Genomic DNA, 121853 nt, shown 5'->3' on the forward strand with positions numbered 1-121853 from the left:
GAGGTCTGCTGTGTTAATGATGTATGTGTCCCGAAGAGGCTGGAAGCCACGCAAAGCTATCGCAAACTAAGGACTAGAGCACTGCCTTGGCGCAGCTCTGGCCTCTTAAGATGTGGTATTATTTAAACAGCATACCTCCAAAGTGACCCAAAGCGCTTTATTTGGGCCCAAAGATATGTCAGAGAAAAGAGGCAACAGCATGGTGAATACTGTGGACCAATGAGGCTATTGTCTCTACAACTCATTACCAAATAGAAGCTCCAAGAGTTAAACGAAAGCCCAGTTAATCGTCACCTCTTCTTCACATCTCCATACCTCTGCATTTCTATGTCCGCTTGAAGAGCTTACCTCTTGTAACGATGCACCGTAAGCCAAGCAATAAAATGACCAGACTTTCACAGCAGTTCACCTCTTGTCTTGGTGGTCACTACAGAGCTGCTTTTCTCAGATTTACTTGCATAATAGCAAGGTTTCAACACTAACCTGATAAGCAGTGCAACAAATCACAACCACCCAGGCACTAAACAGCATGCAAGAAGTCTGTTGAAATGACAATGGTGAGCGAGCGAGAAGTTCTTCACCTTGCACTGTCATCTCACACGCTTTGTATTGCTAGGCCAGCACCTCCACCCCATTAACCTTATTTTCCGAAACAGCATTTTAATCCCTGCAGACATTTTTTTTCAGAATCCACACAGCTCTGGATCCACAGTGGAGGCAGAACTATCCCCTGAACAGCTCCAACAATTTCCCCCAATTTCAGACACTTGACATGCAAAGTTTTTAAAAAAGTTAAAAAGTACACGGACAAAAAAAATGCCCTAAAAATTCAATTGCTTTTGCAAGCCACCCTATGCAAAAGATTTGAGTCAGGAAGACAGACACACATACCAGAAATGCTCATCCTATTTTTTTTGTGAACCAACATGTGGGGAAGCAGAAGTGATATGCGCTGGCTATAACTAGGTGGAACGCAGGCCTGGTACAGACTGCCAAAATAAAGCTGCTCGGTCTCTTTGAGGTATGCTGTTTCATGATGCATGCCCTAAGAACCGGAAGCTGCCCAAAGCTGCACCCAGTGCTGGAATGGAGTGTGGCTTTGGCGCAACCTCTGGACTCAGGACCCATGCATCATTTAAATAGCATGCCTCCAAAGAGACCTGAAGCAGCTTTTTGGCTGTAACAGGCCTCAGTTTGGAAAATCATTATATTTTTTCCATGGCAGAAGACACCAGAACTGTTGAAGGGGTGGGGTCAAAGAGTATAAAAACTGACATTAAACCCAACACTCCTTCAATACAGGAATCCTCATGGGATCAGAAAATACCTCCTACACTTCATGCACTCCATTTATTTTATCTGTTGAAGAAGGGCTAAGGAATTTTATAGATAATCACACTCCGAACCATCTCTATCAGCATCTATTTCCAGACGAACAGGCTAAGCTTGGGAAACCCACAAGTGGGCATAAAGCTCAGTAATGAGACAGACTACTTCAGGCTGGAGGATCTTTTTAGAGCACATTGTGTTTGAACAACTGTCACACCCCATAACAACCATCTGTCTTCCTCCATTAATTTCTTTCAAGCAGGGCTGAAGAACATGTTGCTAGGTATGAGTTGGGATAGCAAAATTTATTAATCGTTGTAGTTTTAATATCTAGAAAAACACGCTTGTGGGGTTTCAACTTTTAGGTGTCAAAATAACTTGCCAGGTAGAAACCAATATCGTTCAATAGGGAAAGGAGGGAAAACTGTAATTTTTTTGTGTAAATATAATATATATATAAATATATAATATATATAATACACCACAGCAGGGCGTTTTTTGATATGTATCAAATACACAGAATGGAAAGACAGGAAACAGCACCCTGAAAAAGCTGGGATTAGTCAGCAGGGCTTGAGGCAGCTGCTCTTTGGCGCATTGCACTACAGAAATAATGCAGCTTGTTGTTGTTAACCTCAAGTCGTTTCCAACTATCATGGAGTTTCTGGCAGTTTCTTCTCAGAGGACTGCCTTTCTCTGAGGCTGAAAGGTTGAGAATTGCCCAGAGTCACCCAGTGGGTTTCATATTGAGTGGGGACTCAAACCGTGCTCCGCCAGAGTCTTAGTCCAGCACTCAAAAAACCACTTTTCCACCACTTTAACTGCCATGGCTCCATCCTATGGAATCTTGGGATTCATAGTTTGCTGCGGCATCTCAATTCTCTGACAGAGAAGGTCCCAAGCAAACGGCAGAAAATAATCTACTTTGAGACCGCTTAAACTGCCCTGGCTCAAGGCTAGGGAATTCTAGGACTGTGTATTTTGTACATTTATTCTTCTCTGGCAGAGAGCTCTGTTGCCACAACAAACTACAATTCCCATGAGTCCCTAGCACTGAACCAGGGCAGCTAAAGCAGCTCCACAGTGTATTTTTACTGAGTTTCACATATAACAAATCCAAGGATTCCACAGCACTGAGCCATGAGCTAAAGTGGTGTAAAACTGGGGACGTACTAAAACAAAGGACAAATTGCCCGTCGGGAAACAATACTTGCCCTAGGGTATCATTGGATAATACATGCCCATAGAGAAAATAAACGTTGCCTATAGAGAATCAAGGAGAATACTGCCCATAGGAAACATTGAGAATTACTTGCCCACAAGATACATAGAATACCCCTTAAGGAAACGTTGGAGATGTTCCTATGTTTCCCTATAAGCAAGTATTCCCCAATGTCTCTATGGGCAAGTATTCTGTAATGGTTCTCTATGGGCAAGTAGTTTGCCTATGGGCAATACTGGCATTTCTTTTAGTATGTCGCATCAATTATATTAATCTGCCATGCAGTTTATTGTTGCTATAATTACTATGTATTCTAGTTTTGTTGCTATAAATACTATGTATATTTGCCCATTAATGGTTATGTATTTGCTTTAATTTTATTGTTGTTATAATACTATGTATTTTTGTGACTATTAATTGCTATGTATTTTTGTTATTTACTGCTATTGTTAATCGCTATTTTATTTTATTGTTATTGTTAATGCATTGCCCATGTTAGATTTGCTTTTTTTTATTCATGTTTTATTGTTATGGCCTTGTATTATCCCCTCTGTTGTAAACCGCCCGGATCCCAGTGATTGAGTGGCATATAAATAAATACGATTATTATTATGATGATGCAGTTCAGACGCTTGGAGTACATAGTTTTTTGTGGGTTTTCAGGCTCTCAAGCCATGTTCTAGAAGAGTGTATTCCTGACGTTTCACCAGCATTGTGGATGGCATCTTCAGAGAATGCAGGCATGGAAGAGAGTGGGGCACGCACACATATATATACATACACACTGTTGGTTGAGGGATTCAATTGCATGTTAATCTGTGTATTGTTCGGTTGCTGAATGGCAAAGCCTCAGGTTTTCTATTTAGTTCATGATCCACTGTCTGCTTGGAAACCCCCCAGACCCTGAGTGGTTTTCATTGCATTTGCTGGGTCTGATTTGGTGTTTTTCAAGACTGGTAGCCACCCTTAGGTTCAAAACAAACTGCAGAAATAATCCAGTTTGAGGTCACTTTAACTTTCCTGGTTCATGCTAGGAATTCTGGGAACTGTAGTTTTGGGAAACATTTAGCTTTCTTCAGGAAGAGCTTGGTGCCACAATAAACTGCATTTCTAGGATTTCCTAACACTGAGTCAGGGCAGTTAAAGCAATCTTCAGCATTGTGGTTTGGAGCTTAGGCCTGTTACAGACTGCCAAAATAAAGCTGCTTTGGTTCTCTTTGGAGGTATGCTGTTTTAAATGATGCATGGGTCCTAAGAGTCCGGAGGTCGCGCCAAAGCCACACTCCATTCCTAAGCACTGGAGGGCACTTGGTGCAGCTCCGGATTCTTAGGATGTATGCAGCTTTATTTTGGCAGTATGTAACAGGCCCTATTGACTTTAAGGATTTCTTCTTTCTGTTGAAGTTGTCCAGGGAGTTTATCACATAGGAGAAAAATGTGGAGCTAAACAGTAATCAACCCATGAAAATCGCACAACTGACATTAAAACGCCATTAAAATGAGATAACACAAGAGCCATATCCTATGAAGAACCAGGGATAACCAGGCAAAACAGCAAAAGCTTCAGGGAGAAACCTGTGAATGAGGTGTTGCTGTTCTTGCCGGGTTATTCACGGGATCAGGCACTTGAATTGTGTTTCACTCAACGTTGTGTGAAAACCAATAGCACAATTGTGGGTTATCATGGGTTAATCACCGTTTATAGTTCCAATGTCCCCCATGTGGGTGAAAACGCCCAGGTGTTTATGATCCCAATGCCTTCCCTGTGCGTTCTGACCTGACAATTGTTGGCACAGTCTAGAATTTCAGGGTTTTCCAACAGTATTTTAGCAAAATGGTTGGGGAAACTATGGACGCCAGTTGGAAAGCCTTTGACTTCATTTGGGGGCAAATAATCTCTTTTCCAGGAAAGAGGTTCCAATTCAACATTAGGAAGAACTTCCTGACAGTAAACGGTGTGACAATGGAAGAACTCCCTCGGAGGGTAGTGGGAGCCTCCTTCTTGGAGGTCTTTAAACAGAGGCTGGAGGGCCATCTGTCGGATGCTTTGATTGGGATTTCCTGCATGGCAGAATGGGGTTGGACCAGGTGCCCCTTGTGGTCTCTTCCAACTCTATGTTCTATGTTGAAGGGCCGGGAAGCCATGAAGCCCCGTGAGGTGAGATTAGGGACCTACGCAATTTAGCCTGGGGAAGAGAAGGTTAAGAGGTGTGACATGTTTTAAATACTGAAGGGGGGTCATACTGAGGAGGGAGCAAGCTTGTTTTCTGCTGCCTAGAGAACAGGACCCAGAGCAATGGATGCAAGGGACAGGACAGCCCTGTCTAAGTATTTGAAGGAGTGATATCCCTTGTCCAAGACAGATTGAAGATGGAGCCAGCTTGTTTTTCTGCGGCTCCAGAGACTTAGGACCTAGAGCCATGGATGCAAACTGTAGGAAGAAAAGAGATTCCAGCTCACCATAGGAGGAAGCTCCTGACAGCAAGGGCTGTTGAAAGCAGACACACTCCTTCCTCGGAGAGTAGGTCTTTAGGAGAGCGGGATGGCCATCTGTCAATGGGGATGATGCTTTGACTGAGTTCCTGCATGGCGAAGGGTTGGACTGGGTGGCCTTGGGGTCTCTCTATGAGTCATGATGGAGAATTCCTGCATGGCAGAAGGGGGTTGACCGGGTGGCCCTGGGTCTCTCTATGAGTTATGATTGAGAGTTCCTGCATGGCAGAGGGGGTTGGACTGGGTGGCCCTTGGGGTCTCTTCTATGGAGTCTATGATTGAGAGTTCCTGCATGGCAGAAGGGGTTGGACTGGGTGGCCCTTGGGGTCTCTTCTATGAGTCTATGATTGAGAGTTCCTGCATGGCAAGGGGGTTGGACTGGGTGGCCCTTGGGGTCTCTTCATGAGTCTATGATTGAGAGTTCCTGCATGGCAGAAGGGGGTGGCTGGGGTGGCCCTTGGGGTCTCTTCTATGAGTCTATGATTGAGAGTTCCTGCATGGCAGAAGGGGTTGTACTGGGTGGCCCTTGGGGTCTCTTCTATGAGTCTATGATTGAGAGTTCCTGCATGGGCAGAAGGGGGTTGGACTGGGTGGCCCTTGGGGTCTCTTCATGAGTCTATGATTGAGAGTTCCTGCATGGCAGAAGGGGTTGGACTGGGTGGCCCTTGGGGTCTCTTCTAGAGTCTATGATGAGAGTTCCTGCATGGCAGAAGGGGGTTGGACTGGGTGGCCCTTGGGGTCTCTTCTATGAGTCTATGATTGAGAGTTCCTGCATGGCAGAGGGGGTTGGACTGGGTGGCCCTTGGGGTCTCTTCTATGAGTCATGATTGAGAGTTCCGCATGGCAGAAGGGGGTTGGACTGGGTGGCCCTTGGGGTCTCTTCTATGAGTCAATGATTGAAGTAGTCCGGCATGGCAGAAGGGGGTGGACTGGGTGGCCCTTGGGGTCTCTTCTATGAGTCTATGATTGAGAGTTCCTGCATGGCAGAAGGGGTTGGACTGGGTGGCCCTGTGGGTCTCTCTATGGGTCTATGATGAGAGTTCCTGCATGGCATGGGCTTTGACTGAGAGTTCCTGCATGGCAGAAGGGGGGTTGGACTGGGTGGCCCTTGGGGTCTCTCCCACTCTAGGATCCATGATCTAAGAGGCGTTGTCCCCAAAAGCTACTCTCCTTGAGACCTCTCGCGACCCGAAACTCCCTTCCTCGCCTTCCCTTCCGGCAGCCTCCCCGAAAGGCGGGATATCAACGCCAGGCGCCCGAAGGAGGGAAGAAGGGAGGAAGGGAGGCCAGCAACTCGGACCTGAGGGCGAAGAGGGCCTCCGCCTCAGCCTACCGGGAAGGCGGCGGCACCATGGGTTTCCGGCCGGCGGCGGAGGCCCCTCCTCCTCCTCCTTCCGGAGCAGCGCCTCACGAAGAAACTTCTTCTTTGAGCCTGCCTTCCTCCCCTCCTCCCACCCAATCACTTCCGGGTTCTCACGGACCCACTTCCGGTCACGGGCTCCTTCTAGGAATGCCCGCTCTATGGTTCCCCCGCTGGAAGCTACGTTCGAGCTGGCCTCACTCTCGCGCCGAGCTCCGCCCACTTTTAAGCCCCGCCTCTTCCCTGTGGGAGTCTGGGAGTTGTAGTTTCGGAAGGGGTGCCTGTCCTTGGAACTTCAGGGGAGGGACTCAAGGAGCCTCAAGGATTATTCTTCTTCCTTTTATTAGATGCTTGGTTTCAGGTGGTACTTAGAATTGGAGTCCAGGGAGCTATAGTTCAAGGGGAGTTGGCTGAAGACATTAAAATGTTATTCTTATTCTAAGGGTTGCCATAATTGTCCACTATTACCAGGGACAAAATGTAGGACTAATTCGGGGCCAAACTGTAGGACAACTGCAGGACAAATCTCAGTCCAAAATGTAGGACATTTTTAAAAAATGGAGGACCTTGAACATACTACGTTTTGGGTGAGTTTTGTCCTGCAGTTGTCCTACAGTTTGGTCTCGAATTTGTCCTAATTTTGTCCCTGGTCATAGTGGACAATGGAAGCCAAAACGATTAAACTGAGGCTGTGGTACTTTGGCCACACCTGAGAAAGCATAAACTCATTGGAAAAGACGATCAAGGAGCCCTGGTGATGCAGTGGTTAAATGTCATCCCTGCAGCCGCAGTCTTGACCTTCTCTTCCCCAGGTTAAATATGCCTAGCTGCTTAAGTCTCACCTCACAGGGCTTCATGGTTTCCAGGCCCTTCAACATAGAATCATAGAGTTGGAAGAGACCACAAGGGGCACCCGGTCCAGCCCCATTCTGCCATGCAGGAAATCCCAATCAAAGCATCCCAACAGATGGCCATCCAGCTTCTGTTTAAAGACCTCCAAGGGAGTAGACTCCACTACCATCCGAGGAAGGAGCGTCTTCCATTGTCAAACAGCTCTTACTGTCAACAAATTCTTCCTAATGTTGAATTGGAACCTCTTTTCCTGGAAAAGAGATTAGTTGCACTCCAACAGTCAAAGGTTTTCACGACCGACGTCCATAGTTTTCCCCAACCATTTTGCTAAAATGCTCAATGTTGAAGTGAAACACAATTCAAGTGCCATGATCCTGTGAATAACCAGGCAAAAAAACAGCAGCACCTCATTCACAGGTTTCTCCCGTGAATGGCTTTTTGCTGTTTATTGCCGGGTTATTCCCTGGTTCTTCATGGGATAATGGCTCTTGTGTTAATCTCATTTTAATGGCGTTTTAATGTCAGTTGTGCGATTTTCATGGGCTGATTACTGTTTAATCTCCACATTTTCATCCTATGTGATAAACTCCCTGGACAACTTCAGCAGGAAGGAAGAAACCCTTAAAGTCAACTAAGGCCCCATACAGACAGGCCAAAATAAAGCTGCTTCGGGTCTCTTTGGAGGTATGCTGTTTAAATGATGCACTCCAGTGCTTAGGAATGGAGTGTGGCTTTGGCGCAACCTCCGGATTCTTAGGACCCATGCATCATTTAAATAGCATACCTCCAGAGAGACCCCAAGCAGCTTTATTTTGGCAGTCTGTAACAGGCCACAGATCCAAAACACACTGCTGAAATAATCCAGTTGAGACTGTTTTAACTGCCCTGACTCAGTGTTAGGGAATCCTAGGAAATGCAGTTTATTGTGGCACCAGAGCTCTTCCTGACAGAGAAAGCTAAATGTTTCCCAAAACTACAGTTCCCAGAATTCCCTACCATTGAACCAGGGAAGTTAAAGTGACCTCAAACTGGATTATTTCTGCAGTTTGTTTTGAACCTAAGGGTGGCTACCAGTCTTGAAAAACACCAAAATCAAGACCCAGCAAATGCAAATGAAAACCACTCAGGGTCTGGGGAGTTTCCAAGCAGACAGTGGATCATGAACTAAATAGAAACCCTGAGGCTTTGCCATTCAACACAGATTAACATGCAAATTGAATCCTCTCAACCAACAGTGTGTATGTATATATATGTGTGCGTGCCCACTCTCTTCCATGCCTGCATTCTCTGTAGATGCCATCCACAGATGCTGGTGAAACGTCAGGAATACACTCTTCTAGAACATGGCTTGAGAGCCTGAAAAACCCACAAAAAACTATGTACTCCAAGCGTCTGAACTGCATCATCATAATAATAATCGTATTTATTTATATGCCACCCAATCACTGGGAATCCGGGCGGTTTACAACAGAGGGGATAATACAAGGCAATACAGTGGTACCCCGGGATACGAATTGATCGCGTTACGAAATTTCCGGGATACGAAAAAGTTAGATTGGAAAAAACTGTTCCGGGATACGAAGGTTTTTTCGGGTTACGAAATTTTTTTCGGCGCGAAATTCAAACGCGCGGCTTGCCAGCGCTAACGGAAAGCCCTTTTCGGCTTGCGAAATGCATCGGGTTACGAACGGCGCGGCGGAACGAATTAATTTCGTAACCCGAGGGAGCACTGTATTCAATGATACCCTATGGACAAGGATGGCTTTCCGACGGGCAAATATTGTCTTTTGTTTTAGTACATCCCCAGTTTTACACCACTTTTGCTGCCATGGCTCAGTGCTGTGGAATCCTTGGATTTGTTATATTGTGAAACTCCAGTCAAAAACACACGGTGGAGACTGCTTTAGCTGCCCTGGTTCAGTGCTAGGGAATCATGGGAATTGTAGTTTGTTGTGGCACCAGAGCTCTCTCACAGAGAAGACTAAATGTCACCAAACTACAGCTCCTAGAATTCCCTAGCATTGAGCCAGGGCAGTTAAAGCGGTCTCAAAGTAGATTATTTCTGCCGTTTGCTTGGGACCTTCTCTGTCAGAGAATTGAGATGCCACAGCAAACTATGAATCCCAAGATGCCACAGGATGGAATGCAGCTTTGGTGCAGCTTCCAGATTCTTAGGGTGCATGCATCATTTAAACAGCATACCTCCAAAGAGACCCGAAGCAGCTTTATTTTGGCAGTCTGTAACAGGCCAAAAATGTCTCCAGAGGATTAAAATGTTCTGTTCTGGGAAATAAAGGTTAATGAGGGTGGAGATTGCTGGCATAACAATACAAAGCGTGTGAGATGGACAGTGCAAGGTGAAGAACTTCTAGCTCTGCTAACCATCATCATTTCAACAGACTTCTTGCATGCTGTTAGTGCCTGGGTGACTTGTGATTTGTTGCACTGCTTATCAGGTTAGTGTTGAAACCTTGCTATTACGCAAGTAAATCTGAGAAAAGCAGCTCTGATAGTGACCACCAGAGACAAGAAGGTGAACTGCTGTGAAAGTCTGGTCATTTTATTGCTTGGCTTATGGTGCATCGGTTACAAGAGAGTAAGCCCTTCAAGCGGACATAGAAAATGCAGAGGATATGGAGATGTGAAGAAGAGGTGACGATTAACCTGGGCTTTCATTTGACTCTTGGAGATTCTATTTTGGTAATGAGTTGTAGAGACAAAATAGCCTCGTTGGTCCACAGTATTCACCATTGCTGTTGCCTCTTTTCTCTGACATATCTTTGGGCCCAAATAAAGCTGCTTGGGTCACTTTGGAGTTATGCTGTTTAAATAATACACACATCTTAAGAGGCCAGAAGCTGTACCAAGGCTGCGCTTTAGTCCTTAGGACTGGAGCATGGCTTTGGCGTGGCTCCCAGCCTCTTAGGACACATGCATCATTTAAACAGCATACCTCCAAAGTGACCCGAAGCAGCTTTATTTCATCCTGTCTGTTCCAGCCCATTGTTACCTTTAAGTGAATTTTAATGGTTGGCTCTTTTTCTGTTAGTATGCATATAACTATGTTGCTGTGGAGAGGGAACAAGTAGGGTTGCCGTTCTGACTGAACATACAAATGTCTCCCTTCCCATTGTGAAACCCCTACTGCTGAGGGTTGGGTTTTTAAAAGACAGTTGTGAGTAAGCAATGAGCAACACAGTTTGATTACAAAATGTCAGAGTCCTTCCAGGCAGATGTTTCCATGTAGTTTTGATTAGTCTACCTATACCATGACCCAGGGATTTTAACAAAACAGGAGGAATGAGTTACAGGGAAATAAATCACTCAGAGCCCTTGATGTCACCATTATCATTGTGACAGAAAGGGGGAATTACTCATATGGGAGTATTGGTGTCAGATTCTGCCTCTTCTCTCCACCCGCCTAAGCTTGTATGTGGGGTCCTGTGTGAGGAGAATTTACCTTTTCTTTAAGTCTGCATCCCCCCATTGCAAGAACCAGGATGCTACCTCAAACACAATTGCATGGCTAATCCGTGCAACTCAGTGTTAACATTTACAGGCAGGGTCTCTTCAGGATTTCAGGCAGGAGTTCTCTCCAGCTCTTTCCAGACACACCAGGATTTCAGACAGTTTTTTCTAGCTCTGTCTGAAGATGCCAGAGATTGAATCTGGGACATAAGTTTGGTCTTTCTCCTAAAAGGTAAATCAAAATTTAGTCTTCATGCTAATGCACAAAGGTCTGTTTCCGATCGGGACCTGCCTTATACCGGTTCAGACTGTTGCAGTAATAGTTCTCAACCATAGAGTCTCTGGATGCTTTCAGCTCCTAGAAATGCCAGTCAACAGTCAAAGATTATGGGTCTCACCTGGAGGGCCAAAAGTTGAGAATCGCTGGCATCCTACACTGACTGCTCAGGCTTTGGGGGAGAGAATAGCCTTCTTCCTTATCTGCTCCCTATTTGTTGGTTGGTTGGTTTGCTGGAGAGGCCAGGAATTGAATCTGGGGAGTCAGGCACACAAAGGAAATGTTTGCCACTCCTCAGCTGCTTCTTGCTGTGAGTTGAAAGCAATGATAGTGAAGAAGATGAGGTCTAAACCAGCGCTACTCATAGTGGTGGTCTCTGGACTGGTGCCAGTCCCTGGGTTGTCAGCTGCCAGTTCCTGGTGAGTTTTCCAGGAAAGAAAGAAACTATTGTAGGCAGTGGTCACAAACATGATGCTGGCTCTTGGCACATTGGGAAAGATAATTGCTGATCCCCCACATCAGATAGCTTAAGAAATACTGCTGTAAACGATAACTCATTCCCAGATATTAGATAAATGTTTGTCCAAAGACAGTCCATGTTGCTGCCTCCCCAGGAACTGAATGAGCCAAATGAATTGTATGCTTTTTTTGTATTATAGCTCTCAGAATCTGCCAGAGATTCTGAGAGTTGTAGTACAGAAAATCATACTTGGTTGAAGCAAGCTGATTGGAAAGAGGTTGTCCCACGCAGAGATGCAGCAGACAAACCTCAGTATAAGTGAGTATTCTTGGCTTCCGAAGCTTCTGATAATTTCATTGGTCCATCTCCTTAGAGGAGGAATGAGCTTCCATCATTTCCCACCATTGGTTGTGCTGAATGTGGATTGTCATTGGTCAGTTAGGGAGGTCATAGGCCTGAACTTGCAGGGCCTGAGCAGAGCAGTGGAGGACAGGGGGTCTTGGAAGTGGCTCATCCATGGGGTCACTATGAATTGGAACTGACTTGAGGGCAGTTAACAACAAACATCAATCAAATAGGCCAAAACCACTGGGGTGACCACAGTCACCTATCCCTGCCTTGGAGATAGGCCAACCAAGTTGGCAGGGAGTGGTAGAGTTGGGATGAAGCCAAAGCCCTTGAGAAATGGTGAAAGAGCTGGATATACAGGAAAAAAAGATTCCATCTCAACATTAGGAAGAACCTCATGGATGTTAAGAGCTATTTCACAGTGGAAGACGCTGCCTCGGAAAATGGTAGACTCTTTGGAGGTTTTTAAACAGAGGCTGGATGGCCATCTGTCAAGAGTGCTTTGGTTGTGTCTTCCTTCATGGCAGGGGGTTCGATTGGATGGCCCTTGGGGTCTCTTCCAACTTGATGATTCTGTGTTTGGTTTGGAGAAAAAACAATTAAAGGGAGGCTCTGTACCTGTCTGTCATGTATTTAAAGGGCTGCAGTGCAAAAAGTGGAGCAGACTTGTTTTCAGTTGCTCCGAGGAATGGAAATAGCAGGGAGGCAGAATTTGTTGAAGCATTAGTGGTAACTCCTTATATAGCATGACATGTTTGGTGCTGGAGGCAGCAGGGTTTCCTTCATTGGAGGTACAGACACAGAAGTAGGGTGGCCATCTGTCGTTGCAAGATGTTTGTGTTCAGTGGGTTGGATTAGATCACCTCAAAGGCCACTTCCAACTGGCTTCATCTTTCCTTCAGTTTTTGATAACCAATATATGGTAACTTGTCTGCCCTTATGTGCAATGCAAGAGGATGTTGAGGGTGGAGAGGGGCATTTGAATCAAGTTGCCAGGCTTTTAGGGGCTTGTTGCTCTGCCACTGAAGCAATGAACATGCCTTAAGAGATTGTATTCATCTCCTCTTTGCATACCAAAAAGCTCTATAGAAGTGGATAGACTGTCACAGTAGCAAATACTGATCTATTCTTCAAGCAACAGCATAGGAACATATGAGATAGGACTTGGACTGCAGCTTTACCTTTTGGACTACAGCTCCCAGAATCTCCTGGCTAGATGCTAGCTAGATAATTCTGAGATCTATGACCCAAAAGAGTAGTGTTTTCTAAGCTCTGCCCAGGATTTGGGTGCATGATTCTGTGTCACTTGGAACTAACCTGTCTTTTATTAGGGATCTATGTCCGCCGATGCTCCTGTTACATAGCTTTTAAGTCTAGTTCCTTGTGTGGCTTAACCTACTTCAGAACAAAATATGCAGCCTCTTCTTGGTCCTTTAGGACCCAAACAGACAGGCCAAAATAAAGCTGCTTCAGGTCACTTTGGAGGTATGCTGTTTAAATGTTGCATGCATCCTAAGAGGCTGGAAGCTGCCCCAAAGCCGCGCTCCAGGCCTAAGGACCAGGGCGCAGCTTTGGCTCAGCTTCTGGCCTCTTAAGATGTGTGTGTCATTTAAATAGCATACCTCCAATGTAATCTGAAGCAGCTTTATTTTGGCCTGTCTGTTCGAGCCCTTAGTTACTCCCAGCAATACTCATGAATTAGTGCATCATGGCTCTTCCTTTCCCTAAAACTGTGTTTGCAAAATCATCTCACCCCTTCCCTTGGACCCTATGACCCTACTCCTCCCCCACAGTCTTGTCACTCCAACAGAGCCAACAAACACTGAGTCAGAAGATGAGTTACAGGAAAATGGCTTTTCATAAGGGGTTGGGGGTGTGAGGGAAAGAAGAGGTGGTTTCCTTTCTGAATGCTGTCTTTTGGAGCGGCTCTGTTGCCTCCTGTTGAGTAGACCTGGGCTAGCAGAAGGAAGAGTAGCTGGAATCCCAGCAACCCACTGCCAAGCAAAGAAGCTCCATCCCGGGTCATCCCCAACCCAGGTCCTTCTACATGTTTCCTGAGCTTGGAACATTTACCTTTTTTTGGATAACATCTCCCAGAATCCCTTGGTGGCTACGATGTTTGAAAGGATTCTGGAAGTTACAGTTGAGCACCTAAGTTGTAATCCAGCCAACCCAAGGTATTTTGCTGTCTGAGGGCGACCCAAGCCAGCCTCAGCCAGTCACACAAGTATTTCACTTCTCTTCCTGGCAGTGAAAATTGACCCAATAACGTTAACTTTGGCCTGTTACAGACTGCCAAAATAAAGCTGCTTGGGGTCTCTTTGGAGGTATGCTGTTTAAATGATGCATGGGTCCTAAGAGTCTGGAGGTTGCGCCAAAGCCACCCTCCATTCCTAAGCACTGGAGTGCAGCTTTGGTGCAGCTTCTGGATTCTTAGGACCCATGCATCATTTAAATAGCATACCTCCAAAGAGACCTGAAGCAGCTTTATTTTGGCAGTCTGGAACAGGCCTTTGTTTGCTAAGATGTTGCTCTCTTTGTATGCTTGAAATACTTTTTCTACTTTTGTTTTCAGTCAACCCAAACGGTTGAAATGTTCATGGCAAAGTACAAACAACAGTTTGTTGCCCTTTTGTAATGTCCCCAAATCTTCCAGCACACGCTGCTGCTTTGCCTTGCCTAATGGAAGGACTGGTTCTGCCTACAGTTCCCATCATTCCCATCACCATTGGTCAGGGCTGTGGGAGATAACCTCTGGTGGGACCCTGGTTGGGAAAGGATAGTATGTTAAACAAACAAACAAGGGGATTTAAAGTATTCTGTATCTCTCTTTGGTATCATGTTGGTTGGTTAAGTGATTCGTAACCTTGTAAGGTCAGAGGCAAGCTGTTCCTGGTCAGGTAGGAACAGAGGACAGGTGGGACAGAGTTACTATGGGGTTTATGCTGGCTGGGAGATTCTGGGAGTTGTAGTTTTAAAAGGTAGCTTTCCTGAGCTCTTCCATTAGACCTCAGACTCATACTTCTCTCTTGAACTGGTTCTGACCGGTGGGTCTTTTAACAGAGTGTGCTGTCTACTTCCTTTTATCTTCTTTATTATGTTGCCACCATGGAGTAGTGGTTTGAGCACAAGGCTGTGACTCTGGAGACCAGGGTTCCAATCCCCACTCAGCCATGGAAACCCACTGGGCAAGTCACACACTCTCAGCCTCAGTGGACAGCAAAGGCAAGCCCCTCTCTGAACAAATTTTGCCAAGAAAACCCTATGATAGATTCACATTAGGGTCACTATAAGTTGGAAACAACTTAAGTACACGCAACAACTGTTCAACAAGTTAATGAGATAGCTTGTTTGCGTTTTAACTTTTTAGTTATAACGTTTTAGCTTTTTAAAAGTCATGTTGGGTGCAAAAGTGAGCTAAAAAAATCAAGTAAGCCATGTTGAAAGCCCTCAGCACTTTAAAGGCACCGGATCCTGTCTGATCTTGGAAGCTAAGCAAGGTCAGCTCTGACTGGATGGGAGACCATCAAAAATACCAGCTGCTGTCGTCTGTATTTCAGAGGAAAGAAATAGCAAAACCACTTCTGAGTATTCCTTTCCTTTAAAAACCATATGAAATTCATAGAATTGTAGAGTTGGAAGAGACCCCAAGGGCCATCCAGTCCAACCCCTTCTGCCATGCAGGAACTCTCAATCAGAGCATCCCTGACAGATGGCCATTCAGCCTCTGCTTCAAGCCCTCCAAGGAGGGAAACTCCACCATTCTCTGAGGAAGTGCGTTCCACTGTTGAACAGCCCTTACTCTCAGGATGTTCAGGTGGGGTTGCCATAAGTCGACAGACGACTTGAAGGCACATGCATGCACACACAAGCCAGGCTGGTCCCATGCTGAGAGAAAAGTGGCATTTAAATCAAATAAAATTATGGCAGACTCTCCTCTAGCGTTTAAGAGTCTCGCGTGTGCTGTCCTGTCTCTTTAAAATAAAACGTACAGTCCTCTGGGGCTGTGTGGGGTGTGGGCAGAAAGTCCAGTCTAAAAGAAAATAGGATTTCAGCAGCTTGGCAAAGTTGCTCATGGGAAGGAAGCCACAGCTCCAAGAATCCCCCAGCTGCTGTGGCCACTGCAGGGCTCTGGGAGTTGTAGTCCAAAAAGCCTGCAGCTTTGTCCAAGCTCTGGGTCTGAGTTATTTGCCCATTCAGCTTTGGCCTGGCCTCCCGATCACCTGGGGGAATCTTCCGAGGACAAAAGAAGGAATTTATGGATTGCAGGGATTGGGTATCTGTTCAGTCCTGCCCAGAGAGGGATGGCTAATATCTCAGATTTCATGACTTTTTAAAATGGGAATGGCCTGCAAAAAGGAGCCCGACCTTGCCGTGGTTTCTTCTTTTTAAAAAACGTTAAGCAGTTCTCTGTTTCTTCTAGGAAGAGGAAGAGTGATTCCAGAAGGGGTGAGGTTTTGGTTCTTCTTTTTCTCTCTTTCTCGCCCTCACTACCCTTGGTTTGTTTTTGTTTGGTTTTATTCCTTTCTAAGAGCGTGTATGTGTGTGTGTGTGTGTAGCGAAAAGTAAAAGTTTGTGGTCAGTCCTCTTCAACACACATCCCTCTCCATTCCTGACCCATATACTTCCTCTGTTGGTAGCTAGAAACAAGGAATGCCTTTCCCGACTGTGCCTGGGGAGTGCTGAAGGGATAGGCGCACTTGCAGAGTCATAAGTAGGTCACGATGAGAGTGCCACGTCTCCTTCCACCATCTCTTTCCACCGGCCAGAGATTCTGTCTTGGGAGTGTACCCATGGGCCGGAAGTGAGCAGCCCCAGGTGGCACATTCATGCTGGGAAGGGGGATAGCAGCCTCTTGGATAGGCCAGCATTGCAGCCTTAGGCCTGACCAAGACCCAGAGATGTATGACTGGGAATGGGATAAGGGCATCTACTGCTCCCCCACATGAAATTTGCCCTCAGTCCCTAAATTTTCAGCATTGGAGTAACTAAAATTTTCAGTTGAACATTAAGAAATATAGCTGACCTCCACATTTGCGGATTTGATTATTCATGGTTTTGATTAATGTAATCCCTCTAGGAATCTCTAGGTCCTCCAAAATGACTCTGTTGTCCACCTCTGCTCAAAGTGACGCTGGGGGAACTAGAGATTCCTAGAGAGAACACCTCTTTAGGCATTTGTAGGTCCTCCAGTGAGATTGTATGTCAACATCTGGCAGATCTTAACCTTAGAATTGCTCTGGAGGACTTAGAAATTCCTAGAGAGATGTTCATTCAGGTTTTAAAAAGTGGGTTTTCAGCGTTCCCAGGGGTCTTGTGTCCCTAACCCTAGCGAATGTGGAGGGTTTGGAAATATTATCTTTTCAGGTCACTGGTTGAGGGATTCTGGGACTTGTAGCCCTTCCAGAACACCTCCTCCCTGACTTCTTGTTAGGCAGAGAAAGGCAGGCAGAGTGAGCACTCAGATGTGCTGAATATTAACCCAACGTGTAGCGAGATTATCAGCTGCTATTAGTCATCTGTAGTCAAAGATTTACAGGTTTAGCTCAAATCAGTCGAGAATCTTCCAGTGACTCTGCTGGCTAAGGGATTCTAGGAGTTGTAATCCAAAAAAAGTAATTGTATGCAAAGGGTAGCACCTTTGAGACTAACTGAGCTGAAGAAGCCGGTAGCATGAGCTTTTGAAGACTTGAATCTACTTCCTTAGATGCATGGGTGCCCTATGTGTTCTTCCAGCACAAACTGGGTTGGGGGACAGCCTTTTCCCATTGACACCACACTCCTCCACGGCCTCTTTTCCAGAGGCCCCGGGCAATCCTGGCTAATTCCCTCTTTATCACTGAACTACAGGTTTGACTCCCGAGACGTGGGGCTGTCCAGCATCCATACTGCCAGTGATGGAATATACGGTAAGGGCAGGCGTCTCTTGGTCCTGGGTGTGGTGACAGTTAGCTGTGGTGGTGGGTCAGCTTTTCCTTTCTCCTCCCTTCTTCATTGATGTTGGTCCTCTTATTTAAAGCTGCTGTCCACACTACTCTTACCTAGGGAGTAATTTTCCCCAGGGACTAACAGCATGCTAGACATTTGTAGCAAAACCAGCTGAGAACTTTGGAGGTGCAAGCTGATGTGGGACAGAAGGGCTATCATATCACCCTTTAACCTTATTTTCTCCAGGCTAAACATCTCCAGCTCCCTAAGTCATTCCTCATAGGGTATAGTTTCCAGACCTTTCACCATTTTGGTCACCCTCTTTTGGACACGCTCCAGTTTCTCAACATCATTTTTAAATTGTGGTGCCCAGAACTGGACACAGTATTCTAGGTGGGGCCTGACCAGAGCAGAATAGAGTGGCACTATTACTTCTCTTGATCTAGACACTATACTTGTATTGATGCAGCCTAAAATCTCATTGGCCTTGTTAGCTGCCGGATTGCACAGTTAACTCATGTTCAGTTTGTGGTCTACTTGGACTCCTGGATCCCTTTCACACGTAGTCTCGTTCAGCCAGGTGTCCCCCATCCTTTATCTGTTCGTTTCATTTTTCTGCCCTAAGTGCAGTACCTTACATTTCTCCACGTTGAAATTCATTTTGTTAGCTTTGGCCCAGCTTTCTAATCTGTTAAGGTCATTTTGAATTTTGATCCTCTCCTCAGGGATATTAGCTACTCCTCCCAATTTGGTGTCATTGCAAATTTGATAAATATACCCCCAATTCTGTCATCCAAGTCATTGATAAAGTTGTTGAATAGCACAGGGCCCAGGACAGAGCCCTGTGGGACCCCACTGGTCACCTCTCTCCAGGATGAAAAGGAGCTTCGGCCAGTCAACCAATTCCAAATCCATGTAACAGTTGCCTTGTCTAGCCCACATTTCACAAGCTTATTTGCAAGAATGTCATGGGAAACCCTGTCAAAAGCCTTACTGAAGTATAGATATAGTTTATCCACAGCATTCCCTTCATCTAACAAGCTGGTAATTTTATCAAAAAAAGAGATTAGATTTGTTGGGAAAACTTTTTTTTTAATTGTAGCTCTCAGAATTCCTAACCAGACAAAAAGGAACTTTTCCAATGCAAGGTTGTAAACTGGACCTATCAGTCTCTTCTTCTCCTTCTCCTTCTTCTTCTTCTTTAAATATAATATCTAGCTACCATACTGGCATTTAGAAAGGGGGAAATGGTCATTATCAGCTATACAATATTCCCTGATCCCAGTTCAAATCCTGGCTTTCAGTCTGTGATCACCTACTCCTGGGTTAGTCTTTCCTATTTAAAGGCTTCCATTGTTTATGGAGCATCTTTTGTTGCACTAGAGTGCCACCTTGTGGCTAAATGGGCACCTTGCTTCTCACCCAGAGAGCAGAATGCAAGAGTAGAGGGACATTTCACAAGGACTAGCACCCTGCACCCAATAGGCAAAGGGGTCAGACAAGGCTGCATCCTTTCACCTTACTTGTTTAACTTATATGCTGAAAACATCATAAGAAAAGCAGAATTTGAATCTGGAAAAGGAGGAGTTAAAATAGGAGGAAGGGACATTAACAACCTAAGATGTGCATTCAGGAATCGAAACAGTTAATAAGGACAGTCAAAGATGAAAGTGCAAAGGCAGGTCTGATGCTGAACATAAAGAAAACAAAAATAATGACCACAGAAGAAATACACAAATAGACAACGAGGAAATTGAAATAGTTAAAGAATTCCCATTGCTAGGATCAAACTTTGACCAGAATGGAGACTGCAGTCAAGTAATAAGAACAAGACTAGGAATGGGAAGGGCAGTTAGGTTTTAAAGTTTTGTGTGGTTTTGTATTAATTTTATATTATTTTAACTAGATGGTTTTAATTGGTTTTACATTTTTATTGTGATGTTTTAATAATGTTTTATCTTTTGAGCCACCTTGAGTCCCTTTGTGGGGGAAAGGCAGCATAGAAGTGGAATAAATAAATAAAATAAAGTAGCATCTGTAAAGCATCCCTGAGAAGCAGCCATCCAGCCCCTGTTTAAAAACCAAGGCATCATACTCATTAGTGATGGCTCATGTGCTCCATGAGTGCAGGAACTTGGTAATACATGCACAGCCATGTTCCTCATCCCCAGAAGTAACTGGCCCCTTTGTCTTCCCACCCAGATCTACCCCAAACTCTGGCCTGCATCCAGCAAGTCCACTTATTATAATAAACATGAATACTAACATGGACAGTTTTTCTGTCTCCTGGTTTTCCTTTTTTTCATTTTCACAGCATCTTTCCCCCTCCCCAATAAGTTAGTTGTGGTAGTAGTTGTTGCTGTTGTGTGCCTTCAAGTCACTTCTCATTTATGATGACCCTAAGGTAGGCTTGCCATATCCCGGTTCCAGGCGGGACATTCACGGTTTTTCAACCGTCTGGAATGTCCCGTCCCGGGTATGGCAGCAGTCCGGTCACCACCTCCTCCCTCTTAGTGGCAGTAATGCAAAGCCTAGCTGCCATGCTAGCCCTTGCTGGGAAGGAGGGCTTGGGGTGGAGCTGTGCAGGGCCTAGCCAATGGGCTGAGCTCCAGAGGAGGAGACCATGGCTGCGCGGCTTCCTCCACTGGAGCCCTGTGCAGCTCTGCCTTTGAGAAGGCTTGCCGCTGAGCTGGGCTCCTAAAAGAGAGGTCACTGCCGTGGCCTCTCTCCTCAGAGCCTAGCCGGGATGGGCAAAGCCTTCTCCAGAGACGTAGGAGTGTCCTCCGCCTCCAAGAAGGCTTGCTGCCCAGATGGGCTCCAAAGAGTGAAGCCGCTACCGTGGCCTCTCTCCTCAGAGCCTAGCCGGGAATGGCAAAGCCTTCTGCGGAGGCGGAGGAGTGTCCTCCACCTCCAAGAAGGCTTGCCACCGTTTATATTAATGCTTTTTGAATTTATTGTTTGTTTTTTTAGTTGTTTGTGTCCTCCATTTACAAAATATGCCCTACATTGGGGGGGCGGCAAATTTTGTCCTACATTTGTCCTACTTTTAAAACATTTGTCCCGGTTTGGATGTAGACAGTTATGGCATCAGCTCATTCACATTGCTTCTCTTTCTTAAGCCTCCCTGTTTTCTTGAGCATATTTCCTCTTTCTAAAGCCTCTGATGCTTCTAGCCTCTTTCTTCCTTTGATGTTACTCCCTTGATCACAACTATCAAGAAAAAAGGTTGTGTCTGTGTTTGTGACACCAAAAGGAGAAGAGCCTAGAATGTTGCCTTGAATATAAATGGCACAAATAAGCCAGAAATAAAGTTTTGTTGAAATTAGGGCAGACAAAAGAAAGTCTTCCTCAACCTGGTGTGTTCCAGATGTGTCAGAATATAACCATAATCTTCCCTAGCCTGGCTGGGGATGATGGGGGTTGTGATCAGGGAAGGCTGCCTTAGAACGAGGGTAGGCAACCCTCTGAGGCCGAAGAACTAAAATGCACCACTCACTGCAGCACAGAGGGCTGCACCCTCTGACTTGTTCAGGGGAGATTTACCTTTGCCTTCCTCTGATACTGAGTGGGATCTGCACAAGGTCATCCAGTGAGTTTCTATGGCCGGACAGGGATTTGAATGCTGTTCCCCAGAGTAGTAGCCCAGCTCTCAAACCACTATGCCATGTTGGCTCTTGGAGAGAGACATAAAACATCTTGGGAGTGGGTATGTGGTGAAATTGACTTTCCCATACCCCATAGAGTAGTGCTACTGAAAATGGTGGTCCTTGGGCTGATGCTGTTTCCTGAACCATTGGCTGCGGGTCCTTGGCAAGTTTCCATAACAGAAAGAAACCTTTGCAGCCAATAGATATAGCATCCATTTCTGACGTACTAGATTGCCAGTCTTCCATTTCAGATAATCCTAGAGAGCCCTGGAGGCATTTTGATTTTTAAAAATATTGCCAGAAAAATATTGCGTATGTGTGTTTGACCTGTGACCTTTAGAGACCCAGAGAGAGGTCTTCTCACAGAACCTGTGTCAAAAGGTAGACATTAGGGGATACCCTCTCATTGTTGCCTCTCATGGTGTCCATTTCGTATCAGAGCCAAGTTGCTGAGGAATGGGTGTCTCCTTCATGTTTCCCTTGAGGAGCGAAGGGAGTGAACTCCTGCCTTTCAACCCTCAAGTTGGGTCCAAGAGGCCCAGCAGCACAGCCCTGGATCCATCATAGCCTTCCCAGCTCTTCTCCTTGCTTGTTTTCTGGCTTCTGTGGAGGAGGCTGCAGTGTTGTACTCAGGCCTCCCGCATCCTCAGAGGAAAAAACAGCTGGATTTAACTCTGTCCCATTTCCTCTCCTACAAGTACATCCCCCAGCCTGCTTTCCACCCTCTGGCCTTGATGCGTGCCTGTTGGCCAAGGTCTCAGAGGCCAAGTTGCAAGCAGTCCTTTCCATTCTTCGACTAGGTTATGGGTCACCCCTCTTCCCACTGGGACTCAGACAGTACAACTCTTGTTTTGGTTCTTAGTTCTCCCTCATCTCTCCTCCTTTCACTCTTTTCTTGGGATCCATCCTCCTGAAAGAATTCCCACAAGCCAGGCAATCTGTCCACGTTGTGTCTTGTGTGGTTTAGTTTTTTCACAGGCTCCTTGTCCATATAGTTGTTTGTTGGCTGAGTTGACCCCGACTCTTGATGACCCTGTGGATGAGACATCTCCAAAACTGTCTTCCACTACTTTGCGCATGTCCTGCAAACTCATGCCAATCACTTCTCTGATTGAATCCATCCATCTCGTGTGTAGCCTTCTTCTCTTTCTACTTCCTTCCACCTTTCCCAGCATTGTTGTCTCCTCCAGTGATTCATGCCTTCTCATGATGTGACCAAAGTACAGCAGCCTCAATTTGATCATAGTATGGTGTTGTCTTCATATCTTAGCTTGCTTTTATTCCTTCCTCCTATTTTCTTTCTCCTTCATCTGCTCTATGTGTGATATTTTCTGCATACAAGTTGAACAAGTGGGATGATAAAATGCAGTCTTTCCTGACCCCCTTGCCAACTAGCAACCATTCTGTTTCTCCATATTCTGTTCTGACAGTGGCTTCTTGTCCTAAGTATAGATTTCTCATCATGACTGTAAGATGTATTGGAACTCCCATGTCTTTAAGAGCCTTCCATAGTTTTTTGTGATCTCTGCAATCAAATATTTTGCTATAGTCTATAAAACACATACTGGAATTCCTTGGTACGCTTGCAGTGTGGTCCCTAGTCCCTGCTTGTTTTCTGAACCCCACCTGCCCCTCTGGAATTTCTTGCTCCATATACGGTTGGAGTCTGTGTTGTGGAATTTTGAGCATAATTTCGCTTGCATGGGAGATTAATGCTATGGTTCTATAGGTGCTGCAGTCTTGTGTCTCCTTTTGTTGTGGATGGGGATGTACATTGATTGTTTCCCTACTTCAAACTACTGTATAGCGTGTCACAACTTGGGCTGCCAGACTGAAACCTAGAGAAGGTTCCTGTATAATGGCATTGCAGAAGAGAGAAATTTAGCAGCTTTTGCTTGTTACCTGGCTGTGTGATAAGCAACACTTGTTGAAATCCTTCTTCTGCACAACTTTTGAGGATCAGGAATCTCTGGTTTTCATTCTGGCAACTCTAGTCACAACACTACCACAACGCTTTCTACAAGCGCGTTGATGACTAAAAAGGCCAATCCGAGATAAACAAGTCCAGTTGCAGAAAGTCTCCTTGGGTGATGTTTCTGGGTTGTGGTTCTTTCTGTGCTGTCATTTCTCTTCGAGACTCGTTCGGTGTGAGCTTTCAAAAAAGGCTGCAGAATCATGGATAGTGCGTCTCCATGCCTCCCAATGCGAGGCCAGGGCAGACCATTGCTGGTAATCAATTTGGCCGCACCTGAGGTGTTGTTTCAGGGAGTCCTTGTATCTCTTCTTTGGAGCGCACCTCTTACACTGACCCGTGGCGTGTTCACCGTAGAATACTATTTTGGGGAGGCGATGGTCCTTCATCCTAGAAACCCAGCGCAGCTGCGTTCTCAATATTATAGCAAACCTTTGTGAATTGCAGTGGAATAGTTTAACTTTGCAAGATTATAGGTCACTCTAAGAACCAGTCAACCCACATGCTGAATGCAAATGGCTGCATCAAGGCACCTTGTTGTTGAATTCTTTACACCGATCTTCCTGAACAGGGGCCACACCAAATCAGTAACCTAGGATTCCCATCATTCTTGAGTAATGGCCATTTTGGGAGGAGATGATGGGCACTGTAGCCAAGACCATTCTTCCATTAGCCAGTGTGGAAGAGCATTTGTCAGGCAGAGAATTTGAGGACATCGTGAAAGGGTAGGAATTCATCTGTTAGTTGTCAATGATATTAAGGCAAGGTGTTCGAACCTGATCAACATGGAGAGCACAAAGGTGAGAAAAACTTGCCCAAGGCTTGGGAAATTTATATTGTGAGACTAAGCTCTTGTAGTCCCCCAAACATCATGGCCAGTGTTGGCTGGGGGATTAGAAGAACTGTAGTGCAAAAAAAGTAGCTTTTCCAAGCCCTGAAAAATTATGTAAATGCATGCTGAGTCTCTCTGCATCTGAGAGGGCTTACAAAACTTGCATCTTCCAGGGTCCCCCAGCCAACGTGGGGGATCATGGGAGTTGCAGTCTACCCCCCCAAGTGCTTAGAATTAGAATCAGCAGGTGCCAGAAACTTATGGGGTCGGGGGGAGAACAGTGTAACCTTGACAGTAGTCTGGCTTAACACCTCTCAAGTTGTGAGACTTTTCAAAGTGCTTCCAGCACATTCAAGTTTCTAGCATTCATAGCATGAACTGCTGGAAGCACTTTGAAAAGTCTCACAACTTGAGAGGTTTAAGCAAGATTCTTGTGTGGAGGGTGTGTTATATTTGTGTGTGGATATGCTTTCAAGTTGCCTGTCAACTTAGGGCAACCCCATGAATTTCAAAGAGTTCTTTTAGGCAAAGAACTTACTCACAGATGGTTTTGTCAGGTCCTTCCCCTGAAACACAGCCTACAGCACTGATGGGTCTGCCATCCAAGTACTGACCAGGGCTGAACCTGCTTAGCTTCTGAGATCGGTCAGGATCTGGTTTCTTTAGGGTATATATGCTAAGCACCAACCCTCTGAGTTGCAGGGTGGGAGAATATGAGAGAATGCATTTGGAGCTTGCTGCTTATACAGGCTTCATGGACTTCAGCAGATTCAGTGCTCAGCAGAAAAATCAAAAGGTGTTGTAGTTGAGTAAGCTTGATTTTAAAAGTAGGATTTGAGCTGTGTCCTTGCTAGGGAATTGTGGAATAATTCTTGCGGCTAATATCTTGTGGTCCATTTTACTTCTGATAGTTGTTAATGTATGTAAGATAGGGATTTTAAAAGAAGATAATGACAGTGGTGGCCCAAATAAAGATGCTTTGGGTATTAGCAATCTTGTCTAAACGCCTCACCTTTGCCTCCCACTCCCCTTTTCCACAGCCTCTGATGTTCTCCATCTACCTCTCTTGCCCCTCAACATGACTCCTCACCCCTTTACTGTATTCAGTGAGCCACACCGTCCTACCTTACAAGATGATTGTCAGCTTCTCTCCTGAGGATGCTCAAGTATGTGTTGTCATAATCGCAGAGGAGTTAGTGGCAGGGCTTGAACGCTCCTGTGGCTGTGGGAGGAAGAGGCTCAAATAGAGATGATACTGAGTTCATAGAATCATAGAGTTGGAAGAGACCCCGAGGGCCATTCAGTCCAACCCCCTGCCATGCAAGAATGCAGAATCAAGACACCCCTGACAGATGGCCATCCAGCCTTTGTTTAAAGACTGCCAAAGAAGGAGACTCCACCACTCTCCAAGGGAATGTCTTCCACTGTCAAACAGCTCTTACTGTCAGGAAGTTCCTCCTAATATTTAGATGGAATCTCTTTTCCTGTAGCTTCCATCCATTACTCTGGGTCTTATTCTCTGGAGCAGCAGAAAACAAGCTTCCTCCCTCCTCAGTATGACACCCTTCAAGTACTTAAACAGGGTTACCATATCACCTCTTAGCTGTCTCTTCTCCAGGCTGAACATACCCAGCCCCCCAAGTCTTTCCTCATAGGGCAAGGTTTCCAGATCTTTCACCATTTTGGTTGCCCTCCTCTGGACATGCTCCAGTTGAGACCATATCAACTCACAGAACAGAAAAGCCTCTCTCTCTCCTCCCCACCACACTGTCGCTCTTTTCTGCCTGTGGCATGCCTCCTACCTCCCCTGCCTGGCAGAAATGTCTCTTTGGCTTGGTAGAAGCCTCTCCATACATGGCCAGTGACCTTGAGAGTGTGCATATGTGTGTGTGTGTGTGTGTGTGTGTGTGTTTGCAGAAACAGACCCCACCTCTTTTGGACCAGGCTCCAGTGCCTCTACATCCACACACACACACACCATATATATATATATATATATATATATATATTCCTGTTTCCACGCAAGGAGGGCATGAGCCCTCGTGTGAGTCAGCACTGCCCTCCCATTGGTAGCAAGAGCTTGGCCTCTTTCTCTCCTTCCCACCCCCCCACCATCTCTCCCCCTCCGCCTTTCCCCCAGAACGGAGCCGCAGTCACTTAGAGCTGAACGATTGCATTCAGGAAGCGGTAGCAATTAAGCCTCAGTGCTCTCCTAGGCAGCCACAGCAGCTGCAGCAGCAAGGGGGGGCGGAGGTCCACAGAGAAGGAACCACGAGCAACCTCCCAGCACCAGGGCCAACTGCCTTATTCGGAGAGGACCCCCTCCCTACACCTTATACCTGCATTCCCTCTTGGACCAGCAGGGACGGACCACCTAGCAGGGACACAACCCCCTGGGATGTTCCTAGATCTCCAGCCCAGCATCTCTGGCATCCAGCAGCCCCACTGCAAGAGGCCGGCCTCTGCCCGCCGTACACGTGGGCTTCCGTGACAGAAACAGAGGAGCTTCTGTTCGGTTTCCTGGCAGCCACGTCAAGGGAGGGGATCCTTGCTGCCTCCACCTTCCTAGATCCTGCTGAGCTGGAAGGCGCTCTCTGGCCTCCCTTGTCTTAGGATTTCCCCCTCTTGTCCATATTTAGGAGACGAATGAGGCCAAAGCATCCTTGGGCTTGAGAATCCTCCAATATCTTGGTGCACGTTCTCTCTCCTTCTGGGCCGTAAGGGCTGCCGATGGGTCTGTGCTGAAGAAGACAGGCGGTGTTGGGCATCTACAGCGACTGACCTGGGGCAAAGCTGGGGGGAGGTTCAACAGGTGGTGTGAGAGCTGGGGGGAGTGTGTGAGGGCCTCCTTGCTAGCATTCCAAGGCGCCTGGTCATTGCCCATCTTGGGGACCAGCCAGCAGCCCCTCTCTTCTCTTCACCCCCTCCCCTTGCAGGGCGGTCCAAAGATCACTGCCGCGTGGTTGTGGTTGGCAGTGTGACCTGTGGCCATAGATCTGGCTGATTCGACACAGGGCCTGTGACAAGGACAGCGGCTGTGACGAGGATGGCTGGGCGCACTTAACACAGGGCAGTTTACAGGGACGAGACAGAGCCCCCCCACCCCACCCTTGTCCTTATTCTGTGTTTCTGTCAGCAATGCCAGCCAGGAGCTGCTGGGGAGTCTCCGGATCATTTCTAACTTTCTTGGGCTCCTAAACTCTTGCTGAATTGAGATATCCTCTGCATCCATTTATCAAACACCTGGCTTGGTTGCTCTGCTTCCCCTCTTCATCACCTAACAGCCTCAGGGATGGACCTCCTGCAGAAGAGCAAATATAACCATCTTCGCAACGACTCCATCTCATCCCTGGAAGATGGGTTGGTGGCAGCGGAGGGGGACTCCCCCTTGGAGCCCCTGGTGGCTGCCCCATCCCTCCCAAGCTCTCTGTCTTCCTCCTCCCTCAGCCCCATGCTGCCCCTGGGGGAGCTGTCCTCAGAATCAGAAGACAGTCCCACCACCCTGTGTTCCTTCTTCCCCAAAATGGCCAACCTGAAGCTCTCCAACCCTGCCACCACGCTCCTCAGCCTCCGTGCCTTTTCCAGAGAGGCAAGTGGATCCGCGGAGCCGCCACTGCCTCCACCACCGCCTCCTCCTTCTCTTGCTCCCATCTCGGCTCCTCTCCAGGACTCAGCGAGGACTGTTGGTCTCTGTTTCCAGGATATGAACAAACTGGGCTGTGGGAAGAAGATGCGAGTGGAAGGCGGCCAGCTCGGTGGAGATGAGTGGACCCGGCACGGCAGCTTTGTCAACAAGCCCACCCGGGGCTGGTTGCACCCCGACGACAAAGTGATGGGCCCCGGAGTCTCCTACCTCGTCCGGGTGAGTGAGTCGGACAGGATTGGGGAAGAGCCTGGAATTGGGGGTGGGTGGGTTAAAATTATCAACCAAGACAGGATTAGGTTATGGAAGCCCTGCATGGTTTAAGGCAGGACCCTGGTTGGTAGCCAGTTTGTATAAGGAAGCTTGTGTCAAATGTGTGCCAAGGCTGTCTTCCCTTCCTCTTTAAACTCTTTCTTTGGGCACAGACCTCTCTTATCTCTAGGCTGGGCAGAAAGAGCCTGCTAGTCCTTGGTGGTAATGGTGGTGGTTGGATTTTGCCCTGGGGTAATGGTGGCTTCCACTGAACAGGCCCTCTACTGTACGCTTTTGCTGAAACAGGTATTGCAGTGTTGAGGAAAGAGTGCCTCTGAGAATGTAAAGGGAATCCTCTCTCACACACACACACCCCATGTCAGCAGCTACACCTGACACAGGGATGGACAACTGCAAGGGCTCTGTGGCCCAGGACTCCCCAGAAGGCCAATAAATGACAAATCCCAAAGCAGAAAATGACTCTGCTTTTTGTTTTATAAAAGGGTATTTTTTGATGATAAATGGTTCAAGGAGATCTTGACACTGCAACATATTTAAAATATGATCATCTCTCCAGGAAGCTTTTAGAAGTGACAATCCAGCCTTCTTTTTGGCCAGTAAAGGGCTAGTCTGGAGGGATTGCGGGGGGAAGCCTCAGAAACCATACACTTTGCTCATCCCTGATCTAGCATGTCCGTCCCATAATACCAGATCCTGTGTCCTCTGTGCTTCAGAAAGTAAATATTTGCCTCCATGGCTGAGCAGGAGCCAAGAGGAAGTTGCACTGAAGCCGCTTTGATTTGTAGAGGGGAGTGACACCCCCTTCCACCCATCGCTCTCCCTCTTGTCTCCTCCACCATGTTAGCGGCTGGCATCCGGGCCCACCCAACATCCCTGCAATTGCGCCACCCTAACCAGCCTAGGCGTCTGTCCCAGGTCTTCTGCTCAAGCACATGATTGCTTTTGACAGGCGTGCGCCCCAGCGTCCATCCCTCGGGGCCTGGCACACATGCTCTTTGCAATCTCCTGCCGGTTGGACCAGGGTGGGTTGGAAGCCTTCCCTTCCCTCCCTCGCTTCCAACCCTCCTTGGTCTCTGGCTGTGACCAGGCCCAGCAGTGACCCACTTTGAGAAGTAGGGGCATCGCTCTGTAAAGTCCATTCAGTCCATATCCTGATTTTTTGGTGGTCAGATTCTGCCATGTTGTTGGACTTATCCAGGAACCGAGGTTGTTTCACCTGCCTTGCTCAGATGATTAACAGAATAGACAATAAATCTGAGAGCTTGGCAATCTTCAATTTTTGGACTGCACCTACCAGAATCCCCCAGCCAGCTCCTGCATCTTTGGCTAGCATTTTCTCATCTCCTGATGCCAATTGTCCTATGTGGGACTGGCCCAAGAGATTTTGCTGCCTGAGGCCTAGGACAAGATTCTTTACTGGAGCCAACCAAGATTGCCTATTGAATCTGGTTTCAGTTATAGTGACAAGTACCTGAAGAGAGCAGGGTTGCTTCTGGCAGAGTGGGTGGATATTGGCATGACATGCCCAGCTCTCATACATTATACATTCAGTGTCCCTCTACTTTTGCTGCCTGAGGTGGCTGCCTCACCCTTCCTCCTATCAAACATCATGAGAAATATGTAGAAAGACCAGGATCCCATTGTGGAGTTCCAGTCTGTATTTTGCTAACCAGGGGAGGTTTTGCTGGCACAAAACAGGAAGGCGGCCAGTTTTCCCCAGCACACACCTCTTTCCTTCTCCTGCTGTCACATCCTCTTGAGTCTCAATGGAAACAAATTGCCCAGCTCCCACCTCAGGGAGGCCCTCCGCCTTTCCTGCCTGCAGCTGTGATCTCCAGGGTCAGCTGGACAACATCCCCTTGGTTTAGCAGCTTCCTCAGGGCCTGTTGTCCTCCTTCCCCTGGGAAAACTGTGCTCTCCCCCCATAAGTAGCTTCCTGAAATCTGTCAGACTGTTAGGGACAGACCCTACAACCAGTGAAGGCTTGGGATGACAGTAATATCTTTGCAGGAAGAGTATGGGGATTATTAAAGTTCCTCCTGCTCTATCCTGGCATAGCTATTAAAAGACCAAATAAAATCATAGTTGGAAGCAATCCCAAGGGCCATCCAGTCCAACCCCTTGCCATGCAGGAACACACAGTCAAAGCACTCCCTGTGACAGATGGCTATCCAGCCTCTAAAAACCACCAAAACAGGAGACTCCATCACACTCTGAGGGAGTGTGTTCCACTGTCGAATAGCTCTTACTGTCTAGAAGTTCTTCCTAAAGTTGAAGTGGAATCTCTTTTCCTATAGTTCAAATCAATTGCTCCATAGTCTCTGGAAAAGCAAAAAACAAGCTTTCTTCCTCCTCAGTATAACATCTCTTCATATACAGTGGATCCTCCACTTTTTCTGGGATTAGGGGCACAGGACCCCTGTAAAGTGGGAAAACCACAAATAAGAAAACACATTTTTTAACTTGAAAGAACACCTCTCTAGGAATATCCAGGTCCTCCAGGGCAACTCTGTGGTCAACATCTGCTGGGAGGTGACCACAGAATTGCACTGGAAGACGTACAGAACCTAGAAAAGTGTTCTCTCTTGGAATCTAGGTTTTCCAGCGCAACATTTGGTGGAAGTTGAGCATAAAGTCACACTGAGGGACTTAGGCCTGTTACAGACTGCCAAAATAAAGCTGCTTCGGGTCTCTTTGAAGGCATGCTATTTAAATGATGCATGGGTCCTAAGAGTCCGGAGGTCGCGCCAAAGCCACACTCCATTCCTAAGCACCGGAGTGCAGCTTTGGTGCAGCTTCCAGATTCTTCGGATGCATGCATCATTTAAACAGCATACCTCCAAAGAGACCCGAAGCAGCTTTATTTGGGCAGTCTGTAACAGGCCATAGAGATTCCTAGAGAACATACTAATAAAATCACTGAATAATCAAATCTGCAAAGGTCAAATGTGGAGGGTCAACTGTATGTAAATATGGCTATCATGTTAACCCTTAACCACCTCTTCTCCAGACTAAACATCCCCAGTTCCCTAAGCTGCTGCTCATAAGACATAGTTTCCAGCTCAGTGGTCAAGCTGTAGGCTTTGCAAGAAAAAGCTGAAGGCTACCAAAGTGACTAGTCCTCAAGGTGTTAGTTTATTTTTAAAAAAACAAATTTACTTGTTCATGTAAATCATGCTGAACACATGCAAGAAATTAGTGACCAGAAAGAAAAGGAAGAAGAATGAAGCTCTCTTCCAGTGTTCAAAACATTTCCAGGTTGTCTGAATTTAGTTCATTCTATTCACTGGCAACCAGAGCTGCTGGTGGTGGTTACATCAGTAACCACATCAATTTTACCCAAAATAATGATACTGTAATTGTAATAATAGTAAAAGTAATAGTGGTGGTGGTGATGATATTTTGCCTTTTACATAGCTAGGGACTCAAGACAGCTTTATTGTTGTTGTGTGCCATAAAGTTTATTTCTGACTTACGGCAACCCTAACCTGAACTTATCGTGAGGTTTCCTTGTCAAGATTTGTTCAGAGAGGGGAATGGAATGCTTATGCCTTTCTCTGAGGCTGAGAGAGTGTGAGTTGTCCAAGGTGTGTTTCCATGGCTGAGCAAGGATTTGAATCCTGGTCTCCAGAGTTGTAGTCCAGTGCTCAAACTTAGGCTTCTACCAAGGCAGCTTACCAGAGTTAAAACAAACATAGTTAAAAATTAACAGCAATCAAAACTCCAAAAAGCAATTAAACCATCATAAAACTTAAAATAAGTTTTAAAAAAAAATTAACAGCACATGACACAGGCATCTTGGAGCAAGATGCTTTATAACACCAGTTATGTATTTGGCGTTGGGTAGATCAGGGGTGGGGATAATGGAGCCCATAGGATTTATGAAACCCCAAAGTTATTTTATTGTGCCCCAAGACTTTCCCAAGACCAACACAACACACAGTTACATTCACAAATTTGGGATGATTTTTGTCCCGAACGAGCAACCTCTAGGAGCGTTTCCAAACCCACAAAAAATGACCATACCTGAAACTAGAAGTTGCAACTGGAAATTGCTACTCATTGCAATTTTTGTGGTGCAGCCTTCAGTGGGTGCAAAATTTGGCCCCTGCCCAGCTGCAATCGCCCATTCCTTTTGGAAATAGTGATAGATGATCACGATTCCAAGATTCAAGGCTAATGACTATTTTTCTTTCCTTCCTTTCCTTTCAGTACATGGGTTGTGTGGAAGTGCTCCAGTCGATGCGGGCGCTTGACTTCAGCACAAGGACTCAAGTCACAAGGTAAGCTGCTGTAAAGTTTTTGGAGCAGCGAAAGGACCTAGTTCCATCGCTCACAGTGTAGAAACCTAAAAACCTTTGATGCGGGAGATGTCCCATTGCTTTTCATCCTGACAATCCAAGACTGCTCTGGAGCTTTGCTTCTTACCATTCAGCCTACACTAAGTGGGATCTTCCAGTATCTCGGCAATGTTCCACTGAGCTTCTGATTGTTCTTTATGCAGAGGTAGAGAGATATAAATCCCTACCGTTAAGAAAAGTTCGTCATTACCTTTCTGCCTAAGTCTCTGCTCTGGGTTGGATTCCTTTTAATATGCCTCTACTAAGAGGAGGAAGTTCTTCTCAGTCTTTACAGGAGACATGAGCAAATCTCTTATTTGAATCCTGTTGTTAATTTTAAATAGAGCACATAGACCCATTGAATTAATTTAATTTATCTGTGTATTGACTCACCACTCAACAGTTGATTCATGATGTCTACTGGTAACTCGGGCCCAATACAAAGTGTTGGTTATTACCTTTAAAGCCCTATATGGCTTGGGCCCGAGTTGCTTGAAGGAATGCCTCTCCCTACACAATCCGCCCGCACTCTCAGAACAACTGGGAAGTACCTACTTGAGCATCCCAAGGTGAGAGTAACAACTACTCACCAAAGAGCATTTACGGCTATGGTCCCCATGCACTGGAGCAATCTTCCAGAAAAGATCCGACTTATCTCTACTCTGGATGCCTTCAAGAAGGCGTTGAAAACCCACCTCTTCCGATTAGCATACCCCCCTAACTTCTTGTAAAGAATATCATCCCCAAACAGAAGTCTATCTCAGGATGTTAAAATATCATCCCAAAACAGAAGTCTACCTCAGGATGTTATCTAGGATCAGCATATTGTATGTGTTTAGATAGAACATTTTTTATACTCTGTATTTAATAACTGTTATTGGAAATATTTGTAATTGCCTTCGTATCTGTATTGTTGTATTATATGTTCTAATTGTAAATATACATAAAACTTATTATTATTATTATTATTATTATTATTATTACTGTAGTTGAAACTAACATATAGGATTCAGATCTTAGGTGGAAAACCACAGAAAGATCAAGGCCTATCTGTATCTCTGTATGACAATTCCTGGGCTACCTCCGGTTCCACTGGGACATTGGAGGTGGGTTGGATTGTCCAAGCATGCCTCATGAAGATACATAGCCCAGTTTCCCCACTCTTTCGGAAAGGTAGCCTGTTGAATGTCCAAATAAAATACAATAATAATAATAATAATAATAATAGTATTTCTTTATAACCCGTCTCTCCCTGTGTTGGATGAAGGAGGGTAACAGCATATAAAAACAACTATTGGTTCACCTGAACTCTGTCAAATCATTCAATCTATAAGGTAATTTGTGCCCCTTTGGGGCTGTGGTGGGGCAGGAACAAGAGGTGCAGGATAGTTTGGATGCAGAGAACTTGGACCTTGGAGCTGCCCAAATACAAGCAGATCCTTACATTTGGCAGGGAGTAGCAATTCCCCAACTTTTGGCCTTCTAGAGAGATTGGATGACAATTCCCATAATCCACCAGGTGCCCTTTCTCACTACCCATTAGTGCCTGCCAAAAAAAGAATTACAGGACAGTGGTGTGTGTGCGTGTGTGTGTGTGCGCACCATTTCTCCAATCTTGTCCATTACCAAGCAGACACAGGGTCTGGAAAGAGGTGGCTAGAGGGAGAAGCCAGCAGGAGATGGAAAAGCTTCAGAGGCCAAACTATGCACCCCTGTCAGTGGCATTAAAAAAAAGATAATCTGCTAAAGACAGGAAGCATTTATACAGCATCATCAAATATTAACATGCCTCGCTTGATTCCTCCTTCATGCCCCTCATGCTGGTCCTTTCACTGCCCTAAAGAGGCTGGAGAAACACCATGTCTCTGTGTCTCTCACCAACCACTCCTTGGCTTTTGTTAGTCTTGGATTGTCAGGATTATCAGCAGCCAGCTGGAATTGTGGAATTGCTTTCTTCTACCTGTCCAGGAAGGTCTATCCTCTCCTTTCCCTTGAGGCTTCTTCTCTCTGCCTCATTCCTTTGTTTTTTCTTCTGAGCAGTTACTACACCAGGAAAGATAAAATGGAGGCGATAAAGCAGGGATGGATGTGTCCCCCTCCCAGCAAGGTCATTTTTGCAGCTCCCTTAGGGCAAGAAAAAAAAATCCCCTCCCTTTTATTCTCCCTTCTACAAAAACAGGGGAATTGCACTTCTAGAGGGGTATGATTCTCCTCTAAAACAAGATGGGTGACCTCATTATATGTTTGTGGTTTTGTTAAACCATGAGTGGCCTTCCTCTCACTTCTGGGTTTTTTAAAGGGTGTTGTTGAAGGCCCCAGAGGTCCATAGGACAGGAAAGTGACCCCAGGCCCACCTAACTTGGTGTAGCCCTGTTTAAAATGCTTCTGGGATCCCAAGCACCCCACCCCACCCTACAGTAGACAAGGTTTCCTCTCTGTCTCTGGATGAGTTGCTGCACTGGGTCTCACTTCCTTTTGGCCTGGCTTTCTGGGAAGAATGGTATTTTCTTCTTGTGCATCTGGACTGTGGGGTCATTCTTAAAGGGCTAACAGTATCCCACAAGTTTGGCAGAGATCTGTCAGCAGCATCCCTGACATAAACTTAAGATCTTTGATCTCTTAAGCTCTCTTGATTTCTGTGAGCATCTCTCCAGTCAAGTTGTCTGCCCAACCTAGAGGCTCCCTGCATGGTAGGGTATGCTTTGATTGAGATTTCCTGCATGGTAGGGGGTTGGACTGGATGGCCGTTGTGGTCTCTTCCAACTCTATGATTCTATGATTCTCCTGTGAATGCTTTGAGGAGTTAAGCTGTTTTTACTTTCAATATGCTCTTGAAAGCAAAACCACCATGGGCACCAGCAGTCAACTGTTTTGGTTGTAGCGTGTGTGTATTTGCTTAACAAATTTGGGGTATTTTGTGTTTGGGACCTCTGGGTGCAGTCAGAGTTCTGCCTCTGAATAACAGACGATGGGAGATACAGGTAGACAGAAGGATCCCATTGGCTTCATGGCCTTCTTAGGGGCAACTGGTTAGCCACTCTGGGAAACAGAATGCCATGCTAGAAAGGACTTTGGCCTGACCAGCAAGACTTTTACTATGCTATGTTAGTGCTACATAGAATCATAGAGCTGGGAAAGCACCTTGGAGGTTATTTCTCACCCATTAGTGGTCCAGGTGTTTTGGATTTCAGTTCCCAGAAGCCCCCACCTGCCATGATCAGTAATCAGGGATTCTGACCACTCAGTTACAGGCCAGTTCTCTCTCCAGGTTTCATGCTCACAGAATGGGCTGTAGTCCAACAGGTAGAACAACTGGCCTTCTTGTGGGGTGGGATACAGGTCCGACACCTGGCATCTTATGGTAGAACTAGAAAAGGCTCCTGTCTAAACTCGCAGGATTTATAAATGTGCCTCCCTCAACCTGGATGAACAAAGGCTGAGAACCACTGATAAGCCAACCTGTTTAGTGCCAGTGCTGGAGGGCCAAAGGCAGCTGAAGTGTCCCCCACAGCTGGCCATCCAGCTTCTGCTAGAGCAGTGATGGTGAACCTTTTAGAGGCCGAGTGCCCAAACTGCAACCCAAAACCCACTTACTTCTTGCAAAGTGCCATGTCCCCCTGGATTTCTAGTGACAAACTCTGGCAAACGCTGTGCTGGGGCGACGGCACATGTGCCCATAGAGAGGGCTCTGAGTGCCACCTCTGGCACACGTGCCATAGGTTCGCCATCACTGTGCTAGAGAGTCTATTACCTCTGTTCTTCACCCATTGTGCCTCTTGAGAGGTAAATAAATGGAGGCTCCGGGCTGAGAGGCAGTCTACTTCAGAAGATAACTTGATGCAACAACAAGGGCAGGTGAATACCCTCATGTCCTGCTTGTGCGTTTCCCAGAGACACTTGTTGCCTTGGGAAAACAAGTTACAGACCAAAGGTAGACATTTTTGTTCTCTTTTTGCTCCAGTGCGGTTCTAGTAATACAAGGGTGGGAAATGACAGAGGGGCGGGGGCCGATTTTTACCCATAGATCACACCAGGACACTTCACATGCTCAGAAGTGACATCCTGTCATTTACAGTTTCACTTTCACTTAATTTTTGATATTGGAGGAGTGGAATTGGAGGAGTGGAAAACAGCTGCATTGTATACTGGTTTTAAGGGAGGGGTTTGGGTGAAAAGTCCCCTGAAATATTTTTAAAGTAATTTGAGGGCTTCAGGAGGACTTTAAGGTCCACACTTTGAGACCCCATGGGCTGCACCTTGCCCACCCCTATAATAATATTTGTGTTGTGTTAAAAATGAGCTTACCTGTTGCTTTTGCAGCACACCTAATCTTTGTTTTCTGCTTCTGTACAGGGAAGCCATTGGCTTGGTGTGCGAAGCTGTGCCTGGGGCCAAGGGAGCTGTCCGCAGGAGAAAGGTGAGACACATAGTGGTGGATAGAGAACTTTCTCTTCCTCTCTTCAAACATAAGAAGATTCACTTCAAATCACACAAAGACTGTTTCTCCCCTGTGTGAGCTGGCTCAAGTTGTAAGATCTTCAGGGGAGAGCTTTCTCTCTATCCTTCCACACTCATAGGCTCTTCTAGTGAGAACACAGGGCCTTCTTGATGGCTACTGCTAGGCAGTAGAACTCTCTTCCATAGGAGACTCAGTTGGCTCCCTCTTTGCTTTCTTTTCGCCAGCAAGAAAAAACCTTTTTTATTTAGGCAGAATTTCAACTTTTGTCTAGTTGTACCAACCATCCACAGGATTACCATGAGACAAAGTCAATTAGAGGGCAGTTAACTACAACAGCCAAAGGGTATTTTTTAATGAGGTGTACTGGACATTATTATGTGTTTTAACATGTTTTAAAGTTGTTTTATACTGGGCTTTTGGGATCTGCTAGGGTTTGCTTCCAGGACCCCAGCCCCCACCCCACGCATACAAAAATCCATGGATAATCAGGTCCCATTATATACAGTGGCATTAAAAATGGTATACCTTACATAAATTGGTAATTCAAGCTGTGTGTTGTTGAATCCATGGATAAAGAATCCCTGGTTATTGAGGGCTGTCTGTATTTCTGTTTTGTTTCAACCTCAGGTCTCATATCAGGAAAAAAACAAAGATTTATAACAGCTAGACCAATTCACACAGGGGCTAAGCAGTTGTTCTGGTGGGAAGCCCATCAACAGAATATGAATGCTACTGTGGGCATGCACACACCCACATATACATGCAAGTTTATATAGACGCACACACGCAGCATCTATATAGAGGCATTTTACCTCTGATACAGGAGTTGGTATATTGCCATTTATGGCTTCATCACCTGTACATTTAATCTTCTCCTTTTTAAAGGCAACCAAGCTGAGAATCATAACTAGAACTTGTGTCAGTGAAGACCAGAACTGAACTTTGCCTCATAACACAAGAATTTGGGGGCAGGAGATTGAGGAGGAACAAAGGGAAGGTCGACTTTTGTGTGTTGTGGGACTAACTTTTGAAAATTAGATGGGGTGAAGGGGTCACAGTCTTATGAATGGGGGAATTGGATAAAATCATAGAGGAAGAGGCCTGCAAACTTCTATTAGCCAGAAGAGCTAAATGGAACATCCATGTTTAGGGGCAGTCTACTTCTCAATAAAAGAGAGAAAGAATAACTGTAAAAAGCTATCTCCCTTTTGTGTGGGAGGGCTTCCCAGAATCATCCCACTGGGGTGGGATGGAGAAACGGGATACTGGCTTGGGAAAAGTGCATGATATAAGTAGTGATTGATTGATACTGGACATTTTGATCTGATCCATCTGGGCTGTTCACATGGACTGCTAAAACATGGCTTTTATTTTAAAATTATTTGTTTTTAATAATTTTATTAAATATTTAAAATTATAATTTACTTGTAACAGTGAATTACAAAACCACATTCAAATACCTTACTTCATAACAGTCCTTATATTAAATATTGTTTTAATTTTTTGGGGAGGGGAATTATTCCCAGAAGTCATGTGTGTTAATACAGTAATGGGCCTTGATCTGTTGTAAAGTCTGAAACTTGGAATATAAATGGATTCTATATTGCTGCAGAGTTGTCTTTTACTACTTCTCCCCTTGTCAGTTTTTGAGCTAGAGCCATCCAAGAAAAGCCTGTCTAGTCAGTGCTGGTGAGATAGTCCTTCTGTGTTTTTCCAGAATCTTGCTTGTATGTTCTTGTCCTAAACAGTAGTGTGCAGCTGTGGTCCATTTTTTGGGGTGGATGGGTAAAATTCCCATCAGCCCTAACAATAATAGGCTGTAAGAGATATGGGGAGTTGCAGTCTAAACCGTCTAGAAGGCCACAGTTTCCCATGCTGACTGACTTCCCTTACAGAATGAAAGCTCTTACATGAAAATATGCTGGCTGTTGTCGGATTGTGAACCATAAGTTACATATAAAACAGCTTTGTTTCTTTAGGCTGGTAAAATTATTTGTGCTGTTTTTTGAAAGCTATTGCTATAGTCTGTGCAGAGGACTCGATAATTTGACTTTTTCTGTGTATGTACAAGAGATGCAATGCAGTGTAGTGACTTGAGCATTGGCCTACAACTCTGGAGATCAAGGTTCAGTTCCTCACTTGGCCATGGAAACCCGTTGGGTGAGCTTAGGTGAGTCACACACTCTCAGCCCCAGAAAAGCCAGTGATAGGGTTGCCTTAGGGTTGCCATAAGTCAGAAATGGCTTCAAGACACACAATATAAATGTATTATTTTATCTGATGTTAAATACAATAAACGAAACCTGCATATGTGTGCTAATGAACCCCCTCCCCCCCAAAAAAATAAGGAAATAAAAACTAGTATAGATTTTCAGGAAACTAAAGTGCACACTCAGTACTATCTTACACTTTCCCATTGGCATAAGAGTTCATTCCAAACATAAAGGGCAGCAAAGGAGAAAAGACAGCATCTTCTAAGAGAGTGGGAGACTTTTTGACAGCTGAAGTTGGCAGAAGCATGAAGCGTAAAGGTACTGAGCAGCAATAGTTATCAAGACAGGGGCAGCACATATGTATATGTGCTGGAAAAAGTATTGAAAGTAAGGATGAGTCTTTGGTGCAGGATAAGATAAATACAGAATTAGCACAGAGGCATAGAAATTTATGTCTTCCAGTCTAGAACAGTGGTTCTCAACCTTTCGGCCTCCAGATGTTTTGGAGTTCAATTCCCAGAAGTCCCAGTCAGTATTCTCATTGTTCAGAAATTCTGGGAGTTGAAGACTCAAAAATCTAGAGGACCAAAGGTTCAGAACCATTGGTCTAGAAGGTTGTGTGTGTAGTCACACTTAGTTCAAGTGGTGCTTGTGGGTTGCATTCAGACTCTCAGACAACTCTCACACACCCAAATCCCCCCCCCCATGGATGCAATCTTGTTTAAAACATAATTTAAGCCCATATAGATTTGTTGTAGCGCATAAAAGAGCCAGTCATTTGGGCTTTTTAGAAACCGGTCACTTAGAAACTCAGCCTGGTAAGACAAAATTAGGTCTAAATGGCAAATTGTGCCTGCTAAATTCTGGAAGGGGGGTTAGGAAACATCCTTCAGCAGTTGCCCACCCCTAAACTAAGATCTCAAGTATGTGCCCACCCCACCCCCTTTCCTCCAAAGGCTGCCCTGGGCTGGGAAATGGAAGCCGAGTTGCAGCAATAAAGACTCCACACAGGCCGGGCTGATCAATAGATAACCATAACCGTTTGTCTAATGGACGCAGAGGAGGGTCGGCTTGTCTCCTTGCTCTTTCCTCCTCCTGCCCTTCCCCAGCTTCTTTTTCCATTCCTCCCTCCTCCCCCTGCCACCTTTGGCCTGGCAATGCCCAGAGCTGGGAAGCCAGTAATGACATTACTTGAGGTGGGGGTAGAGGTATTGCTGCATAATGGTTGTAAATAGTACAACAAGTCCTCTGTTGATGCTTGTGAATGTTATCTAAAAATCCTAAAGACCAGAGGGGGAATATAAACTGGTGGCTGAGCTTAATGCTTTGCTTTCTCAGGGTCCCCACTAGCATCTTTGGCAACCTCTAAAGCAGAGGAAATTTTTCATAATGATTTTTGAATGATATTTTCACCTGAATGCCAGCCACATCCAACCCAAATCAGCCACAAGTGCGGCAGCTTACGTCCCCCAAGCCTCCCACTCCACCCTCCAGAAGACAGGCCAGAAATCAGCTGAAATATTCCCCGTAAGTGAATGTGTCTTAGAGGGCACTGAAACTATTGGTGTGGCGCCACCAGAGGAAGAGAAAGGGATATTCCCTCTTCCCCACATTGCTCACCCCTATCTTGAAGGTTCCCAAGTATCTGGGCTGTAAAAGTGCCTTCTTTGACTCAGGAATGCTGTTCCCAGTCAGAGCAGGCAGCATTGGGCTAAAAAAGACAGACTGACGGTCTAAGGCAGTTTCCTCTGTTTGGAAGGTGGGCCGATGAACACCACTCCCCACCCAGTTACAGGCCAGTTCTCTCTCCAGGTTTCATGCTCACAGAATGGGCTGTAGTCCAACAGGTAGAACAACTAGCCTTCTTGTGGGGTGGGATACAGGTCCGACACCTGGCATCTTATGGTAGAACTAGGAAAGGTTCCTGTCTAAACTCTCAGGGTTTATAAATGTGCCTCCCTCAACCTGGGGGACCACCAGGTGGTTTGGACTACACCCTGCTGCCAGTGCCCCTGACTGGTACATGCTCTCAGGGACTGATGGGAGTTGTAGTCTAAAACAGCTGGAAGGAGCCAATTCAGAGAAGTTGGATGGAGACTGTTGATCTGGGACCTCATGCCTTGGAGCTAAATCCAGTTCTCTTCATTTTGCAACCATCACTGGGTTGTAGCCCAGCTTTTGCATAGTTTTTCGGTTCCCTTTAAAAAGACTGAAATGCTGCTCCTAAGGTTTAGTTACACTAAAATAAGGAAAGCCTTACCATAAAGTAAGCTGGTAGTTTTCATCCCACCCATTTTGCCTTTGGTCTTGCCCACAACTGGAATGAGCCCTCTAAAATCTAATTTAGCCCATTGGCTTGAAAGAAGTTCTCCACCCTTGGTGTAGACCAGGGGTGGGAATCATATGGCCCCCTAGGTGTTGTTGGACTGCAGCTTCTAGCATTCTTTCCTGTGCTGGCTTAGGCTGCTGAGTATTGCAGTCCAATAACTTCTGTAGAGCCACATGGTTGGTGTAAAGAGTAATGAGCTCTCTAGTATAGGATGATACCATCTTTCAGATAGTGTGGATCTAAACTGTGTAGGACTTTAAAGGACAAAGGTAGTCCTTTTAAACAGACCAATAGCCAATGAAGTTGTTTCAATATACTCATGATCCTGTAACTAGCCACAGTCATCATCCTGGCTACAGGATTTTAGACCTGCTGGAGTTTCCAAACAGTTTCCAAAGGCAGTCCCGCATAGGACATGTTGTTGTTGTGTGCCTTCAAGCCGTTTCTGACTAAGACAAACCTATCATGGGGATTTCTTGGCAAGATTTGTTCAGAGGGTTTGCCTTTGTCTTCCTCTGAAGCTGAAAGAGTGTGACTTGCCCAAGGTCATCCAACAAGTGGAGATTTAAACTGTGGTCTTTAGAGTTATAGCTCAGAACACTACACCATGCTGGTTCTATAGAGATATACAGTTGCCCCTCCTTTCTTGCGGACTTGGGATATGCGTTCTTGATTACGCAGGAGTGACCTCCGTTACCCTTAATGGGATGCGTGCCCCCTGCGCTCATAGGGGCACACCCCATTCAAGCCTATGGGGCTTGAATATGTGCAAGTCTCTGTTTTCGTGAGGGGGTGCAGAACGGATCCCCCGTAAAAGTAGAGAGTTGACCGTAACCACAGAATGTGTCATGGTGGCCAGATCTGAGATCCCAAGAAATAGGCATATTTGGTGCACTAGATTTATCTGTTCAGAAGCACTCCTGGTCACAGCCACAAGCTGAGCATCCTGGCTCAGTCCAGAAGTGCTTTTGGCTTCTGGTAGCAATTCCCTTGCATTTTCTTTTTCTTCAAATGGCAAAGGACACCCTCTCCTTTTGTAGCACAGTTGTCCATTCAGACTAGCTGTCTTCCTGCCCTCTTCTACTGCCAATTTTTTGGTAAGCTTAGGTCTGTGTGTCTCTCTCTCTTTTGGTAGCCCTGTGGCCGCTCACTCAATTCCATTCTCGGCAAGAGCAACCTGAAATTTGCCGGCATGCCAATCACCCTCACTATCTCTACCAGCAGCCTCAACCTCATGGCGTCTGACTGTAAACAGGTGAGAAGCACTCTTTCACCATCTTTCCATGGGGTATGATGTTTGTGGGGCCTTAGGGCACTGAAATGTGGGGACTGTTCATCTGGGTAGCTGGATTATCTGTATGAATCTGGGCTGTTTGGGGCGGGGGAAATGGCAAAATGTCCCTCCTAGTAGAAAAAGGAAAGATAAAAGGAGAAGAAAACGAGCTTTATAGCATCTTTGGCTGCATCCACACTGCAGAAATAACCCAGTTTGTGGCACTTTAACTGCAATGGTTCAGTGTTATGGCATTCTGGGTTAGTTTTGTGACATATTTAGCCTTTTCTATGAGAGGGTTCTGGTGCCAGAACAAACTACAGTTCCCAGAATTCACAGCACTGAGCCATGGCAGTTCATTTGCTGTCAAATTGGATTATTTCTGCAGTGCGGATGCAGCCTTTTAAGACCAATTTATTTTCATATGGGCCTTTGTGGGGTTCAGTTCTACTTAAATTCCTGAGATGTTAATATTTTAAACCATTAAGGCATCTGAAGAAGTGGCTTGAAATCCGTGGAAGTCAGACAAAAACATAGTCTTAAAGGTGCCACAGTAGGTTTTTTTCCTTCTCCTTTTTGCATTGAAACAGTTTAACATAGTTCTCCATACCTCTAATAGAGGTAAACATATCTAGATTCTTTCTCTCTTTCCCCCTCTCTCACACCTCTCTACCTCTAACAGAAGCAGATAGGTGTGTGAGAGAAGGAGAGAAAGAAATAATGTAGATAACTATTTAATTTTGCTATAGAGAAGCCTAGTTTACCTACATCTCTGATATCAGTGCTCCATCCATTGTACCACATTGTTACAGAGCAGACCCCAGGAGTTCTTACATGCCACTAAAGCATACATTATATTGTCAAGATGGACAAGCCTGATGCAGTCTTTTCCCTCCTACCCATAGCATGGAGGCATATTCTCAGTTGATAATCAGTATATGCTCAACTCCTTGGCCAATTTCATTGAGGTTGTAGGTGTAGAGGTCACCTTGTATTTTTGCTCCACATTCGTATCTCACTTTTCCTCCTTTCTGCTGATAGATCATTGCCAACCATCATATGCAGTCAATTTCGTTTGCATCCGGAGGGGATCCGGTGAGTGTGATTTTTAAAAAGTCTCTTCCTGCAGTGGCCTTGGTTACAGTCCCCTCCAAGCAAGACTGAATGTGTTCCATGAATTTGCAACTATAAAACATTGTGCAATCTAAAAATCATGAGTTTGTAGGGATTTGGCCCTTAAAGGGTAGGACTGGGACCTCAAGAGTGCTGTCAGTCTAGTTTACCTTACAAGGTTGCTGTGAGGACAAATATCTGACATTCATCACATCTTTTAATCTTCACAGGATACAGCAGAATATGTAGCTTATGTTGCCAAAGACCCCGTCAATCACAGAGGTAAGATGCCCTACACCGGTCAGAAACCTCCCCCCCCCAAACACAGAAACCAAGGACAAATTAGACATTATTTCAATAAAACCTGTGGATTTCATCCTACACTGGGCAAGGTGAGAACTGTCCCAAGCACCAATTTTTTAGGCACAGTACAGACATAACAGTCTTCACTGTAGTTCTCTCCCCCCCCCTCCAATTCCCAAATCTTGACTGATTTGAATTATTGGAGGATCATTTTGTGTCCTTCAGTTTATTTCAGTTACTTTAGTTAATGCTTCTTACATTTTTTTCCTGGCTGCCTGATTTGTATTTACTACCAGATATAGCACTATGGCATATATGAGTTAGAAGTAGGCCCTTTCAGCAAAACGTTGCAATGTGAGAGCTTCTGTTCATGTTACCAACCAGCCCATCATGCTCTTTTCTCTGTATTACAGACCATCCTCTACTCTCTTCCATGGCTTTCTAGTTGTATTTGTTTCAGTTCTGAATGTTTTTCTTTCTTTTGACAGCTGGCCACTGAGCATGCTCACTGAGCTGTTCTGGAAATTTTCTTGCCTTCATTTTTTTAAAATAAAGATTTATTTTTGTGTGTGTGCTGGATGTTATCACAATTCCCCAAGTGTCCTGTTACCTCTTTTTTACATGTGGGTGGTGCTGTTTGGACTGCAGAAGTGATGAAACTCACTGCCTAAATGTTGGAAACAGATGAAATAGTGCACTTATGTACTGACAAATACTTTTGAGGCTCTTCTCCTCTATCTCCTGGCATTCTGGTTCTGTTTTTCTGCACTACAGACTGGGGAACACATGCATTTGCTTTGTTCAGATGGATTTATGTGACTTGATAGCCCTTGAGGTTTCTTCCAACTCTTGATTCTGTATTTCAAATGTATAGAGTCAAGGGCTGTGTGATGCTAATCCCACTCACAAATGCCCAGGTGAAGAGTTCTCTGGCAGCTAGGCTATCGCCCTATTCTGGAACCTAGCTGTAGGGAAGGGAATAAAACTTGCTGGGGCAAGGCAGTATTATATGTGGAAAGAAGTCAGAGGTCATTCAAGAGAAGTTTTAAGTTTCCTCTTCTTACCATTTCCTACCTGCAAATAGCCACCCCAGCAGCCATGACAAGGAGAGAATGAGGTTATGAACCCTTTATTTTCATCATGCCACCCTAGTTTTGCTTCCTGTCTGTTCCTTCCACTCAGAAAGTTCTGGGTAGAGAAGCCAGGAAGAGTTGTGACCCTGTTGAATCTGGTTGGGTGCTTTTCCCCAGAGCCATTCAATGAGTTCAGACAAGCACCATATCTCTCTCTCTCTCTCTCTCTCTCTCTCTCTCTCTCTCTCTCTTGGTGTTTCCCTGCAGCCTGCCATATCCTGGAGTGTCCTGAAGGGCTAGCCCAAGATGTCATCAGTACCATTGGGCAGGCTTTTGAATTGCGCTTCAAGCAGTACCTCAAGAACCCGCCCAAGCTTGTCACCCCTCACGACAGGTAAGAGTTCCTCTAGTTTCCTTTTCCTCATGCCAACCTGCCATCTCTCTCAGGTGATTATAAGAAATCCATACATTTTTAATATTAAAACCTAGCACTGAAACACATTCTTCAGTTACTTGCCTAGCAAATTTTCTTCCTTCCCTTGACACACACATCTCTCTTGTCCTGTTTATTCCCTGTCCTCTCTTTTCCTCCCCTTGGTCTTCTCCCTCTTTTCACCATATCTTGCCCCAACCCTCTTCTTCTCCATCTCCCTCACTTATGCTCCTTGCTCCTTCTATCAGTCTAACCCCTTCTCCTTCTTCTGCATCCTCCCCTTCCTATCTCTTTCCTTCCTCTGGGTTTTTCCCCCTGCCCTCTCTTCTTCTCCCCATTGTGTCTTCCCCCTGTATCCCTCATATTTTGTCTCTGCTTCTCTTCCCATCTCCCCCTCCCATAACTTCCCCGTCTATAGCTGATCCCTGATTCCTCTCTCACCTGTTCCCTCCCTCTGTATTATTTCCCCTTCTCCATATCTTCCTTCCCCTTCTCCCAATATCTTCCCACTGCTCTGTCTTCTCCTTTCCTCTCAGTTCTTCTCCCCATGTCTTCCGCCTGTGCTCACTCTCTGTGTCCCTTTGCTCTCTCTCCTTGTCTCTCACCTTGGAACTTATCTTCATCTCACTCCTGATTCCTCTCTTGTTTCTCCCAACTCTTTCTTGCCTTTGTAGAGGCTTCTGATTGGCCGTTGAGGAAAAACAGGATCCTAGACTTGATAGGCCTCTTTTTGGGGAAGTGAGGGTGGGCCAAAGGAGGACATTGCCCCCAAATAAGAATTCTGCCTCCCTCCCAAAAGGAAATATTCCTTCAGTCTCCAAATTTTTAGCCTGGCAAAGAGAGAAACATTGAAATTAATTCACACCTAGAACTTTCTATTTCTTCCTGCTTGCACATTTTCTTCAGATGCCCAAATTGTATTTCTGCATGCTAAGTTAAAGTGTTAAGTTTCTGTAACGCTAGAAATTTAGAGGCTGGTGGAAAATTTCATGGGAAGAACAGACTTTTTGGCTCTGGGAACAGTGTCCTCGTGCTACATCTCTGTAAAAGGGACTCTGATGACACCTTCTCTCCCCTCCTTCCTGCCCAAGGATGGCTGGATTTGATGGCTCCGCTTGGGACGAAGAGGAGGACCCACCACCCGACCACCAATACTACAATGACTTCCCTGGGAAGGAGCCACCCCTAGGTGGTGTGGTCGACATGCGCTTACGGGATGGATCCGCAGCAGCCCAGGCACCCAACCACTTGGGAGCCACCTTGGTAAGCAAAAAATGGCATCCTTTGTTCTGCCCCTTCTGCATCTGAACCTTCTCCCAGGATGCCCCCTGGCACCGCTCAAAAGGCTGATTGTGACTCATTAAAAGCACATCTTTTAGGATGGCCTTCCCCAAACTGGGAGCAGGAATGGATTGGAAACCTCCCAACTTGTCCAGTCATTATCTGTAATTGCAGAGGTGCCCACAGTAATATGAAGAAAGCTCTGTGTTGGGGCTGAATCTGACCCTCTGAGCTTCCCCAGATGGCTGTGACCCCTTTAGAATCATTTTGTGGTTTCCCGACTATTTAATGGTTTCTTTTTCCAGCTCTGAAAGGTCAAATTGTCTCTCAGTTAACCACAGTAAAAGCCTGAAACTGAAATACACTAGTGCTTTTGGGTCCATCCCTTTTCTCTTTGTCCCACTCACCATTGAAACTCCACCCCGCACCCCCCCCCCCCCCAACACACACACACAGACTTTAGTAAAATTGAATTTGGCTCTCAAGCTGCAAGAAGTTGAGGCTCAATACTATCTCTTTTTTTCTCATAGCCCGTTGGGCAGATGTCCAGTGGAGACTATGAAACACGGAAACCGCATCTCACCTCACAAGGTAAGTGCTACAGCAGCTTGGGTGGGGTAGCATTTCTCTGCACTTGTGGCAGCACTGAGGCTTCACCAAGGCTCTCATGCATGACCTTAGTCATTTTAAAGCTGCCTTCTCTGATCTGGTGCTCCCCAGATGTGTTGGATTATAGCTCTCATCATCATCATCATCATTTTATTCATTTATATCCTGCTTTCTCCCAGTGTTTGTGTGAGTATGTGCCTTCACATCGCCTGTCAACCTATGGCAACCTCATTAATTTCATAGGGTTTTCTTAGGCAAGGAATACTCAGATGTGGTTTTGCCAGTCCCTCATTCTGGAATATAGCCTACAACTCCTGGTATTTCTTGGCAGTCTCCCATTAGTCCAAGTACTTAACCAGAGCTGACACTGCTTAGCTGGGCCTCAAAGTGGCTTACAAAATCTTTTCAGAAATACAAGTTAAAATACATATGCCCTGTTCTGTCTAGTGATAGATAGTAGTTACTTAATTTTTGTCCTTTCTTAGAGCACCTTACAACAAATTAAAACAAAGTACAGCTAAAAGCTCACTATACCACAATTTTAAAATTAATTAAATAATTATATTAAAAGCACAAAGCAACTAAAAGCACACATTCTATTAAGAGCACAAAAGTAATTTAAAACATAATAGAAGATAAAACTGTACCACGTCACATTAGAAGAGCTTTCTGCCATAGGAGTTCAGAGGCTTGTCTATATAAAAAGGTATTTTCCTGCTAGCAGATAGAAAGTGGAGAAGGGGCCAACCAAACCTCCCATAGGAGCAAGCTCCACAGCCTGGAGCAGCCACTGAGAAGGCCCTCTCCTTGTGCCCTCACCAAATGTGCCTTTGATGGCAGTGGGAGTTAGCCTGGCATGTCAGGAGTGTGTGGGGTTGAGGGGCAGGTTTTGCTTTTAAAGTCCTAACCTAGGCAGACATTATTCTCTTGAGGCCTCAATATTTGACTTTTTAACTTGTAGTTCATATTAAAGTCACATGCCCAATTACTTTTAATGTAAAATATGGAGAATTTGTACTCCTGGGAACTTTGGCAAGTGAGGTTCACATTCAGAACAAGACACAGATGCCTATGTGCCCTTTTTTTTAGTGGGGAGGGGGCAGAATTTGAAGGCAGAAGTTAAACTCACAACCTTTTCCCATTTCATTGGTAAAGGATGAGGCAGCTTGTGCCAGTTCCTGAGGGGGGTAAAATTAAATAAAAAATAATAAAATATTTATTTATATCCTGTTTTTTGTGAAAACAATCAAAGCGGCGTACAACATTTAAAATCATACAAACATTTATACCATATCCCCTCTTTAAAAGGAATTAAATAATCAGAATTAAAATTACATAAAAACATTAATTCTAATAACAGTGGGCAGAATCATAACATATATGGGAGAGATCACTGTATGGCCGAAAGGCCTGCTGGAAGAGATCCGTCTTGACAGCATTCTTGAAGCTGTCTAGGTTGAATATATATATATATATATATACACACACACACACACACACACACATATGTCTCTTTTATATAATTCTCATGCTTTGCCTTTTAATTTTTTTGAGTATTTTATTTACAAATCTTACATTCTTCCAACATAATAACAGTATCATATATCATAATATTTTTGTACCCATGGAAGAAACATTTTTATACTTCCCGTTACTAAGCGGCTGTTAAATACAGTTTTACTGCTTCCCAATCCTTTCCCCATTTAACCATATCTTGTTTGTTTATTAATGCTATAAATATATCAAGTTCTTTCATTGCAAGTATTTCATTTCGCCATGTCTCTATGTGTGGAGTAAAAGGTAATTTCCAGTTTTTTGCTATTATCATTCTGGCAGCCGATATTAAATACAATAATATTTTCCAAAATTTCCTTTCTTCCTCTGGTTCCAATAATGAAGTCGTGTTTATCAAATATATTTCTGGTCGAAAATCAAAAACAATTTTTAACATTAGCTGAATTTCCAAATGGATCTTTTCCCAGTAGGACTTTATACTGTATATATACAGTGCCACCACGTATGTACCCGTTTCTTTTTGTCATCTCCAGCATCTATTCTCATTTAATTTATATATTTTATCTGTTGAACATGGTGTTAAATGCCATCTGTTTACTACTTTAAAATAGTTTTCTTTTAATGCTTGTGCTACAGAGAATTTTTTTGTCTTTAATCTATCTTTTCCCCACTTTTCCAATTCTAAATTATATCCCAACTCTTGTGCCCACTTTATCATGGAGTCTTTGATTTCCACTTTCTCTAGTGTTCTTTTCAGTAAGGTATTATAAATTTTACTTAACAGCTTTCTCTCATCCTCATCCATAAATATGATATCCAGTTCTCTTTCTCTTTCAAAACCAAATATATTCTTGTCTCTTATAAAGATTCCCTTAAGTTGTATATAATTCAATCAGTTCATACAACCTATTATGGTTATGATTTCCTCGTAGGCTGATAATTTGACGAATCTCATCCCGCAGGCCGTTCCACAGGTTGGCAGTGGTTCTGGAAAAAGTCCTCTGGGAGATTGCAGCTAATTTGGTCTTTAGAGGCTGCAGTAAGTTCCTCCCAGAGGACCTGAATGTACAAGACAGGTTGTATGGAAGTAGGCAGTTCCTTAAATAAGTTGACCCAGGCCATGTAGGGCTTTAAAAGTGATAACCAACACCTTGTACTGCGCCCGGAAACCAATAGGCAGCCAGTGGAGTGACTTCAAAATTGGTGTTAAATTAACCCCTATATCTGAAGTACTCTCCTCGCCTAACTTTTGTTAAGTGAACCAAAAATAAAAATAGTCATAATGTTAAATTTCACTTGTCTATGCATGCCTATAAAGTGGGAGAGGAGGATTGTAGACTATATTTTAAAGACAGTATATGCAAAAATGTATCCATTTCATAAGTGCTGATTTCCTGGGTAATTTTTTACCTGTAGGTGTTTGTTTTCCTCGCCTTTCCTAATGTTGTCATTTGTCATCATGATCTACTTTGTAGTATTTATGAACGAGGCAACCAAGGTGATGCACAATTAAAATACCAATCTCCTTCCTCCCTTAGCAGGAAGGGATCGATGCCTATCTGGCCGCACAGATCTCTTTGATGACCCTTCCTATGTGAATGTGCAAAACCTGGAGAAGACGCGACCGGCTGCTCTGGGAGCTACTGCCAATGGCAGTGTCCAGAGAGATCTCTTTGACATGAGTGAGTGGCAAAACAGGAGGCTGAGGGCCACAGTCCCTGGAACTGGCAGACTTGCTAAATCCATGGGTGGGAAAGCTACAGGCCACATTCAAATCCATAGGCTTTCCCCCCCCCTGAGGCCTCCCCCCTATCACCCCAAATTATTTTATTTTATTTTATTTTGAGACCCACAAAGGCTCTCAGAGCAGCTTACAGACAGTCCCCCTGCCATCATGCTTACAATCTAAAAAGACATGACACAAAAAGAGAACAGAATGGCAGTAGGGAAGGGGATCAAATCCAGCAAATACTGCTAGTTCTTCTCTCCTTCCAAAGCCAGGGTGGTTGCAGTTAAGATGAAGGAAAGGCCTTTCACCTGCCTCTGGGGCTTGGCATGGTGAAGTCTCAACTCTTGGAGATGTTTCTGAGTGCAAAATATGCCCCCTCAATGATAAAAAGACTTGGAAATTAAAACTGGACTTCATGTATGGTTTTGTTTTTAGCTGATTTTCCAGGCAAGGTGTCATATTGCAGGGTCACAAATTGGCCATGTGCCTTCCCCTCCCAACATCGCCCACCTTTTGTTTAAGCAATTGTGGGTATTCTGTGTAGGCGAGCAAGTGGGCTGGCACCAGAAGGAGAGAATGTTCTTTCTCTCCTGAGTCCCCAGCACAGAAGCCAGGCATGCTAAATGTATCAATGCCACTCTCTACTCCTCCTCTTTCAGCCTTTTATGATTTTTTGGCAGGCTTCTAACAGTTGTCAGCGTATTTTTCAGGTTGCAGTGACAGCCACAGAGGGGTGAATGGGTGTTTGAGGCATGCATGGCATGCCCCATGATGGAGATTTACCAGAAATGATTGACTTGAGGAAAGTTTCTGTATACTGTATTTTCCAAGTGCTCTTAATTAGGTATGGGGAATGTGTGGCTCTCCAGAAGGCACTAACTGCAACTCCCATAATTTCTCACCATTGGCAGTACAAGGGCTGAAGGAGCTACAGTGAACAGCATCTGGGGAGGGGTATTGCCCAGCCCCACTGTAAAGTGTAAAGGAAATTTGTTCCTTTTAGAGTTCAAGAATGGAGCTGTTAGACAGCAATTCTTTTCTCTTTCATAACAGCATGGAATGGATCCTGGCTTGCAAGCCTAGCTTCTGCCCCAACCTGACAAACTCACCTTGCAAAATTCTTGCAAAACCATAGCAATGGCAGCAACTGAGAAATAAATGACAGTAATGCAGACTGACCAATAATCAGCAAGCACTGTTTCCAAACTATGCACATTACACTTGTTCTTTGACTCACATCCTTGTGTTCAGTAATATATTGAGTCAACCAGAGTGGATTTTAGCCTCCTGCACCCCATATATGACCCCTTCCAGTGGGGATGGGCAATTGTGGAGGGGTCAGTAGTCATTCTCCCCCATGCCCCACTCCACCACAGGATACACATTCACTCCTGAAGCAACCAAAACCCACCCACTTATGTGATGTTATTGCCAACAGGGCCAATTTCATGTCGAACAGCCACATTTTTGTAGCAGTTGTGAGTGGGTTTTAAAATAATAGAGTACATTGCAGAAATCCAGTCTCGAAGTTACCAGAGCATGTACAACAGTTTCTAGGTCCCTCTGGGCCAGGTATGGGCGCAGCTGGCGGATCAGCCGAAGCTGATAACAGGTGCTCTTGACCGTCGCATTCACCTGAGTGGTCAGATGAAGCGACGAGTCAAGAAGCACCCCCAGACTGCGCACGGAGTCCTTTACAGGGAGCGTGACCCCGTTCAGGACAGGTGGAACCACCGCCATTCCTGGACCAGGAGAACCTATCACTAGTACCTCCGTTTTCTCTGGATTCAATTTGAGTCGGTTTTCCCTCATCCAGCCCATTACTGACTCTAGACAGGCCACGAGAGGAGAGACGTTTTAAATGTTTTTCAGTTGATTTTTTATCTAAGCCTTTTTATTTATTTATTTTGAGGGGGCTGGGGCCACAAAAGGCTTATGAGCTGCACCTCCCCCACTCCCTGCCCTGTCCTAAAGGCCCACAATCCCAGGTTAGCAGCTTCTAGCAAAGCAAGGTTCTAGGTTCTCATCAGGCGCCTCTGCCTTTTTCCTCACCCTTCTTTAGAGCCATTTGAAGATGCCTTGCGGGTGCCACCCCCTGCACCACCAGCCCAGCTGGTGGCCTCTATGGAGGAGCAGTTGCGGCGGGAACCCTGGTACCATGGTCAGATGAACCGCAAAGAAGCTGAGAAACTACTGCAAGCCAATGGGGATTTCCTGGTGCGTGAGAGCACCACCACACCGGGCCAGTATGTGCTGACTGGGCTACAGGGCGGACAGCCCAAGCACCTGCTTCTCGTTGACCCCGAAGGAGTGGTAAGTATGCCAAAGAGGGACAGCGACTAGACCTCACCTACAAAGTAATCAGGCACGCACACACCTGTCCCAGACGATGGATGGCTTTTGTTGAAGCCTCTGTGTCAGAGATGGGGAGCATGTGACTCTCCAAATGTTGTTGGACTGCAGAACCCGTCAGCCCTCACCAACTGGAACAGGTGAGATTCTGGCCTGTCTGTGTCTAGGGGGAGCTGCATGTCCCCCAACCCTTTCCAGAAGCAATATGGGGGAAGCAGGACTAATTTGGTCAAATTATCATAGGCAAGTTCAAGAAGACTTAATTTAAACAATTCGTTGTTAAATCAAATTTATCAAGATTGTCAATGGGAGACAGCAACCTCCAGCTTTAGTAGTAAGGAGGACAAAGAATCCCCAAATTCATCCTTCTCCCCACTCCTGGGGGCTCTTGTGTTAATGGAGGGGTGACTGTATAAATTGAATCAGTGTGTCATTTATTGTGGAGTCAAGTCCTTGAAGCGACTTGAGTCAGAATAAATTCACACGCATTTACATTGCTGCTATAATTATATAGTGTGAAGAGCTGTGGAGGCCTGGGTGTGGATTCAATATTAGGAATAAAAAACATAAGGAGAGCCATATTGGATCAGACCCTAATCCAATATTCTGTTCTCACTGTGGCCCAACAGTGGAAAGCTCACAAAGAGGACATAAGTGCAGTTGAACCTCTTCCTCTACTTTCCCAGCAGCTGATACACAGAGCCATCCTCCTTGCAGTATTAAGACAGCTTTATACTGTATGAATATCTCTTTAAACCCTTTTAAAGCCATCCAGGTTGGGGCCATTGTGCTTCCTTGGAAGCAAATTCCATTGTTTTGTTTTCTTTAAGACTTTAGTCCAGGGTGAGCGTAGTGTGGTCCATGGGCCACATGTGAACTGTAAACCCCCCTTTCATGGCCCTTGAAGCATCTAATAGTCCTCCAAAGCCCTCAGCCCTCTAAAATATTTTTTGGAAAATATTGTGCAGTTTCTAGCTATTTTTGCCCCAAGATCAAACAAAAAGCCCCCAAACTATGAAAATTATGAAAATACCTTCAACACTCACAACAAGCATCTCAGAACCCCCTATTAGTCTGAAATAGCTTCCATTTTTCATAGCAGTTCCTGGCAGAATGGCAACAGAAAATGACACAACATTGACACAACAGCCTGTTACAATTTTGAAAGGGACTGCAGAAATTTGGGCTAGCTGTGGGCTGCATGCAGCCTTCACTGAGGGGTTTTGGAGGGATGACCCCCTCTTGTTCCCCATGCAGTCGCCTCCCTTGTTCTAGGCAGCTACAAATATTGGGCAACCCCTAGAAAAATGTCACTTGATGGGTAAAATCCTGTTAACACTATTTGAGAACAAACCTATTAAGTGTCTTAGGAATAGTCAAACAATTAGTCTGTCTGATCAGGACTGCTTCTGCATCTTCAGCCTGGGGCTGTCAGTCTACAGCTCCCATCTCCGAGACAGTAGGGCCAGTAGGAACTGTAGTCCAAAGCATCCAGAAGGCAACCATTCCCCTACCCCAGGTTTAGGGTATCAGATTAGGAGACCGGGGTTGAAATCCTCCAATTCAGCCATGAAGTTCCTGGAACCAGTCCCTCTCTATCAGCCCAGTCTGTTTTTCAGGGTTGCTGTGAGGGTAAATATTGAGTTGGCAGGGAAGGAAGGCTCCTTGAGCTCTCTGGAGGAAGGGCACGGCTCTAAATCAACAGACTTTTGGGTCTCACACTAAGCCTCTAATGTGGCTGCGTCTTTTCCCCTTTTAGGTCCGGACGAAGGATCACCGCTTTGAGAGCGTCAGCCATCTCATCAGCTACCACATGGACAATCGGTTGCCAATCATCTCGGCAGGCAGCGAGCTTTGCTTACAGCAACCTGTGGAGCGGAGATTGTGAGAAGCCAGGGGGCTAGGTCCACTGTCCTGATCTCTTGTACCCCTTCCTCTTTTATCGCCTTGCCACTTTTTACTGCTGCTCCTCACCTTACCCTGTTTTTACAGCAGGGGTGGGCAAAGTGCAGCCCCAGGGCTGTTTTTGACACCAAAAAAAAAAAAAATCCTTAGCCAAAAACTTGTTTGCCCTCAAATGCCCTCTAGGAGCTATGCAGGGTATTTTTGCCACATTTTTGGTTTCCATTTTAAGCCCAACAGAAGCCTTTTTAAAACAGGAAGTGAACCGAAAGTGATAAGACAGTCACTTTCTGTTATTAAAAAAGGTGTTTCCTGGGCCTTAAATGGGATGGGGTCCAGTAAAATGGCAAAATGTCCTCCCAGATGGTACTTTGAGACAGTTTTATTGAAGTGCAAGATAGGTTTGAGGCTCTTCAAGGTCTCCAGGAGGGCTAAAACCCTAACCTTCCACAGTTGCCCACCCTGATTCTGTGCTGGCTGTTAACTGCCATCCCCTTGTGCATGTTATACTTGCACTTACAAACACACACAATTGCCTGTACAAAGCTTGGAAGAATAATCCTTTCTTGCCCCACAATTTCCATAACCCATCTGCCTGCAGTGGTCATGCTGGCCAGAGGATTCTGGGAGTTGTAATCCAAAAAAGGAAGTCTTCCATATTCTGTCTTTGTGCCACTACTTGACAGGAATTTCTGGGTAATGAGTGCGGCTTTCAGCCTATACTTGGACTGTAGCTCCCATCAGCTCTGTCCTGCAAAGCCACTGGTGCAAGATGGTGGGAGTTGGAGTCGGACTACGTCTAGAAGGACCTCATTGTGTCCAAACCTCCGCAACAGCTTCTTCCACACAAATACAACCTCAGAGGGGATAAAATGAGGGTAGTGGTCTCACACAAAAAGTTTCCCCTACCAATGAAATTTGTACAGTGGAGCCTTGTTATACGCTGGGGTTTGGTTCCAAGATCTCCCGTGTATAACAAAATCCGTGTATGCTCAAGTCCCATTGAATATAATGGCATAGCAAAATGGTGGCCCTTATAAAAAATGGAAAATCAAGTTTTGACAATTGAAATTTATACTTTTTTGAACATTTTCAAACCACGTATGCTTGAATCTGTGTATAAAAAATCCGTGAATAAGAAGGGCCGACTGCACTTCTGCCATTATAGTAACTTAAAACTTCAGCATTTAGAAGTACAGTTGCTCCTTCCAAAGACAAAGGGCAGGCAAAATTCCTAAGGGAATGTGACCACAGCAGGGTTCTAGGTGTGAACTGTTTTCAGTGTCTCACTTTCTGCATTTAGGGACTGAAGGAACATTTCATTGTGGGGGAGAGAAGAATTCTCATTTGGAGGGCCTTTGTTTTGCCACCTGCCCACTCCCCCCTTCCCATACTTACACTCCTGCTCCACAGTTGCACCAAGAGCAGCACCAGTCTTTGCATCTCCCTTTAGCCTGAGCTTGGATCCTCAAGGCTTTCTGGTGGAGGGGTGGAGGAATGGTTTCCCCTTCTCTTACGGTTCCACACACATACACACCTTTCACATTCGTCACCCCCACCCCACCCCACCCCACCCCTGGAAGCAGCCTTGCCTCTTCTTTACAAAGCACTTATCAGGATGCTATTCCTCAGTGAGGGTGCTCAGGATTTGATTTTGTAGCATCCCTGTGGATCCTGTGCCTAAAGCTTCCTCAGCTAAGAACAAAGAACCCTCAGATTCCACTGGCCTGTGCCAAGGTATCATTTGTCTGTCTGCTCTTGGTAACATAGCAAAAGCCCTGTTGAATCTTCAGACAACAGATTCAACTAATGCCAAAGCCCCTATAATCGTGTTTCTTTCCTGGGAGGTGGAGTGGGAGACATCAGCTTTCCTTCCCCCGCCCCTCTTTTCTAAAGCACAAAAAAGGAGGGCGAGTCCTTCCCCACCTCCTTCCAAATGTATAACCTGCTCATACCCCCTTCCCTTCTTCACTTTACATATTAACTCTGTGTGCCTTGACCCTTTTCTAGGTCTGAGATTTTATGCAAAAAAGAAAAAAAGGAAAAAAAAATCTCCTTGCTCCTGCAGCAAATTTAGCCAATTCCAGAGGAGGACAGATTGGTCAAAGGAGTGAGAGAAAGAGGGAGCGTTTCCTCTTTCTCCACTCCGTTTCTAACCCCGGTAGCCTTTTGGACTTGGATAAATGCTGTTGGTCTAGCAAACAGCCCCCTTACCTTGGGTAGGCTTCCCATGGGCAAAACAGAGCTTGGAAGAATGCCACTTTGTTGGACTTCAGCCTCCCAGGATCATTGCCCAACCAGTGTGGCCTCCAAGCTCTGAGGCACAGCTACCGTGAATGATGTGGGGAAGGAAGGCTGGAGGAGAAACGTATCCTAGATTTATACCCTACACTACAGTTTCTTCTCCCTGTACTCCCCCAGCCTCTCCCCGCACCCCTGAAAAGCACAGTCTCAGCAGCACAGAGGCCCCTCAGGATTATGGGATGCTCACCCCTGAGTGTCAGTGCAAGGATAAATGCTCAGAGGGAAGCTTCCCGCGCAAAGAACTGGGCCTAAGGAAGGCATTGTTTTAATGGGGTGAAAGGGAGAAAAAAGAAGAAATGTCTATCCTTCTGGTGTTCAGGCTCTCCTCCCCTACCTTCCTTCTCCAGGTCTGTACATACGTTTGATAAGTTTGTGTTGCATGTATATTGTTATATTCCAGAAGCCAAAGTGTAGCCCCCGTCCTTTCCGGCTGACATCTCTTTATCACTGTGCCTGCCCCACCTTTCTGTGGGGCTTCGTTTCCACCTCACCCCATTCACGTTCCCCTTCATCCTATCTGCACACTTTGTATCAGTTTGATTTTATCTTGATTATACCAAAGGAGCCCAATGGTTATTATTAAAGTTGGTATTTCTTTAGACTGTGGCTGCGAGAAGCTATTTCAGGTGAGGTTTGGGTCTGTTTTACTTTCTACAGAATTGCAGTAAGCCATGGTTTGCAAGGCGGATGACCCAACAAACCATAGCTGCTCTTTCTCACTTCTGGTTTCTCTCTTGGCCCCTTTTGTTGACTCCAAGCAAGAGAAAACAAGCCACCATTATAAATTGGGGCCTCATTCCCACTACCTTTTAAACCAGATCACAAATCGGTTTGAACCGGTGTAAATGACCCTGGTTCGCACTTGAACCAAAACACTGAAGCAATTCGAAGAGGGGGGGCCATGTGCTAAACCCATTTAACCCATGTCTTTTTGACGCTGATTTTTTCTGCGTCTTTTTGGATAAATCAGTTCCATGCAAGTGTGAACCAGATGCAAATTGGAATCGATTTAAATTTGCCCTTTTGCTGGCTGGAGTGGGTTCATTATGAATCGATTCATTCGTGAATATGAACCACAAGTGGGTCATTTTATTTTATTGTGCAGCAAGAAAATGCAATTGGGGCAACGCTCCGCTGCCAAACCATTCTGTCGATTTGGTTCGCAAAGTAATTTATTTGTAAGTAGGAATGTGGCCTTGAATATCCTGGCAAGACATGGCTTAAACAACTGAGAATTCATAAACCAGCAACAGACTGTGGGTTCAGATTGTGTTTACGGCTGGTTAACCATGGCTTGTTAGCAAAGGCTATCAATTTATTGGCCCATGTGCCTCAGTTGTGTCTTTGTTGGAGTGGGAACCAAGCAGCCCTCAACATACTCATGGATGGCAACTCCCATCAGCCCTATCCAACGTAGCCATTGGTGAGGAATGCTCCAGTCCAGCAGCTGGAGGACTGCATGGTTGCCATACTTGCTGTGCACTGATAGGCAAAACCTTTTCTACATTTCACTTTCTGAGTCCTACCCAAAGATGGCAGAGGTGAATTTGGGATCTTCTGAGATTTTGTTGCAAGGATTAGCAGAAAGGGAGAGCTCTTTTTCTTGAGGCAAGAATTTTATTTTAATTAATTTTAATTTAATTCTTCTCATTAAATTTAAGAGAAGAATTGGTGGACAGAGCGACATAAGTCACAGTAAACAGGGAGAGGAACTAGGTAGGGAAGGCCTGCCGGAAGAGATCCGTCTTAAGAGCCTTCTTAAAGGCTGTAAGAGTAGAAATGTCGCGGATCTCCTTTGGCAGGTCATTCCATAGCTTCGGAGATGTAATGGAAAAGGCCCTCTGGGTGACTGAAGTTAGCTTAGATTTTTTTGGCTGTAGTAGTTTTCTTCCAGAGGACCTTAGAGTGTGGGACAGACAGTATGGAAGTAAGCAATCCCTTAAGTATTCTGGACCCAAGCCATGTAGGGCTTTGAAGGTAATCACCAACACCTTGTACTTTGCCCGGGAAACTGATAGGCAGCCAGTGCAGGGACTTCTTGACCGATGTTATATGGTCATTCCTAGAAGTTCCCGTGATCAGTCTGGCTGCCATATTTTGTACCAACTGAAGTTTCCGAACTTGGCACAAGGGTAGCCCCATGTAGAGCGCATTACAGAAGTCCAATCGAGAGGTTACCAGCACATGTACCACTGTTTCAAGGTCTCCCTGCTCCAGGAAGGGGTGCAGCTGGCGTATTAGCTGAAGCTGATAACAAGTGCTCCTGACTGTCGCATCCACCTGAGCTGTCAGGTGAAGTGATGAGTCAAGGAGCACCTTCAAGCTGCGGACAGTCTTTCAGGGGAAGTGTGACCCCATCCAGAACTGGCTGGCATAAGTCCATTCCCAGATTGGGAGTCCCTATTCCTAGTACCTCTGCCTTACCTGGATTCAGCTTGAGTCGGTTTTCCCTCATCCAGTCCATTACCGCCCCAAGACAGGCATTCAGAGGAGAGACACCATCCTTAGTCACTGCATCAGTCTGAGACATGGAGAAATATATTTGGGTGTCATCAGTGTACTGATAACATCCTGCCCTATGTCTCCGGATGATTTCTCCCAGCGGCTTCATGTAAATGTTAAACAGCATAGGAGACAATACGTCACCCTGGGGGACGCCAAATTTTAGCTCTCTTTTAGAAGAGCAACTGTCTCCCAGCCTCACCATCTGGAATCTGCCTGAGAGGTAAGACCGGAACCACTGTAGAACAGTGCCTCCGATACCTAACTCTCTCAGGCGTTCCAGAAGGATACCATGGTCGATGGTATCGAAGGCTGCTGAGATGTCCAAGAGCACCAGCAGGGCCACACTTCCCCTGTTGATGCCCAGATGGAGATCATGGGCTAAGGCAACCATGGCAGTCTCGATTCCGTATCCTGCCCTGAATTCAGTTTCAAATGGGTCCAGGTAATCGGCTTCATCCAAGACTGCCTGGAGTTGATTGGCAGCCGCCCTCTTGATCACCTTGCCCAAGAATGCCAACGACACCAGGCTATAATTATTTCAATCCAGGGAGAGAGGTCCATAATAGCCTGGTTTACTGTTGTTGTTGTTATTATTATTATTGGGGGAATGGTAGGAATGCTGGCCTCCTGGGGCAAAAATAAGAAACATCATTGTGGCAGCTTAAAAGCAGCCTTTTATTTGGCCTCAGATTTCATGGACTGCAGCTCCATTCTGGAAATGGCTGGGCAGGGCGACCAGATGTCCTCCTTTTCCAGAGAGAAAAACAAACCCCAGCTCCCAGAATTCCATAGCCTTGAACCAGAAAAAGTTAAAGCGGTGCCAAACCGGATTTTTTCTCCAGTGTGGATGCAGCCCTGATCTCCAGAGTCACGCTCTTTTTAATACTCAGGCCACTATACTACAGTTTCTTCCCGCCCATCAATGTAAACTATAAGCCCTAAAGAGCCTAAAGCTAAGCAGGGCCAGTCCTGGTTGGTTCTTGGATGGGAGACCGCCAAGGAATAAGCTATGTATTTCCAAGGAAAGGAGCAGCAACGCCATCTTTGATTGAGAAAACCGTAAGAGATTCATAAAGCCGCCATGCCTGGACAGAAGACTTGAAAGCTGCATACAAACACGGCTTTAATCCTTATTCAGCAGCGTAGAAACAAACTGCCTCATTCCTACAATTCCCGTCATGCTTTGCGCAGCCTGGCTCCCATTGGTCCGCCCGCTCCCTTCTCTCTATACTGATTGGCTAGCTGGCCCGTCGATCGAAAACGAGTTCCCGCCCTCGCAGGACTCTCCCACTTTGGAGGGAGGGATGCATTTGTTGTTGTTGTTAACGCTAAAACCCTCAAAAGGCGGTAGGTTTATGACGTGCAGTTTCTTCCCTGACTATAAGCTAAGTTAACCGGGCGAAGAATATTGAGGCTTCCTTTTATTTTGAGTTACAAAATGGCGTTTCCCCCGTCGCCCGAAATGGTATCTTCCCGCTTCCTTTCCCTATTGAGGCCAAATGGCTCCATAGACATAGTAAAAAGAAGAGCGACGCTACAGCGGTTCAGAGATCACTTCCGGCTTGTGTTGGGAATGGTTCCTCTTCTTTCCCCTCAATGGTCCCTTTTTACCATAGAGTGGCCGAAGCCTAGAGCGTCAACTACCACCGGAAGTAGGGTTTCCCTTGCGTCCTCTTCGTTTCTATGGGCTTCCGGTTCCGGCTCCTCTGGCGATGGCGCGGCCTGGGCCTCCGTCGTAGGCGCCGCTCCCCTCCACTGCCTTCCCCTCCGTCTTATGGCGGCCCCGCACCCCGACAAGCTGGAGGGGGGAGTCGGGCCCGCCCCTCCCGCGCCCGGTCCGCCGCCTCCTCCGCCGCCTCCACCTCCGCCTCCCGCCCCGGGCAGCCTCTCCACAGGACCAGGCCGCAAGCAGGGCAAGGCCGGTGAGCACAGGCCCCGGGGCCTCAGGGAGGAACGGTTGCCACGGAGACCGGGGGCGGGAGCGCGCGCGGTTGCCATGGAGACGGGCGCCTTGAGTGACAGGCAGGGGAGCCGTAATGGAAGCCTGTTTAATCCTCCTCCTTTGTCTTGGGGGCTTCGAGTCGTTTCCCCCTTATGGCTGCCTTTACCTGGCCTTTCCTTGGCGAGATTATCATGGAAGAGACCCCAAGGCAAGAGCCCTTCTGCCATGCAGGGACTCTCAGCCAAAGCATCCCCATTGACAGATGGCCAGTGCTGAGACTGAGAGGCAGATACAAGGTCACTGCATCCAGTGGGCTTTTATGCTCAAGCGGTGATTTGAACCCAGGTCCCCAGTCAGCATGGCGTAGTGGCTTTAGCGTTGGGCTATGACTCTGGACAACCAGGGTTCGATTCCCAGCTCAGCCATGAAACCCACTGAGTGACCTCAGGCAAGACACACTCTCTCAGCCTCAGGGGAAGGCAATGGCAAGCCTCCTCTGGACAAACCTGGACAAGAAAAGCATAATAGTGCCACTATTCTGCTTTGGTCAGGCTTCTCCTGGAAGACTGTGTCTAGTTCTGGGCTCCACGATTCAAAAAGGATGTTGAGAAGCTGGAGCGTGTCCAAAGGAGGGCCACCGAAATGGTGAAGGGTCTAGAAATCATGCCTTATGAGGAGAGAGGGACCTTGGTATATATAGCTTGAAGAGAAGATTGAGAGATGATACGATAGCCCTCTTTAAATGTTTGAAGGGATGTCACATTGAGGAGGGAGCAAACTTGTTTTCTGCTGCTCCAGAGATTAGGGCATGGAGCAATGGATACACGCTGCAGGAAGAGATTCCAGCTCAACATTTGGAGGAGCTTCATGAGAGTAAGGGCTGTTCGACATTGGAAGACACTCCTTGGCGTTTGTGGGAGGGCCTCCTTCTTTGGAGGTTTTCAAACAGACACTGGAGGGTCATCTGTCAGGAGTGCTCTGATTGAGAGTTCCTGCACGGCAGAATGGGCTTGGCCTGGATGGCTCTTGGGGTCTCTTCCAACTGTAGAATTTTAGGAATTACTCTATGAATTGCCTGATTAGATAGACTGAGGGTCGCCATAAGTCAGAAATGACTTGAAGGTAAAGTACAACCAAACCCCAAAGTCACAGTCCAATGCTCAAACCATTGCACCAGACTGCCCCCCCCCCCCCGTACTTTTTGTTCCTGTGCACTTACAAGTCAATTCTGGCCTATGGCGACCCTATTGCTGTTTTCCCCTCATATACAGTATAGTCATTTTATATAGAGCCCTGTCCTTCCCTTGTTTGTCGAATGCAGGGGGTAGGAGCTTTAGGCTGGGCTCCTGCCCCTGTCCCTAATCTCTCCTCAGGCAATGGAACTGAATCTCATGATGAATGCTGATGAAGAGCTCATCCACTCAGCTCTTATCTCTTGCAGGTTTTCAATAGGACAAAGGGTTTTGAAAGAATCCCATCCAGTGGGATCAGCTCATCAGTGGAAGGATGTCTGCTTACTAATCACTATTGCTAAACTCATGTGACCAGCTATTATGGAAATTGCCCTCTTTACTGAGCCACAGATGACTACTATAGTTATCTTTCCGAAGCCAAATTTGTTTTTAAAGTGGGTTAGGAACTTGGACATAGTTGCTTGTAAGCGGGAGGGATGTTCACTTGGTGAGTGAACACTAATTTTTTCTTACCTTTTCCTTATTGCTGTTACCTTATTAGGCCTTCAAATGAAGAGCCCAGAGAAGAAACGCCGCAAGTCCAATACACAGGTAACTTTGTATGTGTGTGCAGCCGTGCTTCATGTATGAATCAGTGTTGGGGTCATGTTTTAAAAGTTCTGTTTATTAAAAGAATATACACAACATTAGAGTAATTACAGTAAGGGAGAAACCATAAACTAGAGAGGGCACAAAATAAAGAATGAAGGAACGGTGGAGGGGGGAGGCAAGAAACTAAAATGTGGTGAGTGTTGGTGGAAGTAAAGCAATACACATTGAGTCTCCTTTATCTGGAACTTTAAAATTGTCCATGTGGGTGGCTGAGATAGTGACATCTTCGCTTTCTGATGTTTCATAGAGTCATAGAGTTGGAAGAGACCACAAGGGCCATCCAGTCCAACCCCCTGCCATGCAAGAAATCCAAATCAAAGCATCCCTGACAGATGGCCATCCAGCCTCTGTTTAAAGACCTCCAAGGAAGGAGACTCCACTACGCTCCAAGGGAGTTTGTTCCACTGTTGGACAGCCCTTACTGTCAGGAGGTTCTTCCTAATGTTGAGCTGGAATCTCTTTTCCTGTAGCTTGCATCCATTGCTCCAGGTCCTAGTCTCTGGAGCAAGTGAAAACAAGTCGGCTCCCTCCTCAGTATGGCATCCCTTCAAGTATTTAAACAGGGCTATCATATCTCCTCTTAACCTTCTCTTCTCCAGGCTTTGTTTCATGCGCAAGATTATTAAAAATATTACATATAAAAGGTTTAAGGCTATGAAAACATCAATGAATTTTACATGTAGACTTGGGTCCTATCTCCAAGATATATATATATATGCGCAGATATTCCAAAATAAAAAAAAATCTGACAACCAAACCACTTCTAGTTCCAAGCATTTTGGATAAGGGAGACCCAACCATTATATATGAGAAAGTCTCTCAGTCTTGGGTCCTGCCAGTTGTTTTCATACAAAAATCAGATATCATTCAACGGTGGAGCAGGATCGATAACACCAAAGGTCATCTCTACAGAATCTGACTGAGAGGCTGTGGGTCACAGTAACAGTTGATGTTCAGTAGCATATTTGATGGATGTCAAATATTAAAAAAGCACCCATGTGTTCCTGTGTTCTAGCTTGACTCTTTTTTTTATAGTAATGCATCCAAACAAGTTCGATTCCCCCAATTATTATTAGATAAACTGTCGAGATTCCCAGCATCGGGTTGTTTGTTGTCTGCCCCAGTCAACAAAAAAGAGGTCAGTATAGAGCAGTGGTTCCCAACCTGTGGGTCGGGACCCCTTTGGGGGTCGAATGACCCTTTCATGTGGGTCACCTAAGATCATTGGAAAACACCTATTTAATTACAGTTATGAAGTAGCAACAAAAATAATTTCATGGGTTTGGGTCACCAAAACATGAGGAACTGTATTAAAGGGTCGCGGCATTAGGAAGGTTGGGAACCACGGGTATAGAGTAAATGTGTATTTTAATTAATGAATAGGTAACAGTAGCAATGCTTTACCATGAAGTATTTGTTGAGCTCTGTTACTTAGGAATCAACGTTAATGTACCTGAGTAGTTATTTTCTTTTCAGTCCGTTTCCACAGCCCTGCAATTTACTTACATGCATTCTAAAACTGAGTCCATTTTCACCCTGTTTCTTCCAGCCAAGTCTCATCTGCTCACTGCTGTGCTTTCTGCAGTTTCTAATGCAGAAGTAGGAGCCCTGTGGCTCTCTAGATATTTGGCCTCCAGCTCCCATCCCTCGCACCCACCATGGCCAGTGGTGGGGGGTTTGGGAAATTACATTCAAGACTTCTAGGAGACCGAGTATAGCTCACGCCCATTATGCCTCCGCTGATTAGAATATGTAAAGACTTTTGTGTGTGTGATAAAATGTTAATTGATAGCATCATGGTTTTTACACTGGTAGTAACAACCAGATTTCAATGTTACATATTTGTTGTTTGCATCATATTTATTTCTAAGAGGGTAAATGGTGCAAGAGAATTCATACAATCTCTAGTACAGGAAGCAAGTAGTTGGGATCAAAATGTTATGTGGAATTAGGTGGTAGTTATTTTGGGTTGTATAGTTTCAGGCATTCCCCCTCCCATCAAGTTCCCCTTCACTTTTCAGCTTTAAAAAATAATAATAGAAGGATTGTGCTAAAATGGGGCATCTCCACTTGTAACCTGATCTGATACAACTGGGAATCCTGCAAAGCATCACACATAGACTAGGTAAAAAAAGGAGGAGGAAAAAGAGAATGTGGCATTACTTTTAAGAGTAACTGGATTTTATTTCAGCATGAGCTTTTGTGGATATAAGCCCACTTCTTCAGATGCATTACAGAGTGATATTAAAGCATCAGGTATAAAGCATTTTCATAAAGTCATGGGAGCGTGAATCCCTTGCTCTAGATTTTCAAAGGGCTGAGCAAGGTGATATAGGTCTTTCAGATTTTTAGTGTGGGCAGTTAGTGTTGAGGTGTGAAAGCAATAAACCTGCTTACCATAAGTCAGTTTCCCATCATTATAAGGATTGTTCATTGTGAGGATGAAAAAACTTTGACACTTTCACTAGGATAACCAAACTCAGAAAGTTTTGATACTAACCCTGCTGGCTGGGACTTCTGGGAACTGAAATCTGAAACATATGGAAGGTCAAAAGTTTTCTCACCCTGATGTAATGCATACTCTGTTTTGGTTATTTCCCCAGATGTTGTTGGATTGCAGTGCCCATCAACCCTAGTTAATTGAGTTAGGGATAATGGGAGTTATAATCCAAAACATCTGGAGGGTTTCATGTTCTCCATTTTTGCTCTGAGTGCACAATGAGGGTCCACAACTTTCCTCCATGCTTATTCTGCTTTACTCTTGCAGGGCCCTGCCTATTCCCACCTCTCGGAATTTGCACCTCCACCGACCCCCATGGTGGACCACCTGGTGGCATCAAACCCATTTGAGGATGATTTTGGGGCACCCAAAGTTGGCTCGGCCTCTGCACCTTTCCTCGGCAACCCCAGTCCATTTGGAAACTTCCGCATGCAGGGAGCGATGGGGCCCCAGGTCCCTCCTGGCTACGGCGGAGGGCCCCAGCCCATGCGGAGGCAGCCTCCCCCGTTTGGGCCAAGCCAGATGGGCCCGGCCTTCAACCTGCCTCCTCAGAACCCTGGTTATGTGCAGCCAGGTGGAATGGGCTTTGGTGGTCAGCCATTTGGCCAGCCCTTGGGCCAGAACTTCAGTCCCCCTGGTGGACAGCTCATGCAGGGGCCTATGGGTGGCTTTGGGCCCATGATTTCCCCAACCATGGGGCAACCCCCACGGGGAGCGGATATGGGCCCAGGGCCTGCCCTCAACGCCCCTGGAGGTCCCCCAATGGCCCAGCGGTTCAACCAGCCTGGAAACCCATTCGGACAATCACCAATGCAGCGCCCCAACCAAAATCTTCCCAATCTGCCCCCCAATCCCAGTCCCTTTCCTGGACCTGATCCTGGCTTCCCTCCCAGTGGTGAAGATGGTGGTGGAGGTGGAGCTGGAGGCGGGGGTGGCAGTAAGCCCCTCAACCCTCCTCCCAACACTTTTACCCAGGAGCCACATGCGGGATCACCAGCAGCTGTCAATGGCACCCAGGCCTCCTTCGTGCCCAACAGCGCAGGGCACAGCGGTGGCACTGGCACCCCCGAGGCCAACAGCATGCCCTCCTCTGGCAAAACCTCTGGAAACTCTGGCCACCAGCCGCCACCTGGGCTTGTGTATCCATGTGGGGCTTGCCGTAGTGAGGTCAATGACGACCAGGATGCCATTTTGTGTGAGGCTTCTTGCCAGAAATGGTTCCACCGGGAGTGCACGGGCATGACTGAGAACGCTTATGGGCTGCTGACCACAGAGGCCTCAGCAGTGTGGGCCTGTGACTTCTGCTTGAAGACCAAGGAGATCCAGTCGGTCTACATCCGTGAGGGCATGGGCCAGTTGGTAGCTGCCAATGATGGCTGAACAGACAAGCATTGGACATGCTGGGACTCTCTGCATGAGAGACTACAACGTCACTAACCCTGCATGGTTGGCCAGAAGAGATGGGATCTCAGTTTTATACCACTAGACTTTCATTGGCTTGAACCGCAGACCCTGCCATCACATATATGGGACTGGCCGAGGCATTTTGCTTCCTGAGGCAGAGAACAAGTTGGTGCTCTCCCTGCTTCATGTACACAAGACTGGCAGCTGAATCTTCTTTGGCATAGCGGCACACTGATATCCTCCACCAAACTTGAAGGCAGTAAAGTAGCCGAAGGGGCTTAGACAATACGGTTCCTTCCTCCAACACTTTGTTGCTGTATCCCAGCCTTTGCTGCCTGAGGTATCTGCCTTACTCTGTCTATCAGTAGGGCTGGCCCTTACACACACACACACACACACACACACACACACACACATACACACACACAGGTCCATAAATGTGGGTAGCAAGCTTTTGGCATGTGTGTGGTTAACTGCTTGGCAGAAGAGAGGGCAGAGTCCTTTGTTAAACAAAAAAGTATCTGTTTTAAGGTCTGTGACCTCCAGAATTTAGGGCAAAGGTAGGGAGACTTAGCCTCCTCCATGTTGTGGATTTCCAATTCCCAGAAGCCACAGCCAACAGATTGTGGAAATTGTATCCCCAAACACTTGCAGGGTCCAGGCTCCCCCACACCTGAGTTCAGGCTTTTCTTTCAAGAGGCGCTGGATCCCAGCCCTACTTGCCTGGATAACAGTTGCCATTTTGGAGTAGGGTAGCTAGTAAAGCAGAGGCAGCTGTGGTGTCCCTTGCAGGGCCTAGCCCAGGCAGCACATGCCTTGAGTTCTTTGAGCATAGCTCTCATAACATTCCTTCTTCCTGTTCACAGACCACTACTGTGTATTTTCAAGCTATCAATTGGCCAGTATTGTTTCTGGGCAGCAGCCTCTGCCTTTGTCCTTTGCCCCAGAGCTGCCCAGCCTATCTGAAGTGAGGAACTGGAAATTATTTATTTGCAGTGTGCCAGGGACTGGCACCATATTTGTGCCCACCGGCTAGTTGTTTCTTTTCCTGAAAACTTACCAGGGGATGGCAGCCAACAGCCCAGGGACCGGCACTTTGGCTAGCACTGCTTTACATGATAAGATTTTATGGTTTTCACATAAAAAGGGAGAGGCAGGGATTATTTGCTGCACTCCCTCCTTCCCTTCTACCTTTCTTGCTTCCTGGCTTGGATGGTCTTTTGGTCTCACCTAACACGGGCAGCTAGCAAAAGCTGGACAGAACCTGTTCCCATGGTTTGGATCAGTTTCTTCCCTGATACCTCCAACTCCTCTCCTCTATAACTTTTTGTCAAAGAGGGTGCGGCGCAATTCCTGTTGTAATTGGTTCTGCCTCCAAATTTCACATGGATTGGTTGCGGGATGCTGAAGCCAGACTGAGCTGAGAGCTGAGCCTGCGGTTCCCTCAAGAAAAAAGGATGCCTGCCTGGGAATGGATGAAATACCTCCTTGGAACCCCTCTGTGGCGAGGGGCTGTCAAAAAGAGCCATGCAAAAAAACACTCTTGAACATTGTTTTTTATAAAGTTTTTTAAAAGCCTTTTGGTGACTCCCATGTCCCCGATTTGCGTGTGTGCGCGTGTGTTTTGAGGTTTTCTTTGGTCAGTTAACAATGTGATTTTTGATCATTGTTTTTATCCCACTGGTCCTTGGATGGGAAGGGAATGGGGGCGGGGAGTGGGGTGCCATAGCTGGATTAATACACAGAAATCTTCCCCCCACCTGTCTTGTTTTTATGTGAGAACATTAAAAGTGACATTTTGTACCAGCCTGTTATAAAGTAATTTGAAAGGATTATAACAAATTGAACAAAGGGGTGAGCGGCTATGAAAGAAGTAGAAAAGATCCTAATATGCAAAGATACACAACTGAACTTAGAATCATACAAGCCGTTGTATTCCCTATTCCCATTGTATGGATGTGAGAGCTGGACAGCTAAGACAGAAAATAGGAGGGAAATCAATTCATTTGAAATGTGGTGCTGGAGAAGAGCACCAAGGATCCCATGCACAGCCAAAAAGACAGACAAATGGGTACAGAAATCTTGGAAGCCAAGATAACAAAAACTGTCAGTCATACTTTGGCCACATCGTGAGAAGACATGACTGGTTAGAAAAAACAATAATACTAGGAAAGGTGGAGGGAAATAGAGAGGAAAGCCGCATGTTAGATGGATAGACTTTATTAGGGAGGTCACAGGTATGAGTTTGCAGGAACTAAGCAGGGCAGTCGAGGACAAGAGGGTCTTCATAGAATCCTAGAGTTGGAAGAGACCACAAGGGCCATCCAGTCCAATCCCCTGCCATGCAGGAACTCAGTCAAAGCATCCCCAAGTGGTCTTGGAGATGTCTCATCCACAGGGTCGCATGGGTCAAGATTGAAGGCAGTTAACAACAAGAACAAGCTGGCCTTCCACATAGACTAAATGCAGCCTCCTTTCTTTCTGGTTGACTGATTCATGCAGGCATTGCATGACCAAGGTGCTGGAGCAGAGAGCTTTTGGGCCTGCAGCCACAGGGCTGTTTTCCTGCTTGTGTATTTAACAAACCTTCATACACACACCCTTCCTGCTTCCATTTTTCTGACCTCAAACCTGTTGGCGAAGGCCCAGTACCCAAGCTACCAATGTGGTTGTGTTCCAGCCAGACAAACCAAGGCTCCAAAGGCAAAGTCAGTGTGTGGGATACTGCCCCTCCACTGCGTCTCTTCGCCAAGAGTGTTTGTGTTCCTGTTTCCCATTGTTGCTGTCTTCTTCCTTGGAGCCGGGTAACAGAGCATTGCCTTTCACCCTCCCTTTTCTTTTTTTGAAAACGTTAACACTCCCATCCTGGGCTCAAAGACAAGACTTCTGATCCTCAATGCCAGTTCTGTTTTGCTGCCAAAGACAGGTCCAGGCTACTCAAACAGCCAGAGAAACAGCTCCCAACAGACTTTTAAAACATATGTACGTGTGGTTTTGCTGGCTGGATGTTTGGCTGGGAAAATTCCAAGCAGAATGGCACAGTGAGAATTACTGGTGGTAGATGACAGTCTACATTTTGTAACCTTATATATCTGTGACTACATTGCATTGAAGCAACAGAACCCTACTAGTGAATTGTGAAATGTGCACTTGTCAGGCACTGAGAAGGTGTTCTGATGCACATTGGGCACTCCTGATATGCCTTGGGCATGTCTCATGTTCATTGGGTGCTTGAGATGTGCCTTGGGCACTCCTGTTGTGCTCCAGCACTTTTAGCCAGTGTCCAGATGTGTGTCAGTAGTATACCACAGTACACTGGCACCCATTACACATCAAAGCCATGGTGCATGTGTCACTTTACTGGCTACCATTGCACAAAAGATACATGTACATTGTAATGCCATGGCAGGGCCTAGGTGAAGACAGATATTGCAGAACTATTGTATATGCTCATGTATAAGTCTAGAAATTTAGATCAAAAATTTACCCCAAAACCTAAGTTGACTTATCCATGGGTCAATGTAAGTATTGTATCCTAACTCTTATTTAAAAGAAGGAACCATCTCCTGATGAAAAGCAAGAGTATAATATGTGAAGCATCTACCCCCTCTACTCTCTCATTCATCCAGTCTTAAGAGCAAGCACAAAGCGTTATGACTGCTGAACTTTTGTAAGTTCTTCAACATTTGTTTTGCTTTGCTTCGTCTTTAAGATCCTTTGCTACATGCCCCTCAATTTTATCCTCGACTTACCAATGGGTCATAGCAAAAACCATAATTTTGGCCCTCAAACCTGTCATTAGCATATACATGATTTACAGTGGAGAATATACGGTACTTAATTCTAGTTCCCGTACATGTCCATTTTTGAAGATGCAAGTCCTATGCTGAATATTTACTTCCCACCTATTGTTCAATTGGGGACTCAAGACAGAATCCTAGAGTTGAAAGAGACCGCAAGGGCCATCTAGTCCAACCCCTTGCCATGCAGGAACTCTCACTCAAAGCATCCCCAACAGATGGCCATCCAGCCTCTGTTTAAAGACCTCCAAGGAAGGAAACTCCAGCACTTTCTGTGGGAATATGTCCCACTGTTGAACAGCTCTTACTGTCATAAAATTTCTCCTAATGTTACGGTGGAATCTGTTTTCATGTACTTGCATCCATTGTTCTGGGTCCTGTTCTCAGGAACACCAGAAAACAAGTTTGCTTTATCTTCAGTATGACCCCTTCAAATATGTAAATCGTGCTTTTATATCACCCCTATGACTCTGGAGACCAGAGTGCCACAGCAAACTGAATTCCATAGCATGGAGCCATGGCAGTTGTAGTGGTGTCAAACCAGATTATTGCTGCACTGTGGATGCAGCCCTAAAGAGGCCAATCTGGGATTCACCTTAGTATTATACATTTGGATTTTTTTTTTAAAGATGGTAAATTAAAGGAACATGGGGGAGAGCACACAAATGGACCTGAGGTGCATGCAGCCTATTGGCCACCATTTCTCCCCATCCCTGAGATCAAGGCTGATTCTTCTGGGGACCTGATGCCCACTTGCTGCCTGCTGAGAGGTGGGTGCCCACTTTGGAGTGGCACAGCATTCTTAAGCAGCCAGGTCCGAGAGAGAGAGAGAAGGGGCAGGGGAAGCTGGAAGCTAGAAAACTTTCCTCCCAAGCTTTTGCAGCCAGCCAGAGCCCTGTTCCAGCTGTCCCTGTCTGTCTGGGTTAGCTTAGTCATCCTTGGCTGCTGGAGCCTAGATGGATGGGTTTGGGTGGGAAGGGCATTGGCAACTCTCTGCCCCCCACCTGGACTCAAGAAGGGGGCTAATGGTGAGGGAGACCCCCTTTCCCCCCAACCCACCCCCATCCTGACCCCCACTTTTCCCCCAACCCCCCCCTGCCCACCCACCCCTTGCAAGGTCTCACCCATCCCTCTTCCTCCTGGCACCGCCTGCAGAGCAGCTTTGCATTCATTGGTTGAGATGGCCAAACACCCCCTTGCCATTGGCCCTCTGGCTCCTCTTGTCCCGCCCCCCTTTCTCTCCTCCTCAGCTACGAAGTTTCAGATGCAAAAGTTGCCAAGTGGAAGAAGAGTCCAGAACCATCCTCTCCTTGCTCCACTCTGAAAGTCTCCAAATCCAGATCTGGGGCAGCTGGGCCCTCGAGGTAAGGATGAGTTGGGGGGAAAGGACCATGGAGTGGGAATTGGGGACCACCTGGGCAAGGAAGCCCACAAATGTGGTGTTTATGATGCCTTCCCATCTCAGGAAAGCATCTCCTACCGAGTGTGGTCCAGCAGATGTAGTCTTTGATGGGTGAGGATGCAGGGTTGCCTTGGCAACACTCCCAGCATCACCCCTCCCACCTGAGACCTTCCCTCTCTCCTAGCTTAGGATTGTTAAGGGGTGTTTGGGTCTTGACTTTTAACTAGCAGTAGTAGTAGTAGTAGTACTTCATGTTGTTGTTGTTATTGTTGTTGTTGTGTGCCTTCAAGTCATTTCTGACTTATGGTGACCCAAAGGCGGTGAACCTGTCATGGGATTTTCTTGGAAAGTTTCTTCCGAGGGGGTTTGCCCTTGCCATCCTTTGAGGCTGAGAGACTGTGACTTGGTCAGCCAGTGGATTTCCACGGCCAAACTGGAAAGCTATTTTCCTTTGGGATCAGAAAAGCAGAAAGAACAACTCAGGCAGATTCTCCCCATCCCCACACAGCAGTGAGATACTCAACATCCAGCCCTAGACTGATGCCCCATTCTGGTACTTCTGGCGTTGAGTTTTATGGGGGGGTTGTATGGAAATACTTGGAAAGTGGGGTATATTTTTGATCGTGGGTGAGCAGTTTGTGACTGAGAGGGGGAAATCATAACAATAAATCTTGTAAACAAATTGTCTTCTCTTCAACCCTAAACACAGATGGCAAGGGATCTTTCCCTTGCCATGATTCTGGGTGATTCGTCATGTATTTGCTTGCTTATAATAAGAAGCATTTATACATCTCCTTTGGATGCGTCAGGTTCATCATATCAGTAACAGCATACGTTTGTTTGTGTCTTGTCAACAGTAAGCACTATTGAATTGAGTGGGACCTGCTTCCAAGTTTGTGTGTATCAGATTATTGCCTAAAACTAAGAACTATCTCATAATTATCACCATTATTTCCCTCATTCCTTCCCCAATTTTTTTATTATTCTTGGTTGATATTTTGCTTGCCACACCTCTAAGCATGAGTACGCCTTACAGCAATCCTGCAAGGTAGGCCTTCCTTATACCACAGATAGGGATCTAAGGCTAAAGGTAAGCTACAACAATGGTTTTCTACTTGTAGTCACCCAGATGTTTTGGACTTTAACTCCCAGCTAGCATGGCTGATGGCTGGAGATTTGGGGAGTTGAAGTCCAAAACATCAGGAGGGCCAGGGATTAAAAACTTTAGGTGAGTTAATTGCAGAGGCAGAATTTGCACTCAGAGCTGATAGATCTTCAGAAGTCATGTAATCTTCACTGACATCTGGGGAAGACGTGACCAAAGATCTGAGAGAGGAATGGCCAATAGATTAGGGTCTAATAGAAAATTGATGCAGGATTTAAATGGGAGATCAGTCGTGATTTCTGGATGCCAATGACTGGTGAAAAATAAAGAAGAATAAATGGAGGGAAAGGCTTTTCACCTTCTAAATTAGGCTGAAAAGGAAGAAAGATTAGGAGGTGGGGGAAACAGGAGGAGATGTGTGTGTAAAAGGACCTATTCAAACTCTAGTTGTAGTACTGAAAATAAACTCCCCAATTCTGTGCCTTTTCCCACGGGATTATTTTGTTCCCAGAGTCAACAAATGGACAAAGGGATTATCCTAGTGAAAAAGGACAGAGATCTTGACAATCTAAGTTCTCCCCTCCCTGCGAGATACGATGGAGTTGCTGTATTTTTCATTGGTTATGGTATCCAGTGGCTCCCCATTTCTTCCATTGCAGTGCAACAAAAGTAAGAGCCACTGAAGAATGGCGGAGTCTCCTTCTTTGGAGGTTTTTAAACAGAGGCTGTTTAAACATCTGTTAGGATGCTTTGATTCTGTGTTCCTACGTAGCAGAATGGGGTTGGACTGGATGGCCCTTGGGGTCTCTTCCAGCTCTAGGATTCTATGAAAACTAGGGGACATACATCAGTCACGTTGTATGTGCGTTTGTGTGGAATGCACCCATTTCCATCCCCAGCTACATTGGATGTTCGAATCTATGGCTGGAGCTGGGGAAAGGGTCCTTTGAAGGAACTATGACTCCCGCCATCACTGCCTGGAAAATACTGGGAACTGTAGTTCCTCCAAAAGCAACTTTTTCCTGCCTGCAACTAGTGCTGCCAAGGATTGGGGCCTGTCCACTGGGCTATTGCCTATTAAGGGCATCTCAGCCAAGGTTGCTATGGCATCCAGCAATGCCACTCAGATGAGAACTGAGCAGTTTCTTGCCTAATGCCAAGGGAACCCTTCTCAGATGCAAGCCACAACACCACAGCTTCTTTGTGTGCAAGAAAGAAGAGGGGGAGAAGTAGTGGTTGCACCAGTAAATGAAAGTAGTGTGAGGCGCATGGCAGAAAAATGTTGAGAGCATGTGTGTGCATTGTAGGAAGAGGTTGAGATTTGTCCCACCTGCTAAATATCTGTGTTTTATATACAGATGACCCTCCACCTTGACTGGGGTTAGGGGCACAGGACCCCCATGAAAGTGGAAAAAATTAAAATAAAACATTATATTTTTTTACCAGAGAGAACACCTCTCTAGGAATCTCTAGGTCCTCCAGCGCAACTCTGTGGTCAACATCTGCCAGAAGCTGACCATAGAATCATGCTGGAGAACCTACAGATGCCTGGAGAAGTGTTCTCTCTAGTAATCTCCAAATCTTCCCGCGGCGCAACTCTATGGTCAGATTCCAGCAGAGTTGCATTGGAGGACCTAGAGAGAATGTATTAATCAAATCTACAAATAATAAAAGCCATAAAAGTCATAGCCACAAATGTGAAGGGCAACTGTGGCCCCATACAGACAGGGCAAAATAAATCTGCTTCGGGTCACTTTGGAGGTATGCTGTTTCAATGATGCATGTATCCTAAGAGACTGGAAGCTGCACCAAAGCTGCGCCCCTATCCTTAGGACTAGATCATGGGTTTGGTGCAGCATCCGGACTCTTAGTATGCATGCATCGTTGAAACAGCATACCTCCAAAGTGACCTGAAGCAGCTTTATTTTGCCCTGTCTGTATGGGGCCTGTATTTCATTTCCAACCTCCCATCCTAAAGACGTGCCCAAAACCTTGAATGAAACAGCTCCGACAACTGAGAGATGAATGGATTTTTGCAGGGCATGGTTTCTGTTTGCAGCCACCTGTGGAAAAAAAAGTGTGTTCCTCTTCATGGGGTCATAAGGCTTGTGGTTCTTTGTTTGCTGCAAGAGAAGGGCGCACAGCCAACCCACAGCCCCCGGAAATACATTTCTGCCGGGCCTGTCGCCTTTAGATAAAAGTCAGCTTTCGAGTCCGCCTGCTTCAGAGCTCAGCCTGGACTGGTATTTGTACCGTCTGCCGTTTTCCAATATAAAATAAATAATGTACAAAGAAAAAGAAATAATCCATTGGCCATGCTGCCTTCAGGGGAGGTTGCGAGTTGTCCAAAAATGGAAGTTTTTCAAAGCTTTGCACACACACAAAACAAGGGAATCCTAGGAGCCTAGCAGCAGGGAATAAAGCAACATTGAAAGATGGACAGAAATCCCCCCTTTCAATTTTGGAAGGAGTAAATGGGGATGGGAATATCAAGGGCCGACTGGTTGGATCTGTCCATGGGGATGGGAATATCAAGGGCCGACTGGTTGGGTCTGTCCATCTCCAGAGCCATTTGAAAGCTTGCCTGTGAAGCAATTGCCACCTGCTAAAAGATATTTAAAAAGGAGCTATAAATACCAACCTGTTTTTCCCTAAAGTCACTGGCCTCTCCTGGCAGCTGTTCTCTGTCAAGGGAAGGGGGGATGTTTGGCATGAATTCTTGGCATGAATTGATGGTTGGGGGGCTTTTTATGGAAGTCTAGGGTGACCACTGCTGGGATGCCTTCTCTGACCGACCTCTAGTCTGCCCTGGTGCCAGTCCCATCTTTCTCCATTTCCTCAGTTCTCTCTCTTGACACGTTTAGACCGGCTGCAGCTTTCTAAGAGCCGGGTCATCTGACCACTTTTGGAAGACGGGCATAATTTGGATTCTCGGCATTCTCTCTCCAGCAAGAATAGCACTGGGACAAGAAGCCTTGAAAAAGAGCTCTCCCTTCCTGCGTTGAAACAGAGGCCCACTAGAAAACAGAGAAGCAAGATAGCTGGGAAACTGTCAACTGTATAGATAGATGGGGAAAAATTATAACTATGGAAATAAACCAAAACTTGTACAACAGTTACCAATATGAAGGAGGAAAAGAAAGCAGTTAGAAAGATTTCCCATATCTAATTTTAAGGTTAAAATCTAAGAGTAGAGATCTTGCAGGACCTTTCAGAAGCACTGAAAGAAAGAAGTTGGCAGCATGAGCTTTTGCAGACCAGTCTACTTCCTCAGATGCTTTCGGTGGAGTGGAACCAGGGACAGACATATAGGGATGCAAGAGATCTTGTAGCACCTTTGAGATTCACTGAAAGAAACAAGTTGGCAGCATGAGCTTTCCTAGACTTCAGTCTGCTTCTGCAGATGCTTTTGGTGGAGTGCTTTCCATGGTGGTAGATATAGCCGTGTTAGTCTGTGGAACCAGTATCTAGAGAGGTTTTGTAGCATCTTTGAGACTACGAATTCAAAGATATAGCCCTGTTAGTCTGCAGAATCAGTATGTAGAGAGATCTTGTAGTGTCTTTGAGACTCACTGAAGGAAAGAAGTTGGCAGCATGAGCTTTCCTAGGCTTCAGTCTCCTCCCTCAAGATGCTTTTATGAAAGCTCCAGCTGCCAACTTCTTTCCTTCAGTGAGTCTCAAAGGCACGACAAGTTCTCTCTACATACTGATTCTGCATACAGAATAACAGGGCTGTATCTTTGAATTCTACCTCTTAAGAATAGAATCGGACAATTATTATTTGCAAAGAGGTTAGACACTTTAAAGGTATGACCTACTAGAAAGGAAGTCAGGTTTCTGTTTTTATGTTCTGTTTTTTAAGTATTAGCTATTGTTTGATGTATTTTGTCATATACATTTGGTTATGTATGTTTTATTATTACGTTATTATTATTTCTGCAGTCAGCAGAAAAGCCATAAATGAATACTTTTTGACGATAAGTCGTAATTTTTACAAATAACATGCCAAGCAATTCTGGCCCCACTTCAATGAGTCAGAATCGCAGCAATATAAGCCGCTTTTTTGCTCAGTGGGAATGGGGCCTTAGGAAACCTGAGGGCCAAAGCTTCCTTTCTGGGGCCAGTGCTTTGCACATTGGAGAACTCATTGAAAGATACCGTTGCTACCAAAGTCTATTGAGGAAGTAAAATTCAGGTGTCTTATTACGTCTCTTTACCTTTGTTCCCATGCTGAAAATTAATTTGTCTGTCAAATTCTAGCATTGCAAATCCAACACCTGCATTTGTTTCTGAAGTGGAAAACAAAACCTTGCATTGTCCACTGTTTTTATGGGCCAAGGATGGGCACGAGGCAGACAGCAAGGAAGGATACTTGATCTCAGGTTGCAACCACACTGTAGAAATAATCTGGAATGACACCACTATAATTGACACAGTTCACTGATCTTTGATTGTGAGTTCCTGCATGGCAGAATGGGGTTGGACTGGATGGCCCTTGGGGTCTCTTCCAACTCTGCGATTCTATGATTCTATCTCTTGAATTTGTCATCTGCAGGTGGATATCTGGGCATCACCAGGGAATGAGCATCCATGGCTGACAATTCAGACTCTCGGGAGTCGGATAACAACAGCTGGGTGATTGCTGGGTCTGAGGTAAGGAATGGATCTGGGAACCAATACCAAAATGAGGTGGATGGGGGAAGAGGACATGGGGAAAGCTTGACAGTCGTGAAGGAATATGACTATTTATGAATGAACTTCCCATACCTTTGTAGGGTATAGAAACCATGTCCTATGAGGAGTGACTTAGGTATGTTTAGCCTGGAGAAGAAAAGGTTAAGAAGTGATATGATAGCCCTATTTAAGTATTTGAAGGGTTGCCATATTGAGGAAGGAGCAAGCTTGTTTTCTGCTGCTCCATCAATGCAAGCTACAATGCAATCGATGCAAGCTATAAAGCAAGAAATTCTATCTCAACATTAGGAAGACCTTCCTGATAGTAAGGGCTGTTCGACAGTGGAACACACTCCCTCAGAGAGTGGTGGAGGTCTTTAAACAGAGGCTGGATGGCAATCTGTCGGAGATGCTTTGATTGGATTTCCTGCATGGCAGAATGTCCCTTGGGGTCTCTTCCAATTCTATGATTCTATACTTTTGGTGAGCTCAAGGTGGCCCATGTGGCTTGTCTCCTCCCTGCTTTATCCAGAAGGGACAGGGACTCCTACATCTTTGAGTGGAAGAGGGAGCACCAGCTGCTACCACATGATTGTTAAAGACACAGCAGCCATGGCCCACATTTGCATTGGGCCGCCATAAAAAGGACATGCTGAGTTCTGCCTTATATTTATTCATTTCATTTATAGCTCGCCTTTCTCCCCGAAGGAACCCAAGGCGGCTCACAGCTAAAACCTATAAAATTATTATAACATTCAAACAATTAAAACCTCTATATATAAAATCACATAAAATATAATTAAGTTAAATAATGCCTTCATCTTGCCACCTGGACCTGGCCTTTCCTAGAGATGTGATGGATTGAATCTGGTGCCTTATGCTTGCAAAGCACATAACAAAGGCCTCCTGGATAAAACAAATGGAGGGTCCTGTGCTCATGATCCTGAGCAAGCACTGAGTTGAATAGGATGATAATTGCAACTGCATTGGACCTTGCTCCTTTTCTTTCAGTATTTTCTTCAGTGGGGTGATGCTCCAGCTGGTGTGGGACTGCATATCCCATCAACCATAACCATGATAGCCATTGTTGCTCTTGTTTGACCCCTTCTGTCCTTTCAGGCTCTTCCTGTGGAAGACATTGGCTCAGAAGTGCCAGAAGAAACGAAGGTGGAAACAGTGTTGTCAAAGGAGAGCCAGCAGGGTAGGTGGTGACAGATGAAGACTTCATCCATGTCTTTCCCCTTAACTCTGCCCTTTCCTTCACCCAGAGGAAGGCAGCTGCATAAAAGGCCATGTTCACCCCTGTGGGCCAGAAGCACTAAATATTAACAGTGCATCAGAAAAGATACCACATCACTTCCAATTTCTGTTTTCAGCCATCTTTTCACGCATAAAGAGCTTTATGGGATAACAACATTGCTGCATTTGCAGCAGGAGGCTTCTTGCATTTAGGGCCATTTTGGGGTGAAGATGGTCTGAAAAATCACCCCACTAAAAACAAATGGGTTCGGGAGACCTCTAGGCATCCGTAGGGGCCAGAGAGGTGGGGTTTGGTGGCCACATGATGCCCTTGGTCTGCACTTTCCCCACTTCTGCCATAGCCAACTGCATGTATTGGTTGCATGTGATGATCCCTGTGGTCCAAGCAGCTCAAACAGCGGCCCTGTCTTGGCACTTAGTCCCAGCAGATCCTTTATTTTTCCCCAAATCTCCTATTCCCGGTTCACACTCCCTGCAAAGTTGAATGAGACTCTTGGAGAACTTTGAATCATGCTGCCACCACCCATTGAATTTGTAATGACCTTTCCTTAACACATACTGGAACTTGTTAAGGATTTATAGTTCCCTTTCCTTTCTATTCTAGGCAAGTGATAACCAAACTAAGGCACGTGTAAAGAAGTGTAGGAATAGCAGATACTTTTAAAGAAAAGATTTATTCTATTAACAAAAATAATATAAATCATGCAAGGTCTTTTGACTTTGCAGGTACAATACATATAGTTATCAGGTATTCATTTCAAGCAGCCCATGCACCATCCTGGTTTCCCTTTTGTAGCAAAGCTGCATCAGAATATGGTCAAGATGGCAAAAGGTTATTAATGATGAAGAAGAGACAAGATAGGAGAGGCAGTTTGTATTTGCCTGAGCCTAATGTCAAGGGCAAGATGGCATCCTCTCCACTCCACATGCCAGGGGTGCCACTGTTGGGGGGTGGGTGGGAATGAAGACATTGCCCCCCAACAAGAACCCTCCTCTACCTCCAATTACATTGCCCTTCAGTCCCCCGATTTCTAACACAGCAGAGTGTGAGACACTGAAAATGGTTCATGCCTCAAACTCTGATATTTGCTGTGTTCACGTCATTACCCCCTATTCTTTTGGCACCTACATTGTGGAGCTTATCGCTTGGCTATTAAAACTGGCTCACCTCTATCCAGTTTAAAGCTTAATTTGGGCGGCATCCTGATCTTATCAGAAGGTTTTTGCTGCCGAATTTGTTGCCCGAATACAACCCAGGTCTATCCCCGCTTGGTTTTAATAGCCAAGCGATAAGCTCCTGAGTTTCGAAGTGCTCCAATGCATACCTTGCAGCTGTCCCAGTTTGGCAGGGATGGTCCCAGTTAACCCTCCATCGTCCCGTTTTTTCAGCTGCTTTTAAAATGTCCCAGTTTCTCTCTCCTCATTCCACTTTTCCTTCTTTATCCTCAGCCTCCATTGGTGAGAGTGAGGCCCATGACAACCACCTTGAGCCAGAGGAATCCAAACGGAAGGTAGAGTGTTAAAAGCTTTCTTCATCTTTGGTGATTCTCCGGCATCAAACTGTTGTTCTTTTTGGGTTCGGAGTATGTCTGCACCACATGGTTGTACCAGTTTAAATATCATGGCAGCATCCTACAGATCCCTGTGAGTTGTAGCTTGCTGAAGTACTTGGAATTCTCCATAGGCAGGCAATGGAGCTAGTAGAGAATTCTAATCACCTTGCCAAACAGTTAACTTTGCCAAGTACCAACACAGATGTTACTTTAAGACAACACTTTTTCTGATTACAATGAATTCACTAGAGCAATTTACTGAAGATTGGTTTTGGAAGCTTTGAGAAAGCTCTGGAAACGGAAATGAAAGCAGATGAACTTTGATTCCTTATGAATTGGCGGACTTCAATTCCTATGGCATCAACCCATCTGTATTGTTAAATTTAATTATATATTACGAAGCTATTTTTATTTGAAGTTGAATGCTTTAATTACTAATTTTTTCATGTTTCCATGATTAACCGGACAATGATAATTCGATTAATTTTTAGATTGGGATCTGGAAGGAGAGACATTAGATTGATTAGATCTTAGATAAAGATTTCCCAATCTATTTATTGGTTTATCTGAAGAAAGAAAGAAGATAGATAAATTAGACATGATGACGGTTACACGAAAATAAATCTGCTTATTTTTTATCAAAGGGAGTATTGATGATAGGAAAATATAACCAACATTTTTGATTTTGGAAGTCGTCTTTTTAGAATTAATGTTAGTTTTGTGGGGAATGTATTGTTTAATGTATTGTTTTATTGTTGTATTGTTTGTGGCTGTGTAATTTTATTATGTGCATGTGTAATTTTATGTATTGTTTGTTAAGTTGGTGTTAATTTGTGTTTTTTATATGAGAACTTTAAAACCTTTATTTAAAAAAAAGACAACACTTTTTCAGGTTAAGCAAGCTGTATGGACTTCTTCTCCACTGTTAGCCATTGACAGACCCAAAAAAGTGAATGCAAATTTTTATTTTCATATTAAAATACATCTGTTGCCTGTTACTGTTTTCAGGACTGAGGGCCAAGATCCTTTTTTTTATTGACTTTCTTTCAAATGTAAATTATATTAATCCTGTTGATTTCAGTCATGTATGACCTTTACTTGTTACTTCAAAAACTTCATGGGGAGTCATTTAGAGAAGATTATTGAAAGTTAAAATTGCAATAAGCACAGACCCATATTCTGCTTACAAAAAGGATGGCGAAGTGTGTCCCATGGCCATATAATCGTAGAATCCTAGGGTTGGAAGAGACCCCAAGGGCCATCCAGTTCAACCCCATTCTGCCATGCAGGATCTCTCAGTCAGAGCATCCCTGACAGATGGCCATCCAGTCTCTGTTTGAAGACTCCATTACACTCCGAGGGAGTTTGTTCCACTGTCAAACAGCCCTTATTGTCAGGAAGTTCCTCCTAATGTTCAGGTGGAATCTCTTTTCCTGCAGCTTGCATCCATTGTTCCAGGTCCTGTTCTCTGGAGCAGCAGAAAACAAGCTTGTTCCATCCTCAATATGACATCTCTTCAAATACTTAAACAGGGCTATCATATCACCGCTTAACCTTCTCTTCTCCAGGCTCAACATATCCAGCTCCCTAAGTCGTTCCTCATAGGTTTCATAGTTTCCAGACCCTTCACCATTTTAGTTGCCTTCCTTTGGACACGTTCCAGTTTCTCAACATCCTTTTTGAATTGTGGTGCCCAGAATTGGACATAATATTCCAGGTGGGGCCTGACCAAAGCAGAATAGAGTGGCACTATTACTTCCCTTGATCTAGACACTATACTTCTATTGATGCAGCCTAAAATCGCATTGGCCTTTTTAACTGCTGCATTGCACTGTTGACTCATGTTCAACTTGTGTTTTACTAGGACCCTTAGATCCCTTTCACATGTAGTCTTCTTGTTAAGCCAGTTGTTCCCCCATCCTGTATCTATGCATTTCGTTTTTCTGCCCTAAGTGCCGTACCTTACATTTTTCTGTGTTCAATATAATTTTGTTAGCTTTGGCCCAGCTTTCCAGTTTATTCAGGTCATTTTGAATTTTGATCTTGTCCTCTGGGGTATTAGCTACACCTCCTGCATCCTGGTGTGTGGGGTGCTACCTGTCTGCATGCAGATTTGCATTTTAGCTGATTTTACTTAGATATATTTGTACGTTGGTTTTTCTGGTTAATACTAATATATTAATGAGAAATTTTGGTCAAAGACCGTAAATAAAATTGATTGATTGATTGATTGATTGATTGACTTGAAGGCACATCACCACCACTACAGCATCCAGCGAAAAGGGCTGGCAAAGAAACCAAGGGAGTGCAAACACAGGAAAAAGAAGAGTTCTTCTCGGTGTGAATGATTTGTAGTTTCTCTCACTCTGCAATCCTAGAAATGTGGGGTCATTTATTAAAAAAAATATATAAGTAACTGAAAACAAATGATAAATGTACAGCCATCTCTGTTTCAATCCAGGGGCCAGAGGTGGCATTGGATGCCAGTGCGGAAGAGACCCCCAGCGTAGCCAAGACCTCCGATCCCATCCCCTCATCATTGCTGCATGCCAAGGAAACCAGTGCCCATCATGCTGAAGAACGGTCTGCTCCTGCCCCACAAGGCACCACCTTAAGCCGCAAAGCAGGTGATTTCATATCATAATCGTCATCATCATTATCATCATCATTCCATCTTTCCTCACATGAGATCAAGGCAGTGTTTATACATTTTGAAGTACAACTTCTAAAATAGGCCAATCGCACCAATAATTATTTTTCTCCTTCTCCCCATCCCCACCCACCAATTTATATTTATATTTGTTTGTGAGCCAATGTGGTACAGTCATCTCTCCGTATCCATGGCTTGAAAATATTATATATTATATATGTAAATTCCAAAAAGCAAACCTTGATTTTGCTATTTTATAAAATGTCACCATTCTTATTTACCATTGTAGAGCACCCATGGATTTTGGTATCCATGGGGGGACCTGGAACCAAATCCCAGTGGAGACCAAGGACCCACTGTATGTTTGACTATGGCTCTGGAGATCAGGGTTTAATTCTCTGCTCAAGAATAAAACAAAACAACTGGGTGACCTTGGGCAAGTCACACTGTCTCAGAGGATGGCAATGGCAAACCCCTCTGAAGCATCTTGCCAAGAAAAACCTATAAGTAAAAACCTTAGCTACGCCATAAGTAAAAAATGGCTTGGAGGCACATAACAACAACAACAACATATCAGCTACATTCGCCCCTCACCTTTCCACTAGTAACCATCTGAAGGTAGCATACGTGGCTCTCTTCTTATCTGCACTTTATCTTCACGACACTCCTGTGAGGTAGATGTAAAAAATACATTCCCAAGCAGGATATAAGAATAAATTTGGTGATGAGGTTGCAACACCATCTTATTTTCCTGCATTTCCTGAAATGCAGAGATGGGGATAGCCAAGAATTAAATTGCCGAGTTAACGTTTATTGTACTAGCCAAAGGCCACAACAAAATGAGTAATCTAAAATTAGAGTAATCTAAAGATGCTTCCAGACTAGTTGCCAAAAAGCAGCCAAAAGGGCAGGGAAATCCATTCAAAATGCCTGAGGAAAAGTCATGAGCAAAAGACTGAGTAATCTGTACTTGTTACACGCAAATCCTACTGTGTCAAGTCGCCTGTCGACTTTTAAGATGTAATTTTACCCAGAGAGGTTTTTTATTGGGATGCCAGCTATTCTATGTTTTTAATGGTTCTATACTTTGGGTTTAGTATGTTTTTAATTATTTTTTAAAACTTTTTTTATAGATATGATGTTTTTAATTCTGTTTTTAAAGTCTCTTTTCTGAGTCCAATTTAGGAGACAGGTGGCATATAAATAAAATAATAATATAAAATAAAAGGTGACCCCCCCCCATCCTAGAGCACTTGGGGTTTGTTATGAATCATTACTGTATATACTCATGTATAAGTCTAGAAAGTTCAGTCAAAAAATTGATGCAAAAAACCCGGAATGACTTATCTATGCATCAGTGTTATTGCTGTACTTTAACTCTTATCTTTAGGGTGGGCACAAACAGCTTTACCTGCAGGAAATTTAGCATCATTTACCTTTGCTTTATCCTTTACATCCTTTGTTTAATGCCCCTAAGTTTTACCCTCAACTTATCCACGGGTCATATCAAAATCCATAATTTTCACCCCAAAACTTGCCCTTGACTTATACATGAGGCTGACTTATTGTCGGGTATATATGGTATATTATTCTAAAATGACTTTCATTGCCTTTCATTACTTTCCCAAAACAATTTGTTCCTGACAACATTATTTATGGTTAATATTTTTTTATTTCTCATACTATCAAATAAAATAATGTCTGTTCATCTTCACATTCCCAGTTTCAGTATATACAAATGCATATATATTATATATATCAATACATATGTCTTATAGAATCATAGAATCGTAGAGTTGGAAGAGACAACAAGGGCCAATATTACATTTGCCAGTTCTTTTAATGCTCTTGGATGTAATTCATCAGGTCCTACCAACAACGATATTAATAGTCACCTGTTATGTTCCAACTTTGGTTTCTTTCCTTTTGCTTTCCAGTCCCGCTGGTGGAAGAACCAAACAAGGAAGACGTGGCATCCAAGGAGCATGATGTTGAAGGTCTGCGCAGACGGAAAGGTCAAGACGTGGCTCCCGTTACTCTTGGGGCGCCCCGGGATCGAGGCAAAGACCCCCAAGACGAGGACGGGAGCACAACAAAATGGTTCTTTGGCTTCCTAGCCCTTCTGGCTTTGGCTTTGCTGGTTGCCTTGGGTGAGCAATAACCTTATGGGGGGAAGGTGGGTGAATTTCTCCTTGAGCAGTTTACTCACCTTTTGCCTCTTTCTACAGGGGTCATCCTGGATACAGATGAGAGTAAGTTCAGAGATGGAACTGCAATGCTATTCTGCTTCCCTTTTGCCTCTTCCAAGGGGTCAGGATGCTGTAGGGTTGACAGACCTCAGAGCCTGACCCCGGACCTCAAGTTTTCATGGAGCATCTTCCATTTGGCAGATAAGGCTGCAAATTATCCAGTTTTATGGGACTCAGCTCCAAGCAAGAGGAAAGGGCTGGGTGCAAGTCTTCAGCTCATCTAGAAGAGCAGCTGCAATTTCCAAGGCTTCATTCATTTCTGCTGTGACTTGCAAAACCTTCTATGTATTTACTTAGTTGGCTTTCTCCTTCCCTCTCAAACATTGCAGTGCCAGGGCTCACCCTCCACTTTGCTGTGCAGAAACCTTCTGGCTAGAAGCAAAGAGGCTAGATTCAATGTTCTGTGTCCCATCTTCCCAAGAGAGAGGAAATAATCTCCCCAATTCAACTTGAAACAGAAATGTCTTCCCCTTGGCAGTGGCATCACTAACTATGGTGTCACCCAGTGTGGGAAGGGTGCCACATGCCCATGCACGCCCCCATTCCCTGGCTCTCTCCCTGGAAGGGGAGAATTGGGACGGAGCAGCTGGCAAGGGTGCATTCACACCTCTTCTTTATCTAAGGGGGAGGGGGCCCAACCGGGTGTCACCCCTCTTCTGGGTATCAGCTGGTGCGATCCGCACCTCCTGCACCCTCTTTCAGTGATGCCACTGCTGACTGGCACTAACATTGGTTTCAAAGTATATTGGAGAGTGTAAAGAGGAAATTATGAAATGACCACAACAGTTAATGTAGCCATGCCACGTTTGAACTATTCTACCTAAGCTACTTCCTTGCCAAATTTATTCAAATTTATTCAATTTTTTCAGGCTATGTGGCCGTGTTCGAGAAGAATTGTTTTCATGATGTTTCGCTAGCATCTGTGGCTGGCATCTTCAGAGAATGCATCAGGAACGAACTCTTCTTGAACATGGCTGCATAGCCTGAAAAATTCACAAAAAACTATGGATGACAGGCATGAAAGCATTTGACTTCACAATAAAGTTAAATATTTATTTGTCATAACAGGATGAATGAATTCTAAAACATATAGGCACAGACAAAGATATTAAACTTATAAGAGGAAAACACTTGGGACCGTAGCCCTTATACATTTAGAGAAAGTGTATAAATGGTGGATGCTGGGCAGCTGTTATTGACAAGGGCCTTCTATAAAGGAGAGGTAAAAGGTAACCTAAAGGCTTAGAAAGGAGGGTCTTGTCGCAATTACTTTTTGTTAAAACCTGTGGAGCCTATGTTGGGCCTTTGGTACCTGCTTGGGTTTGGTTTCAGGACCCCCTGTGGATACCAAAATCCATGGATGCTGAAGTCCCATTATATCCAATGGCATAGAAAAATTGTTTCCCTTATATAAAATGGCAACATCAAGATTTTCAACGCAGCAGTTTGCTTTTGCCTGAGTCTACAGGGAAGGACATGATCCAAACCCATCAAGTCTGTTTGCAGCACTTAAGCTGAAGACAAAGGGGGAATTAGGAGGAGGAAAAAGAAAATAGGGCAAAAAGTGGAACGACAGAGGATTAAGCAGAACTGTCCCAGCCATCTCAGGACAGTTGGAGGATATGCCCTGGTACTTATTTTAGCTAGAAGCTTTTAATTTTTGGGTGACCCAGGAGGGACTTTGTGATGTACAAAAACAATAATAGGCAACATGTGCCCACCCTTCAGTTTTGACTGAAACTTGTACATTTTTTTCTTATAACTCAGTCTCTCTCATTTCTCCTCCTGAAGGCCCTGGGGATACCCTGAGCACCTGGTCAAGCTCCAACAGTGATGATCTTCATCCTGGCAGTGATGGGAAGGTGAGTCTTTTGTAAATGTATGTACAGAAATTCTTTCCTGGGCATTCAGTAAATCCTTGGCAGCTGCTCTCTGGCTCATGAATTCCTTGACTGGCACCTTCTTTGCTGTCCTTCCATAGGATAAGCTTCAACAGGCCTTTGCTCCTGAAAAATCCTTTCATAAGTTACTGTCTGTATTTGTTTTTCTTGCTTAGTAGCTTTGTAGATCTATTGATAAATAACTGTGTTTTAATTTTTGTAGGATGTTTAATTGTATTTTAAACTGTGTGTATCATGTGAATTGTTTAGCTGTACACTCATCCCTCCATATTTGCGGCGTTGATATTTGCGGATTTGATTATTCACAGATTTGATGAATATGTTTTCTCTAGAAATCTCAAGGTCCTCCAGTGCAATTCTGTGGTCAACTTTAACTAAAAGTTGCACTGAAAGACCTCGAGATTCCTAGAGAGATAAGACTCTACTAGGCCTTTGTAGCTCTTCCAGCACAGTTCCATGGTCAGTGTCTGTCAGACGTTGACCACAAAGTTGTGCTGGAGGACCTAGAGATTCCTAGAGAGGTGTCCTCTCAGGTAAAAACATGGTGTTTTTGTTATTTGCGGGTTTTCCATATTCTTGTGCTCTTAACCCTAGCGAATATGGAGGGACAGGTATATTTGGTTTAAGATTTATAGCCCATCTTGAGTCCAGGATTGGGAGAAGGATGGGCTATCAATAAATATAATAACAATAGCAATTCCCCTCGGCAGGACTGGCCCTCTTCAGAGTCTCTAGTCGATGCTGGGCAAGCCAAGGAGGACTCGCCGTTGCATTTGGAGCCCCCCAGGGACACCCAGTCTCTGGATGCCATGGGGCTCTTGTTGGACAAGCTGGCCAAGGAGAATCAGGATATCCGGCTCATGCAGGCTGAGCTGCAGGTTAGCGGAGACACTTGTTGACCAGCAGCCCACCTTCTTCACTTAGAGGAAACCAGAATTTTGGGGGGAGTTGGCAAAAGAATGATGGGAAAGATTTTGCTCTGACCTGGACCTTAGAAAGGTGCTGCCTGTCAGAAGAGACCATACTGGACTGTCTTGATCCGGTATTAGGAATAAACCAATTTCTTTGTTTTTTGTTTGGGTATGGAGTTTATCAAATGGGAGGAATTTCTCTTAAATTTGAATGAAAAGAAAGTGGGGCCAGAACGCATTCATTTAAAGTCGCTAGTTTCGCACAATTACGTGAATACGCATTGCATTCAAAATGGCTCCCCATTGCCCCAAAATAGCATGCGATTGCTCGAATGTGCATGTGGCAGTCTATCACGCAATAACGTGAAACCACATGATTGCGTTCGGACTGACTTCCCATTGTCCGAATTTGTGTGTAGTGGGTTATCATGTAATAACGTTAAACCCCATGACTGCGTTCAGATTGCCATCGGATTATACTTCAAATTCCCCTTGTCTGATAAACTCCTGTGTCTCACCCTCTGCCACCTCTTTTCTCTCTTTCTTTCTGCCACCCTTTTCTCTGTACCACCCTTCTGACCTTCCTTCTCTTTCAGGGAACTCAATTGTCTCTCTGCCTTTTCTCTCTGCCACCAGCTTCCTTCCCTTCCTCTAGCAATGGTTCTCTCTGGCAATCCCCCTGTCTTTCTGTTACTTTTTCATTTCTTGCTGTCCCATCCCTTTTCTCTCCTCCTCTAACACCCACTTTGGTTTCTTTCTCGCAGTCCTTCTCTCAACCACCCCAGTTCCCTCTTCCCCTCTCACTGTCACTTCATTTCGGGCTCTCTGTGTCTTTCCTTCTTTCTCTCTTTGCCATCCCTTTGCCTCTTTCTCTCTCTCTCTTTCAAACCTTCCCTTATTCCCATACTCCCTCCCTGCCACCCCTTTCCATTTCTTTCCTGTTTTCTGCCACCCCATTTCTCTTTCTCTTCCCCATCCAGTTGGATGACAGGAGATAGACAAATATCTCTTTCCCAGTGGCTTAAGCCAATGGTTCACAGAGGGCTTTTGAAAGGAGATGAGGAGTCCCACAACACAGGGGCCACAAATGGCCCAGCCCAGACACAGTCTTCCTGAGTCCCAAGGATTATTTTGGTACCTTGGTATGGGGATTCTTTATTCTGATTTTGTGATATTGAATGGCAGAGGCTAGAATGGGGTGAGAGTCTCTCTTCCTGTCTCTTGGGTCCAAGGGGTAACATATCTCCCTTTTACTCCTTGACTCTTCAGGCCCAGAAGGAAGAGCTCCAGGCCCTTTTGCTCAAGACTGAAGGGGAGGCCCTGGAGTTCACCTCCCAGCAGCAGAGTTTGGCCACCGAAAACTCCAGACTGAAGGAAGCCCTGCAGAGGGAGAAATCCTCGCTCCTCGCTGTGCAGGCTGAACTCCGTCTTCTCCAGGAGAAGATGCAGGGCCTTGGGGAAGCTGGTGAGGCCAAACCTCAGCCACAGCCGGAAGCAGGACCTGTGCCAGATCACCACCACCATCACAAGCCTGAGCGCCAGGATGCCGAAATCCGACGTTTGCATTCCTTGCTGACATCAGTTGGGCACGACGTAGCAAAAATCTTCCAGAAAGTTCCACCTGGTGATGGGGCTGAAGGCTTACGGGCAGAACTAAGTGGCATTGAGCGGAAGCTGGCCCAAGAGATAGAGGGTGAGGAAGGTGCCAGGCCTTTGTGGAAAGAGGGCCCCAAAACCAAACGGGGCAAGGAGAAAGCATGGCACAGGAAACACGAAGGTCTGGAGGAGCACCGGCGTCGTCACCATGAGGACAGCCTAGGAAAGGAACACAAAGATCACCGTTCTGCACACAAGGTGGCAAGTGATGCGGCTCACCGTCCCAGGAAACACCAGGGCATGCGAGATGCCAAACCAGCCAAGGAAGGGGAGCACCAGCGAGGTGGCCGGAAAGCCAAGAAGCCTACCGAGCCTAGTGCATTGTGGGAAATTCTGGCCAAACACCAATACCAAGTTCCCCAAGGATGCAACAGTGTTGCTGAGTGTGCCCGCCAGGAGGGCCTGGCACCAGTGCAGAAAGCAACCTTCCTGAAAATGGTCCACAACTACCTGTCTGGGTTGGGCTGGGCAGAACACTATGGAGGCCTGGTGACTGCATTAGACGGCTTCTTTGGGAATGACGGAGCCTTTGCCCATGACCGCTTCAGCTTTGTTGATTTTCTGGATGAAATTGAGGATGCCCTGGAAGAGCTTGCAGAGCTCCTAGGAGGCAGTGAAGAGGAAGCAGACAATTTTGAAGAGGTGGTCTTGCGGCAGCTTGGAGCATCCCCCGGCGGAAGGTGAGTGCTGCAGAGACGATGCAGGTTCAGGGCAGAAGGTGCAAGAGGTATTTCAGGAGAATCAGCCTGAAGGAAAGGATTAGGAAAGTGGGCAAATCAGATCTGTGCTGTGGGGAATGTCTGATGGGAAGGAAGGAGATGCAGTTGGCCCTCCGTATCCACAGATGCTGCATCCATGGTGGTCAAACATCCATGACTTGAAAAATTTTAAAACAATTCAGAAAGCAAACCTTGATTTTCCCATTTTATACTACACCATTGCATATCATGGGACTTGAACCTCCATAGATTTTGGTATCTGCAGGGAGTTTGCAACAAATCCCTGCAGATACTAAGGTCCCACTATATGCGAGGACACATTGCAATATTTACTGAATGGTGAAGTTTAATCTTGCCAATATATCATAGGACATATAAGAAGCTGATTAATTTCCCCTGAGTATACTCTTTCAATGCATGTTAAGCTTAATCTTCGAAATAACTATCTATGTATTATGGTATTGCCATTATTCCTAAGGGAGACAGGACTCTCTTTCAGGGTTGCATTCCTTTGCGGATAATCTGTCAGGGGCCACATGTTAACAGTAGGTAGGAATAGAGACAAATGCAGGCAGTGCATCCCATTTTTGCCCTCTTTCTCTCTTGGCCATTCCCTTTTCTTTCTCTCTTTCTTTTGTGACCATTCCACTTTCTATTTTTCTTTGGTGTATCTTGCTTATTTCTCCTGCACCTTCTCGCTCTCTTATATTTGGTTATACAATTGGCCCTCCACATTTGCAGCTTTGACTTTTGTGGCTTGGATTATTTGCAGATTTGATTACCTTGTTCTCTTTTGTATATAGAGAGATCTTGTAGCACCTTTGAGGTTACCTAAAGAAAGATGTTGGCATCATGAGCTTTTGTAGAATGAAGTCTCCTTCCTCAGATACATTTGGTCAACTTCTGTTGACCATATAGTTATGCTAGAAAGACTATATTGTTTAGAGAAGCATTCCCAGAGGTGAGCCCCTCTCCGACCCAGGAAGCCTCCTTCTAACCATCCATCAAGAAGCCAAGCCCTTCCTCCAGTCCATCTGCCTTGGTCCAGGCCTCGGAGGTGGAAAAGATCTGCTGGACCTGATCCTATTCCCCACCACCACTCCCTTCTCCTTTTGTGTCGTGTCTTTTAGATTGTAAGCCTGAGGGCAGGGAACCGTCTGACTAAAAAATTGATGTACAGCGCTGTGTAAACTTACAGCGCTTTATAAATAAAGGTTAATAATAATAATAATAGAAGACCTAGAAATTCTTAGATAGAACAGTTCACTAGGCATTTGTAGCTTCTCCAATGCAATTTTATTGTTAGCTTCTGCCAGTTGTTGACCACAAAGTTGCGCTAGAGGACCTAGAGATTCCTAGACAGGTGTTTTCTCAGGTTAAAAAAATTGTGATTTTTTAAATTTGTGTTTTTCCCCACTTTCATGGGGGTCCTGCTCTTGAGAGTCAAGAACAAGTACACTTACCACACTATAGAATGGGGAGGTTTTTATTGCAGATTAATACCGGTAGAGTGTGTTTGACTTATATAACATGGCGTGAGTAGGATATCCAAAGGTTGGGTTGCTCACACTTGGTATTATCACCTCTTTGCAGGTTTGCACAGCGAGACAACAGCCATCAACACACCAAGGACCGCAACCGTGAAGGGCACAGTCGCAAGAACGGCAGAGAGAATCCCAGCCGAGCCTCCGGCCAGCATTAAGTTGGTCCCAAAGTGGCAAGAAGAAAGCAGTGCCGCCTCGCAGATGGACTGAGGGAGGGCAGGAGGGCTATGGCTCAGCTGTCAAAACATGGCAGGGAAGTAAGACGTGATCAACACATGTATCTTCTTGTCGTGTTCCAGTGATCTCTGTGTGTGTCTCCATCTGAATACATCTCCTTCATGTCATGCAACCCTATGTCCCCTCCAAAACCCTCAACCCATCCAGACTGTAGCAGCTTCTGGTTAACAACAGAGCCACTGGCTCACACCAGGGAAGTAAACCTTGAAGTCCTCCAGTTTTTGTAAGATGCCAGTTCCCATCATCCAGGGACAGTGGTTTTGAGCATCATGAGAATAAGAGACTACACATTTTCTTTATGGATGAAAGCAGGCCTATGCATCTTTTGGGGAAGGATGTATGCATTTTTAGCTGCTTCTGTTTTAGAAATGCGTTGCCCAAATGTGTGCATACAAAAAACAAAAACACACCATACTGCAAGTCTTGTACATGTTCAGATTCCTGAGGTGAGGATTCCCAACACATTTCTGAAGGTGTGTACTCGAGGTCCTCAGTTTTGGTTTTTTTTTTTTAGGTACTCAGAAAAATTGAGTAATGTTTTTCAAGAGTCTTAAGACCACCAAAATTCTTCTCCCATCTGTAGTTGTACAATCTGGAAAGCTCTTATATGCCCTACTCCATTGAGGAAGCCATGGGTTTCTACTCAGTTGTTGCCCTCTGCTACTTTGAATGCAAACGCACTGGGTGACCTTGGGCAAGGCACACTCTCTCAGCCTCAGAGGATGGCAATGGCAAACCTCCTCTGATGAAACCTGCCAAGAAGATATCATGTTAGGAAACGTAAGTTGGAAACGACTAAAGGCACCCAACAACAACTCTGCAGTGTTGCAACACAATTCACTGGGCATGGAGAAGAGTCCCTTGTCACACTCGAATTTTTGCCTCCATGCCAACCCAACTCTTCTAGCAAAAATTACCTCTTTTCATCCAGGCCCAAATCATCCTGTATTTAAACTATCTCAGTGCATGTTTCTCAGCTCCCTGGCATAAGGATTCGTGTCAAATATGAGTCAGTTTGAGCCCTTTATCATCGTCATTATCATCATTTATTACGATCGACAGATCTAACAGAGCCTATAGAAAACTCAAATATAAAATTAAAAACAACATCCAAAAGGAATAAATAGTGCAGTAAAAACAATAAAATGATTGCTATCGCCTTTATCTAAAATTCTTTTCTTTCTCTGAAAGAAATTTAGCAACAGACAATGTTACATTTGGGGACTTATTCTCCACCAAGAATACAATAATGTATTGATATGAAATTGGGCAGAACATCCAACAAATTTTCAGATTCTGACGTGCCTCATTGTAAAAGGTACAGGACTATATATATATATATATATATATATATATATGCGCAGTTTGAGCCCTTTATTACTAACTGGACGTAGACGTTTTACAGCTGGGGCCTTCCAGAGGTTGCCGGACAGCAGCTCCCAGCATCCCTCACCAATTGGGTATAATGGATGGGAGTTGCAGACACCCAGCAATTGGAGAGCTGCAGAATTACCACTCTGTACTTTATAGGATCCTGTAATGGTCGCCTTTTGAACTCGCCTCCCCGATGTCCTGTGCTATTCCATGTTCACATTTTTGGTAAATAGGGTATGGGTTTTTCAAAATCTGTGTTCCTATCTTGAATGGCAGTGGGCTGCCCCTATCCCTCGATCCTCACCCCACCCCACACTAACCCCTCACAATGACTTGCACTGTTGTCCAAAACCAAATAAAAAGCACTGATTGAACAAAAATGGGAGTGCGTGGCTAACCGAAGAGCAACCTATGGACATGGATGTGGGGCGGGAGGGTTGAAGAGGGACACCTTAGCAAAACAAACCTGTGCATCTTCCTCCTCCCCATTACCTTTAGCCATCTCAACCATGCTCAGTCTTTCTGGTTTTAAAATTAAGTCTGCTTGCTGAGAATACCATTGTTGTTTTTATCTGAACCTCTGGCCTCGATGTCTGAGTGTGAGGAAGGAGTCCTAGCTCAGTGCTTTGTGTGTGAGAGGTCCCATGTTCGAATCTCACAAACTCGGTTATGAAAACCATGGGAAGGCCATGGCAAACCTCCTCTGAACAACTCTTGCCAGGAAAACCCCATAATAGCTTCGCCTTAGGGTCTCCAAAAGTTAGAAATGACTTGAAGGGACACAGCAATATTAGATAACTACATTTTATTCTATGATTATTATTTAATTGTGCATTATTTTCCTGTCCAAACTGCAAATAGAGGGATAGGATGGTTCCTTCTCGCACCCAGACCTCAGGGTACATTTGTTTCTAAGGTCCAAAACAAACTGCAGAAGTAAACCAGTTTGAGACTGCTTTAAGTGCCATGGCTCAGTGCTAGGGAATGCTGGGAGTTGTAGTCCATTGTGCACAGCACCAAAGCTCTCTGACAGAAGGCTAAATGTCTCACAAAACTACATTTCCCAAAATTCCCTAGCATTGAACTAGGGCAGCTAAAGCGGTGTGAAACTGGATTATTTCTGCTGTGTGTCAGCTTTTTCTGTCAGAGAGCCCTGGTACCGCAATAAACTACATTCCCAGAATTCCCTAGCACTGAGCCAGGGCAGCTAAAGCTGTCTCAAGGTGGATTATTATTTCTGCAGTGTGCTTTGGACCTTAAAGAGGGGATGCTCAAAATGGAAGACACTTTGGACTTCCTCCTGAAGGTTGAAATGTAGGACATGTATTGAAAAAGGAGGACGTCTGGCCACCCTGACCGCACTGCAGAAATAATCCAGTTTGACACCGCTTTAACTGGTCTGGCCCATTGCTAGGGAATCCTGGGAATTGTAGTTTATTGTGGCAGCAGAGCTGTGTAACATGGAAGGCTAAATGTCTCACAAAACTAGTTCCCACAATCCCCTAGCAGTTAAAGCAGCGTGAAAATTGATTATTTCTGTAGTGTGTTAGCTTTCTCTGTCAGAGAGCTCTAGCATCACAATAAGCTACATTTCCCAGAATTCCCTAACATTGAACCAGGGTCTCAAACTGGGTTATTTATGCCTCAGGTCTTTAATAATTATTATTATAATAATAATAATCTGATTATTCACGGGTTTTTATTAATATGTCCTCTCTAGGAATCTGTAGGTCCTGGCAGATATTGACCACAAAGTTGCGCTGGAGGACCTAGAGATTCCTAGAGAGGCATCCTCAGGTAAAAACAGTGGGACAAGTGTACAAGACACATCCTCTCGGTTCAGGTTTTATAACGAAAGGGGCGTGGCTTAAAAAGAGCCCGCCCTCTTTCGGATCATACTATTTTCCTTTTAACAGTGATTCAGCGGCCTTTCCCTCCTTCCGGCCCTCCCTCCTGGACGCTTCGCTGAACTCCCCTCTTCTCCTGTCCCAATGGTACCGCCCGCGTTGCAGGAAGCGGGGCCCTGCGAGACGCCGGGCGAGACCATTATCGCGGACGGGGGTGTTTTTCTCTTGGCTCTGAATCTGCGTCCTTCAAAATGGCCCGCCGCGCGCCGAAGCTGGTGCTGCTCTTCAGCGGGAAGAGGAAGTCCGGGAAGGACTTCGTGGCCGAGGAGATCCAGAGCCGGTTCGTACCGAGAGGAGGAAGGGGTTTTGCGGGGAGGCTGCTTTCGCAAGATCTCCATAGTACACGTGTCCCGACTCCCGTGTCTGGTTGAACGTCTGAACCGGGCGGATGCGTGTCAGGGACCCCCGTGTCGAAGGAGGAACGACAGCCACGCTCCTCCTCGGTGGGGCTCTTGGTGCCGTTTTGAGGCACTCCCGGGCTCTTTAGACCTGCTTCCCGCATTCGCCCGTTACGCAATACACGTGACTGGAGCCATGAGCCAAGGGAGGCCTCTCCGTGTCCGTTACGTCGTGGGGGGAACGGGGGAGGCGGGCCAGTCAGAGGGGCGCCTGGGCAGCTAAGGACTCCTGACACGTGTCGCCAGCTTCCGTAACGTCATGGGAAATACACGTGTATTCCGCAGGCAGAACCTCAAGGCTGAGGGAGGGCGCTTGGGGCAGGCCTTTCACCAGAGTCCCTGCAGAATGGCCAGGAGTGCCTCTGAGCAGGCACAGAGTGCTTTAAATATCACAGAACACTTGCAAGGGGTGGCTCTGAGCATGTGCAGAATGCCTCTAACACAGAACGGAATTGCCAGGAGGAGTGCCTCTGAGCATGCGCAGAGTGACTCTTGCTCCTTCATGGCAACATTGCCAGGGGTATTTCTGAGCATGCCCAGAGTGTCTCTAGCCTCTGACCAGGAGCATCACTGATCACCCCCATAGGATGGCCAGGAGGGCCTCTGAGCACGCGCAGTGGGCCTCTGGCCCCCATAGAACAGCCAGGAGTGCCTCTGAGCACGCGCAGAGGGCCTCTGGCCCCCATACTGTTCCCAGGCTCACACAGTATATATAGACCCACTTTTTCCAGACAAGCATCCTCTGAAGATGCCCATAGCCACAGATGCTGCTTGCAAAACGTCAGGAAGAAACTCTTCTAGAACATGGCCAGAGAGCCCAAAAAACCTTAACTCTTTGTGTTTAGTCTTAAGTCTGGATGGATGAGAGAATGCAGAGGGTAAGTGCTTCCAGGACAGTTTGTACTCCTGCTTGTCCTTTTTTTATTGAGTTAAAATACAGTACAGTGGACCCTTGTTATCCACTGGAGTTTGGTTCCAAGATCCCCCATCTGTGGATAACTAAATCTGTGGATGCTCAAGTCCCATGAAATATAATGACGTAGCAAAGTTTTTTTGACCTACATTTCTAGACCAGGGGTCCCCATACTGTGCTCTTTAAGGGACTTTGGACTTCAGCTCCCAGAATCCCAGACTATTGTCTGACATGGTTGAGGCTTCTGAGAGCGGAAGTTCAAAATCTCTTAAAGGGCACAGTTTGGGGACCACTGCTCTAGACTGATACAGTACATGAGCATATACAGCACTCTGTATAGAGACTGATACACGAGCACATAAAGACCTCTGAGCCAGTGTGGCGTAGTGGTTTGAGTGATGGACTCCGACTCTGGAAACTCACTGGGTGACTTTGGGCGAGTCACACTCTCTCAGCCTCGGGAAGGCAATGGCAAACCCCCTACGAACAAATCTTGCTAAGAAAATGGTGAAAGGTCTGGAAACCATGCCCATGGTAGGTTCACCTTAGGGTTGCTTTAGGCTGGAAATGTCTTGAAGGCACACAACAAACAACAACAGCAGCAAGGGGGTCCTAGGTATAAAAAAGTTGGCCTAGGACAGTGGCTGCCTCCCTTACAGACTGTTTTCTTCTTTCTACTCACAGGCTGGGTCCCGATGTTTGCACTATCCTCCGTTTGTCAGGGCCTCTTAAAGAGCAATATGCCAAGGTAGGTTGTGCCCGCATCTTTCTTGTTTGCGTCCATTACTTTGACAGGTAAGTACTCACTTATGGGGTGTCGCACCAAGCATGGCTCTGTAAAGTCGAAGGCTTTCATGGCCAGCATCCATGCCAGCCACAGATGCTGGCGAAACGTCAGAAAGAAACTCTGCTAGAACATGGCCACATAGCCCAAAAAACCCACAAAAAACTAAGCATGGCTCTGTTTCAGCATTCGGTTCTCAAGCCATAAAATATTGAGATTCTCACAAACTGGGCCTGAAAGCTTTCAGGGCCAAAATACGTTGCAGAAATAATCCAGTTTGGCACCACTTTAATGACATGACTCAAATGTTATGGGATTTGGGGGATTGTAGTTTGTTGTCGCGGTAGAACTCTCTGACAGGGAAATGTCTGGCAAAGCTACAATTCCCAGAATTCCACAGCACTGAGCCATGGCATTTAAAGTAGATTATTTCTGTAGTGCTGTTGTAGCCTTGGAAACTAACATCATAGATAAAATATATCCTCTCTGCCTACTATTCATCAGCACCTTTGGGCTGTCTGGAGATGGCTATATTAGAACAAACAGTATGTGAATTTCAGCCTTTGGATGTTTACAACAAGTAGTCTGTGATTTAATCTAAGGTTAATCTAAGGATCTTGATTAGTACTTGTAAATCGGGGATTAACACTTGTAAATCTTCCAGGAAGTTTCCCTTCTTATCTGCATGTTAAATATAAGACAAAGACAGGGGTGTGAGGAGGAAAGAGTCACCAGTTGCCTATCTGTGTCTCCTATTTCCAAGTGATGGAGATTTCAGGGCTCATGAGTCCAGTTTGGGAATAGGGAATTTATAAACTAAGAGTGAGGATTTCCTGTTTTTATTATTTTCATCACACTCTCATAGGGTTAGATTTGTTCAGAGGGCAGTTTACCATCGCCTTCCTCGGACGATCAGAGAGTATGGCTTGTCCAAGGTTGCACAGTGGGTTTCAGGGCCGAGCAGGGATCCGAACCCCGGTCTCCAGAATGTAATCCAGCTCTCAAACCACACTGGCTTTGTGTGTGTGTCCTACATTAGTCCAACATGTTTCAGCATACATTTTATTCAAAACAACTTGCATGTGTGAAGTAAAACAACGAGAGCTGCAGCCGCACTGTACATATAATCTAGTTTGGCACCAATTTAACTGCCCTGGCTCAATGTTTTGGATTCTGGAAACTGTGAGACATTTAGCCTTCTCTGTCAGAGAGCTCTGGTGCCACAACAAACTACAGTTCCCCAAATTCCATAGCATTGCGCCTTGGCAGTTAAAGTATCACACTGGATCATTTCTGTAGTGCAGATGCAGCCTTGGTCAGGAAAGCCTTGCAAAAATAAATGAAAACATTTGAAACCTTCTAGAGAGCTCTTCTAAAATGCATCCAGGAATGAACATTATTATTATTAAAATCATTACCTTTCATTTTTCTTATGATTTCCATTTTGCTGGCCAGATGTACAGATTTATTTATTTATGTTAACATGCTACGGATGGCTGGTTAGGCAGCATTATCCGCTCTTTTCTGTCGCTGTTCACGCCTGCTCAATAAGGAATTCTGGAGGCAGCTTTTATCTGCCTTGCTGATTGTAGGCAGGCATACACAGCTACAATAGATTTGGCTAGATTAGAATCCTGCTCTTTCCCAGCTCAAGCTTACTTTTGCATACATGCCACTGCAACATGGCAAGAAAGTATTTGGTTCTCCAGCCCTCCTTCACCCTCCTCCCAGTACTGATGCTGCTAAAAATCTCATCCAGACTGAACACAGTGAGGTAAAGGAGGGCTGGATGTGGTTTATCAGATCTTACAGGTGCAGCTTGGGAGTTCATGGCTTCCATGACAGCCATGGGCCTGTCCCAATTAGCCTTAGGTCCAACACATTGTGCAGGTAATACACTTTAGTATGGATCAGGAACAGCTGTGGGCAGAGGTAATTCAGACCTCTGCTCTGTCATGGATGGATCATTTCCTAGTCAAAGTGGAAGGCTACCACCCATATCCCCCTCGGGGATGGACGACCTATTAGAATGGTCTGCCCTCAAAGGCTGATGGAACCCAAAAGGTTCCAAGAAGCCTTAGAGGGTTTTATGGTTGGGAATGACGGCGATTCTGTTGATGCCCTGGTTGATACCTGGACCTCACCAGGCCTATAGACAGTATTGCTGCCAAGCGCCCATTCCGGCCTACTTTAAATTTAAAACCTTGGTATACGGAAGATCTTCGACAAATGAAGAGGGCCGCGCAACGACTAGAGCGCCACTGGTGGAAACATCAGCTTTTAACTGACAAGACACTCCATGAACCTATTGAAGTCGTATGGACTGGCAATTGATGCAGCAAAGAATTTTTTCTATGCTGCACGAATCTTGTCCAGCAGAGCTGTTCAGGGTGGTTAAAGAGCTAACCCAACTGCTTTCCACCCTGAACCCGTCACTAAAACCATCTAGAGCCTGCTGTGACACTTTTAATTACTTCTTTGCGGATAAAATCTTTCAGATAAAGGCTGATCTGGACGCGGACATTGTAACAGAATCAGTAAGAGAGGTGTCCAGTGACTCCGCAGACTCAGTTATACTGGATCATTTTGAGTTTGTAAATACCGATGAAGTGGAAAAACTTCTTAGAAGTGTAAAGAGGACAACATGCTCTCTCGATCCTTGCCCATTCTGGTTGACTGTTCAGGGGGTGGTGGTGATGAAAACTTTGTTACACCTCATAATTAACACATCCCTTAAAGAGGGAACATTTCCATCAGAATTGAAACAAGCAATAGCTGAACCGCTATTAAAAAAAACCCTCTTTAGATCCCCTGATAAATAACTACAGACTGGTCTCCCTGTTACCATTTTTGGGCAAAGTGATCGAGAGGGCAGTTGGAGTTAAGCTGTTTTGGATGAAACTGATTATCTGGATCCATTTCAAACCAGCTTTAGGACAGGATACGGTGTTGAGACAGCCATGGTCGCCTTAGTCAGTGACCTCCGTCTGGGCATCGATGAGGGAAGTGTGACCTTGTTGGTGCTCTTGGACATCTCAGCATCTTTCAATACCATCAACCATGGTATCCTTCTGGAACGCCTGAGGGAGTTAGGTATCGGGGGCACTGCGCTCCAGTGGTTCTGGTCCTACCTCTCAGACAGATTCCAGATGGTGAAGCTGGGGGACTCATGCTCTTCTAAGAGAGAGCTGACATCTGGCGTCCCTCAGGGTGCCATTCTGTCTCCCATGCTGTTTATCATTTACATGAAACTGCTGGGAGAGATCATCCGGAGACGTGGGGCTCTATTTCTATTTCTCTATGTCTCCGACTGCTGCAGTGACTAAGGATGGCATCTCTTCTCTGGACGCCTGTCTTGAGTTGGTAATGGGCTGGATGAGGGAAAACAATCTCAAGCTGAATGCAGAGAAAACGGAGGTACTCGCGATAGGTTCCTCAAGTCCAGGGATGGAGATTTGTCAATTAGTCCTGGATGGGGTCACATGTCCCCTAAAGGACGAAGTTCGCAGTTTGGGGATTCTTCTGCATCCATCTCTACACTTATCATCTCAAGTAGATGTGATTAGTTAGTTAGTTAGTTAGTTATGGTATTTATACCCCGCCCTTCAGCCCTAATGGTTATCAGAGCGGCTTACAATTATTATTTTAATTAGACGGTCCCCTGTCCTCAGGCTTACAATCTAGAGTCAGACCTTACACCTAAGTCAGACCACATAACACCAGTTCTAAAATCTCTTCACTGGCTGCTGATTAGTTTCCGGGCACAGTATAAAGTGTTGGTTATTAACTTTAAAAGCTTGGGCCCGAGTTACTTGAAGGAACGCCTCTCCCTACACAATCCGCCCCGCACTCTCAGAACAACTGGGAAGAATCTATTGGATTATCCAAAGACCAGACTAAGGTCTACTTCTCACAGGGCATTTACTGCTATGGCTCCCAAATTGTGGAATGGCTTGCCGGAGGAGATCCATCTTATTACCACTTTGGATGCCTTCAAGAAGGCACTCAAGATCTCTTCCGGCGAGCCTATCCCCCAGATCTGCTGTAACAGCTTTAAGATGACACTTCATTTGGAGCATGTATGGGAAATTAGATGCCGATATTGTACCTGTATAGGTTTTTTGATGTGTTTTTAAGATTTTATATCATGAGAATGTATTTTAACTAACTGTAATTTTAAAATTGTGCTGTACTCCCGCCTCGATCCGCAGGGAGAGGTGGGATATATATATTATATATATTATTATTATTTATAAAAAGGAGCTTCTTTGTGAGAGGCTTTGTTAACTGGGATATGCCTTTATATCCTTCTGTTAGTTTTGGGTTTAAGAAGTGATCACTTTTGTTGCAGGCGTGATAATCCAGTTTTACTTGTGCTTGTAGGAGCATGGCCTGGACTTCCAGCGTCTTTTGGATGCCAGCGACTACAAAGAGATGTATCGACAGGACATGATCTGCTGGGGAGAAGAAAGGCGCCAGACTGACCCCGGTTTCTTCTGCCGCATTGTGGTTGAGGGTGCCACCCAGCCCATTTGGGTAAGGCTGGGTGACAGGGTTAGTTATACTGGGATAATGCTCAAATTGAGCTCATCTCAACAGTGTGTCCAGAGGAGAGGGACCAAAATGGTGAAAGGTCTGGAAACCATGCCCTATGAGGAGTGACTTAGGGAGCTGGGTATGTTTAGCCTGAGAAAGAGAAGCTGAAGAGGTGATACGATAGGTCTGTTTAAATATCTGAATGAGTGTCATATGGAGCAAGCTTGTTTTCTGCTGCTCCAGAGAATCGGGCATGGAACAATTGATGCAAACTACAGGAAAAGAGATTCTACCTAAACATTAGGAAGAACTTCCTGACAATAAGAGCTGTTTGACATTGGAATAATATGGTGCCTCAGAGGGTGGTGGAGTCTCCTTCTTTGGAGTTCTTTAAACAGAGGCTGGATGGCCATCTGTTGGAGGTGCTTTGATTGTGAGTTCCTGCATGGCAGAAGGGGGTTTGACTGTATGGCCCCTGAGGTCTCTTCCAACTCTGTGATTCTTTGGTTCCCCTGACTTGAACTTCCATGTCTTCTTTTGTTTTGCTATTCAGTTAGTTAGCGATACAAGGCGCGTCTCGGATGTGGAATGGTTTCGGGATGTCTACGGAGACTTAGTGCAGTTGGTGCGCGTCATAGCCACAGAAGAGACCCGGAAGAGACGGGATTGGGTATTCGTTGTAGGTGAGTGACCCAGCAGCAGAGCAGAGACCTGCGGAATAATAATAATAATAATAATAATAATAATAATAATAATAATAATATTTTATTTCTATACCGCTATTCCAGCGATCACAGCGGTGTACATCAAAGAGTAAGACAATTGAAACATTAGCATGAAATAATACAAAGTTAATAATTAAGAACAGTAAAAAAAAATGCTTTCTGTTCTTGGCAAGGGCAGGGCCTGCTCTCTGGAGCAGAATCTGGAAATGTGTGAAGTGTTCAAAACAACCATACAAGTTACTATAGTCCACCCTTGGCTTACGCACGGGATCCGTTCTGGACCCCCCACGTAAGTCAAATACTGTGCATGCTCAAGCCCCATTCAAGTGAATGGGGCTTGTGCATGCGGCGGTGCGGCGGGTGCATGCCCCATTCATCCAAATGGGATGTGCCACCCTTTGCGTCCCACGCATTCCTGTGCAGCTTTCAGCATAGCCTGCGTATGATGCGGGCACACTGTATAACCCGTGAAGAGGAAGAAAAGTGATGGCTGATGTTCTTTTATATTATTTACTTTTACTAATGAACAGTGGGAGCTGTTTGACAGTGGAACAGACTCCCTTGGAGTGTGGTGGTGTCTCCTTCTTTGAAGGTCTTTAAACAGAGGCTGGATGGGGGTGCTTTAATTGTGTATTCATGCATGGCAGGGTGTTGGATTCAATGGTCCTCTTCCAACTCTTTCAGTCTATGAAAATACCTACACATTTTAGTTGCTGCTTCTTACTGCCAGCAATTGAGTCCTTAGAGAAGCATTTAATTGTGCTATAATGTGGGGAGAAGGAGCATAACCATGTGGGAAATGCCCTGGGGGCAAAGTTTGACCACAGGGTCCAGGTTTCCCACCCTTGCCATAGATCTTTTGAAACAAGGTTTCAGTTGGTAGATTTTCTAGTAAAAGCCTTATTGGGGCAGAGATTGTTTGTGAGAACAGCTCCTGCAGGGATAATATCTGCAGACACCTGAGCAAGATAAACCAGTGGTTTGAGTCAGTATAAGGCAGCTTTCTTCACTCTGCCTGGAGGGACATGTCATACTGTATAAGGGACTCTGGGCATGTGCCATAGGAAAACTTGTACAGTATATCACTCTTTAGAACAAGGGTGGTCAAAGTGAGGGACATGGGCTGCATGCAGCCCCTGGACCCTACTTTTGTGACTCCCAACACACACACACCCAACACCCTAAGATACCTTTTAAAATTTGGCACAATTTTCAGGCAATTTTTGTCCCAAAAGTACTCATAGCCCCTCCCCCAGTGTATAAAATCAGTTGAATCTAACTCAGTCCTACAATCCTTCCACGATCTGTGTTGTTTGCCTTCAAGCCATTTCCAGTTTGCAACCCTAAGGTGAACCTATCACTACTTTTCTGGAGCTGAGAGTGTGTTATTTCAAAGTCACTCACTGGGTTTCCATGGCCATGTGGGGGAATCCTGGCCTGGTATCCAAAGTTGTAGTCGGATGCTCAGACTACTAGTCCATGCTGGCTCCCACAGAATCCATACTATTCCCTATTATCTCTTATTTTCCTCTGCAGTCCCTCTCAAATGGTGACAGGAAATAGCACAATTTCATTTCTTGTCACCATTTTGAGAGAGACTACAACAGAAAACAGGTATTGGGGGTGGCGGGGGGGGGGGGGGGGGTGCAGTCCACAGCAGGGTCTGAAGGAAAAATTGGCCCTTATCAGCTCTCATGTAGTTGCCCACTCTTGCCATTGAAAGAATGTCTAAGTTTCAAGTCCTTGTGGAGGACTTGTAGCCACTTCTTTGCAAGAGAGCAGTGAAACTCTGCAAGCCCATTAGCCAAATGCTTCACTGCTCACAGCCCCATATATCCGAATTTCATAGAATTATAGGCTCAGAGCCACCATTCCTTAGGTCAGAGTGCCAAAATGTTTCAGATCTCCTTGTTTCCCTGTCCCTTTTAATCTTAGCTGTATTCTTCACAGTTATCTTGGGACAGGAATGAATATTCCCACGAACATTATATTGATGTAAGCTGTCTCCTGCAGTAATACAATGCCTATGGGGGTTTTTTGGTCTTGGGTGGGAAGTTAAGACTTAGCTTTAAAAAGAACTGTTTTTGTGGAAAGGTGCTTAGGATTGGTTTGTTGATTTTCAGCTGATATGAGTTGATTTTATATTTTTGCATTTTTAGTTCTCCTTGAGAATATTTGCCTTGCAGCTGTAAATCTTCACTTACTTCGTTTTCTCTTGCAAATACAAATGATTTCAACATGTCTTTCCCCCAGTGGGAAAGATTATGTGAGCTTTTATGTGTTTTGCTATAACCCATTTATGGTTTGAAGCTTGTTGACATAAAAAAGAGTTTCCTGTAAAACCTTGGTCTTTGTGCTGCCTTTGCTATTTGCTGGGCAAAACTGTTGGCTTTTGGACAGACAACTATGCAAATATATTTTACCCAGAGCACAATTTTCTGTTTGGGAACATTATGATTTTGCTCATGAATGAAATTTTTCAAAGAGTCCCCAAATAGGAAAACCTCATGGTGGTTGACTGTTTCTTTTTTCTGCAAGGGAATGTTGCATATTAACATACCCTTTGTCTTGACAAGAGAATTGGGGAATGTTCTTCGCTTCTTTTATCAAGCAACTTGCTTCTAACCCTCCAGGAATCGACGATGCGGAATCCGAATGCGGCTTGGACCAAGGCGTGCACTTTGATTGGGTCATCACCAACAATGGAGACCAGCTCTCCCTAGAGGCCCAACTGGAGAAGCTGGTCCAGTTTGCTGAAAGCAAACTGTAGCAATACTGGGACCCGGCATCTACCATTTCCCCCCTTCCCCATTCCTTTGGGGGTCTGGACTGAAACACCAAAGATTGAATCTGGAGGAGGCCAAGAGGTAATGTTGTGGCTGCTGGGCTGGATTTGGAAGCCTCTCAGGAAAAGTGTAATTGAGCCTGTCGTTATTTCAGGGCTGTGGGGTTGACGATTCCATTCCAGGGAATGCCATGATCCAGTGCCAGTTTTTCCCTTCCCACAATTCCATTCCAGAGGGGACGGTTGTATCCGCCCTCACCCTGCTACCCACTTGTGTTACGTGTACCTTTGGAAGGGATTTTCCATCAAGTCCTTATGGGACAGTGGCATCACTTCTGTTCAGCATTGGGAACAACTGTGCGAGGAAGATAGGAGTCTTTGTTTTCCCGTTCTATTTCGGGTCTTGGTCCCCACCCCACCTCTTTCTGCTCCGGACTGTTCTGTGGTTGCCATTCAGATTTTTACAGCTTCTTGTCACCAGAGGGCAGGATGACCTCAGTGGTAATGCTTCACAGCTCTTGCTTCCTAATATATCTTATCTTCTGATTGCACCTAGCATTGGGCCTGCAGCTTGTCTTCTACTGCAGGAAGCATCCACCCTGTTCTGACTCTCTGAAGAGCCCCAATCTGGGTGAGAAACGCATGCTATTTGGGGTGCGTGTGGCGTATCCTAGCCTTGCTTGTCACTCCATCTGAATTTGGGCTGGTTTTTCTTTTCTCTGAAGGGAACGTTTCAAAACCTACTTTATCCTTCTCTGTTATGAACCCACTGACTATTTTCTTAAGTTGTTGGTGGTGGGAAATCGTTGTGCCTTATTCTTAAGAGCTATCCATATATGATCTGGCCCCATTCTTCTTTCCTGCTCTGCTTTCTGGAAATCGTTGCTGAACCAATAGTTTGGATTTAAGACCACCAACTTTTTTTTACCTGATTAAGGCTCCTGGGTCATTCCCTGGCTCTGCAGTGAGGTAGAGGAGGGACATATTCAGCAGCTGTGGTAAGCTGCTGGGGAGTTGAACACACAGTTTTTCTCCCTGGAGCTCTACTGTTATGAAATATCCCTTGGTGGCATATTTGGCAATCTCAGAAAGGCATAGGAGGTTCAGTGACAAAGCAGAGCTATCAGCTTCAACAAAATGGAGTCTAAACAAGACATTCCAAGGCCAGTATTGGTGGATGAAGGAAGCCAGAAATATGGTTAAACCATAGTGTGGGAAAGTTGGATTTTTTGGACTATTAGTTTGAATTGCACCCATGTGTACGTCATGTTTGGCGGGGTGGTGGCAAGGGGGTGAAGGGTGGTAGATGCTGACTATCACACTGCAGTCCTCACCCACTCACTTACAGGGTGTCCAACATTTTCTCAAGAATGTCTCCATAGAGGGTCAGGCTCCATCTCTGATTCCTTCTTGTCTGCCTTTCTGCCTGCCCTACACAACAGTTTCTGAAGCCCTCGGAATGTCTGCGGCTGTGTAATGCCCTGCTAATGCCACTTGCTGCTCAACCCAGTGCCCTCCTCTTCCCTCTTTCCATTGGAAGAGACTCAGATTGTTGTGCTCACAATAAAGCTTTCTATTGTTTACAGCTCTTGTCTGTCTGTGTGTATTTCTCTCTGGTTCTTGGTATTGTCCCGTTTATGCCCAAGGCTGGAAAGAATAGGTATACAGGAGATTTGAAAGGTTAACATTTAGATGTTGACAAAATGGTAAAAGGTTAGACAGTGGTATTGTTAGCTGGATTTGTAACTGATTCAAAGACCAAAACCACAGAGTAATTGCCAATAGTTTCTCTTGATCCTGCACCTGGGGTGCTTTAGGGCTATTCCCTGAACTTGGTATTGTACAACATTTTTATAAATGACTGGAATGGTAGAATAGGGGGCATGCTTATCCAATTTGCAGATGGCAGCAAATTAGGAAGGGTAGCTAAGGCGGGTTACAGACCACCTGTTTGGGGCGGCCTGCACCCGCGCCCTTTCCCCGGTGTATTGGGGCCTCAGCTGCCAGAACGGCAGCCTCCAAGGCCCCGATCCGCTGCTTTTCAGGCCGCTTCCCCGCAGCCTGGAAAGCGGGGTCCTTGGAGCATCAAGCTCCAAGGACACCCGGCAGTGACGGGGAGGAGAAGAAAGGGGCCGCTTGGCCCCTTTCTCCTTTGCGTCGCTGGCTCAGCCATCTAAAGGCTGCGCCCAGCGACAAAACGGCAAAAGGAGCTCCGTTTTGGAGCTCCTTCTGCGGCCGGGGAAAGGGCGCACTGCGCCCTGGCGCGGCGTGACGATGTCACGTCCACCCCGCCCCGTATAGAGCCACCATTTTGTACGGACTCGGTCCGTAAATAGGAAATCAGAAAAAAATATTGTAAAAGAATAGGGGAAGATAAAAAAACAGAGTAAAGAAAAATAGAAACATTAGACAAATACACTATATAGAGATTAACAGAGATCTTATAACTTAATAACACTTAACTTATTTTTTTATCATTTATTATTTTATTATTTATTTTTATTATTAGTTATTATTATTAAGCGTGATAAATGCTGGAGTTATCTTTGCGATGACAACAGACAGAAGTAGACATTATATACAGGTATCAACTGTATGATCAAATGTATTTGCAGGAAGTACAAATGGAATAGAAAATAAGTTGCAATATATAATTAGATGTGGATATTTTATACAAAGCAATATTAAAGTCGATGTTAGAGGTGATTCTTTTTGTGATGTTAGACTACTCTTCTTTAGTAATGATTGGTGACATGCAATATAATGCAAAGTAAGTGGTATAAAAATAATAATTAAAAACAGGAAAGAAAAGAGATTCCACCTCCACATTAGGAGGAACTTTGTGAGAGTAAAAGCTCTGGCAGGGAAAGACTTTCCCTTGGAGTGCAGTGGAGTCTCCTTCCTTGGAGGTCTTTAAGCAGAGGCTGGATGGCCATCTGTCAATGGGGATGCTTTGACTGTGAGTTCCTGCATGGCAGAATGGCACTGGGCTGGATGGTCCTTGAAGTATCTTCCAACTCTGATTCTATGATTTGTGAGTGAGTAATAATGGAATCTGCTTCTTAGGCCCCATACAGACCGGCCCAAAATTAAAAGCTGCTTTGGGTCACTTTGGAGGTAGTTGTTTAAATGATGCACGTGCCTAAGGAGTCTTGACGTTGCCACCAACGCTATCTCTCCTCTGATCCCTTAGGCTGAAGTGTGGCTTTGGTGTGCAGATTCTAGACTCTTACGGACGCCATGCATCATTTAAATAGCATCCTTCCAAAGTGACCTGAAAGCAGCTTTCTTTTGTCTTGGCTGTCGTATGGGGCCTTACTGCCCACTGTTTACCTGATCCCCATTGCCTAGTCTCAGCGGTGCAGTCACCCTCTTACTGGCCAGCCGCTTGTGGTGGTGTCGTTTAGCCACCGATCACTGCAAAAATTCAGTGTTTTGCGCTGCACCTTCACAATTCCTCAGTCAGCGCATGTTGGCTGTGGCAGTCTGGAAGCTGCAGCTCAAAAAGCAATCTTTCTGCATCCTGCAATGCCACACTCCATCAAAAAAAGCGTGACCATCTTGTGGACAAATCCTTAACCTGTGCATTATTCCACATGTTTAATAAATAAATGTTTTAAATTTATTGGTAACTTATTTTTGTTATTGATAGACGCCTTTGCTCCTTTTGATGGCGATGGCACAGAGTCCCTCCAGGTCCTGCTGTGGGCATCCCAGCATCAGTGTCTTGCCGAGTGCATTTCCATGCTGTGCTTAATAGTTTTCTGCAGACTGGGAGATTATCCATCCCCTGAGTAGAAGAGCTCTGACTCTTTTTAATACTCTCTTGGCAGCAGCCCGCCTGATGGTTGGATTTTGTAAGTGTAAGAGAGATGGATGATACTGTATGGAGGGCACTGGGGGCAGGATTGTTGCTGCTGCTGCTTCTGTTAAATTTTACTTCTAGCATAGCTTTTTTGCAGCCCTGGGACTCAAGTAGCTTACAAAAATGAAGAGAGATGCTATTAAATGCTATCATCAATAAAACAGGCAACAAGTCAAAATATAATTAAACTGTCCATAAAATTAAAAAGAATAGTGCATTTTGCCCTACTGTGAGGCAGAGGGAGATGGGCCGCCTCAGGCGCCAATGTTTGTTGTAAAGAGGTAACAAATGGCTTTGTAGTTTAATTTGATTTAATTTAATGCTTCTTTACTGGCAGGGAGGGGAGATATTGGTGTAACTATAGGGGAACAACAGATGTGGGCAGGACCCCTGAAATTATTTCCCCCCCCCTCAGTCTGTAGATTTCTAGCACCGCAGAGAGGGAGATGCTAAAATTCATTCATACCTCAAATGCTTACATTTGGTATGTTTGCATTCCTTTGGTCGCTTGGCCTGTCCCTTTTCTTTGGACACCGAAACTGTATTTCAATATGCCCAAATGCAGCTTTAAGAACTTACTGCAATGCTAGAAATTTGGGGACTGAAGGAAACATATAATTTGGTAGAGCAGAATTTTCCAAACAACTCATCAAACAGTTGAATCAAGAGGTGAACTGCTATTACTCTAAATATGAACCTTGTTCCATAAGATCTACAAAGGTTTCTGCTAGCAGCTAGTAAGACCAAAGGCCAAGAAGTAGAAGTGGTCATATAGGGCTTATCATTAAGGGCTTGTTGTCTATTGTTCTTCTGTGTCTTCAAGCCATTTTGGACTCATGGCAACCCAGAGGCAAATCTATCCTGGGGTTTTCTTGGCAAGGGTTGTTCAGAGGAGTTTGCCATTGCTTTCCCCCGAGGCTGAGAGAGTGTGACTTGCCCAAGGGCACCCAGTGGATTTTATGGCTGAGCTTGGAATCAAACCCTGGCCTCCAGAGTTGTAGTCCAACACTTAAACCTATCTATCTTGGTGAAAAACACTGCACTCACTCTTTCCAGGGAGGAGCTGTGTTTTTCTGCCCTTACTCCAACTTTGCTCTGAATCAAGCAAATTCAGAGTAAACCTGGTGTTTCCCAGAAACCCTGGAGTGAGCTTGGTTTCTTTTGGCATGTCGATAGCTGGATCAGGTCCTGTTCAGCCCACTTCTGCTGAGGACAGAAATGGGCATCCAGGTTCTGTGATGATCACATCTCCGGGCATCTGTTTCTGACTTCATCAGAAGCAGCAATGTGCCAGGCAGGCTTTACATGGAGCTTCTTCCAGTGAAGATGCAGCCATGGCAGCTCCAAAAATGGAATGGGCCAACAGGAGTGATGCAGTGTCGACTCGGCTGGCCTGTGTGTGATACCACTCTATTTTGCTTTGGTCAGGCCTCACCTGGAATAATCCTGTGTCCAGTTCAGGGCCCCACAATTCAAAAAGGATGTTGAGAAACTGGAGCGTGTCCAAAGCAGGGTGACCAAAATGGTGAAGAGCCTGGAAACCATAAAGCCCTATGAGGAGAGACTTAGGGTGCTGGGTACGTTTAGACTGGAGAAGAGAAAGTTAAGAGATAATATGATCGCCCTGTTTAAATATTTGTAGGGATGTGATATTGAGGAGGGAGCAAGCTTGTTTTCTGCTGCTCCAGAGACTAGGACCCAGAGCAAAAGATTCAAGTACAGGAAAAGAGATTTCACCCAAAACATTGGGGAGAACTTTGTGACAGTAAGAACTGTTCAAGGATGGAAGACGCTCCCTCGGAAAGTGGTGGTGTCTTCTTCTTTGGAGGTCTTTAAATAGGGGCTGGATGGCCATCTGTTGGGGGTTCTTTGGTTGTGAGTTCCTGCATGGCAGAAGGGGGTTGGACCGATGGCCCTTGGAGTCTATTTCAACTATATGTGTGTGTGTGTGGTTGCCAATTATTATTATTATTATTATTATTATTATTAACCTTTATTTATAAAGTGCTGTAAATTTACACATCATGGCTAGTCCAGGGCATAATGCTCTGGACTGGCCTCGGATTAAGTAACTGGTGTAGATATGCCCTAAAGCTATGACTGATAATGGCAATAACCCTCTTGGCAGCCAAGGGCTCCAGGCAGAACCCCTTTCTTGATCTGTGGCTCTTAATCCCTTGATTCTGCTTGGAATCCATGTTAGGAATACCCAACCCAGCTATAAACAGGTCTGCTTTAGACAACGTTAATAGAATAACCTGCTTGGAAAAGTACAATGGCATCCAAAAGCTACCAAACAGTGATACCTTTATTGGACCAACCCAAATGTTCAATGTTTTGTTCCAGAAAACATTTTGTTTCTGCCAAAGAAGGGTGTAGGTAGTCTCATATAGGATGGAGACAACCTGGGTCTCAAAGAAGGTTTTCTTTTGTGTTGCTATATGGGGTTTACATTTTATGGAGGGAGGAAAGGGAGGAAAGGCCTCTGCCTACATGGATACCTCTCTGCACCATCTTAACCGGGAACAACAATAACAACATTATTTTGTCAAAATGTCTCCATCATCATCATCATCATTTTTTAAATTTTTTTTTTCTCTTGTTTGTTTTTTTTTTTTTTTTTACACCTTTGCCTGATAAAGAGGCCAGTGGACCTTTGAAAGCTTGAATCATGCATTTGACCAATAAAGGTATTACTGATTTGTGGATTTTGGACATTATTGTACTTTGCTGTATGCCCAACATGGCTACGCTTGGATATGTCCTCTTCGAAATGCGAACCTAACAAAATGGATTCAGGAAAGTTCAGGAAAAAGAGATGGAAACAGTTTTGAAGTGGGTTACTTCCCATTTCTTTCATTTCTTTTTTTAAATTCAGATACCATTCTCCAGCAACACAAAATTCCAATCTGTTGGGGATGCTTTGATTGTGAGTCCCTGCATGGCAGAATGGCGTTGGACTAGATGGCCCTTGCAGTCTCTTCCAACTCTATGATTCTATGAGTTGTTTGCTGATATATGGAAGCACTAAGACAATATTGTCATGGGAAAGGGATCATTTGGGAAGCCCCAGATTGGCATCCCATGAAGATCAGATTCAGCTGCAGGGCCTGACATTCCCTATCCCTGGTTCAGACTACCATTGAAAGCACTAGAGTTAATTGAACAACAGTGAAGTGCACTAGGGAGCGGCATTTTTCAAAAGTCGGTTCCTTTCCTTGCTAACGCTGTTGCAGAAACAAGGACTCCCTTGGTTTGCTATTTACACAGCATCCAGCGGGTGAGGGCATGGGATGTCTAATCCAGATCAATCAATTGCAGGCTGCAAAAGATTTATTCTTGCGTAGGTGGGGTTAGAAGAAAGCTGTTAACCCAGTGGGGGAATCCAGAGATCAGCCATCTAGCATCTCCCCCAAGACCCTCCTGTCTGGTTCTGTACGAATTTACAAGCCAGTTTTGATTCCTTAGCTCCCCTAAAACTGAGCAGGAGAAATATCATAATTTTACAAGAGGCTTTAAGAAACCTTGACCCTCACACTCTCTGTAGTCATTGTGGTTATGTAAGATTCCCCCCCCCCCCAATAATCTCCTTAGCTGCCCTATTTGGCAGCAGGAGAAGGTAAACGGGTGGGGTTCGGATTATGGGCAACATCTGGACGCTGGAGCCGACCAGGCTGAACAGCGAGATCCAAACCCTGCGCATGCCCATCGCTTGTGGCAGCCAAGGCACGGCTACCACAAGGAGCCAGGGAAGCCTTCTTAAGATTATTTTTACGACTAGTTTCCACAATTCATTGACAAGTTCAGCCTGAAAAAGAGAAGGTTAAGAGGTGATATGATAAGAGGCTGGATAGCCATCTTCAGGGATGCTTTGATTGGGAGTTCCTGCATGGAAAGGGGTTGGACTGGATCCTTGAGGTCTCTTCCAACTCTGATTCTATGATAGCCCTGTTTAAATATTTGAAGGGATGTCACATTGAGGAGGGAGCAAGCTTGTTTTCTGCTGCTTTAGAGAACAGAACACAATGGAGCATTGGATGCAAGCTAAAGGAAAAGAGATTCCAGCTCAACATTAGGAGGAACAACCTGACAGTATGGGCTGTTTGACAGTGGAATATACTCCCTCAGAGTGTAGTGGAATCTCCCTCCTTGAAGATCTTTAAACAGAGGCTGGATGGCCATCTCTCAGGGATGCTTTGATTGAGAGTTCCCGCATGGCAGAATGGGGTTGGACTGGGTGGCCCTTGCGGTCTCTTCCAATGCTATGATTCTATGAATAGTCTGATCCATAGAAAAAGAAAACAATCCTATACATTAAAGATATTCTGGTGAACAGTGATATCTGCAATCTGGCATAGTCGTTTGAGTGTTGGAATGTGACTTGAGACCAGGGTTTGAATCCCCACTCAGCCATGGAAACCCAGTGGGTGACCTTTGGCAAAGCACACTCTCTCAGCCTTAGGGGTCAGCAATGGCAAACCTCCTCGGAACAAACCCTGCCAAGAAAAACCCATTATATAGGGTGGCTTTAAGTTAGAAACAACTTGAAGGCACACAACAACTAATAACAGCTTTGAGTTAAGGTGACCTGATGAATGAAAGGCCTCCAAAGAAGGGTTTGTTCAAGTCTTGCAAACCCAGTCTCTGGCTTCCTTGAATCAATGCATCTGTATTGCAGTCTTCCCATCTCCCCCCCCCCCCAACTGCTTTCCACTTTATCACACATTATTGAGTTTTCATATGAATCATGTCATCTTATGCTATATCCAAAATACAACAGCTACATTTCAAGCCATCTTGTCTTCTAGTGAGAATTCAAGCTTGATTTGTTCTAGGGCCCATTTATTTGTCTTTTTGGCAGTCTGTGATATCTATAGCAATCTCCTCCAGCACCACATTTACATTGATTTTTCCCCCCTGTCAATTTTTTTCACTGTCTAGCTTTCACACTATTACGCAGACATGGGAAATACTGTGGCATGGATGATTCTGGGGTTTTTTAAATATTTAATAATATATCTTTACGCTTGACATCATGGTTAGTATATACAAATCTAGGTGCATAGTTAATCAAGCAAGTCACAAAGTTCTCATCAACTTATTTCTCCTGAAAGGCCAGTGAGGTTTTCTGCTGCTCCAGAGACTGCGACACAAACCAGTGGATTTGAAATACAGGAAAGGAGGTTGTGTGACGACACACTCTGATGGTGTAGTCCTCAAAAAGCAATGGAATCTCCTTATTGGAATCATAGAACCATACAGTTGGAAGAGACATCGGAGATTATCACACGGGAGGAATTTCTCTTAATTTCGAATGAAAAGAAAGTGGGGCCAGAACGCATTCACACGAATTCGCTAGTTCAGCGAATTTACGTGAATTCAAATTGCATTCGAACTGGCTTCCCATTGCCTGAAAATAGCTTGCCATTGCCCGAAATTGCGTTCAGATTGCCATTGGATTATACTTCCAATTTCCCTTGTCTGATAAACACCATCCAGTAGATTTCTAGTGCTGCAGAGAGGGAGACTTTAAAATACATTCTTCCATTTGCTATGTTTGCATCCCCTTCATCAGATGAACCTAAAGCCAGTCCAACCTCCTTCTACCATGCAGGAAATCTAAATCAAAGCATCCCCGACAAAAGGCCATCCAGCCTCTGTTTAAAGACCTCCAAGGAAGGAGTGTGTTCCACTGTCAAACAGCCCTTACTCTCAGGAAGTTCCTCCTAATGTTGAGCTGGAATCTCTTTTGCTGGAGCTTGCATCCATTGCTCCATTGGGTCCTGTTCTCTGGAGCAGCAGAAAACAAGCTTGCTCCCTCCTCAATATGACATCCCTTTAAATATTTAAACAGGGCTATCATATCACCCTTTAACCTTCTCTTCTCCAGGCTAAACACCCCCAGCTCCCTAAGCCTTTCCTTGTAGGGCATGGCTTTCAGACCCTTCACCATTTTAGTTGCTCTCCTTTGGACACGCTCCACTTTCTCAACATCCTTTTTAAATTGTGGTGCCCAAAACTGGACACAATATTCCAGGTGGGGCCTGACCAGAGCAGAATAAAGTGGCACTATTACTTTCCTTGATCTAGACACTATACTTTTATTGATGCAGCCTAAAATTGCATTGGCCTTTTTAGCTGCTGTATCACACTGTTGACTCAGGTTCAATTTGTGGTCTACTTGGACTCCTAGATTCCTAGATTTGGACCCAAAGGGCTTGATGTTCCCCAACACTGTCAAAAGAGTATGTTTCAGTGGTTTCATGATGGAGGGCTCAGATGAACCTAAAGCCAGCCAAGGCTTGTCTGTTATCCTTGGTTGTGCTTTTCAGAAAAATGCTCAGCTAATTGATCCTCCGATCCCAACTCTGCCAGCATAGCTTCATTGCAGACAGTGGGTGGCTGTTGCAGATTATGCTGGGATTAGGGATTACGGAGTTGGGGGGAGTGGTAAAGATCAGTGTCTTCCGCCTCTTTCCATTCTCAGTGACAATCGGAGAAAAATTGGACGTCTGTAAAGGGGAAGATCTTGTGCATTGCTAATGGAGAACAGTGGGGAAATCCTGAGAGCCCAGTATCTAGAGATTCTGCTTGCTTTCCTACTGAATTCTTTACTGAGGATTGTGGCTGGTGGTTCCCTCAAACTCCATCAGCATACACTCTGGCCCCAGGCTTGTTTGCTCCAGTGTGGAAAATAAGGCTTGAAGGAGAGGAGGAGGAGGAGGATAGCTTATTTATTGATTTATTTATTTCTGCTATCATTTATTTATATAGCGCCATCAGTGTACATAGTGCATTACATGAGCGGTTTACAGTTGTTAATGTGGTGGTTCCCTGTCCTTCCTTAGGCTTACACTCTAAAAAGACATGAAACACAAGGAAAAGGGGAAGGGAGTACAGCCACCAGACACTGGCTGCTTTTCGGTCCCTCGGAGGCCACAGCAGTAGCATTTGGAATGGAGGGTCTTGTTCCCTTGTTTAAATATTTGAAGGGATGTCATATTGCGGAGGGAGCAAGCTTGTTTTCTGCGGCTCCAGAGAACAGGACACAGAGCAATGGATGCAAACTGCAGGAAAAGAGATTCCACCTCAACATTAGGAGAAACCTCCTGAAAGTAAGAGATGTTTGAGAGTGGAGGACACTCCCTCAGAGAATGGTGGAGTCTCTTTCTTTGGAGGTCTTTAAACAGAGGCTGGATGGCCATCTGTCAGGGATGCTTTGATCCAGATTTCCTGCATGGCAGAAGGAGGTGTTGGATTAGATGGCCCTTGAGGTCTCTTCCAGCTCTATGATTCAATGATTTCCAGCATTTTAAATGGATGCAGGTGAATGCCACAAGAAAGATATTTGGGGAGCAATGGTGTCACCCCCCCCCCCTTTGGGTGTCTCCTGGTGCGTCCCATGCTCTTGAACCCTCCTTGTGACACTCCTAACTTGGAGGTCTTTAAACAGAGACTGGATGGCCATTTGTCAGGGATGCTTTGAGAGTTCCTGCATGGCAGAATTGGCTTAGACTGGATGGCCCTTAGGGTCTCTTCCAACTCTAAGATTCTATGATTCTATGGCTACAGCCATCCTAGTCTTGCCAACTCTGACTGGCAGAAGCTCTTTGAGACTCTCAGAAGGGAGCCCTTCCTAGCCGCCAGTCATCTGAGAATTTTTTTGGAATTGCGGGAAGGCCGATGCAGGATCGAAGCATACTTTTGGCTCCTCGGATAGCAAAAATGTCCCCATGTGCCTTTTCCTGCCCTCTCTGACATCCACTCCTGGTTCTGCTGGTTCTGGCATCCGTTGCCTGCTGAGTGCCAGCGAGTGGTACCTGGATTTGGTCTCCATGGCAACCCTGGCTGCCAACATCAACCTTTTGAGGAACAACGCAGGGATGTGACTGTGAGCAAACCTGTTAGGCTGTGAAGCTGGGGGCGAGCTGGGAACCATGTCCTCTCATGAAAGCAAGGGAGATTCTGCTACATCATGTGAGAGGAAAAACCAGCTCTTCCTGATGCATCATGCCTGATTCTTGGGAGGTTTCACAAGGCCAACCTTATGACCCCTTGTTTTACTCCCTCTGTTTGGGATGGAGGCATCTTGCTTGCAAATGCATGGTGCCCAAACAGATCTCTCTCTCTCTCTCTCTCTCTCTCTCTCTCTCTCTCTCTCTCTCTCTGTGTGTGTGTGTGTGTGTGTGTGTGTTCGTAGAATCATAGAGTTGGAAGAGACCAAAAAGACCATCCAGTCCAACCTTATTCTGCCATGCAGGAACTCACAATCAAAGCATCCCCGATAGATGGCCGTCCAGCCTCTGTTTAAAGACCTTGTGCTTTCAAATCATTTATGACTTAAGGTGACCCTAAGACAAACCTATCATGGGGTTTTCTTGACAAGATTTCTTCAGAGGTGGTTTGTCATTGCCTTCCACTGATATGGAGAGCTTGTGACTTGTACAAGGTTACCCAGTGGGTTTCATGGCTGGCCAACGTTTCACAGATGAAAACTGGGATGTGTGGCCAAGAAACTCCAGTATGTTGTCAAGATGTCAAAAAGTGTTACCAAGGAAGAATACGCAATCTAGGCCACAGCAGTTTGCTTTTACCTGAGCCAAATGGGAAAGGCAAGCTTCTGCCCCTTCCATCCTCTCTTCTGCCCCCAGCGTAGTCAATGGAGAGCTGACAACTAATTTTGCATTTTGAACTTGGTTTGCAGCAAGTGGGAAAGTGGAAGGAGGAAAGAGAAACGGGTACATTTTTAAAACAGCTAAAAAAGTAGGATGACGGAACATTAATTGAGGCTGTCCCTGCCAAATCGGGATACTTGGAGGGTATACATTTTGGGGCTGGATTGTCATGAGCAGAAAATTATAATCTGTGGACATGTAATTGGAGCTAGGGCCATCAGAAGACATGTTGTGGCCTAAGATGGAATAGCTAGCAAACAGTATCCCTTCCACAGTCGACCAGGAGGTGCAAAGTGCAACAAGCAAAGCAAGTTATTTCAACCCAAGAGACTGCAAATCTCTCAAAATCCTCTCTTGCTCCTTGTAGCAATTAAATAAACAGTGATAACAGCTCCATATTTAATGCTTATTAGGATTATTCTGTATTTATGGTGGCAGAATGCTGCAGTTGAGAGCCGACTTTAGCCTGAATCAAAAACATCAGGCTCCAGCTAGGACAGACCCATTGAACAAATGGGGTTTATTTAAAGATATATCTACACTGTAGAAATAATGCAGTTTGACACAGCTTTAACAGCCATGATTCCTATAAAATCCTGGGATTTCTATAATCATCGAGTTGGAAGAGGCCACAAGGGCCACCCAGTCCAACCTCCCTGCCATGCAGGAACTCACAATCAATTTGTAGTTTTCGGGAGGCACCAGCATTCTTTGGCAGAGAAGGCTAAAGACCTTGTTAAACAGTGGCCTGTTACATACTGCCAAAATAAAGCTGCTTCGGGTCTCTTTGGAGGTATGCTGTTTAAATGATGCATGCATCCTAAGAATCTGGAAGCTGCACCAAAGCTGCCCTCCAGTGCTTAGGAATGGAGTGTGGCTTTGGCGTGACCTCCGGACCCTTAGGACTCATGCATCATTTAAACAGCATACCTCCAAAGAGACCCAAAGCAGCTTTATTTTGGCAGTCTGTAACAGGCCTATATGTCTCAGGATTCCATAGGATGGAGCAACAGCACTTAAAGTAGTGTCAAACTGCTTTCATCATTACATATGGATCACTACGTACACTATGAATATGAGAGCTGGACAGTGAAGAAAGCGGATAAAAAGAAAATGAACTCATTTGAGATGTGGTGCTGAATGCGAGTTCAGTTTTGATCTGTTCCAGGATCCATTTGTTTGTCTTTTCTGCCATCCATGGTATCCTCAGCACTCTTCCAGAAGCCAAGATGATGGAATGGAGGTTGTTGTACTTTGGCCACGTTATGAGAAGGCATGAATCACTGAAAATGATAATAATGCTAGGAAAGGTGGAGGGTAGCAGCAAGAAAGGAAGACCACAAGCCAGATGGACTCATTGAGGGAGGTCATGGGCCTGAATCTACAAGAGCTAAGCAGAGCAGTGGAGGACAGGTCTTGAAGATGTTTAATCCACCAGATCCCATGAGTCAAGGTCGAATCAAGGGCAGCTAACAACAACAAAGAGGTTGCAAAAAGTTTTGTTTTACTTGAATCCAGATAGAAAACCTCTCCCCGCAAATTACTATCTGTGTCCTGACTACTAAGAGGATCCTTTCCAGTTGTTTTTTCTGCTACAGACAACTGGAGGCATGGAACTGGGGCCAAGGGACAGTTTGACCCTGGTTTTGTCTCAGGTCCAGAACGTTCATCTCGGGTACGAAGGAATGTAGCTGAGACCAACACACAAACCTCCACAGGAACATGCCGTAGCCAGCTGGATAATGCTGGCGGAGACAGACCATCTTGGGAGCAGCAATTGCGAGAGGACGGCTCTTGGTCTGACAGAACCATTGTATCCAAAGGAGAAGTCAAGAGGTTCCCGTTGGGTCTGTCAGTTTCTCCATTTCCATTATCACATTTGGCAAGCAGGACCCACGCAGAGTTTGAGAAAGTTGCTTTGTTGAGACCACAACTGTCAGAATTGTGGCTTGGCTGGAGGAATTCGTTGAGTTGTGATCCAAACAAAGCTCTCTTTCCTAGTCTTTAGACCAGACTTGCACAATTTGACAGTAGGTAAGGGCCAAAATTAAAATAGACTAAACTTCTTCGGGCTGCAAATAAGTTTTAATTAATTAATTAATTAATTAATTAATTAAAATTCCATCTTCCTCCTCCTCTGCCCAGACTTCTCCTCAGGAGAAGGCCAAGTGACAGAGGAACCTTGAGCCTTGCAAGGTGAGCATTTGCCCTTCCTCCACATGACCCTCTACAGATCTTAACAAATTAGAAAGCTGGACCAAAGCTAACAAAATGAATTTCAACACGGAGAAATGCAAGGTACTGCACTTAGGGCGGAAAAATGAAATGCACAGATATAGGATGGATGACACCTGGCTGAATGAGACTTATGTGTGTGAAAGGGATCTAGGGGTCCAAGCAGACCAAACATTGAACATGAGTCAACAGTGTGATGCGGCAGCTAAAAAGGCCAGTGCAACTTTAGGCTTTAGGGTCTAGATCAAGGGAAGTAATAGTGCCACTATATTCTGCTTTGGTCAGGCCCCACCTGGAATCCTGTGTCCAGTTCTGGGCACCACAATTTAAAAAGGACATTGAGAAACGAGTGTGTCCAAAGGAGGGGAACCAAAATGGTGAAGGGTCTGGAAACCATGAAGCCCTATGAGGAACGCCTTAGGGAGCCCCAGAGAACAGGACACAGTGGAGCAATGGATGCAAGCTCCA

General features: G+C 45.3%; 4 protein-coding genes across 7 annotated transcripts; all 4 read left to right on the forward strand.

Annotated features, from left to right (window-relative positions):
- Positions 1 to 17353: 17353 nt before the first annotated feature.
- SHC1 (SHC adaptor protein 1) lies at positions 17354 to 56071 on the forward strand. 4 transcript variants are annotated; one of them, XM_042438889.1, is made up of 13 exons: positions 17354 to 17718; positions 27889 to 28050; positions 32317 to 32387; positions 36798 to 36861; positions 42581 to 42700; positions 43760 to 43813; positions 44062 to 44113; positions 45475 to 45601; positions 46732 to 46903; positions 47452 to 47512; positions 50584 to 50727; positions 52837 to 53087; positions 54886 to 56071. In XM_042438889.1, exons 1-13 carry the CDS (start codon positions 17707 to 17709, stop codon positions 55012 to 55014), a joined length of 1419 nt encoding a protein of 472 aa, XP_042294823.1. In that variant the 5' UTR covers positions 17354 to 17706; the 3' UTR covers positions 55015 to 56071. The 4 variants fall into 4 exon arrangements, with proteins under 4 accessions (XP_042294823.1, XP_042294822.1, XP_042294820.1 ...); XM_042438886.1 differs by lacking the exon at positions 17354 to 17718 and having other exon boundaries at positions 26344 to 28050; XM_042438887.1 differs by lacking the exon at positions 17354 to 17718 and having other exon boundaries at positions 26344 to 28050; positions 50587 to 50727.
- Positions 56072 to 61170: 5099 nt separating this feature from the next.
- PYGO2 (pygopus family PHD finger 2) lies at positions 61171 to 69347 on the forward strand. The gene is made up of 3 exons (XM_042440949.1): positions 61171 to 61759; positions 63514 to 63563; positions 66391 to 69347. Exons 1-3 carry the CDS (start codon positions 61276 to 61278, stop codon positions 67501 to 67503), a joined length of 1647 nt encoding a protein of 548 aa, XP_042296883.1. The 5' UTR covers positions 61171 to 61275; the 3' UTR covers positions 67504 to 69347.
- A 3162-nt stretch (positions 69348 to 72509) lies between these two features.
- Positions 72510 to 94942, forward strand: PBXIP1 (PBX homeobox interacting protein 1). Its single transcript, XM_042440878.1, has 11 exons — positions 72510 to 72691; positions 78390 to 78487; positions 79628 to 79709; positions 81218 to 81279; positions 83783 to 83948; positions 85909 to 86121; positions 86200 to 86223; positions 88012 to 88082; positions 88832 to 88999; positions 90302 to 91368; positions 93001 to 94942. Exons 2-11 carry the CDS (start codon positions 78425 to 78427, stop codon positions 93107 to 93109), a joined length of 2025 nt encoding a protein of 674 aa, XP_042296812.1. The 5' UTR covers positions 72510 to 72691; positions 78390 to 78424; the 3' UTR covers positions 93110 to 94942.
- A 1558-nt stretch (positions 94943 to 96500) lies between these two features.
- On the forward strand, positions 96501 to 108195 carry PMVK (phosphomevalonate kinase). The gene is made up of 5 exons (XM_042440855.1): positions 96501 to 96749; positions 98465 to 98528; positions 102948 to 103100; positions 103654 to 103783; positions 106459 to 108195. The coding sequence occupies exons 1-5, from the start codon at positions 96661 to 96663 to the stop codon at positions 106593 to 106595; spliced, it is 573 nt and encodes a 190-aa protein (XP_042296789.1). The 5' UTR covers positions 96501 to 96660; the 3' UTR covers positions 106596 to 108195.
- The last annotated feature ends 13658 nt before the right edge of the window (positions 108196 to 121853 follow it).

The sequence above is a fragment of the Sceloporus undulatus genome, chromosome 9 (assembly GCF_019175285.1).
Source record: "Sceloporus undulatus isolate JIND9_A2432 ecotype Alabama chromosome 9, SceUnd_v1.1, whole genome shotgun sequence".
Classification (NCBI taxonomy): Eukaryota; Metazoa; Chordata; class Lepidosauria; order Squamata; family Phrynosomatidae; genus Sceloporus; species Sceloporus undulatus.

Coding starts and splice junctions, on each gene's coding strand:
- PMVK (XM_042440855.1), top strand. CDS start 96,661: ATGGCCCGCCGCGCGCCGAAGCTGGTGCTGCTCTTCAGCGGGAAGAGG. Junction 98,529..102,947: donor TTAAAGAGCAATATGCCAAG/GTAGGTTGTGCC, acceptor TTGTGCTTGTAG/GAGCATGGCCTGGACTTCCA. Junction 103,101..103,653: donor GTGCCACCCAGCCCATTTGG/GTAAGGCTGGGT, acceptor TTTGCTATTCAG/TTAGTTAGCGATACAAGGCG.
- PBXIP1 (XM_042440878.1), top strand. CDS start 78,425: ATGGCTGACAATTCAGACTCTCGGGAGTCGGATAACAACAGCTGGGTG. Junction 83,949..85,908: donor CACCTTAAGCCGCAAAGCAG/GTGATTTCATAT, acceptor TTTGCTTTCCAG/TCCCGCTGGTGGAAGAACCA. Junction 86,122..86,199: donor GGCTTTGCTGGTTGCCTTGG/GTGAGCAATAAC, acceptor CTCTTTCTACAG/GGGTCATCCTGGATACAGAT.
- SHC1 (XM_042438886.1), top strand. CDS start 27,481: ATGGACCTCCTGCAGAAGAGCAAATATAACCATCTTCGCAACGACTCC. Junction 45,602..46,731: donor CTTGTCACCCCTCACGACAG/GTAAGAGTTCCT, acceptor TTCCTGCCCAAG/GATGGCTGGATTTGATGGCT. Junction 53,088..54,885: donor TCGTTGACCCCGAAGGAGTG/GTAAGTATGCCA, acceptor TTCCCCTTTTAG/GTCCGGACGAAGGATCACCG.
- PYGO2 (XM_042440949.1), top strand. CDS start 61,276: ATGGCGTTTCCCCCGTCGCCCGAAATGGTATCTTCCCGCTTCCTTTCC. Junction 61,760..63,513: donor CCGCAAGCAGGGCAAGGCCG/GTGAGCACAGGC, acceptor TTACCTTATTAG/GCCTTCAAATGAAGAGCCCA. Junction 63,564..66,390: donor GCCGCAAGTCCAATACACAG/GTAACTTTGTAT, acceptor TTACTCTTGCAG/GGCCCTGCCTATTCCCACCT.